Here is a 144,179-nt window from a genome sequence, read left to right as displayed (position 1 = left end):
TTTAATCCTGTTGTGGAGATAGAATTAAGTATATAAAAAATATTCTGCTAAGGATTGATGGTTTTGTTTCTGTTTTGTGACAGGCACATTTTGCTGTCATTTCCGCAGGTTTGAGTATGGTTAAGTTGATTTTTATAGGGATGCACTGGCCTTGTTCCCAAGGTAAGTTTGATTCAGTGGTACTGACTTCTGAGTAAAAACGTCCCATAACTCTATTGAGCAAAGATTGGTCTTCTCTTGTGACCACATGCCAATTATCAAAGAAAGAAATAAACACCATAAACCTCAAACAGAAATCCTCATTTACAAATTATGCACACATTCACGGTATATCATTTCCCAGAATGCTTTTAGAACCTTACAGGTCCACCACATATGATAGAAGGTGCCTTCCTTTTGCTTAGATTTCCAGTAGATATTTGCACTTGTCCTATACATTTTTGCAAGCTTACTAGGAGTCAAATAACACCAGTACATCTTTTTCATATAATTTTCTTTCAGCGTACAGCAAGATTCTGCTGCCAAAAGAGCTCCTCTGTCATGGCCTGGACAGGCCGGGTCTTCCTGTTATATACCTGCTGGGATTGGCAAGGCATATGACCCCCACCTGAATCTCATTTAACTCTTTGGGGGGGGGGAATTAGCATCAGACGTCATGTGCTAAATCAATAAACCAACTAGGGGTACTGTGAATAGCACCACCTTTCTGATAAATTGATATTGCTGGATAGTTCTGATGAACTGCAAAAGCATTTTTAGTTTGCTTTCTGTTGCCTCCCTGGAACTTTTCTTTATTAGTGCCACTTTGTTTTGTACAATTCCTTGCAAATGAAGGAAAACAACTTTTCTGCTTGTATATGCTGATAATATAATTTTGGTTACTGAGAACAAACAAGAGTGTACAGAAACAAGTTGGGGTGCAGGCCTAGTCAGGAAATAGGCGTGACATACCTGTGACAAAGGTGACCTGTGTGCTTGCTTGTTTGCTTGCTTGATTAACAGCTGTTGGGAACTTCAAGGTCCCTGTGCTCCCTTCTTATGGTCTTTATATTGGACCTGGAGACTCCAACAGAGAGCATTCCATGTCAAGAAGGAGGGCAAGTGCGCAAATGACAAGGCAGGAGCTACACGGAGCAGGGCCTTTTCACCGGTGGTGCCCATTATAAGGCTCGCTCTTTCCAGACGTGCTCTCTTTTGGCCTGTATTTTGGAGCTTTATAATCTAGGAAGACTTTGGAATAACAGGTTGACAAATCTTATCAGTTGCTGATGTATGAGCGGATTTTATTTGCTGTTATTCTGGGTTCCTGGTGCACCAGGGTTTACACCAGCGTAATAGAGTTGGCCAGGATGAAAGAAGGGATACAATTTATGAGCTTTCTCCATTATCTGCACAGCAGGGGGTGTTCAGTCAACAGTGCAAAGGCTCAGCTGAAGTGTTTCCTGCTGGTTACCTGCTTTCAGCAATAGAGGTCGCTTTTTGGTAGTACCCAATTGGTTAGCTGTCAGATTCTAGAGCTCCCTATTGGTGGCTCTTAGATAATTCCAAAAACACAGAGTCCATTAATAAAACAGTGTTCATTCATAAAGCAGTAACATAAATCTCCATTGCTATATATTGAGTATATATTCCAGTGGTTGAACGTACAGCTTTATGGCCATGCTATAGTGTAGTGCTTATGCGACTGTGAATAAAAGGTGGCTGGGCTCATCGTCCTGGGGTTTCGGGGTGTGTGTGTGACAAAACTGATTTCCAATAAGTGCGCCCCCTTTATTTCCATTACAAGTCCTTGAGTCTGTACTCTGAATAGTGACACCAGGGACCTAGAAGGTGCAGGGCTTGTCAGTCCAACCCCTGCACAGACTCATCAGGGCTGACCTTAAAGCAATTGGAACAATTGGGCCAAATTGGGCCCTCTGGGCTGCTCCTAAGGCCCCCCCCCATTATACCGGTAGATACCGCTGTGGCGGGAAGGTAAACTTCATTTCTGTGTGCTCTGGTTTTTGTCACGGTGTTCCATTGCACCAGAAGTGGTTTAGTCATGCTGGCCACATAACTTGGAATGCTGTTTGTGGACAAACGCCGGCTCCCTTGGCCTGAAAGTGAGATGAGTGCCACAATCCCATAGTCACCTTTGACTGGACTTAACTGTCCAGGGCTCCTTTACCTTTTTTTTTTTTTACCTTATCCCATGTTATGTACTAAGCTTGGATCCTAGAACAATAGGCAAGTAGGATCCTGATTGGCTAGCAGCAGCCCAATCAGACCCCAGGAGGAAGCTAATTAGCCTATTAGGCTAGTAGGACTGTAGAATGCAACAACTGATTGGCCTGCAATAGCAGCCCAATCAGGCTCCAGGAGGGAAGCAGAATCAGCCAATCAGACGGGACTCAGTGTGTAAAGAATGTATATAAAAGCCTGAGGTTTTGGGGGGGAAATCATCACTATTTTACCAGCTGCAATAAAGAGCATGAAATCATTTCAGGACTCCCAAGTATATTTCACCTTTTCAGTGGCAGCACCCTCACCCAGAAGAGAAGTTTGCAAAGCTTTGGAGGTTCTCAGGTGGCATTTTGTGAGTCAAAGGGGTCTATTTAGGAGGGGGGGCTGACAGCTACCTGTGCACCCTCAGAAATGTTTGGTGCAGGATCTTGGGCCTCCCTGGCTCAGAGCTGGAGTGCCAAGGCCTGGAACATATTCAATCCATCATTTGACTGCTGTGATTGGAGTCACCAAGGTTTATAATCTTGATAATTAGACTCGCTCAGACATTTGTGATATAAAATAAGTGGGTATAAGTCTGCTATTTTAGGACGTGATATTGAGAAGTCGCCTAAAGCTAAAGATGACTGAAGATTAAGACCTTTGAATTTAGTAGGGAACCAATTAAATATTTGGGAGTATTCATTGCAGAAGATAATGGATAACTTTCATATGGAATAATTTCTTGCAGCCAGGTGTAGAAATCTTAAGTAGATGTAAATGGAATGGATGAATTTAGGCTGTGTTGGATAGTATATTGGAGAATATTAACTCTAAAATGAATATCCTGCCAACTTTTCTCTTTGTTTCTTTTCACAATGTAGGGAAGATACTGGTTAAGAAGGAAGGAAAAATTATAAGTAGCAATTGTAAGTAGGCTTTGGGAAGCTGGTTTCATTGGGGGAAAAGATTCTTCTCCCCTTCCTATAAGGTTTGTGGATATGGAAAAACAAAAGGATGAAGATATGAATATTTCTAAACTGAAAAAAATTAATACTAGCAGCATATAATAAAATCATCAACACATAATAAAATGCAATTTCCTATCTCAAAGATGATGCCATACATTTTCCCTCCTCTCATTGGTTCTTCATAAGCCACTACATTTTTTTTCTTGTACTGTAGGGATTTGTTTATGCCCTAGAGGGGCTAGGGATCCTTTTGCCAGAGTTTCCTTGGCCTCCACACCAGAGGGAAATATTCCAGGATGCAGGAAATTAGAGTCAGATGCGTTTGGAGCTTCTTCTTGGAAAATGTGGCTAGAGGCTGATACCCGGTTTCTCAAATGTCTTGGTACTCAAACGCCTTGGTTCCCAAATGCTGAAAACCCAGAAGTGAGTGTTCCGGTTTTTGAACAGCAGCTGTCGGCTTTTTTTTCTGGGACACCTGCACCAATCAGAAGCTGCACCTAATAATAATAATAATAATAATAATAATAATAATAATAATAATAATAATAAATAATTTATTATTTATACCCCACCCATCTGGCTGGGCTTCTCCAGCCACTCTGGGCGGCTTTCAAAAGAATATTAAAATACTGAATACATCAGACATTAAAAGCTTCCCTAAACAGGGCTGCCTTCAGATGTCTTCTAAAAGCCTGGTAGTTGTTGTTCTCTTTGACATCTGGTGGGAGGGTATTTCACAGGGCGGGTGCCACTACCAAGAAGGCCCTCTGCCTGGTTCCCTGTAACTTGGTTTCTCGCAGTGAGGGAACCGCCAGAAGGCCCTCGGTGCTGGACCTCAGTGTCCAGGTAGAACGATGGGGGTGGAGACGCTCCTTGGCTTTCGAACCTTTCAGAAGTCAAACAGACTTCTGGAACAGGTTAAGTTTGGTGCTTTTGTTTTTGCTATTTTGCGTTTTTGTTTTTGAGGCTTTTTGGGTTAATTTGCTTTTGTGACTGTGTGGAACCAAGTCCAGCTACTGCCTGATTGATTGTGTGACTGCAGAAATGGATAAAAGCCCCCCATTCAAACAATGACTATCATCTGTGGAGGTAAGGGGGAAAAAAGAATTTTTTATTTTTATCATCTACAATACTGTCTTATTTATTTTATAGTACAGTACATTGATTATTGCTTTCATTTTATGGATCAATGGTCTCATTAGATAGTAAAATTCATGTTAAATTGCTATTTTGGGGGTTGTTTTTAAAAGTTTGGAATGGATTAATCCATTTTGCATTACTTTCTATGGGAAAGCGTGCCTTGGTTTTGGAACAGACATCCGGAATGGATTAAGTTTGAGAACCAAGGTACCACTCTATTGGTTCATCTACCTCAGACTCGTAGAGATTCTCCAAGGTTTCAGGCAGGAACCTTTCTCTTTCCCTAGAGATGTCAGAGATTGAACCTGCGACCTTAACTATGTGCTTACCAGTGAACTTTGTAGCATAATGGAGGCCGGTGGCTGGATTTCTGAGCTCTGTATATGATTTTAGGAAATGGACTTGGAAACCCATATCAACACTAATATGCATTGTGCTTTTTCACCTCGGAACAAAGACACTTTACTTTCTTCCACTCACTTTTAGAAATACACATTTATTTATTTTTTTGCTTTGATGCTTGACTGCCCAGTGATTCTTGTTTACTAATTAATATGTCCACTTTTACATATTGCAGAGTATGTACAGATTTAATTTCTTTATGCCTGTTCAAGCTGAAATGCATTTTCATGCACTGTTATTGATAGCAGATGGTTGTGATTTCTATGACAAATTAATGCCTAGAGGCTAAAGAAAAACAGGCGCTGTGGTTTTAATTTTTTTTTTTGTATTGATGTTGACTGAAGTTGTGCCGTAAGAAGTTGGAAAAGCACTTGCTTGACCCTGGTTCCCACCCAAAATGCTTTTCACCAGTTCACCTGTGATCGATGTCAGGCTAATACCTCTGTAATTTCTTGGACTTCTTCTTTCCCCTTTTAATATCATATTGGCAGGACTGGACCAATGCATTTTGGCACTTGAGGCAGACCCTCCAATGGTGCCTCCCCTCCCTGCCAGGGAAGGAGGAGTGAGGGAAGATCTACATCAGCAACAAGGGAGAGAATTAAGATCAACATCAGAATTTGCCGCCCTGGTGGATTCTGCCACCTGAGGCAGGCACCTAACTTTGCCTCATATGTGGGCCGGCCCTGCATGTCAGTTCCTTTCCAATCTTTTAGTGCATATTGATTTTAGAGCCTTATCTTATGAGATGCATGAAAGGAATGCATGAGTCAAAAATAGCAGTTAAAGTGAAAGAAATATTCAAAGTACAAAAATCAATCCAAATGATTCCATAAACTGCAGCATAACAGGCTATATTTTCTGTTAAGGAAAAAAAAATCACTACCATGAATAAGATGTTTTATTTTTTATGGACTTATGTGTAGAGCTCTGAGATCAACGGGAAAGATTTTCAGTGCAACTCAGAATATTATTGCTTGTATTATATATTTGAAGAGTTCCACTGAGAGAGGTGAGGATTGTTTGTGATTCCCCACTTTTAAGAACATAGCTGAAGTTTTATGGCAAGGCTTCCAGTGAAAAGAACACACATTTTGTATCTTCAATCTAAATTAAACAAACACAAACTGAGAAAGTTGTTTATTTGCTACTCTCAGCACATGTTTTAGAGCAAAGGATCACACTGAATCCAAATAGAATTGTTGCAATATCTCCTGCCCATTTCTCACTTCCCATATTATACCTAAAATTGGTCTCATTGCATAAGATTCTTTTACTTAGACCTTAAGTGCAGGGGAATACTTGCTATTTTCAGATCTATTATCTATTATTTATTCTTATAATTTATTTCAGACACTTTTAGTCTATTCTGCATTAAATTCCGTCCCAGAGGGGACTACAGAAGAATAAACATAATGCATAAAATATTATAAAAGCACATTTATATACAGATAATATAACCTTAAAAGAGCAGCAAGAAATTAGCAAGTCTAGCAAAGAGCAGGACCCATCTATGACGACAACAATTTAGCCGAAGGCCTGGGACAAATGAATGTGTTTTAAATTGGCACCAAGAACTGATGCAGTTTAGTGTCAGTTGAACGCCAGAGAGTAGGGCTCAGCAAATGTGGCCCGTTTAAGAGTTGCTCATCTCCATACAACTGTAATATCCAGTCAATTTTGTAACCGGAGCAGGCAATTCATTGGGTAGGTTCTCCTCTGTACAGTTGTACCTTGGAAGTCGAATGGAATCTGTTTCAGAAGTCCGTTTGACTTCCAAAACGCATGAAAACCAAAGCGCGGCTTCTGATTGGCTGCAGGAAGATCCTGCAGCCAATCGGAAGCTGCGGAAGCCCCATCGGATGTCCGGCTACCAAAAATAGGTTGCAGAACGGAACAGTCACTTCCGGGTTTGCGGCATTCGGGAGCCAAAACATTTGAGAACTAAACTGTTTGAAAAGCAAGGTTCAGGTTACGAACTTAATTCGTTCCAGAGGTCCGTTCTTAACCCGAAACTGTTCTTAACCTGAGGCACGCTTTTGCTAATGAGGCCTCCCGCTGCCACCGTGCCACCGGCGTGCAATTTCTGTTCTCATCCTGGGGCAAAGTTCTCAACCCGAGGTACTACTTCTGGGTTAAAGGACCCCTGACCATTAGGTCCAGTCGTGGCCGACTCTGGGGTTGCGGCGCTCATCCTCGCTTTATTGGCCGAGGGAGCCGGCGTACAGCTTCCGGGTCATGTGGCCAGCATGACTAAGCCGCTTCTGGCGAACCAGAGCAGCAAACGGAAACGCCGTTTACCTTCCTGCCAGAGTGGTACCTATTTATCTACTTGCACTTTGATGTGCTTTCGAACTGCTAGGTTGGCAGGAGCAGGGACCGAGCAACGGGAGCTCACCCTGTTGCAGGGATTCGAACCGCCGACCTTCTGATTGGCAAGCCCTAGGCTCTGTGGTTTAGCAGAGTTTATAACCTGAAGTGTTTGTAACCCGGAGGGTTTGTAGCCCGAGGTACCACTGTATTGTGCTTTAAGGTCTGTATTCAGTGCTGAAGCTCCACTAACACAAAAGACGGACATGCATGCAATGGCATTCCTTTTCTTCTTCTGTCTCCCCCAGCAGCCTGCTCTGTACCCTTGAGATCAGCTTGAGAGCTGGGAGAAAACACTCTGGAGCTGATTTTGGAGGTCCGTAGGGGGAGGCCTGAATTTGATGTGGTTTGAATTCTGAGCAGTTCAACAGAAGATTTCTTTTTAATTTTAATTTTCTCAAACTCTGTATTTTTGACATTAAAAATGTCGTGTTCAAGCCAGATAATCAGCTCATGTTTTAGACAGGGTAACAGATTAGTCTGAGAAAAGTGAGAGCTGGACCATAAAGAAGGCTGATCGCCGAAGAATTGATGCTTTTGAATTATGGTGCTGGAGGAGACTCTTGAGAGTCCCATGGACTGCAAGAAGATCAAACCTATCCATTCTTAAGGAAATCAGCCCTGAGCGCTCACTGGAAGGACAGATCATGAAGCTGAGGCTCCAATACTTTGGCCACCTCACGAGAAGAGAAGACTCCCTGGAAAAGACCCTGATATTGGGAAAGGTTGAGGGCACAAGGATAAGGGAACGACAGAGGACGAGATGGCTGGACAGTGTTCTCAAAGCTACCAGCATGAGTCTGACCAAACTGCGGGAGGCAGTGGAAGACAGGAGTGCCTGGCGTGCTCTAGTCCATGGGGTCACGAAGAGTCGGACACAACTAAACAACAACAAACAGATTAGCACCTGCCATTTTAATAAATTACAGATTTTATGAAGAGAGAAAGAATCACCGGTAGCCTCTATATTTTTTTAGAGAAGCTTCTTGCTGCCTACCAAGGTACAGGAGAGATTTCCTCTGTAATAAATAACAGATTGTTTTATAAACTGAATCCAGTCTTCGCTGGTGCACACAGTACAGATTTACAGTGAGGATAACAAGAGGAGATGTATCAAAAGGTAACCTGAGACTCAAAGTCTGTTTGCCTTGTATTACAAAACCTCAAATGCAATTTTGCATCTCTCTATTTTTGTTGCTGTTGTGAAAGCGCTTATGACTTATGACGTGGTGAAAAGGAGCAAACAGAGGAATAAGGTCAATCAAATACCAAACATTCTTGGTAGGAAAGATGTAAATCTGTGTCATGAGTGCATTGTAAATTAAAAGGAGTTGGGGATCAACAAAATGGACAGAAAAGGGAAAAGGGAAGGGGGAGATTAAAAGCAGATCAGGATTGAGACTCAACAAATGGGCATTGCTGCTGTTAAAACAAAACTTTCCTAATTGTTTCTTAAAGTTATGCATATTTCAGAATATTACAAGCTGGAAATAGCAAATAAAAAATGACAATAATATAACAGTATAAACAATTTCATAATATCATAGTTTGTTACTGCTACTAGTAAATTCTTACATTTTGCAGTATTATGTATTTGAGGGTTGTGTTATTTTACAGATATTGTGCTTTTTTAAATCTAATTTGTTTTTTATCTCATTTTGTTTTTTATGCCCTGTGGCATGTTTCAATCTGTCTTAATGGGTTTTTTAATATTTAGAAAAAGACGTACAAGAAAATTAATATTCTAAACTAAATTATTGTGATGAATTTATCTTGTTGCTCTGCTCAGACAGCGAATTGGTTTGCAAAGAACAAGAACGAAAAGAAAAAATTCAATAAAACATTGGGAGATGGGACTGGTACACCTTCTTTAATTATTCAAATTTAACTTAGCCCTTTAAGTGTTTGGTCTAAGAGTCTGAATGATCATAGATCAATCTATTTTCTAATTTAATTTCTCTATTGAAACATTTTCAGTTATAAAGCAGTAAAACGATACAAAAATTCATTAGTGACCAAACCATACAAAAGGAGATTTTTTCCCCCAATTCTGCTGATCTCAAAATTAAGCTTTTTAGAGATCTGAGCATTGATCATCCATTGTGATTCACTGGCAGAATTTGACACAGCATATATAACTGAACAGTTTCTAGGTGTAAGTGATAATTAAAGGCATAGATACCCACTACAGTTAATGACACATTACTGGCTCTGGGTGAATAATTTGCTTCCACAGATAATTGACTCTCTTCTTTCTTAATTTCATTAATTTTAAATGTAGACTTTTAAACTTCCCTTATATCTCTAATAGATTTTAAAACCTTCACTGCAAAACCAGGTCTTAACTGTTTACAATTCAAAGCTGTAACACTGTACAAGCCCTTCGGTAATTTAAAGTCAATGTCATTATGTAAAATCTTGTAAAAATCTAAGAAACCTAAGAAACAGTTCAGTTCGCCATGAGCTCTTTCTCTCTCTTGCCTTGAGTAAATGGTTTTAATATGCAGCGTTCATTTTTCAGCTTAATATCCACTATTAATTCTGGAAGTACCATAAATGATATGTACATCTATTACATATAATTATGAATTAATCTAAAGGATAACTATATGTTTCATCAGAAATTAATGGCAGAAGCTTAAAGATCAGTACAAAGGCATAAATTAAAAAAGCAGAACACCATCATTTGCCTTGTTATGTCATTTGCTGAAGCAATATGCATGTAGTGAAAAATGCTTGCCTTCCCTCAATCTCCAGTGATTTACAGGTGCTTTCCACACATAGGAATGATGAGGCTGGTTGCATAATCACCTCTCAAATTCATCCCTCTAAAATGAAGGTCGGCAAAGATTTGCAGCCAGAAGATCAGAATGCCTAGATAGAAAGCTCTGTGGCCTGAGTTCCAGAGTGGGCAGGCCCAGACCCAAATGTAGGGACACACACACAAGGTAAAAGTAAAGGTAAAGGACTCATGGACAGTTAAGTCCAGTCAAAGGCGACTATGAGGTGTGGCGCTCATCTCGCTTTCAGGCTGAGGGAGCCGGCGTTTGTCCACAGACAACTTTCCAGGTCATGTGGCTAACATGACCAAATCGCTTCTGGTGCTACGAGACACTGTGACGGAAGCCAGAGCGCATGGAAATGTTGTTTACCTTCTGCTGCAGTGGTACCTATTTATCTACTTGCGCTGGTGTGCTTTTGAACTGCTAAGATGTCAGAAGCTGTGTCAGGTTGCTGTCAGCGGCTCCCAGCTGGTTGCCCAGGAAAGTATAAAGATGAGAAAAAGTTTCTTACAGTCCTTTTTTACTTCAAACTTTACAGAGAGAGGCTATAGAATCCAGCTGCTTGGATAATGGTATTGTCCCGAGTGAATTTCCACCCCCCCCTTCTCTCCCATTTCCTCATTTGACATCCTCATCACTTCCTCTATGGGTGCGGCTAAGTGCCCTCTGCCTTCAAGCTCTTTGCTCTCCTACTTTTTTTTTAAAAAAAATAATTTTTATTGCTTTTCTTTTCTCATAACAAATATCCAATATCATTACTAAACATTCATTTTTCCATTTCCCCCCTCCCTGTTGATTTCCCTCAGCTTCCATTTCTGGTTTATTACATCAAATGATGCATTCTGCTGTTTGTATATAATACTATGTTATCACACTGTTATACTTCTTGTTCTCTGTAAATAAAATTGTAAATGTTTATTTAAATCCTGCCAGCGAGTCCATATTTTTGTTTTTTCTGCAGATATATTGTAAAAGGTTCCCATTCTTTTTCAAAATCACTATTGTCCATTTCACACAGTTTGTCCGTTAACTTTGCTAACTCTGCATAATTCATCAGTTTTTCTTGCCATTGTTCTTTTAATGGTACTTCTCCGGTCTTCCAATTCTGTGCTATTAAAATTTTTGCTGCTGTTGTAGCATACATAAATAATGTCTGTTTTTCTTTCGACAAATCTTGTCCTAAAATACCTAACAAAAAAAGCTTCTGGTTTTTTGACAAATGTTATTTTAAACATTTTTTTTCAGTTCATTGTATATCATTTCCCATTTTTAAAAAAATAATCTTGCAGTCCCACCACATGTGGTAAAATGTACCTTCCCCTCCTTTACACTTCCAACAGTTTTTTTGTTCTGTATGTACCGGTGGTATATCACACCAGTAAAACTAGCAAAAATGTTTGCTCTCCTACTTTTAAGGCTCACCGGGTTTCTGTTTTCTGAATTCTATTTTTAAAGACAATGTTTAGATAAGATTTGTGATATATTGCAGTGCAAAATTAACAAATCAAGTAAGGGTTAAGGGAAACTGCCACATTTCTCCCATATTTTTACTTTATTAAAAAAAAAAATCCTTTGCTCTCTTGACACGGGTTGTGGCCAAAAAAAAAAAAAAGTTCAAAGGTGTAACAGTTATGGGGCCCAATCCTGGGGAGTTTCAGAGGAAATAAGGGCCTTTAGATCCGAGAGATCCAAAGTTGATGCTGCTCCATACCTGGAATTCCAGTTTGGAGTCTACTACCAGCAGAAACACCACTGGAGGTAGATCTACACCCATGGACATCCTGCTACCAGCTTTTGGAGCTCCTTCGTAAATCTACAATATCATATTCAATGTAGCATTAAGGTGAAGGTTCTGTCGGTGCAAGGATATCTTCTGGTACAGTGGAGCCATCTAGCCTTCTCCTCCCTTGGTACACACGCTAAATGTCAGGGACATGGCTAAATCGAATGCCTAGGAAGAGTCAGGCCCTGGAGATGAAGGACTGCCAGTACAAAGAGAGCCAGAGTCTGACTCTGGAAGCAAGAGATCGCAGCCACAGACAGAGCAGGAGTGGGGTAGTTTGGCCCCCCTTTATTAAGAGTTCCCAGACTCAGAGAGCTCACAGGCAGAGGGAGGGGAGGAGATAGAAGACATTGAGGGGGTTGCTATGCAACCAGGAGGGAGACAGCGTTCAGAGGAATTGTCCTTTGATTGCGGGGAGAGCTGAAAGGGTTAAGATGCAACGGAAGTACATAAGAGGAAGGACTGGACTTTGGCGCCCTACGTACTGCGAAAGGGGAGGAGACTCAGAGTGACCAACTCGTAGCAAAGAGTGGCAGGCTCGGAGCCATGCTCTGGATGTAATTTGTAAATAAACAAGCGTACAATAAAACTGCCAGAGAGTCATTAATTCTTCTTGGGGCTTGCTTGCCCACCTGAGATCATTACACTAAATCTGTTTCTGGGTTTCCATCCAACCTTCCAAAGCAGATTTGGGGATAGCACAGAGAACACACAGGGGCTGGAGAAGGAAATTCCATTGCACTTGAACTAATCCTTCAGCAAGGATTTTGTTGAATATTGTCCTTAATGCTTAACACAAAACATTTCGAAAACACTGTGCACCGGGGCATTAGAAATAACATCCAATTTGCAGTTGATTTGCAATTAAATTGTGCCAGTTTCCCTTTCTTTTCCCTTATTTAATTTGTAGACTGAGACGTCACAGATAAGACTCCAAGGCACATTCAGCCCTGCCAGGGAGATCAGGAAGAATAGTCAAGAAGAGGTTGCCACCATTACTTCCATGCTTCCCCTGTATCTGCTGCCAGAGTTGGCTGCCTCTCTAAAGTTCATAGTAGGATCAGTACTGATTTAATTCCTGTTCTGCAGTGGAAATTTCTGTCTTGATCAAATGCTTTCTTCCGATCGAACCAATAAATATATTTCTTTTATTTAATTTTGAGCTTTGTGAGTAAAGTCTCAATGGCGAGTTGTAAACTGGTTATCCTACAAAGAAAAGTTAATCTGCTATGGAAGGCAGAAAACAGTAGATTTGTGCCTGGGGCAAACACACATTCATGTCCTCAAATGGAAATTTTCAAATACGTCAAACATCCAGACACATGGAGAACAATGGCAACAGCCATAGTTAATCTTTGTCAGAAATCCAAAGGGGACATGGCTTTATATTGAACAAGAAATGTAAGCTCTGTATAACAGAAAGAAATCATTTAAATAATAACAGTAAAACAAAACAAAAAAACCCCCTCTGTAAATATGTTCTTAAAAAACAAAGAACCCGTCTGTTTCTTTGGAAAGCTTTGCTGTATTACGAATTACTCAGTCTTATACTGTGACATTTCTTTTAAGGCTGCATATATAGTTTAAAAATATGTTGAGGGGGGGATTCTTGTCTCATGTTTATGGTCAGAGATAGAAGTCGTGTGGTTGTACTTTATGTGGGGCCTAGGAAGCCCTTCATTTTCAGGATAAAAGTGATTGCGCCCCAGCTCTAGCTAAGTGCCTTATCTAAGGGAGATTATTCACAGGGAATATCCAGCAGGAAAAAGCAAAATGGGGAAGCAATGGGGTTGCTGGGACCCAGAGAGAATGCTCTGAGACACTCTCAGCGCTTCTGTCTCCCACTCCTCAAATGTGCATTGACTCAGCTGCCAAGTGAAGTGCAGACTGTAACATCTGCCAGAATCCCTTGAGGGCACCTCAGAAACTCAGGTGGTCTCTTGTTCCCAAAGTACCCCCTAATGGGGAATGTACTCCAAATAGTTCCATTGTCTCCTTTGAGCACAGGACTCCATTCCAACCACTTGTTTTGTTTCAAATACATTCTTTTCTCTCCTCTCTTCCATTACAGAGTTCTTCTCCGGACTCCCCTTGTACAGTGTCTGCCCTGGCCCTCCCTAACCAAGAAAGGCACACTTCTGATAGTTAATTGATGAGAAAAGCACTTACAGCAGCTTTCATGGTGCTTCAGACACACACACACACACACACACACACACACACACAGAGAGAGAGAGAGAGAGAGAGAGAGAGAGAGAGAGAGAGAGAGAAACACACTTTTAGCCTCTAGGTCCTGCGGAGCAGTTGTGGCAACAAGGAGACCTTGCCCCTCTACCGGCTTATATACCCTCCCCAGATGTACTGTGTGCCCATTATCTGAGATTTCTCCTGCCCAGAGGTTGTCGCTGCTCTTCCTGCTTCAAGCCCCTCCTGGATCTTGGAGACAGAGGGGCAGAAGAAGGTGGGGAGTATACTGAGCCGTCCATCAGCCGAACAGCCTGTTCTCCACCACATTCTCTGCACCTTCCTCTGTTTCACACTGCCCTGACTCTCCCCCTCCCCTCTGGCTTCAAACCCCATAAATCACTGGTGCCCTCTCCTGGGTCACTTTCCTTGTCCCCTGCCTCCACCTCACACTCTTACGAGTCCTGTCAGGTCTGACAGTGTCATCTCCTGCCTGCTTTTTCTTCCTTCTCCCCTCCTTGGTTCTCCACTAAGGATGACAACCCTAGACCTTTCAATCCTCCTGCTACTTTTCCTTCCCTCAATTGTCAAGTATGGGAGTTCCCCTGTCCCTTCTGGCAGCTCAACGATAAGAAATAATGAACATTTGGTAGATTTCTAGTCCTTTCATTCCATTCCATTATGTTGTAAGCAACCCTCTGCAACGATATCAGTTGCCTACTCTGACTCCTTCCCACTTCCACAGCAAGAAGTATGCCAGTGGGAAGTCCCCCGCCCCCACCTCCTTTGCTGTCTGACACACTCGGACCTCCGAGTTTGGGGGGAGGGAGGAGGTTCTCCCCCACTCTCTATTGATGTATCACCCAGCTGCTCCCTCCCTTCTGGTTGCTTAGCTACTATCTCATAGCTGGGCAGCTCCACTCTCAACTGAGCAGCTTCTGTGTCTGCCTGTCTCTCTGCTTCTGGAAACACTGGAAGCGATGTGTGTGTGTGTGTGTGTGTGTGTGTGTGTGTGAATATTCCCCCTCCTCTTCTGTTAGGAGCTGATCTCCCTGTGATTGCATTCCCCAATCTTCCGATCCAGACCAGCCCCTGACATCAATTGTCCTCACTGAGCCCACCCAAATTCCTCCTGCAGGCCACCTTTTCCCTTCCCCTTTCCTCATCAACCTCTCTCTCCTTGGTGTCCATCCTGCTTTGCCTGTATTTCCCCCCTGTTGCTTCAGTCCCCCTCCTCTGCCTCCTCCCTGCCAGGACCCAGAGAGAATGCGCTCAGACATTCCCTGCCCTACCACAGCCTCATTCAGGTAAGTAACAGGTGTCAGTAGGGCAATTCTGCAGCTCTGCCCCATCTCATGGGCCATGACAGGTGCTTTCTGAAAGCCCCATTACATCCTCAGCTGGGCTGCCCTCTAAGTACAGGGAAACTGCAGAACCGTTCTTTTCTTTTTATATGAAATATTTCCACTTTCGGTGAAATCTGTGCAGAAAGTTTTTAAGGACTTCTCTTAAAAAAAACAGAAGTCGAGGAACCACAGCAGTCTCGGGAGCTTGGCTGCCAATATGCTTGGCTTCCTTGACTTCACTTAAAACTCATGGGAATATATAATGAGGTATCTTCTCCCATGGGCTTTTCCAAATCAGAAAGCGCAGGCATCTGGGGAGGCCGGAGAAACATTTAATAGAAAGAAAACCATACTTAACCACCCACACAGCCGCTTCACGGCGATAAGGTCAGCTCAGAGCTGCACCCGCAAAATGATATAACTCCCAGAGAAGGAGACAGAAAAATGGAAGCCTCTATGGCAGAGAAATAAAAATGTCAAGAAACTGAAGGACAGGTTTTGGCCTTTTTCTTCACCCTAATTAGAGGATCACTGTTGTGAAGATTCAAGAAGCAGCAGGGCTTCATCCTAAGGTCATTAGTGGATTCTATTGTCCTATGTTCAGGTTCTTTCAAGCATCCATAATCTAACGATTCAGAATGTGGTCAAGAGCTATGAGTTCTCAGATTTCATCTCCATTCTCATATTTGTGAACAATCTTCTGTTCCTTCCTAATTTTAGATATAACCAATGCCAGTCATCTCCAGACTGATGTCCACCAGACATTTTGGTCTAAAGCTTCTGCCAAATTGAGGAAGACTGGAATATACCTTCTGATTTTCAAATGCAGTCATAAACTCTGAGAATATGCTACAGAGAGTGATATTTATTTTATGTTAGGATGGTACAAGACTTTAAAAAAAAACTTCTTTAAATGCACACATCATACATAGAAACTGTCGCTCCCAGCTGGAAACTAGAAAACAAAAGTTACTTTAAAGCTGACTTAGCTACTCTGTGTTTGAGATCTTATCTTTTTAATTAAAAATAGGTGGCCATTCAATCACAGTCTCAGTCTTCTCTGTTGTTTCTATGAATCACACTATTTCACTCTGTTTCACTACAGACCAAAATAAATCTTGCAGCTCTTTGTTTCTTTTGGGACAAAGTCCTCCACTTTTATTTAAGTAACAATTCCCAAAAAAAGTTGAGATACAAAATATTTGCATAAGAATGACCACTACTTTCCCAGGTGGTTTGGTTATTAAAAAGAAGCACATACCAAATATCACCTCGGGGGTTACTTTTTACACTTTGGGTTGAATATGCGGTGGAGAAATTCATGCATCTTCCCTTAAGTGTGATGCACAATGTATGGTGCATGTGGAAGCGATGTGTTACACAACAGAATGGTGAAAAAAAGGAAATTCAAGTCTCTTAAGAATACCGGGTTATAGTCAATGTAGTGCTACCTTGCGCACATCAGCAGTTTTTTCCCAACTGGTGGTCTGCAGACCCCCTAACTCACCCAGGAGGTCTGTGGCACATATCCATCTACTGTCCAGGACATCTTGTTTTGGGGGACTATGCTCTCATGCAAGAGCATGGAATCCCAAAATGCATGAGATCGTGGCCAAATGCGCATCTTGCATGAGATTGAGGTGTCCCCAAACACAGTTTTGGGGGAGCCATGTTTTCGCACAGGTCATGTTACTCAGGTGGGAGCATGACCCAAAATATGTATGGCCTGTTTTTGCACCGGGACATGTTGGAGGGTCGGCGGTTCGAATCCCCGTGATGGGGTGAGCTCCTGTTGCTCGGTCCCTGCTCCTGCCAACCTAGCAGTTCTAAAGCACGTCAGTGTGCAAGTAGATAAATAGGTACCGCTCCAGCAGGAAGGTAAACGGCGTTTCCGTGCGCTGCTCTGGTTCGCCAGAAGCAGCTTAGTCATGCTGGCCACATGACCCGGAAGCTGTACGTCGGCTCCCTCGGCCAGTAAAGCAAGATGAGCGCCGCAACCCCAGAGTCGGTCACGACTGGACCTATTGGTCAGGGGTTCCTTTACCTTTACCTATGTTGGAGGGTATTGTGGCCCCATTCATGTAGCAAAAAACTGCCACAGAGAGAGTAACATTTTCATAAGTAGGGGTTCCATGGCTTGGTTTTTGAAAAACAGGGGGGTCTGCAGTACTTAGCTAATTGGGAACCAGTGTGCTACAGTGAGCACCCCCTAAATCTGTTCTGAGGTTTTCCCCAATTCTCCAGAGCAGATTTGGTGATGGTGTTGGGGGAGGAGAGGGAGTAAATCCCATTTCACTCCTGCAAGTATTTAGTTGAATACATTTGTTTACAGGTGACACAGTATTCAAGGAGCTATCTCAGAGAGATAATCCTCTATAAGTACAGCTGAATATGGACACATGGTCATTAATTTTCAGTAGATCATAGGCAGCCAATTCAGTGCCTTCAGGATTGGTGACACATGATTCCATCTCCCAACCCACTTTGCAACCTGGCTGTGCTGTTCTGCACGAGCTATAATTTCTGTACCATCTTCAAGCATTGCCTCCTGCGGAGTGCATCGCAAGACCAAGCTGTGAAGTTTTTAGGACATGTACTGCTGAAACAAGGCTATTCCAGTCCCAAACTATAATTTTTTAAAATCACTCGTTTCTATTAAAAATATTCAAAGTGGTTTACAGTTAGCAATTGTTTACGCTAGGCAGGCACTGCGATGACATTTTGTGCTATGTAATCTTTAAAATGAGAGGTAATGGGGCTCGAGTTTGTTTGGAAGACATTTGTTTAATAAATGAAATGAATGAATGGGTATGTTTCTGAGCACAATTCAAAGTGTTGGTGCTCATCTTTAAAGCCCTAAACAGCCTTGGCCCAGTATACCTGAAGGAGCATCTCCACCCGCATCGTTCAGCACTGAGGTCCAGCGCTGAGGGCCTTCTGGCGGTTCCCTCCCTGCGAGGAGTGAGGTTGCAGGGAACCAGGCAGAGGGCCTTCTCGGTAGTGGTGCCTGCCCTGTGGAATGCCCTCCCTTCAGATGTCAAGGAAATAAACAACTATCTGACTTTTAGAAGACATCTGAAGGCAGCCCTGTTTAGGGAAGTTTTTAATGGTTGATTTTTTTTTCTTTTCTTGATTTTGATAAGATTTTTTGTTGCAAAGTAAATACATCAATACCAAGCCATACATAAAGAATAATATAAAGAGAAAGAAAGAAAAATGAAGAAAAGGGGGGAAGCAAAGAAAAGTTTAAGAATTTTGTTGGGTGGTGCCCAGAGTGGCTGGGGCAAGACAGTCAGATGGCGGCAAATAAATAATAAAAGTATTATTATTATTTCCTCAGAAGAGTAAGGCAGTCTCTCCCTCACCAGGATAGTCTCCTTCGTTGCTCTTGCCAAAGATCTTTATTTATTGGTAGTGTGAATGTTAGAATGATGTTGGAATGAATTTATGTGATTTTAGCAGAAATGTTATAAAGATTTAGGAAAAATAGACTGTTAATTGATGAAAGGAGGGAAAGTAAAGTTATATTAATTTCAAGATAAATTTACAGGACAAAAATTTGAAAAGAGGGAAAGGATTTGCTGAAATGGATAATTGACTTAGAATACAAAAAGGGAGGTGTGAGGAGGTCAGGGAAATAAGTTAATGAAAGATCAGTAATGGGAAGATTGGCTGTTTTTTTCTTTTTGATTTTTCTCTTTTGTATCTTATCTTTTCTTATTTAAAATGAGGTTTTTTCCTGATTTTTTTGTTGCATTTTCAAAAACTTTAATAAATATCTTATATATAAAAAAAATTACCGGTAGTGGCTCCTTCCCTGTGGAATGCCCTCCCAAACTATCTGAGTTTTAGAAGACATCTGAAGGTAACCTTGAATTGGGATTTTTTTAATGTCTTTGTGTTTTACAATTTTTTGTGTGCTGTCAGCTGCCCAGAGTGACTAGGGAATCCCAATCAGATGAATGGGGTATGATAAAAAATAAAAATAAAAATAAAAATAAAAATAAAAACAACCAAACTTTGGTTAACTGCTGGCACTCATTATTCTATATTGGGGAGGGGAATCCGCTTGCACATGGAATGCTTCTCTCCAGAGAGCTTACAAATGGACTCAAACAATGCACATTATGAAACAACAGACTTTGATTTCAAAGGTCGAGGTTCCGTAATAGATTCTTCAATCTATAATCAAGTAATGTCCTGCTCACGCTGAGACTTGTTCCTCTTTTCTTTTCCTCCTCAATCTCTGTGGAGCTGCCCTTCTCCAACCCACTTCATCAATTGCTATCACTCTCGACCTGCCACTTCCTATCTCAGCTTCATTGTGTTCCTGCTTTCTCATACCCCAAATACCTGTCCTCGCACTAACAGGTCTCTTTCCACAGCCTTCTCTGGTCTGCCTGAGGGCGGTTTCATGCTACCATGCTAGCCAAGCTTCTCTCTTAACTTCAGATAGGCCAACTGCTTTAAAAAGTGCTTCTTTGAGGTGAAATTAGACAAATTCCTGGAGGAGAGGGCCTCTAGCAACAGGAGGGAGAGCACTCACAAGGACAGTGTGTGAATTACTCATGTATCTCTTGCTTTGTGTGGGCATACATGTGGCCTTCAGCTTCTCCCTCCTGCATCTTCTGTGGAAGAAGGAGCTGGAAGCCCAGCCATTTCCTCTCCTGAGCTACAAGGAAAGAAGAAGTGATGGTTAAGCAAGTGCTCCCCCCTCCCTCATTTCACCAATTTCTTTGAGAAAGAAAAGATGAAGGAGAAACCTATCCAGGAGGCAGAGGTTTCACGGAATTCAGCATAATCTGGCTGGCACTGTATCCTTCCCTGTGGCTGCATGAAATGCTCCCTTTTCCTGTTGGTCTCTGAAGCAAATGAGCGTGTTGGAAGAGGGGAGCATTATACATCATTATCACCGAATAGGTTTCTTACAAAGTGAGCAATTTTTATACCGCTTACGGGGGGGGGGGGAGGAAAACATGCACATACACCTCCATTTGTTTTCTGAGTCAGCATCATCACCATCCCTGATATATTTTAAGGCAGACCTTTGCCAACTTGGTGCTCTCCAGAGGTTTTGTTGGACTGCAACTTCCACCATCCCCAGATAGCATACGCTGGGGTTGATGGACCTTGCACGAAGCTATTTTAAGGCCCCACATTTAAATCAGGTATTTGGTTTTGGGAAATTGAGGCTGCTCCTTCTTTTTTCATTGTGTATTTGGCTGTTTTTAAATCTGAATGTTTGTTCTGCTGTGGTCAGGAATTGTCCCAAGAATTCCCTTTGATGTAGCAGTCTGCTACTCTCTAAAGTAAAATAGAAAAGCAAGTTAAATGCCTGCTGTTTCTATAAAACCATGTTATCTTCACATAACATCAGAAGCCAAGCAAAACACACTTGCAAGTAGCCCTTTGGTGTCTGATGATGATCTATTATGCAGAAAATCCTAGCATCTATAAACTTCCTTTGGGGCAGAAGGATTGTCTGCCATTGGGTAGCTGTTATAGCCATGGCTTTGGCATTTGCCCCAAAGGCCAGATTCATAAAAACATGAATATTTATTTAAAATTCCTATCATTAATTTATATCTGGTAGAAAAAAATCGAGTTTTTCCATGTCGAATAATATTTCCCCCTAATATTTCATTGCAGTCCAGAGCTGGCTATTCATTATTTTCACAGTGCAGATGCTTAGAGAAATCTTTAACTTGCCACACTTATACCATATTAATATTGGAAGGAGGAACTGAAACAATGCAAGTCAAAAGGCAGGGGAGGGGGAGATCCTATTGTGTTCCTTCTAAAAGTTCTTAATTTTCATTTTGTTTGTGTTTAAAAGAGCAGGATCATCAAATAATCTCATTTCATTCTTAACAATATTAAGTTTCAGAATTCTTTAAGACTTATTAATATGCATTGCTCAGGATGTCTGTAATTTCTGAAGAACACAAGATAGGTATGCTCACTGCACATCAGGCTTGGTATATCTCCAGTGGTACGATCTTTTAATAAATGTGTTCACTGATGAGGAAATTAGAACTTGTATGTATTAAAAGGGCTCACTTCTTATACAGCCAAGCGCTTTCATGAATAGTTATGTTTCTGTCAATACCAAAGCCCACTGGGAACAGGTTAAGTGCAACTGAAAAGTTTGAGAATCTCAGATGGGATCTACTTGTTCCTGTCCTAATTATTTTATTTTATTATTATTTATTTCAACTATTTGTATACTACGTCATCACAGTTATTTCTAAGCAGTGTACCGGAGACCCAATGCAGAAAGACTAGCAAAAGGTTAAACATAAAATCAGAGTTCACTTTAAAAGTCTGCTGGAATAATAATAAAAAAGTTCAGTAAATGCCAGAAGTTCAACATGGAGGAAGTGCCACAAAAGTGATGCCTTGATGCATAGTTCCTGTGGGATACAAGCCATTCGTCTGAGCCAGTGGCTCCCCTAAAGACCTCAGTAAGCATGCAGGGATCCTGGACCCAATTTGCTAGGGACCTCATACCTTGAATCTGGCTTGGTAGCACATAGGCTTTTGGTAGCATATAAGCCAGTGCAGCCTTTTGAGCAACAGAGTTATGTAATGGTGGCTGTCTCCATTAAGTTTAGCAGCTGAGTTTTGCACCAGCTGGAGTCTCCAGACCAGGCCCAAGGGTAGCCCCACATACAGCACATTGCAATAATCAAGACCTGAGTTTCCCAATGCATGAAGTTGGATCCTCCCTTACAGAGGGTCCATGTTGCGTACGGCCCCCGGGATGCCCCCCAACTAGCTAGTAGGCGGGGCTTTGCCCTGCACCCGCTGGTGGAGCCATGATCATGCCACTGGCTTTTAGCCAGTTGGCATCGTGGCGTGATCGGGGTTAAGATATTTAAGCTGCAGCACGACATGGGGACCTCCTCTTGCTTTGCGCTGCTGTACCCCCACCCACCCACCCGTTGTTAGGTCAGTGTCTGGCCTTGCTTTGGACTTTGTTTGGTCACCTGTTTTGGATCGGGGGCCAGGTAGGAATTTTTTCCAATGTGGCAAATTGGCAGTGGCCACTTGGTTTTTCCCTACCTCTTAGTAGCAATAGTCACAACTCTGTAAGGTTGGGCAGTTAGGCATTGGTTTAGGAGAGCGTGGGGAGGGGAGGTGCGGCCATCCCCTACCCCTCCATTTGATAGGGTATTCCGTTAAAGGAATCCAGGGGTCTGGATCTTGTCTGTTGCCTGGGGAGGGGCTAGGGCCATGCCAGGACCCCTGGGAACCCCAGGGGTGAAGACCAGCCAATAGCCATTGTTGTAGCTCCCTTTGCTGGTAGTTTACCCTTTCAGGCTCCCTGCAGGGTGGACAGGAGCCAGTTATAGTCATTGATACCAATGCCTAAGCCAATACCAGTCACACTTGTGTATGCATTCAAGTTGTGGCCTAAATTTTGCCCATTAACCTTTAAACTAAATTCTGTGTCCATCACGTCTTTATTTCCTAGGGAGCGGGTTTCGGGGGCTCAACGCACAATCACCACGGCCAGACTATCCCTGTCTGAGGATGGCCATAGCTGATATATCAGCCATAGCTGGTAACAGGCACTCATAGCCACTGAGACTACTTGCAGAGGTTGATTTAGGGGGACATTTCTGATTCTCCCACACTGGGCACTGAGCTGAAATGGTGCTGCAGAGGGTGCTACAACAATGGAAGTTGAGAGGCACCAAATTTGGGCATCAAACAGTGTTTTGCTTAAATTTGAAAGCCCAAAGTCCACCACTGCTACTTAAACCTCCAGTGGCAACGAGGGACCCAGAGTCACCCCCAAACTCTGAACCTGTTCTTTCAGAGGGAGTATGACTCCACCCAGAACAGAAACTGGCCAATCAACAGAACCACCAACCCTTATTGCTCTCTCTTGAGCTTTAGTGGGTGGGACCCTCCCAAATTTTGATGGGCATCACATTCTAAAACCTGGGCTTAAGTTTCCAGCTACCAGGAGAACACCCCCGATTGCCTCCCACCCCAGTCATTAAGTTCTGCTATATTGATTTAGTGGGAAAGAGCAGAACACAAAGAAAAAAGGAGGACGCTTATGCGCTGTGATCAAGCTTGTTCCTTGCACAATGCTGTGATATTGCCTGGGCTAATGGACTATGGAATAAAGTTCTCCTAATGGAACAATAGCTACAATCTGCACTCCCATCTCCGTTGCTGAGGTTACAAACATGAAAGGAGTCAGCACATGGATGCCCCTTCCACTCCATGTCTAGTCTGTCTGCTCTAATGCCTTTGGGTCACTCACAGACTGTTTGTAGTTGGCTCAGGGTATGACTCCAGTGGAAGAACAACAAGGAAAGGAGAGTTAAGAGGTAAATTACAGCCACTTTTGTACATACTCAGGAGCTGCGCTTTAGCCATCAGGCTCAGATAAATGCTTGCTTCCCTATCTGGAGAATTCAACAGCCATTAGGCAGCTCTTATCTGAGAGTCAAGAGATTTTTTTAGGAGGGTTTATTCGTCTTAAATAGCCTTACTGGGTCACAGTTTAAATCTAGCCACTTAAAAAAATTTTTTTTTCAAACCTTCAAGTGCTTATGCTGTGTTGTGAGTCAGAATGAGGAGTCTCTTGAAGCTGAAGTTAACTCTACGATGCAATGCCGGAACCGTGGAGAAGAATCAATTCAAAGAAATGTCTATGAAATCTGACATATAGACCACCCCCGCAAGTTATCCTTTTCTATTCCGATGGTGGAAATGTCTTTTCCGTTCTTTCATACACTTATTTCTCTTCTCAGCTGTAGCATTTCACTTTCCTAAAACTCTCGATGCATTTATTTATTTATATATACATATAAAAGTCTGCTTTTCACAGTCACTACAGAAGGTGTATATTAGGCCTGGAATCACATAAGAAAGCCTCTTTCCCCATTTAGCACTTGTGGAAACAGCTCTCAGAACTCAATAAACCCTAGCCTGGGCTTGTGTCTTGCTGAGAATACTGCAAGGCACCTGGATTCTCCTCCAAACAAAAATAATAATATTGATTTTGTGCTTTCTTTTTTAAAAAAAGAAAGCTTTAAACACAATTAAAAATGTTCATACAAGCATAATTTACTCAATTTTGGCTTTCATATTATTCCCACCTTAGTGACTCTACGCAGAAGGGCTTTCCCCCTCCCTGCACGTGTGTTTTTATTCCAGATTAGCATATTTTGAAGCGTTTATTCCAGATTAGTGTTCTTAAAGAGAAACAGCATGGCATATCAGCACCGGTATTTGAAACGCAGCAGAATATTCATTATTTATGAATATCATGCTGTGTTCAAAATGCAGGTTTTCATGGCGGCACGCTGTTTCTTTCTAAAGTAGAATTCCTTGATAAATGAACATTGTATTTTGATTTGTCCCATCAGATATAAACTGTCAGGAACTCAGTGGGGTCTCTTGCATTCTGACATATCACAGTTCAATAAGGGGGCGGGGAGCCTTCCCCCGACTGTAATAAAATTTGAAGTACCTGAACTTGATGACATGGGTGTTGACAAAAATACACACCGGCTCCATACTGATTTATGAATCCTCAAATTATCCATACCAGTGGCATCCTGTTAAAGCAAAATATTGTAGTTGAGACAGAAGTTCAACCTTGGCAATGGCTCTTTAAAGAAAAAAAATTGCACTGTTTATGTCAAAAATTCAAAATATAGGACAAAAGCTGCAAAACCCCTCATTAGGTATGTTTCAGGAAACAGTCCCCAAATTACTTGCCGTGCTCAGTTTTTTCAGTTTCACTACGACCATAAGTGAATACCTGAGGGTCCAATGCATTTTGTGAATACCATACTTTTCCGTGTATGAGACGTCCCCATGTATAAGACTCCCCCTATTTTGGGGGACTAAAGATAATGAGGGAAGATAGCCCAAAGTTGTTGAGCTTTTTAAAGGGGGAATTGCACGCGCGCCATCACCTCAGCAGGGCCATTGCTGGGGGTTGGCAAAGTGGGCAACTGCTCCCCCCACGCCACTGCGCTCCCTAGAGAGAGCGCCTCCCATGGCGGCATGGGGGGAGGAGTTGCGTGCCCGCCAACCAGCTGGCTAGCATTGCGGAGCTCCCCCCCCCCCCACCATCCGTGTATAGGACAACCCCAGTTTTTTGACATGATCTTTGAGTCAAAAAACCTTGTCTAATACACAGAAAAATACAGTGGTACCTCAGGTAACATATGCTTCAGGTTACATACACTTCAGGTTACAGACTCCGCTAACCCAGAAATAGTGCTTCAGGTTAAGAACTTTGCTTCAGGACAGTGGCGTAGCGTGGGTTGTCAGCACCCGGGGCAAGGCAAGTAATTTGCGCCCCCTAACCCGTGGATTTGCGCCCCCTAACCCGTGGATTTGCCCTAACCCCCAGATGTTGCGCCCGGTGCGGCCGGCACCCCCCACGCTACGCCACTGCTTCAGGATGAGAACAGAAATCGTGCTCTGGCGGCGCAGCAGCAGCAGGAGGCCCCATTAGCTAAAGTGGTGCTTCAGGTTAAGAACAGTTTCAGGTTAAGTACGGACCGCCGGAACAAATTAAGTACTTAACCTGAGGTACCACTGTACGGTAAATTTGACCAGGATGATGCCATAAGTTCAACAAATGCTAGTGTTGTACAGTAACTTTCAAAACAGGACTACTGCTCACCAATAGCAGCTCTGTTCACTCCCTGCTGATAGGTCTGGGTGTGTATTCTTGCCACCTTTGACTGGAGAACCATGCACCGTAGTGTGGCCGGTAAGCAGGGATGTAAGCAGATTTCATTTTCCTTTCTGCCCTGTATGCTTCAAATCCTTCCATTCTGCATCAGTTTGCCTTCTCCAAAGACTGCATTTGCCATCCGAATGTCCCCTGTGGTGAAATGATGTGACTTGCGTAATTCACATAAATACAGTGGTACAGTGGTTATGAATTTAATTCGTTCCAGAGGTCTGTTCTTAACCTGAAACCATTCTTAACCTGAGGTACCACTTTAGCTAATGGGGCCTCCCGCTGCTGCCACACTGCTGCCGCAGTTTCTGTTCTCATCCTGAGGTAAAGTTCTTAACCTGAGGTACTACTTCCCGGTTAGCGGAGTCTGTAACACGAGGTGTTTGTAACCCGAGGTACCACTGTAATTGCATAAATTACGTTGCCATTATGTTACAGTGGTACCTTGGGTTACAGATGCTTTGGGTTACAAACTCTGCTAACCAGGAAGTGGTTGCTCCAGGTTAAGAACTTTGCCCCAGGATAAGAACAGAAATCGCGGGCCAGCAGTGCAGTGGCAACAAGAGGCCCCATTAGTGAAAGCGCGACTCAGGTTAGGAACTGTTTCAGGTTAAGAACGGACCTCTGGAACGAATTAAGTTCTTAACCTGAGGTACCACTGTATTCTACCCCATTCCTTTCAGTGCAAATGAAACCAAATGTGCATCAGAGAGGGAGAACCCTACCCGCCAAGCATCCTGGGGAAAAAGGGACATCCCATGTTCTTGCGGGAGATCACAGTGGCCATTTTGGGTGCCACACTCTCATCCTGGGAAAAAAGTCGAGATCGCAGTGGAGGTCATGTGATTCACCTGGGAGTGCATCCCGGAAGACGTGAGCCCCAAATTTTGACCTGAAAAAGTTGGACAGTATGTGGGAAAACTCATAAAAAAAATACAGATTGTTTATGGACTGAAAGGAATAACAGCAGCAACTGCCGATTTTATTCACTGTACATAAGATGGATAAGCAAACGCTGGTGATTTCTGCTCCTTTTTGTCCAACATCTTGTTCAACATTCTTAGTAGTATGGTAAAGGTAAAGGTAAAGGGCCCCTGACAGTTAAGTCCAGTCACAAACAACTCTGGGATTGCAGCGCTCATCTTGCTTTACTGGCTGAGGGAGCCGACATTTGTCCACAGACAGCTTCCGGGTCATGTGGCCAGCATGATTAAACCGCTTCTGGCGAACCAGAGCAGCACACGGAAATGCCATTTACCTTCCCGCCAGAGTGGTACCTATTTATCTACTTGCACTTTGACGTGCTTTTGAACTGCTAGGTTGGCAGCAGCTGGGACCGAGCAACGGGAGCTCACCCTATCGCGGGGATTCGAACTGCCGACAGCAAGCCCTAGGCTCAGTGGTTTAACCCACAGCGCCACCCATGTCCCTAGTAGTGTCGTAGGAAAGGGTAACCTAGAACTCAGCTACACTAGTCAATTATATCATTATAACTGCATTTAAACATGCAACACCAGATGGCACTGTAGCGCTCTGATCCATCACCAATGGGATTTTCCATTATGAGCATTTATAACATGTTTTCCTGTAAATTTATTTAATTTTTTTAAAAAGTGTATAGATCCAGCCCTACTATACCTTTGTGCCCAGCTTTCCCACTTTACCTCATGGTTGGCCTGAATCATCAGGCCAGCACAAGTGTTCTCAGGCACCAGTCCAATGCTCTATGATGTGTAAATCCTATTGATTTCAATGGAAATTAATACTGAGTAATAAAGGTAAAAAAGGTAAGGACCACTTGATGTTTAAGTCCAGTCAAAGGAGACTATGGGGTTGCGGCACTCATCTTGCTTTCAGGCCAATGGAGCTGGTGTTTGTCCACAGACAGCTTTCCAGGTCATGTGGCCAGCATGACTAAACCGCTTCTGGCGCAATGGAACACCGTGAAGAAACCAGAGCACCAGCCACAGCGGTACCTATTTATCTACTTGTGCTGGTATGCTTTTGAACTGCTAAGTTGGCAAGAGCTGGGACAGAGCAACAGGAGCTCACCCTGTCACGGGGATTTGAACCGCTGACCTTCTGATGGTTTAGACCACAGCGCCACCTGCATCTCTAATCCTGAGTAATTCTGCAGCTTTTCATTGCTCACCTTTTGTCTCTCCTGCTCCACTGCACCTTGAACTCACTACAGCCACTGACAATGCTTCAGAGATGGTTCTCAGTAGATAGTGATGCACTGGATTCAAGTTAGTTGGAAGAAGTAGGTGAAGGTGCAGGACACAGTAGATACTATTTTTAGTAGTGCTATTTTTTCTAGAAAAAGAGGTGCCAGAACTCCCCATGAACACCTCCCTTGTCTGTTAGAATGGCAATGGCGCCCACCAGAGAGGTGCCGGAACTCAGTTCCTGAATGAAGCTCTGCATGCATGCCCTGTGGGGATGCACAATATCAGAGCACACACTCAACAAATAGTTTGTCTTGTCAACTTTAACAGTGGTAGTTGTCTGTGGAGATGAGTGTCATGACTTTAAGTCCACTCTCCCCACAACAAAAATTCAGGGAGGGGGTAGATTCAGCCTCCCCTGTTGTTGTTTAGTCATTTAGTCGTGTCCGACTCTTCGTGAGCCCATGGACCAGAGCACGCCAGGCACTCCTGTCTTCCACTGCCTCCTGTAGTTTGGTCAAACTCATGTTGGTAGCTTCGACAACATTGTCCAACCATCTCGTCCTCTGTCGTCCCCTTCTCCTTGTGCCCTCCATCTTTCCTCACATCAATGTCTTTTCCAGGGAGTCTTCTCATGAGGTGGCCAAAGTATTGGAGCCTCAGCTTCAGGATCTGTCCTTCCAGTGAGCACTCAGGGCTGATTTCCTTAAGAATGGATAGGTTTGATCTTCTTGCAGTCCATGGGACTCTCAAGAGTCTCCTCCAGCACCATAATTCAAAAGCATCCATTCTTCAGCGATCAGCCTTCTTTATGGTCCAGCTCTCACTTCCATACATCACTACCGGGAAAACCATAGCTTTAACTATACAGACCTTTGTTGGCAAGGTGATGTCTCTGCTTTTTAAGATGCTGTCTAGGTTTGTCATTTCTTTTCTCCCAAGAAGCAGGTGTCTTTTAATTTCATGACTGCTGTCACTATCGGTAGTGATTACGGAACCCAAGACAGTAAAATCTGTCACTGCCTCCATTTCCCCCCCTTACATTTGCCAGGAGATGATAGAACCAATGGCCGTGATCTTAGTTTTTTTGATGTTGAGCTTCAGACCATATTTTGCACTTTCCTCTTTCACCTTCATTAAAAGGTTCTTTAATTCCTCCTCACTTTCTGCCATCAAGGTTGCATATCTGAGGTTGTTGATATTTCTTCTGGCAATCTTAATTCCGGCTTGGGATTCATCCAGTCCAGCCTTTCGCACAATGAATTCTGCATATAAGTTAAATAATCAGGGAGACAATATACAGCCTTGTCGTACTCCTTTCCCAATATACAGTCTTGTCGTACTTTTTCAGCCTCCCCTACAATCAAACAAATAAAGCTAGTGGTTTTTCAGTGCTGCAAACATGCATCCGGTGCAGACTTAAGAGCTGTCTGAGTAGCCTGACGGCATCCAGAGATCCATCAATGAAAATGATGTGTGCCTTTGCGTGCATAGTCCTTGATTCAGCTGGAAGTGCACATGCAGTGCTCATTGGATCAGTCCCTAAAGGCTTTGTGTAGTGGAGCTGACTAACTAAGCTGATTGACCACAACTGCATGAGGTTTATATTACCGTTCCGCCAGGCCGTGGAAATGCCTTGAGTAGCTGAGAAACAAGACCCGAATCATGTAAAGCTGTCGATTCCAAGGTGTTTCATACAGATAAATGGGTTTTATGTATACATTATACCCCAATGAAATATGGGATCTCTGCAAAGTGTTTTATTTTCCTTATTTCATTTTATGATGATTTCATTTTGTGGGCGTTTGTGAGTATTTGAGGGCAGCGAGGTGTTTTATTGACTTCAGGGATTCTATTTCATTTTCAGGCACAAAGGGGGATTTTATTACACTAGATTTATTTCCCCAGCTTTGGCTATTTCCTACTGCATATTATCCAAGATGCTGGTAGGCTGGTTTGTAATTATGCTTCAAATTGTGGGTTCATTAAAAACCCACACAAAAAAACCCACAAACCACATGTGAGCTTTATTTAGTACAGTTTCAGGTCATTAGATTTGAAACATTTTATCAGTCTATATTACCCGATGCTTCCAGATGATTTAGAGGCACTCATCAGTTTACTTCGTTTAGTTTCCTTAACTGAAATGTTTTGTCTCATTTCATTTTATGTTGAATGGCTCTCTCTCTCCCCCCGCTCCCATTTTAGTCTGTATTTTAGGCTAACAAATATAACTCAAGGAAATCCTGTGACAGTGATTTTGAACTCTTGTTCAAAAATCATATTGACAGAAACTATTTTCACCGAAGAATAACTGTAACAGTCGACAGGATCCAGTCCTTCAGATATTCATTGGGTGGGCTTCAATCCTATATGCGAACTGAGGAGTAAGCCCCACTAAACTCTATGTGACTTACTTCTGAGTATGAATATGGATGGCAGCACTACTGAGTTCATTAGTCCTAGTGAAGGAAAAGGTCAGTGAATATTTGTGTGGGATCCTGACACAATGCTTCCCTTTTTCTGATGTCAGTCTCCTCTGGTGTTTCACTTGTGCTTGGTCCTGAAACTGAAGTGCAGAATGCAACAGCATGGTTGCCGGCAGGAATGAGACCTTGTTAGCATATAACTCAGAGATCTGTAGTGGGTGCTGGTTGTTGGTTGTTTTTTTTAACCAACTTGGGACCAGTCTACTTTGAAGGATTGCTTTCCCCTACATATGCTCACTTGACCACTTGGATCCACAGCACTGCCACTTTTGCAAGTGCAACATTACTGTAATTCCACACTTGAAAGAACTAATCTTTCAGTGTGCCAGTTCCCGCACCTTGGAACTCCCTTCCCATTGACATTAGGCAGGTGCCTCCTCTGTATTCTTCTTCTTCTTTTCTTTCTTTTTTTTGGCATGCTTTTCGGTTCAAGCAAGACTATCCATGCAAATTTGTGATATGTGACTGAATCCCACTCGAACAGTGGCATAGCGTGGGTTGCCAGCTCCCAGGGCCATGCAGAGTGGATTGTGGGAGGGAGGGAAACGGAGTACGCCTGCATATTCAACGGCCTAATGGCATCTGCATCACCCAAGAGATTGCAGCCACAGAGATAAAGAAAGACAGGTCATTTTGTTGTCTGGAGAGGTTGCTTCCTGGTTTGCATGGAGAAGCCGTTTTCCATGGAGTCAAGTGATGGAAGCACGCAGCTGTATGGAGGCAGCACCGGGTGTTGAAATTTTGCACCACTAACAATTTTGCGCCCAGGGCAACTGCCCCTGTGTCCCTCCTCAAGCTATGCCACTGCAGCTGAAAGTAGAAACAGTCTGGAGTGAACACAAAACCAGGCTGATATATCCCTGTGGTGGGCTCTGGCCTGACTAATGCTCACTTGTGGGCTTCCCACAGACATCTGGTTGCCCATTGTGAGAAAATGATGCTGAACTAGATGGGCCTGCGGCCTGACTGAGCAGTGCTTTTTCTCCTGTTCTTATGTTTAAAAGGAGCCTATGCAAGCCTATGCTATACAAGGGACGTGGGTGGCGCTATGGGTTAAACCACAGAGCCTAGGACTTGCCAATCAGAAGGTCAGTGGTTCGAATCCCCGCAACGGAGTAAGCTCCCGTTGCTCAGTCCCTATTCCTGCCAACCTAGCAGTTCGAAAGCATGCTAGTGGAAGTAAATAAAAAGGTACCACTCTGGCAGGAAGGTAAATGGTGTTTCTGTGCTCTGCTCTGGTTCGCCAGAAGTGGCTTAGTCATGCTGGCCACAAGACCCGGAAGCTGCATGCCGGCTCCCTTGACCAATAAAGCGAGATGAGCGCCGTAACCCCAGAGTCGGCCATGACTGGACCTAATGGTCAGGGGTCCCTTTACCTTTATGCTTGAACAAGCACATGTGCACGCACACCCACACATGAGTACTCTGCTTAAATGTCCTTGAAAGGGAGAAAAGACCTGCATTTAAAAAATAATAATCCTCAAACTGACTGTCCCCAGAATACATCTGTACGAGCACTACGGGGGCAGATGCAGTAAATGTCAAAGGACTTTACATACTGTCAAAGATGTTAAGCATCATCAAATCACCTTTTTCACACCATGCCAATTCAATGATGTTTTTTCTATAGTGTTTGGCACGCCAAGGAAAAAAGTGCTATGGGCTGCTATTATGTTGAATGATTCACGTTTGTTCACAACCACAGCATCTGTGAAACTGCTGAAATGCCTTTTCCCTCTTTTCCAGACTTTGATGAATCTTAAACTAAAGGTGAGCGTTATTATTTAGGGCAAATTCTCATTTCCTCCCCCTCCACCCCAGAAATGATCTATTGTACTGTACTCATTATTCTTTTATGGTGCGTAGCTTTTTATTATTATTTTAAAAAGCTTGTCCAAGTTAGTTTAGGGGAAATGTCCACGTTTCAGTGAAGCTTTTAAACTTATCTGATATAAATCAAGGAAAGGGGTTTTTTGCTTTTTGGTCTGTCGCTCTGAATAGTAAAAGAAGCCTGTCACCCTTTATCAGAGAAAGCACATGATGCGTGCATTCAACTTTTAGCCGAAAATGGGAGTTCAACTTGAAAAGAAACAAATACAATACGGAAAGGCTAGCAAAAGTTGGAATGGTTCTGGGAGGGGGGGAAAATGTTTGCAAGAAGATTGCAGTATACCCCCTTACATTTCTGACAGTAAGAGCTGCTCAACAGTGGAAAGGTCTCCCTTGGGAGGTTGTGGACTCTCCTTCCTCAGAGGTTTTTAAGCAGAGGTTGGATGGCCATTTGTCATGGATCTGAGATTCCTGCTTTGCAGGGTATTGGACTAGATGACCATTGAAGTCCCTTCCAACTCTACAATTCTATGATTCCATGTTTCTATTTCTACTCACAAGTTCCACTGAATTCAATGAGATTTACTGCCAGGTATGTGTGTTTATTGTTGCAGACAAAAAATTCATTCATATACATGATATTTGCAGATTAGCATTGAATGTGTACAGAGAAGAGTGATCAGTATGATAAAGGGTCTGGAAACCAAGCCTTATGAGGAACAGTTGAGGGAGTTGGGTATGTTTAGCTTGGAAAGAAGAGACTGAGAGGAGATATAATAACCATCAACCAATATTGAAAGGGCTGTCACATGGAAGATAGAGCAAACTTGTTTATTGCTTTTCAGAGGGTATGACCCAAACCAATGGATTCAAGTTACTAGAAAGGAGATTACGACTAAACATCAGGAAGAACTTTCTGACAGTAAGAGCTCTTTGATGGACTTCCTCAGAAGGTGGTGGAATCTCCTTCCTTGAAGGTTTTCAAGCAGAGGTTAGATGGCCATCTGTCATGAATGCTTTAGCTGAGATTCCTGCACGACAGGGGTTGGACTACATGACCCTTGAGATCCCTTCCAACTCTACTATTCTATAAAAAGGTTTTGTGAAGTTATCCCTCTCAAAATAAATCAATTAGCCCAAATTACCTTTCCATTGTTGTGGTGGTGGTTGTTGTTGAATGATCAGTAAAACAGCACCATTTTGCAAAAAGTTACCTTGCTTGTTGTTTCTTATTGCTAGGAATTGCTTAGTGAGTTTTTCCACTCAGGCCAACGACCATACTTGGTGGAGACATTCTGGGGAGAAAAGTCTAATTCTGTGCTCTTCCAGTTCTTGGCTACAATGAGTCTTGCTACAGTTAGAATAAATGTTAGTAGTTCCTTATGAATCATAGATTTCTATTTCCCCTCAAACAGAATAATAAAGTCACTGGAATTCTATTTCACCCTGTCACTACTTCAGGTTGTATACAGTGTCAAATTGCATACAACTGGTAATACCTTTGCTATTCGTGAATAATAAAATCTCATTTCTTTGAGGCATACTAAGTTTTTTTTAAAAAAAAGCGAACCAAAACTTCATTTTCATGCTTCTGAAGGCTCTGTCATTGCTTCTTTAGCTCTGGAAGACAGCAGGTGGGATCTATATGACCTTTTGGTCAGCTCTAGAGGTGTTCTGAGGGCATCTTCTTGAAACAATGAACTCTTCAGGACACTATCACTTAGCCAGGTGACATTGACTAAGACAGTTAAATTTAATATGTGAATGCAAGCTGTCAAGAGCAGAATAAGAAAAGGCCTACCAAATATTGTGCTGAACTCAATATTCCTGATCCTCTCCAAGAAAACATAAAAATGTAATGGCACTCATAATTGAGAATGGAAGGTTAAAATAGACTGTTAATATAAATATAACCTTTTTTGCAAGCAAAATTAAAGTGGGAGGATTTCCTTGAAAATTTTCTCCAAATATTTATTTCAATGCCAGAAAAGAGGGAACAGGGCCAGCCATGCTCTTCAGCAAAGTGAGGCAGTCTCGCATAACACATTTTGTAGGGTGTGTGTGTGTGTGAATGGCAGCAGTGATAAGCTTGAGGACATAGCTATGTATGCCATGTGACCTACCCTGCATTGTAAGCTTCTTCTCAGATGCAGAGAAGACACTGTCCCATCAACAGTGTCATAGGTTTTCACACTTCTCTTCATGGAATAGAAGATGGCTTCTGTCTCGAGGCACCAAAATATCTTGAGAGGAAACCAGATGAGGAAAGGCATACATTTGGGGATTGACCAATGTCTAGTTTTCCAAATAATTTAAATAGACAATTTCACCCTTCTCGGTGGGGAATGTATCCCCTGCTTCTGTCTATGCCCCCAATAATGTTTTTTTGCCATTGTTCTCTCAGTTCCTCAGTAGCATAATTGGTTTCAATCCCCTCCCTTCTTGTCTCGCTCCCTCCATATTTTCACAGAAGTAGCAAACATCTGTGGAAATCAATGACCAGATGATGAGTCTGAAGTCGAAACCTAATATCTTTTGGAAGCAGTTTGAGCTATGAAATGGCAGGGAAGAAAGACACCGTTCTCCACCTCCCTAGTCAATTCTACCATGGCTTTTCTTCAATCCATCCTGTATCTGAGCACTTCATTTGATTATCTTCTCTTACCAGCTTCCCATCTTTAACTGATATAAGTCATATCCTCATACAGAACCAGCTTTAATTCTCCCCCAAACCTCTTTAACTCATAATTAATTATTCTCTTGTTATGTGAGATCTTTGTGATCTCCTGAGAGGCGATAGCGATTATCTGTCTCATGAATCAGGACCCTGGAGAGCTCCCAATGGGCCATGCTGACTGTGTTTGCAAAATGCTGTCTCCACAAAGGTGAAGAGTCATCTGAAGACTTTGAAAAGCTAGTCTTCAGATGACCAATGGTATCAAATAGTATGGGAAACAGCCTTATTAGAGAAACTAACCAATAAAGTGAAGCTGATGTGGGGACAAATAGAAGAAGACGCCTTCACCCCGGTTTGGTTCCCCTTTATCACATACACAGTCCAACAAGAAGAATCTGCCGATAGCATATGAATCAATCTGGTTAACCTGATTCAAAAATACACACTCACATCCTTCTCTCACACAAAAACAATTCTCACTACAGCCAACCAAAGACAACCAACCGCACCCTAAGCCACCCACAACCTCTCTCACCACCAAGGAAATACAACAAGTGAATAGTAAGAGAACCCATACAAGTAACGCTGACACAACCCCTCACACACACTAAGTAAAATAAAAGAAGCATAACCACCCCACTCACCACTCCCTCTCTTCCCCCCTTTGTTCTTCTTCTTCTTCCTAATTGTTTAAACCAATTCATGAACCAAGAACTTATATATTGACCCCTAATAATGAAACATATGTTGTAGATATTTTTCCACATTTATTATGCTATTTTGTGATATACAAATGACATGAGAAAACTTGGTATACTTATTTCTATAACATTATTCTTGTTTATAAAACTCAATTTTTAAAAAAGCCTGTCGAGACCTTCCCTTTCAGTAGTGTTGGCCCTATGGGAGAGCTGTCTGCAATCAGTAGATTCTGCTACTGCTATTACTACTATAGCGCTAATATAAATACTTTGAACACTTACTGGAATAAGCAATGCAAGCTCTTAGCACATTCAGGAATCTTCACTGAAAGGTGAAGCAACAGCTGTCAGCTTAAGTCTATATTCATTTTTTTTAAAAAATCCTTCTGGTCAATAAGTCAGAAGGAATAAAAAACAACACTTGGAGTTCATGTCAGCAGGGAGAGCTTAAAGGAAAGCCTTTAGCTTTAGAGGTGGCTGCTGTTTTCCCTCCTCTACCCTAAAATCTTGATAAGTTTGTGAAAATGCAGGAAGAGGTGAGAAAGAGTGAAAGTGGCAGATGAGAGGGCTAGTACTAAGCTATTTTGAGCTAATGCCAAATTTGGGTGCCGATCACCCAAGTGGGGGAGTTAATTTCCAACCCCTTCCCCCACTTTTCATATTTTCTTTTCTAATTTCAGAAAGGTACAGGCAGATACATTGAAGTGAAATGGGCCCCCCCATCCCTCCTTGCTTTTAAAATGTCAACAATGGTAACTATAAAGACTGCATAGGTTGGTGATACACAGCACACACAGATTCCTGCATATTGGTAAAACAACGAACCAGTTATGAGTCAATGCAAAATTGCAAGGCGGGTTGGACTCAGGTCAGAATGACTTGGAGATTACTAAAGTGGGGAAGCTTATTTATTTCTATCTCCTCCCCATTTTTCATGCCTCACCTCAGTTTATTCCCATTACTTCTGAAATGCCAACACACACACTTCTGTCCATTGGTAAAACACACAAGAATCTTGATCCAGCTGTAATTATGATCACATCAGTTTTTGAAGTGCTTTATCAATGTACACATTCATATCAGTGATGGAGAGTTTGGGGAAGGGAAGACAATAACAAACAAAGAGAACTGAAATCTGTAGCAAACTGCATGTGTATCAGGAATGCAGAGGAATGGGAAGACTATGATAGACTGAGGGCTGAGAGCAGGGGCAAGCCATATGCGCACAGCACTCTGAACAGGATTCTGAAATCAATAAAAACAAAACAATAGAAATGGTGGTTGCAGACCTTGTTAACTCACAACGCTCGCCTTGCTTCCATATTGGAAACAAGGCCAGGTAATTTGGATGCCCCTGTGGCGTTTGCCCTCCTAGGTGGGTCATAAGGAAGGGTTAAATGAGTGTGAAGTGATTAGCCAGTGGGAACCCAAGGGGAGGAGTTGGAGTTAGAGTTGGAGTTGTTGGAAAGTCAGGTGGGAGTTGGAGAAGGAAGAGGGCGGATAAGACTGTGGGTTGGTTGAGTTTTGATATGAGAGTGTGAGAGAAACTGATAGGAGGAGTCAGATAGACAGTTGGGATAATCAGTTAGCAGTTATTAGGAAGGTACAGGCCGGTATAGAAACTAAGGATAAGAAACAGACAAGAAAAATTAACTGAAACCATAAACTTGTTCATGTTTATAAAATAAACTTGATTATTTGTTGTAATGTTAACAACTGTCTGGACTCAGTGTGTACCCGAGAGAAATGGGTTGGTGGCAGCGGGAAAGTGATCATAGTGGTGGCACAGGGATCAATAGACCGTCAAACGTCCGGGGACCCTGTGTGATCGCCACAGCCCCAAATCAGGGGAGAAACAGAGATGAGAGGGATTTGGGAACCATCCTTGGTAAGAGTTCAAGCAGAGCCTTCTTCAGCAGATGAAGTGATCTTGTGAGGGGGCAGTAGGGACAAGCAGAGTGCTGGGACAGGCTTCCCACAGGCATCTGGTTGACCTCTGTGAGAATAGGATGCTGCACTTAGATGGGTCATTGGCCGGCTCCAGCAAGCTCCTCTTGTATTCTTATGGATGGTGACTGTCAGAATTGGGGAACTTTCAGAACCAATGGAGCAATCCATGTGTTTTAGAGCCTTGAGCCAGTGTGGTATAGTGGTTAAGAGCAATAGACTCGTAATCTGGTGAACCGGGTTCGCGTCTCCGCTCCTCCACATGCAGCTGCTGGGTGACCTTGGGCCAGTCACACTTCTCTGAAGTCTCTCAGCCTCACTCACCTCACAGAGTGTTTGTTGTGGGGGAGGAAGGGAAAGGAGAATGTTAGCCGCTTTGAGACTCCTTCGGGTAGTGATAAAGCAGGATATCAAATCCAAACTCTTCTTCTTCCTCTTCTTGAGTGTTTGAGAACCCTGATTTTCTAACCTCTGTGGGTCCAAGAGGCTCCCAGCTTCACAAATTCACCTTTCCTGAGTTGTGAGGAGATGAGAGCAGTGTTGAGGAAATGGAGCTGGCATGCTCATCCTCTCTGCTCTGATATGGGTGATGTTGAATCATATCGCCAGAAGCAGGCTTATATTTCATTTTTTGCCTTTTCCGAAATTACGTACAATGTGTTTTCCTTAAATCCATGTTGGAAGCACAGGCTGAAAAGTTTTGTACTACCATGTTACCAAGCAGCATCGCCGCAAGTTAAGTGGTCAAGTTAGACAGCGGTATTTTTTAACATGCAATTAGAAAGTTGTCGGGATGTGGACTGATAATCAACATTGACTGAAGAAGTTAAGTGAGGACAGAAATAGGTACTTGAAACTAATCAGTGTTCCACAGATAACTTCCCCAGTCAAAGATACTGTGCAGAACTTGATTTGACTGTCCTCTTAAACTGAAATCCCATTGCAAACAAAGGAAATGTTCTGTCCTATTGATTTTTTAAAGCTACTAAATTCTCCCAGGGTGTTATCAGTATGTCCTCCTCTTCTATTTTAAATATATTTTAATTTCCTAATACAAGCTAATCAGCAGGCTCAACATTAATCTTGCTAGGGAGGAAGTTTTTTGTTAATGCAATAATTGTAGCCCATCAGTTGACTCGGGTTATAAACAACTACCTTTCATTCTAATGCCCAAATGGGTTAACAAGCAGAAAAGTGAATTGTATTTCATGTTGACATTTTGCTGTTTAAAGCTTGCCGGCCGCAGAGAATCAGCTACTGTGTGGACCTGGAGCACAGCTCACTGGACTGAAGTTATTAACACAGCAACCCTGTACTATGATTAAAGGTAAAGGTGTCAGCATCGCCCTTGAGCCAGTGCCACTAACTGGACTCATCCACTTCAACCCCGACTGTAGAATATCTTCTTTATTCTATCTACAACTATAATACACAACTATATACAGAGCTAAATGAGGTCTAAACAAAAATGCTGAACTGCACTGAGTGTCTGCAGTTGCTCTTAGCAGCAACCTTATCTATACACATGATCTCTCTCTAACACTCAGTCTCTCTCTCTCCGACACACTGACTGACTGACTGATGTAGTGCTGGAGCGGAATAAGTAGAGAGCAGAACACCGCCCCTCCTCTCTGGAGAATCAGCAGACTCATCAGCAGATTCTTGGATATGGGAGGGGTGAAATCTCCTCAAAAGGTACCCCTGACCATTAGGTCCAGTCGTGGCCGACTCTGGGGTTGCGGCGCTCATCTCGCTTTATTGGCCGAGGGAGCTGGTGTACAGCCTCCGGGTCATGTGGCCAGCATGACTAAGCCGCTTCTGGCAAACCAGAGCAGCGCACGGAAACACCGTTTACCTTCCCGCCAGAACATACCTATTTATCTACTTGCACTTTGATGTGCTTTCGAATTGCTAGGTTGGCAGGAGCAGGAACCGAGCAACGGGAGCTCACCCTGTCGCGGGGATTCGAACCGCCGACCTTCTGATTGGCAAGTCCTAGGCTCTGTGGTTTAACCCACAGCACCACCCGTGTCCCTTATGATTACTATGATTACTCAGAAGTAATTCCTGTTGAATTCAATGGGGCTTACTCTCATGCGGGGTTGGGTTAGATAGCAGCCTGACTTATCACAACACACTCTCACATCATATTCTGTACTTATGTAAAGGTGCTGAGCATAATCAGATAGTTGATTTCATGTGGGCCAATATTGTCTGCTCTGACTGGCATACACTCTCCAAGGCCTGAGGAAGGGTTTTCCCCACCCTTGCTACGAGGGGTCCTTTAACTGGAAACTGAACCTGGGATCTTAGCACCCATAGTGATGACGTATAATGGGAGAGAAGGAGGGGTGGAGACTCACTCTGAGCAACACCATTATTCCGAGAGGCCACATTCCCAAGTCTTTCCCTGTGAATATTAAATAAAAATGAATGGTAAGACTTTTCTCTTGTCTTGTCCAGTCCGGGCAACCTGCCATGTGGGTTGGTTTCTCTGCTGCCTGACACTGTGGCCCTTTGGGTGTTGCTGAATTTCAGCCCCAGACAGCATGGTCAATGTTCAGGGATGATGGGAGTTGGAGTTCAACAGCATCCGGAAGTCCATTGGTTCTCCATCTCTCTTGTACGACATCGTTTGTGCACATCAGAGATTCTTCAAATGTCATAGTACACTTCAGACATAGGTTTGGAAGGCATCGTGTATCTCAAAGGATTCATTGTCCCATGGCTCATAAAAGTACAGTGGTACCTCGGGTTACATACACTTCAGGTTACAGGCTCCGCTAACCCAGAAATTGTGCTTCAGTTTAAGAACTTTGCTTCAGGATGAGAACAGAAATCATGCTCCGGCGGCATGGCAGCAGCAGGAGGCCCCATTAGCTAAAGTGGTGCTTCAGGTTAAGAACAGTTTCAGGTTAAGTACGGACCTCCGGAACGAATTAAGTACTTAACCCGAGGTACCACTGTATCAGCAATTCCTGTTAAATATGTATGTGCAAGTGTTAAGATTCTGTGTCTTAAGCAATGCACAGTATTTTGAGCAGAATTTGAGACAGGGTATAGGGAGAAAGTACTCACATAGTAGGACTCTAGACTGAACTGAGTTGAGAGGATGGTTAATCACTATGCAACACTAAGCACCATGCTAAGACCCTTATGCCAGCTTCTGTAGATCATTGCTTCAAGTCCATTGTTCATAGCATTGGGCCATCAAGCATATTCTAAGAATAAGGCACAGTGCCAAACATTTTGAATCAAAACAAGCAGATATTTTCACTGTGAAGTGTAATCAAACATATATTACAAGCATCTTCTGCCGATGTGCCAAGGACCACAAATGACGCTCCTTTAATTCCGCTTTGAGATGTCCTATTTATTCTAATGCCGTGCAAGAATTCTTACCAAGTAACAAAAGATGCTTTGCATTTTGAGACTCAAATGTCATCTAGAAGAACAGCAGTTTAAATATGGATGCCTTTAACAGCAAATGACAATGGTGTACATTAGGATTATCTTGAAGGAAAATAACAGATTTTTTTTTTAGAATAGCAAGCCACAACAAGTCCAGTTACTGCTGCCTGGGGCCAATGCATATTATTAAATGGTAAGAAATGTAAATCCTTTTGCCATTTATAAAAGGCAAACCTGGAAAGCAACCCAGAGTCTTCATGTGTTGTAAAGAGAATACACACTACAGCCAACGTTTACATAACTGCACAATTGGGAAGCAGATGCTGTAGGAAGTGCAATGAGATAATTCATGTTTTATTGAGGTTATGGGACAGCAAGGCAAAGGAAGCTCATATCACTTAAAACTATGCTAAATAAGGGGCTGTGGAAAGAGTTTGAGTTAGAAGGAGCAGTTTATAATGCAGCATGCTTTGGTAGCTACTGTGGTTAAGCCTTGTGGGAGCTGCTAGTTATGGAAAATTTTCTCTTCTGGCTTCCTGCCCTGAACTCTTTTAATTTTCCCTGCATCTCATCCCATACTGGCTGTTCCAAGTGTCCCTGCTAGAGAAGGCTTGTGGCCATGCTGAAATGACTAATTTATTTTCCCCAAAGAAAGAACATAACATTCACAATGTCTACAGCCTCACATTCCTGGCATTGGGCAATTGGGACAGATTAGGGATTCTGCTGGTTTGCTGTCCGCCTCGCTGCCTAGTATTCTTCCTGCTTGAGCTGACAGAGCTGGTCTCAAAGGCAGTGTTGAGGCCTCCCAGACTGCTGGTTTGGGGGCACTTCAATATTCATGCTGATGCAACTGGCTCTGGGGTAGAAGAAGAAGAAGAAGAGTTTGGATTTGATATCCCGCTTTATCACTACCCGAAGGAGTCTGAAAGCGTCTAACATTCTCCTTTCCCTTCCTCCCCAACAACAAACACTCTGTGAGGTGAGTGGGGCTGAGAGACTTCAAAGAAGTGTGACTAGCCCAAGGTCACCCAGCAGCTGCATGTGGAGGAGCGAGGAAGCAAACCTGGTTCACCAGATTACGAGTCTACCGCTCCTAACCACTACACCACACTGGCTCAGGACTTCATGGCTGCCATGACAACCACGGGGCTGTCCCAATTTGTCACTGGCCCGGTGCATGAGGCAGGCCACACTCTGGACTTTGCTTTATCAACTAGGCAGGAAGAGGTGGTTCTGAAAATGGGGGGTATTGACATCAGTCCCTTGTCATGGTCAGATCACTTCCTGCTGAGATTGAGGCTTTCAGAGCTTAATTAACAATGAATCACAAAATCTGGGATCCCCACGAAATGGGTGTCAAAGTTTTGCAATCGTTTTGCAGCAAAACCCCCATGTTTTGCAGCAACCCACAAACAGAGTAATTGATACATCAAAATGTAGCTAATGCCTCCAAACCCAACGTTGTCCAATTTACTCCATACTGGCGCCAAAGTTTTGCAAAAGTTTTGCAGTGTTTTGCAGAAAAAAACCGTATTTTGCAGTGCCCCACAAATGGAGCAATTGTTGGAAAACAAGCCTCTTCGGGAGAGACTGGCATCTCTCCCAGGCTCCCGGCTTGTTTACCGGTGACCTCCCTGGCTGCAATCCCCGCAAGTCCAGGATAGGTCTCAATAGGCGACATCTCCCAGTGTGGGAAAATGCACACCCCCTCCCTCCTTGCTTCCCTAGCAGGGAAAGGAGATAGCCAGAAATCTATTTACATCCTTTTATTTCTGACTTTGCAGCACTACATAAAACATGTCCGATCAGTTCAGACTTCAGCAAGCAAGTGACAAAGACTTCCTTTACAAACGCAACAGGAAGGTCTCAAATTACACACTGGACACAGACTCCCAAAGCCTGTGAACTTCCGGGAATTTACTTTCCCACAGCTAGCCATATCACATGATGTCAACAAGCTGGCTGTCTGCAGCTGCGATGTTCTCATATTGTAACAGCAATACCCACTCAAACCCAGGTGTGAATAAACTTTGGCACCATTTTCGAGAGGATCCCAGATTCTGGGGTTCGTAGCTAATGAAGCCAGCTTTTAGCACCTTTCCCCCTCTATAGAGGTGGGGGACTTCTGAGGATGGTCTGCCCTCGGAGGCTGATGGATCCAATGGGTTTCAAATGGCTCTGGGGATTTTCTGGCTGATAGACTGGCCTGTTGAAGCCCTGATCAACTTCTGGGAATTCTGAATAACTTGGGTTACTGACATGATTGCCCCTGAGCACCCTTTCCCACTTTGTGGTGCCTGTTTGGCTCCCTGGTGTACTCCAAAGCTTAGAGCAAGGAAACAAACAGCTTGAATGTGAGTAGATGAAAACTCCAGTCAAATGCAACTGAACAGTCATTATTGAACCTACCTAGTGGCAGTGAAGGCAGCAAAGAAGGCATACTTTGTGGCCTCTATTGCATTCTCATTGCACCATCCCACAGAGCTTTCCAGGTGGGGCCTTTTACAGTCTGGCCTGAAGGAGGTTGACAGAACTGATAGCTGGCTGTGACTTGTTTGCAAAGCATTTTGTGGATAATATCACCCGCATCTGCTGGGACCTTGACTCCACTGTTACAGCAGATGGATCTCAGGAGGGGTCCAGAGCAGTCATGTTGTGTTGAATGAGTTTCAATTGATAAGACTCAAGGATGTATAAAAATGTGGACATTTGGAATTTGGTTATGTCACTCCATAGAACAGGATACTTCTTCATTCTTCTTTCTTACATCCAGTATCTTGCAGTAGCAGCTGACAGGGAGATGGTGGGACTCACCTAATGTCACTGGTGCCCACCAGGTTGGGGAGGGTGAGGGGCAAGGCAATGGGGAGGTCAACACGGTGCAAATGCACCAGCTAAGCCAGATCAATGCTGCTGGTGGTGTGTTTGCAACTGACCTTCCTATTGCCTTGCTGCAGTAAGCAGCAGTGACAGCTGTTGAGAGTTGAGGTGAGTGCTGCTATCCCATTGCACCATTCACTACTGATTGTTAATGTGCCCTGATAGCACTGTGGTCATAGTAATAATGGCATGACCTCACAAACATACATCTAACTCAGTATTGTCTATTCTGACCAGCATTAACTTTCCAAGGTCTGCTATCATCCAGGCCTGCTATTTTGTTACAAGTGTATACCTGGACTGTACAATCTGTACAATCTGACATCCTTTTGACTGGACACACACTAGGAACCGGTCCTGATAATTTCTGCCTGAAAAGAACATGCTTCACAAACATAGAAAGCTGCCTTATGCTGAGTGAGACCTTTGGTTCATCTTGCTCAGTACTGAGACCTTTGGTTCATCTTGCTCAGTACTGAGACCTTTGGTCCATCTTGCTCAGTACTGTCTACACTGACCAGAAGCAGCTCTCCAAGTTTTCAGATGGAGAGCCTCTCCCAGTCCTACTTTGAGATGCCAGGAATTGAACATGAAACCTTCTTCATGCAAAGCAGATGTTCTACCACTGAGCTATGGTCCTGTCCCTAAGAAACATAATCCTAGGACCCCCAGGTGATGGTACTTCCCTTTGTTGGTGGTCTTACCTCTGAGCTGTAGCTCTTCCCAGATACTGGCTCATAAATTAGATCTGCCTGTTCCTGCCTATTGAGAACTAATGAGTTTACCAAAGGGTTTCTTAATTAAATCACTCTTTTTGGTTTTGATTTTTTCCTGTTCCAAGTAGCTACTGCACCTGAGAAGCTTTATTTTGGGCTGATTCAGTTCCAGGTCCCTTGTCGGTGTCTGAGGAAAGATGAAACCCAGCTAAATAAATTATTTAAATGACGTTAAGGAGCAATAAATCTGATTGCTCTTGGCAGAAGTATGATACAACGATGGCATTTAGATGAGCTCTGGGAGGGGGGGAAATGTGTATACGAAGATGAAAAGATGCTAAGCACCGTGCCCTGTGGGAATCTTCACAGAGCTATTCACAACGCGAAAGTCCAATCTGATTAGAACTTCGAAGCGCGATTGGCAATCAGGGACTGTGTCTTTGGCAAACCAGCTCTTCTGGGCTCCTTTGGAAAAATTGTGTTATGTGCTCGCCTTTTACCCTTTAAGCTCTTGAAGGAAAGCCAGCTGGAAGCCTCTTTAAAATACAGAAACAAGGCAGATAGAGGCTTAGCGGTTGTGTTTGCAGCCCACATTCACGGCTGGTGCATGATTAAGTATCAACAAGCTTCAGCGTTAGGATCTGATGTTAGATAAGCACTCCAGAAATTAGTCATTTCCCACCCTGAACTCGGAACTTCTACAGTGATGGATCATAATCACAAAGAGCTTGACATTCTAGCATGATTTACCATCTCCTATCTCAGAAGGTTTCACCTCTTAAAGAAAGGTCAAAGTAGAAGAAATGTCATTGTGCAATTAGCAGAAGTGTGAAAGATGTTTAAATAGTCAATATAGGTGTTGGCGAGGAAGTGGGGCTCATCATAATTGGGACCCCAGAATGGGGAGGGAGGGGCTTTTATCCTTTCTTCTGCACTTGCTTTTTGCATTAGAAATAAAGTTTCACTTGCACCGCTGAAAGTAAGTGTGGGGATCCCTATGTCAGGGAGCCAACAGGGAGAGCAGGTTGTTCACAGGTCAGAGAGACAGAGAGAGAGAGAGAGAGAGAGAAACAAACACTTGGCTGATGTACTGTTAGTTTCTTTTACAGATAGGTAGCCGTGTTGGTCTGCCATAGTCAAAACAAAAAAAAAATTTTTTCCCCCTTCCAGTAGCACCTTAAAGACCAACTAAGTTAGTTCTTGGTATGAGCTTTCGTGTGTATCTGAAGAAGTGTGCATGCACACGAAAGCTCATACCAAGAACTAACTTAGTTGGTCTTTAAGGTGCTACTGGAAGGAAAAAAAATTTTTTTTTTGTTAGTTTCTTTATTAAGGAAACAGGACATATAACACACAGAGACTTCTAATGGTTGCTCCTGTCTTAATGAAGCAGTTGTCTGGACTGGTTTGTAGCTCCCCCTTCGCTCCCTAGCCCTGGGTGTCAGGACCCTTCCTCTGTGTATTTCTGCTGTGGTGTACTCTGAAGGACCCTCTCTGTGCTGCCTGGCTCTTGGCTCAGTAACACGCAAAAAAATGCCTCATTCTGGGAGTGCAGGGGGCTGCAAGCTGTCAGCAGAGAAGCTGTCAGAGTGGCTCTGTGGGAGAAGTCTTGATTCCTGTTTCTGCCTCTTTGCTGTCCCTCAAGCTCCCAGCCTCCACTACTTTCCAGCTCGTTCCCTCATCTGGGGTGTGGCCAGTTTCCCACCAACAGGAGCCAGGATCCAAATCCTCTCCCTCCATGCTTTCCGGGGGGGGGGGGGGGGCTTGGTCACGGGACTCCTCCTCATCCAGCCAGTCCTTGACACTCGATCAGCATCAGGACTCCAGCAGGAGCAAGCGGTCAAGCCCAGTTTTCTCTGCTAGAGTTCCAGTCTGGATTGGAAACCCCAGATCTAAAATGATGATGATGACGATGACGATGACGACGACGACGACGACGACGACGACGACGACAACAACAACAACAACAACAACAACAACAACAACAATGTATTTATTTATTTATACCCCATCCATTTGGCCAGGGCCCCTCAGCCACTCTGGGCAGCTCCCAACAGAATATTAAAAACACGATAAAACATCAGACATTAAAAACTTCCCTAAACAGGGTTGACTTCAGATGTCTTCTAAAAGTCAGATAGTTGTTTATTTCCTTGACATCTGATGGGAGGGCGTTTCACAGGGCAGGTGCCACTACCAAGAAGGCCCTCTGCCTGATTGCCTGTAACCTCATTTCTCAAAGGAACCGCTAGAAGGCCCTCGGAGCTGGACCTCAGTGTCCGGGCTGAACGATGGAGGTGGAGACGCTCCTTCAGTTATAGTGGGCTGAGGCCGTTTAGGGCTCTAAAGATGTGTCTCATCAAAGGTGACTCTAAGAAAGTATGTCATGACAACTAGCACATCGCTTCACATCCATTGTTCAAGAGTCCCTTTATAATTCCTTACGCTAATAATATGAGCACATGCTGCACAGAGCTTTCTAGACGTTTCATGTTGTTAACACACTTTTTAGACATGCATCATTTCATGAAACATTAATTCAGTTTTAATAGCAAACCGGAGGTTAAACTAACCCCTTTCCAACCCCGCGAGAAGCACGGTAAGTGTTCGTGTGACAAACCTACACACTGCGGCCAACATACTAAAGTGTCACAACACACAGTTTGGAAAGCTCTGCTGTAGAGCGTAGTCATACCAAATGCTTCACATCAGAGTGGTCCAATGCGTGGCCCTCAAGGCCTTTTTGGTGGCCCTTGGCTACATCTGACATCCACCCATCCCTCATGCTGCTTTCCCAGAGCTGGGTAAGTGGAGTGTAGGGCTTTGGGGAGGAGGTGTGAAGGCTCTGACAAGGTCCTAGAGTCCTCCTGCTTCCTCCCAAAGCCTAGCTAGTGCTTTTCCAACTTTGGGAAGAAGCTGGGAGGGCTCTAGGACCCTGCCAGAGCCTCACACCTTCTTCCCAAAGCTTGGTGCCTTGCTTGGGAAGGTAGCTTGAGGGCTGGGTGTGTGTGTGTGTGGAGTCCAATTTTGGCCTTGCTCACCGCCCTCCCCCTGCTGCATGACAAGACAGTGTGTGGTCCATGGGTTGTACACTTGGTATGATAACCAGGGGAGCTCTGCCTCACACTTTCCTTCTCTCTCCCAATCAATTTTCCTTTTGTGTCATGTCTCTTTGAATTGTAAGCCTAAAGGCAGGGGCTGTCATTTTGAGTGAGCTGTAAGCCACCCTGGATGGTCCCTTCTGAGGGATGAGTCAGATTTTTTAAAGGTAATTAAATAAACCTTTTTAGCATCTATGATACAGACATCTAACAGGATTTATTTGTATTAGTTATAGGCTTCTCTATAGCAAGAAGTGCTCTGGGTGTCTCACAGTATAAAAATCTAACAAACAAAACAAGGCAATAAAATAAAATGCAACATTAAAAACACTGTACAAAATAATAAAAAAAAACCAGGTCAAACAAATTGGAGATGAACAAATAAAGATCAGTAGAGCTGAAACAGTGCTAAAAGCTACAACATGATTCGAAAGGTTTAGGAAATTGAGAAGATCTTTTCCAGGCACAAAAAAGACATATAAAAGTAGTTGCACTGAAGGAATGGCCTCAGATGCAGATCTCAGGGTCTGGTTAGGTACATGTGGGAAGATGTGATCCTTCAAGGATTGAGAATAACCTTAAATGTCAAAACAAACACTTTTAATCAGGCTCAGAAACATGCTGGGATCCCTTAAACCACTACGTGAGCAGATCAAAACACTATATCACTTAACACCTGGGATTGGCTCACTCCAGTAACATGGTCAGTGTCCAGGACTAGACAAATAGATACAGTCGTACCTTGGATCCTGAATGCCTTGCGAGTCAAACATATTGACTCCTGAATGCCGCAAACCCGGAAGTGAGTTGAAATATACTCGGAGTCCAGCAGTGATTTCATGCTCTTTATTGCAGCTTGTTAAAACAGTGATTGAATTGCCCCCCCCCCCAAACCTCTGGCTTTTATATACATTATTTACACAATGAGTCCCATCTGACTGGCTGATTCTGCTTCCCTCCTGGAGCCTGATTGGTCTTCTCCTGCAAGCCAATCAGTTGTTGCGTTCTAGGATCCTATCTGCCTATTGTTCTAGGATCCAAGCTTAGTACATAACAGAGTGTTCTGGTTTGCGAACGTTCTTTGGAACCCGAACATCTGACACGACTTCTGGTTGGCTGCAGGAGCTTTCTGCAGCCAATCAGAAGCTGCGCCTTGGTTTCTGAATGTTTTGGAAGTCAAACAGACTTCTGGAACGGATTTTGTTTGACTTCCGAGGTACCACTGTATAATGCTTCCATAAAAACCAAGTATGATTACTCTAGAGGAGCTCTCAGCTGTACATTTGCCCCTTCCTTCCCCAACCATGAATTTCTTTCGAAGCAATATTCTTTGTGCTCTTTCCCAGACTCTCTCATTCCTGAGGAGAGATACCCGCTAACAAATAGTTCCTGTATAAACGCTGGCAGCCGGAGTTGCTGATTTTACTGAAAACTGTGTGGACAAATGTTCAAAGAAAATGTGTGCAGATGGGAAAGGGAAGTGATTTCTAATTCTGCAAATGTTTATTGACTAATTTCCCTGCTGTTTGTCGCAGCCAAGTCTCAAGCTGTTGACAAGCGCCGTGACAATTCTGACTTTTATCGTTCCCTTTGGTTTTCTTTTATTTAAAATAGGGTTTCTATTAGGTTAAACTTTTGAAGGGTCCCCTGACAAGAGAAACTTGATACATGGTTTCATCTAATGATTATGTAATTCACAAGACCGTTTGTTATTTGCAACAGAAGAGAAAGTGCAAGTGTGTGTGTGTTGTTTGTGCACAATGTTCATGGCAACATGAGCACAACCCCCTCTCTTCATCACTGCCAGCTTCTCTGCAGAATGGCTTTTAATTAGAATTCATTTACTAAGTGGTGGCCCATAAAGGGTTTGTTTCTAAACCTAAGAAACAATTAAACCAGACCTTTACCTCTCCGAAATATGTTACTCATTTCCCCCCTGTCAAGATACTTAAGCCAGATGGTCCGCATTTATTTCACCGGCTTCACCTTTTCCCTGCACAGATGTCCTACTTGTGCAAGTAAGTTGTCACTTTGGAGTTTGCTTTTTTTTTTTTGTTTCAGCTGCACTTTCTGCAGAATTTATATAAAGCCAAGTTATTTCATAATAAAGGGCTAGCCTTTGTCTTCCTGCAGCAGGCTAACATGACTACTCATCTGGAATTTGTATAGCATTGTGAATTATAGTAATAATACTAGTAGTATTTTTTACACCATTTCTATACCACTTGTGCTCTCTCTTTCTCTCTCTCCATCTCTCTCTCACACCTCTCTCTCTCTCTCTCTCTCTCTCTCTGTGTGTGTGTGTGTGTGTGTCTATCTATCTATCCATCCTCTATTATCTATCTATATCTATCTATCTATCTATCTATCTATCTATCTATCTATCTATCTATCATCTATCATCTATCTATCATCTATCTATCATCTATCTATCTATCATCTATCTTTCTATCTATCTATATCTATATCTATCTATCTATCATCTATCTATCATCTATCTATCTATCTATCATCTATCTATCTATCTATCTATCGATCTATCATCTATCATGTCTATCTATCATCTCTCTATCATCTATCACCTCTCTACCTCTAAGTACTGTACAGTAAACTAAAGAAACAACAACCTACAGAACAACCAGTACTACAGAAATACAGTTAACATAATACAAAGTTACATTAATACGCTCACAGTTCTTTCTTCAGCTTCTGCCCCCTTCTCCTCCAGTCGCTTTCCACTTATAGTTTCGATCTTCACGGTCTGGTGAAGAAGGAATAATAGAATCATAAAATTGTAGAGTTGGAAGGGACCCCAATGGCCATTTAGGCCCCCCGCCTGCGATGCGGGAATCTCCGCTAAAGCATCCATGACAGGTGGCCATCCAAGCTCTGCTTAAAAACCTCCAAGGAAGGAGAGTCCACCACCTCCTGAGGGAGTCCCTTCTACTGTCGAACATCTCTTACTGTCAGAAAGTTTTTCCTGATGTTTAGCTGCAATCTCCTTTTTTGTAACTTGAAGCTTGGAACTTGGAGATTGCAAGGTCTCCATCTAATGGCAGCCTGCAGCTTGTGGAGGGCAAACTACCACCAACACATAACACCTTCCTTGGGGATTTGCAATGGCTGCCCATCTACTAGCAGGCCAAGATTAAGGTGTTGGTAACGTGTAAGGTCCTATATGGCTTGGACCAGGGTCCTTGAAGGACCTTCTTGTTCCATGGTAGATCACTGCGGTCTTTTGCAGAGCTACTTCTTTAAGTTCCAAAGATATCACAACTCTGCTTCACAAGCCCTGATGCAGGCAGAGGCAGATTTAGGGAAGCGTGACCAGTTGCACTGGGTACAGAGCCTTGGGGCAACATGGGGGGCTCTGTAACTATTATGTTGAATGGAAAGTGAGAGGCTGGGGGTGGGCAAATTTTGGAGTTGCACAGGGAGCCAATAAAATTTGAGACCCTGAGATCCGCCACTGGCGTAGGGATTTCGGCGGGGCTGTTTTGTGGAATAGCATTCCTGTTATTACTAGAAAATTATATATAATGAATGAAAAAGGATGTTCATAATAACTTTTGTAAAAAACCCAGAAGCTTTCTTTTGGGGAATTATAGGGACCTAAACTGTATAGAAATTCTGCTGCAAGTGTAGATCCACTTGAAGATGACAGAACAATGGCTCTTGTTTATGTATCATTCTCCACTTTGTTTATTATTTTTGCAATTCAGAAAATGGTATATGGTATGATTGGTGGAGTTGTTGTTTTCTAAATGTTTCTTGATGTCGCATATCAAACACATTACGCTTTATTAATGTTAAAGCAAGAAGCCTTTTCTCCATGACTATGAAGTGCATATCGATCCGTCAACAAAATAAAGTTTTAGTTCAATTTGTCAACGTTCCTAGCAGATTTAAAATGAAATCACAGTATCAGCCATATAGCTTGATTTGCTGCATTGCAGAAGCCTTAAAAAAAATACCTATAAAGCTAAAGAGCTTGTATATCTTTAGGATTTCTAAGGACAGCTACAGCGTTTGACAGACAGCTATCCTCCCACACTATCTAGACGTAGTTGGAAATGAAGGATTGGCCCTCTTTCTGCAGCTGAGCGCAGTGCTGAATATACATTTGGTTTTGGGAAGGGAAGGGAAAATAAAATGCGGAGGGGGGTTATTCTACTGCTATCGTGCTCAGAAGGTCTGCTCATACATAAATATGCCATTATGAGATGCATAATTTATGTTTATTTTTTATTATTTAGATGTGTCTTCTGACCTTCAATTATATTATCAGAACGGACAAAAATAATTTGTTGCAAATGCCACAAAATAATACAGTCGTACCTTGGTTGATGAACGCCTTGTGAATCGAACGTTTTGGCTCCTGAACACCGCAAACCCAGAAGTGAGTCTTCCGGTTTGCGAACGTTCTTTGGAACCCGGACATCCAACACGGCTTCTGCACTTCCAATTGAGTGCAGGAAGCTCCTGCAGCCAATCGGAAGCCACGCCTTGGTTTCTGAACATTTTGGAAGTCGAACGGACTTCTGGACAGATTCCATTCGACTTCTGAGGTACCACTGTACAGTCCTAAAGTTAGGGTGTGGGAGAACTGAAGGGGTAGATGTGTCTCATCCAACGACTGCCCAGGGCAGAAGTCAGGCCATTGCAGTATTCTTACACTTCTCCATCCTATTCAGTGCTCTTTGCTTTACTAATTTCTTACCCATGGATGGTTGGTGAGATTCAGCCTGCAGTGATTTTCACAGTAGCGCAGAGGGAATCTGTGAGATTATGTAGAGAAGGAGATTTATTCCTATCCTATGTCTTTCTAGTATCAGGCAGAGTGGGAGCCAGGACTGGCCATAATGCTCATTTGTATGATATTTTGTCAAATAATGGGACAAGCGGGTGGCGCTGTAGGTAAAACCTCAGTGCGTAGGACTTGCCGATCGTATGGTTGGCGGTTCGAATCCCCGGGGCGGGGTGAGCTCCTGTCGTTTGGTCCCAGCTCCTGCCCACCTAGCAGTTCGAAAGCACCCCTAAGTGCAAGTAGATAAATAGGTACCGCTTTATAGCGGGAAGGTAACGGCGTTTCCGTGCGCTCTGCTGGTGCTGGCTCGCCAGAGCAGCTTCGTCACACTGGCCACGTGACCCGGAAGTGTCTTCGGACAGCGCTGGCCCCCGGCCTCTTAAGCGAGATGAGCACGCAACCCCAGAGTCGGTCATGACTGGCCCGCATGGGCAGGGGTACCTTTACCTTTACCTTTGTCAAATAATTAAGAAATCCATGTGTTGATGTGTTTAATCTTTTTACTGGTAACTGTTTCTAACTGTTTTTAATGATTCTGTTAATATTTATTGTAACATCTTTGAGGTTTTATCACAATCAAATGGTATCTTGGTTCTCAAATACCTTGGTTCCCAAACAGCGAAAGCCCAAAAGTAAGTTTAATGTTTTTTGAATGTTTTTCGGAAGCTGGATGTCAGATGCGGCTGTCAGCTATTGTTTCCAGGGCACCTGCACAAATCAGAAGCCATGGTTTTCGAACATTTCGGAAGTCAAATGGACTTCTGGAACAGATTAAGTTTGGCGCTTTGGTTTTTGCTATTTATTTTGCGTTTTTGTTTTTGAGGCTTTTGGGGTTAAATTGCTTTTGTGATTGCGTGGAACCGAGTCCAGCTACTGACTGATAGATTGTGTGACTACAGAAATGGATAAAAGCCCCCCATCCAAACAATGACTATCATCAGTGCAGGTAAGAAAAAAAAGTAATTTTGATTTTTATTATCTACAATACTGTCTTATTTATTTTATAGTACAGTACATTGATTATTGCTTTCATTTTATGGATCAGTGGTCTCATTAGATAGTAAAAATCATGTTAAATTGCTATTTTAAGGGTTGTTTTTAACCCATTTTGCATTACTTTCTATAGGAAAGCGCACCTTGGTTTTGGAACACTGTGGTTTTGGAATGGACTTCCGGAAAGGATTAAGTCTGAGAACCAAGATACCACTGTATATGCTTTTGGTTAAATTAATTAATTGAATCAAAATGTTCCTCTTCTGTTTGCTTCCCCTCCTCGCCCCCAACAACAACTACGAAATGGATATTAATTAAGGATTTGTTAATTGCATTTGAGGTTGCAATGGATATCCTCTCTGGTGCCCTTGCAGCTTTGTAGTTTGACAGCTGTATAGCCGTCTGCCCAAACAGGGACGGCTAAAATGGCCAAGAGCACTTTCTTTTTTTATGTAAATAGCCTGTCAAGGTCCATTAAGTGTCTGCTTTGTAATGTAAGCTAGGGTCATGAGTTGCTACTGAATCTTACTAGTTGGAGATCCTTCTGGGAGGTGAGCGGGAAAAGGCATGCCACCAAGGTCTGAATGTGTCAAAGACAGCAAAATAGACTGGCAGTCTTGAGATTAGAGATGGAAAGAGACAAAGGCCTGACTTTCTCTCTGTTGAGCATCAAAAGCTATGGCTTCAATGGTCTCTCTAATGGAGCTGCAGGATCTGTTTTGATGTATTAATGCTGTGAGCATTCCTTTTTATGCTTAGTCTATATATATTGTTGTGAATTGTGGATGCTAGGCACCCTTAAAGTCCTGGATCCAATGGCTGCTAGAATTTAATTAAGACATAGTGAGACCCTGTGTATTATTATTATTATTATTATTATTATTATTATTATTATTATTATTTTGTACCCCACCTGTTTGACTGAGATGCCCCAGCCACTCTCGGCGGCTTCCAACAAAATATAAAAAACACAGCAAAACATCTAACAACAAAACCTTCCTAAAACAGGGCTGTCTTCTTATTTTTTAAAAAAATGTATATATATATTTATTAAGTTTTACATAACAAATTTAAATTCAAACACATCATTCACCTCCTCATTTAGGATTCTCTGAATCCCTTGACTTCCCTCTGCCCTTCATTATCAGTCTTTTTTTTAAATCTGCTTACCTTATTTTCTCTAATTTGTTAAAAGAATAGTAACCCATTTTCCATAGTTTTTTGTACATTACTAGCATTACTCAAATCCTGCAGATGTTTTTAGTTGTATACAGTGTATAATAATAATAATAATAATAATAATAATAATAATAATAATAATGTATTATTTATACCCCGCCCATCTGGCTGGGCTTCCCCAGCCACTCTGGGCGGCTTCCAACAAAATATTAAAATACAGTAATGCATCACACATTAAAAACTTCCCTAAACAGGGCTGCCTTCAGATGACTTCTAAAAGTCTGGTAGTTACTGCTCTCTTTGACATCTGGTGGGAGGGCGTTCCATAGGGCGGGCGCCACTACTGAGAAGGCCCTCTGCCTGGTTCCCTGTAGCCTCATTTCTCACAGTGAGGGAACCATCAGAAGGCACTTGGAACTGGATCTCAGTGTCTGGGGTGAACACTGCTCCTTCAGTTATACAGAGCCAAAGCCATGTAGGGCTTTAAATGTCAACACCAACACTTTGAATTGTGCTCGGAAACATACTGGGAGACGTTGATGTTTTAGGACCAGTGTTACGTGGTCCCAGCAGCTTCTCCCAATCACCAGTCTGACAGCTGGATGAATTGCAGTTTCTGAGTCACCTTCAAAGGTAGCTCTACATAGAATGTGTTGCAAGCGGGAGTTAACTAGAGCATGTACCACTTTGGTGAGTAATTGCACGGGAAAGTAGGGTCTCAGCTGGTGTACCAGATGAAGATGATAGACAGCTGCCTTGGACACAGAAGTGACCTGCACCGCCATGGACAGCTGAGAGTCCAGAATGACTCCATGGCTGCACACCTGGTCCTTTAAGGGCATAGTAACCCCATTCATCTGAAGGCAGCTCTGTGTAGGGAAGTTTTTAATGTTTGATGTTTCATCATATTTTTAATATTTTGTTGGAAGCTGCCCAGAGGGAAACCCAGCCAGATGGGCAGGGTATAAATTATTATTATTATTATTATTATTATTATTATTATTATTGACCAGGGAGTCTTTTCACCTTCCTGCCCCCTGTCCCTCAGAAACAGTACTTCTGTCTTGTCTGCTGGATTCCACCACAATTTGTGTGTGTGTGTGTGTGTGTGTGTGTGTGTGTGTATATATATATATATATATATATATATATATATATATATATATATTATATATATATATCTTATTAAATTTTCTGTTTTACAATTTAGAATATTCATTTATACAGGTACAACCTTAAAATATCAATGACTTCCCTTCTTCTCTTTCCATGGTTCATTTTACATAGCATAAATCCCTGCATATTTTATATAAACTAAACAATTCAGTATTCCATTATTACTTCCACCAAAACTTATTTACACTGTTGAATTTATCTTAATGCTGCCAAAGTTTTCAAGTGTATACTATTCTCCCCCCCATATACTCAGTAAACATTTTCCAATCTTCTTTAAACAAATGTTCTTCTTTTACTCTTATTCTATACGTTAGATCCGCAAGCTACGCATATTCCATCAGTTTAAGTTGCCATTCTTCTTTGATTGGGACCTTGCTCGTTTTCTATTTTGGGGCTAATCAATCTGTTAACCAACCTCCAATCTCCAGCCACCTCCAGACACTCACACGGATCATTCAGAGATGGAAGATTTTACATAAGTGAACCTTACATTGCAGAAGCGCGTTAAGTCTCCAGCCTTCTGACAACAGACAGTGCCTAAGAATCTAAATGAAGCCTGCTGGCCCATGGTTCATATAGTCCAGCATACTTTCCCCCAGTAGACAACCAGTTGCCTATGAGAAGCTTGCCAGAGGTTTCTCCCCTCCTGCAGTTTTCCAGCAACTGGTCTTCAGAAAAGTGCTGCCTTCCACTGTAGAGGTAGAACAAAGCCTTATCCTCCATCAATGTGTCTAATCCTCTTTCAAAGCCATCCAGTGTGTTAGCATGAGAGAGGTGCAAAGGCTACGTTATCTTCACATATGAAAATGCCCAAAGTGACATGTGGGTGTCACTTAACACTTCATTTATTGTTGTTTAGTCATTTAGTCGTGTCTGACTCTTCGGGACCCCATGGACCAGAGCACACCAGGCACTTCTGTCTTCCACTGCCTCCCGCAGTTTGGTCAAACTCATGCTGGTAGCTTCGAGAACACTATCCAACCATCTCGTCCTCTGTCATCCCCTTCTCCTTGTGCCCTCCATCTTTCCCAACATCAGGGTCTTTTCCAGGGAGTCTTCTCTTCTCATGAGGTGGCCAAAGTATTGGAGTCTCAGCTTCAGGATCTGTCCTTCCAGTGAGCACTCAGGGCTGATTTCCTTAAGAATGGATAGGTTTGATCTTCTTGCAGTCCATGGGACTCTCAAGAGTCTCCTCCAGCACCATAATTCAAAAGCATCAATTCTTCGGCGATCAGCCTTCTTTATGGTCCAGCTCTCACTTCCATACATCACTACTGGGAAAACCAGAGCTTTAACTATACGGACCTTTGTTGGCAAGGTGATGTCTCTGCTTTTTAAGATGCTGTCTAGGTTTGTCGTTGCTTTTCTCCCAAGAAGCAGGCGTCTTTTAATTTTGTGACTGCTGTCACTATCTGCAGTGATCATGGAACCCAAGTCAGTAAAATCTCTCACTGCCTCCATTTCTTCCTCTTCTATTTGCCAGGAGGTGATGGGACAGTTCATAGAGGCACCCAGTTCTTCTTAAGGTACACAGTCCAGACTGAGGCAGCTTCTGTGGTTTCCTATTGCTTTCGCTCCCTCTCTTCTTTCAAAGACTGCTTGCAAAGATACAGCTGCCAAGATTTTCACACTCACCCCCCTTTTTCCTTTTGGTATAATGTATTCCGTTACTCCCTGTGCCAGCTGAACGCTCAGCAAATGGATTCATGGCTAGTAGAATTCGGATAGCTCTCCACTTTATTGCTTTGCCACTTTTCTATTGAAGAAATGTTTCCTTACATATTATCACATTTTATCTCTCTCTCTCTCTCTCTCTCTCTCTCTCTCTCTCTCTCTAAAACATGGCAATTACCTGCTGCATTCAGGCTTCACTGCAGGAAACGTTTCGTGCCGTGTGTGCCCTATCTGGAGCCATTCATTCCATGTCATAAGCAATGGGGAGAGTTTAAGTTAAACTGCCCGCTTTACTGGCGAACAGCTCAAATCAAAGATGCACTGTTATTTACTCGCTCCTGCAGAGTCCTGTTTAGTTTCCATTCCAGACACTCCGAGTATAATGTTTCTTTCCCATTTCTCGGGTAGCATTCAATGCAGGATGGAGGTGCGGGGCAGTGGGAAGAAAGAAGGCTGTGTTGTTTATTTTGTTGCAGCACGTTTTCAGCAAGCTATCCTGTAGCGCAGGGGTCAGCAAACTTTTTCAGCAGGGGGCCGGCCCACTGTCCCTCAGACCTTGTGGGGGGCTGGACTATATTGGGGGGGGGGAATGAACGAATTCCTATGCCCCACAAATAACCCAGAGATGCATTTTAAATAAAAGCACACATTCTACTCATGTAAAAACACCAGACAGGCCCCACAAATAACTCAGAGATGCATTTTAAATAAAAGGACACATTCTACTCATGTAAAAAACAAGCTGATTCCCGGACCATCCATAGGCTGGATTTAGAAGGCGATTGGGCTGGATCTGGCCCCCGGGCCTTAGTTTGCCTACCCATGCTGTAGTGTAAGGAACAATTTAATTCCACTCACTGAAAGACAGTCGGGGTGGGGGGGTGTAATGCATAACGGATATCTTTTCTTCATAAACTTTAAAACTATGAGCAATTTGGCAGGTTTCCTGAAATACTAGAAAGAGTTGAAAAGTGGGGAAGATGGATTACTGTAGCTGCTGGGGTATCTTGTCTTGTCAGCTCACATTTTTGGCCCCTCAAATGTCTCTGCACATTACAGAAAAGATGTTGTATGTCCAGAGAAGAGCTTTGTGCAAACAGTCCCTAGAAATTATACATGCAATTTGTGTGCAGGGAAACTAAAGTGACCATTTCATGAAATTTCTCTATGGAGTGGAGAAATCCTCCTTGGTTTCTTGGGGACAAGTTTTGCTTAGCAGAAACTCTGCCTGTGCCACATTTTCCCTAATACTTATTTGGTAAGGGCAATTCTGTTGGCCACCTGGCCGCCATCTTGCATCCTCCACAATGTTCCAGACCTAGTACTATTCTGGGGCATTCTGTGTGTGCATGTGTGGGATAATGGTGGAGAATGCTTGAAGAAATGTTTTCTTGGTGACTTGGTGTGTGAGAGATGGGGGGAAGAGGGAGAGAGAGAATGAACAAAAATCTTAGATCCCCACCCCCCGAAAAAATGTATTTGAGACTGTATGGCTGAGCTCTTGTGTAAGTTGAGTGACAGCAGCTTTCTGAGATTTCAGTCTTTCCCATTGTAATGATCTCAGGCAGACAAGCAAGCTCTGATAAGAATTAAGGAGTCTCTGGCAGTTTTATGGTACATTTATTTACAATTAACACCCAGAGAGCGGCTCTGAGCCCGCTGCTCTTAGCGATGAGTTGGTCACTCTGAGTCTCTGCCCCTTTCGCAGCATGAAAGGCGCCAAAGTCCAGTTCTTCCTCTCTTGTACTTCTGTTGCATTTTAACCCTTTCAGCTCTTCTGGTTCAGGAAGAAGATGGGTGGACGAAGAGCCCTCTAAACGCTGCCTCCCTCCTGGTTGCATAGCAACCCCCTCAGTGCTGTCTATTTCCCTCCCTCTGCCTGCAAGCTTTAGAATTCTGCTGTTCTATTTGAGTCTGGGAACTCTTAATGAAGGGGGGCCAAACTAACCCACTTTCACTCTGTCTGTGACTGCATTCCCTCATCTCCAGAGTCAGACTCTTCCCAGGTGTTCGATTCAGTCATGATTCAGCCAGAAACTACACACTTCAGTTCAGTGTCGGAACAACTTTGTATGGACAGAGAACACCCTCAAAGGAAGAATGGTTGATGAAAATCTTGGAATATACAGAGATGGCAAAACTGACAGCACTGGAACCATTTAAGGAAGACTGGAAACCCTTTCTAGTCTATTAAAAAAGTTATTTCCCATATATGAAGACCACAGCAGCATTTGAAGTGTAAGAAAAAAGCAGAATATATAAAGAAACATGTTAAAGAGGACGAAATTAGATAAGATGGAATCTTAAAACACAACTGTACATAATGCGGGTTCTAAACATCGATGTTGGGTGAGCAAGAAGTCACTGGTTTTGTTGAATTGGAAGAAACCTGTCCCCCCCCTCCCCATTTTTCCAGGCCTTCCCATCTCTACTGCTGAGTAACAAAATTTAACTTTCAATCTGGGAAAATAATAAAATATTATTATACAAGAAAGGAAAAGAAACAACTTTACATGTACAAATGTATATGCATGGGTTCATTTCTGATGCTGAAATGTGGACATCACAAGGAGCAACTGCTTACTGATCAGAATGCAGGGGACAACCTTCAGCCACAATGCTCCTCCTGATTTCCATGCGCCATTTGTAGGTGGAATGATGTCTGTAAAGGTCATGGAAGCCATATCTGAGCATGAGTCATGCACCTTGTCTCTAAAGTATAGGGTACTAAATGGATGGCACCGATAAAAAGATTGCAGTGGCTTCCTTTTAGTCCGTCCCAGGGGCAGGGCCAGCTGCCCGTGGGGGCGGGGCGAGCCAGGGCAGGATGCTCTGTGGGGCCTCTGAGGAGTTTGCCTGCCTCTTCCCACTCAGCCGCCCTACAGCTGAGGAGGAGGCGGCGGGGGGACCGTTTGGGAGACGCGTAGCCCGGGTGCGCTGCAGGCCCCGCAGTCAGTTCCTCCTGGCTTTTTGTCACACACCCTCAAGTGGTGACTGTGGAGTTTTGCCCAGCGTGTAGGTCTGGCAGGCTTCCGTTGTGCAGCTGCTCCCTCGGAGCATAGCTGAGCATAGCAGAGTAAAACACAGCGTGTGTCCTTCTGTGTGTGCAAAGTGTGCAAGCTTGCAGAAAAGCAGAGTCTGTACTAGGCTTCTTACTAATCTAGAAGCTTTATTATGTACAGCAGCAGAGAAAACAAATCAGCCATTGTCAGGAGCAAAAAACATAATGGCTCCCTCAAAAGTCAGACAGAACAAAGAAACAGCTTCTCCGGAAATGGGGAAAGCTCCTCCCCAGATGCAGGACACACTGAGCTATTAACCCTGTAAGCTCTGATCCTCACAGTGACACCTGGGGTGGCCTGCCCATAGCTGTCAACCGTCCCTTATTTGGCGGAAAAGTCCCTTATCCCAGCGCTGTGTCCCACAGATGTCCCTTATTGTCCCTTAAATTTCCCGGGTTTCAAAGGAAGCAGCTCCTCTCCCTCCCTCCCTGCTGGCCAGGGAGGAGGAAGGCTCCAACTGTGTTGCTTGGCTGTATTGCTCAGCCAATAAGGAGTCTAAGAACGACTGGGGGGTGGAGCTTGCATGCCTTGTGCCAATCAAATTGGCCGCGTTGCCTGGGGACTCACCTTTGCTCAGCGCTTCCCAGCAGAGAGGTGACGGTGGTTTTCCTTGCTGCATACCCTTTGCCGGGTTGCTGCGCTGTGGGAACCACTGCTTGAGGCTTTGTTTGGCTGCTGGCTGGGCTTTCTGCCTTTGGCTCGGAGGGGCTCAGAAGTTGAACATACCTGTGCTCTGAAAATCCCTTATTTTGGCTGCTGATCCCTTATTTTTGAGGCTGCTGGTCCCTTATTTTCAAATCTGTAAGTTGACAGCTATGGGCCTGCCCCCACCGCACCCCCCTTCCTCCACCCCTGATCTCAACCATATGGGACAGCTGTACCTTCCTGCATTACGGGGGGTTGGACCAGATGATCCTCAGAGTCCCTTCCAATTCTATAATTATATGAGTCTATAGGAGCAAATGCATGCAGACCAGCTTTTGAACAGGGTCCCTATGTCTGCTATGTTCCTCCCTTTCCAGTATCAAACTGAGAAATTCTGCAACGTAGGGCAAAACCCTGCGCAATACTATTCTATGAGATCAAATTTTCATTTTTTTAAAAAAATATTTAATTATCCCAGACACCACCACCTAAAAAAAGCTCTATCTAACTCAAAAGCAGACATTCTGAACTTTAAATGTCATCTGGGCCAAGCAAAGGTGTTTTGCACTGAAACATTGTTTGCTACAGAGCCTGCAAAGAAACAAAGAGGAACTTTCAAATGGCAATAGCAATAATCTCTCCTAGTAAATGGAAAACAGTGTGTAATGAAAAGAATGATAGCATATTGATACCATGGCATCATGAAAAAAGGCAGATGATTTCCTAGCAGTGTAATATACAAAAATAGTCCAATATATGAAATATACTTATGGGGAAATTGGCTCATGTGATAGTAGGCGCAATCTCAGCAGGATAAATCATATTTTATACAAGGAACTGAATATACAGAACACTGCTGGGTGATTTATAAGTTCTAGCACTCTGACAGTTTGCTGGTCTATTACCTGTTTGGCAATGCCATATTCATAAATCAGCATCCGTAAGGTTTCGATGGGATAGCATTCACTCAAGGACTTAAGCAAAGCAAGGTTGGAATCACAAATTCTGTGGTCTCCAAATATGTGTCAGAATAATTCCCCAGTTTTATTGGAAGCCGATAAAAGAAAGAGCATATATACTCACAAAGCCACCCAGAAGCAGTTTCAAGTTCTTTTCTCCTCTGACAAAATATCTATGGACCTGCAGCCTTTAAGTTTCCTTTATGCTCAATTCCTAAGTAGATATGTTGCTGAGACACTTATTCCCAGGCTTGGAAATAGGGGTGCTAGGTTATTGCAGTGCTCAGCTCAAATGCACTGTGGGCATTATGGCATCTAGTTTCTCTTCAGCTCAGATTTGAATCTTGGAAAACCCCACAGCTTTCTTTTGACATCCCATACAGCCTCCAATTATGAACTATGGTGCTGGAGGAGACTCTTGAGAGTCCCATGGACTGCAAGAAGATCAAACCTATTCATTCTTAAGGAAATCAGCCCTGAGTGCTCACTGGAAGGACAGATCCTGAAGCTGAGGCTCCAATACTTTGGCCACCTCATGAGAAGAGAAGACTCCCTGGAAAAGACCCTGATGTTGGGAAAGATGGAGGGCACAAGGAGAAGGGGACAACAGAGGACAAGATGGATGGACAGTGTTCTCGAAGCAACCAGCATGAGTTTGACCAAACTGCGGGAGGTAGTGGAAGACAGGAGTGCCTGGCGTGCCCTGGTCCATGGGGTCACAAAGAGTCGGACACGACTAAATGACTAAACAACAACACAGCCTCCAATCTCACCCTCTCTCTTGGTGCTGCTGCATGTCAGGTATGAGAGGAGTGAAGAGAAGGCACCAAGCTCCCACTGCTTGCTTCTTCTTTGAGAGGAGCAGCAGAAAACAGTTAAGTGCAGGCACAGGCAAACTCTGCCCTCCAGATGTTTCGGGACTAAAACTCCCATCATCCCTAGCTAACAGGACCAGTGGTCAGGGATGATAGGAACTATAGTCTCAAAACATCTGGAGGACTGAGTTTGCCTATGCCTGGGTAAGTGGGAAGGACTAGGGAAAAGAGATTTAGGAAATCATTGTTGGATACCTGCCATTTTGGAGGCTGGCAGAACTGGGGGTTGGACTGCTTGGGAATTCAATTGAATTACAGTGGTACCTTGGTTCTCAAATGCCTTGGTACTCAAACAACTTGGAACTCAAACACTGCAAACCCAGAAGTAAGTGTTCCAGTTTGTGAACTTTTTTTGGAAGCCGAAAGTGCTCCTTTTTTGAGTGTTATGCTTCCATTTTGAGTGTATGCTGAGGTCTGTCTGTTTTTGCTACTTATTTTGCAAATAAGTTTTGTTTTTGTGGCTCTTTTTGTTTTGTTTTTGTGACTGTGTAGAACCCAGTCCAGCTACTGATGGATTGATTGTATGACTGCAGTACAGTGGTACCTCTGGTTAAGTACGTAATTCGTTCCGGAGGTCCGTTCTTAACCTGAAACTGTTCTTAACCTGAAGCACCACTTTAGCCGATGGGACCTCCTGTTGCTGCCACGCCGCTGGAGCACGATTTCTGTTCTCATCCTGAAGCAAAGTTCTTAACCTGAAGCACTATTTCTGGGTTAGCGGAGTCTGTAACCTGAAGCGTATGTAACCCGAGGTACCACTGTACATTGTTTATTGCTTTCATTTTATGGATCAATGGTCTCGTTATATTGTAAAATTCATGTTAAATTTCTGTTTTAGAGATTGTTTTTAAAAGTCTGGAATTGATTAATCCATTTTGCATTACTTTCCATGGGAAAGCGCACCTTGGTTTTGGAACGCTTTGGTTTTGGAACAGACTTCCGGAACGGATTAAGTTTGAGAACCAAGGCACCACTGTATCTGAGAAATAAGCCATTTTCCCATTTCTTATTTCAGATGAGAAATAGTTCAGATCATCGTGAGCTAATCTAATTCAAGCCTGCATAGAGCTCATCTCTCACCAGGGGAGCTGACTTGGACCCCGGGCTATGAGTGCCTAGTGTGCGTGACATAATGATGTCATGTCGCAACGTGACGTTATGACATCACGCTCGTCCCCCCATCCTCAGAACCTGAAGTTGCATCGGGGGCCCTGTGGTGCAGGTGCTGAGCACCCACAACAATTTTTTGTGGGTGCTTGGGCACCCAGAGCCCCCTATAGTTGGCGCCCCTGTCTGTCGCTGATTCTACATAGAAATGAATGAAAATGTTTTAATATCATTAACACATTTCTAAACAAACTATTTCTGATTGCACAGTATAATCAATAGATAGCTTTATTTGGCTAATGGAAATTCACTGGGTAGCCCTGAGCCAGTTACCATCTCTTCGCCTGACCTACCATAGAGTGGTGTTAGCAGGATAAGACTGGAATAATCCCCATGACTTCTGTCTGAAGTTCCATAGTGGATGGATGAAATTTAAGGAAACCAGGACACAATCCTAGACACTCTTACCTGGGAGTTAAATTCCATGGAACTCAAAAGAACTTGCTTCTGAGTAGACCGAGCTAGGCTTGCACTGTTCATAAGCAAATCCTGTCCATCAATATTTTCATTTACAAGGATGTCTTGACAGAAACAGAAATAAAACCAGCCCCAAATATAATTATTTTTCTGTCAGTATTAGCCAGGTAGATACTTATTCATCAGAGCATTAAAATATATGCAGACTCTGTATAACCACAGATAAGAAAGGGATTAGTCAAATCCTCTATAAGCCAGATACCATTGACTCATCTCACTGCATCCTCACTGGAGAACATCTCCTTTCATCTGTTATAAAATGGTGTTCAATCAATTAGAAAAAGTTAAAATTGGAATACCGTGGCTTAACATGGTTGGCAGTGCCATAAGGAAATCCATGTATAAGAATGAAGCATAATGACATTCTCTAGTGGCTTCGAGTCAGTTAAAAACAATGTTATCTTCATAAATTGGAAAAAATGTAGCTAGGATTTCCAAGGCCCAGCTGTTTTGTGCCTCATCTAAATATCCATGCTAGTGGATTTGTTTTGCGTTTATTTTAAATGTCCGAATTAGAATATGAAATCAAACCAGAAATATTCATATCCCAACTGTGTATTCATACCCCAGCTGTGTTTTTTATGGTGGGCATGAGGAATCTGTGGCCCTCCAGATGTTGTTGGATGTTAATTCTGTCATTCCTGACCACTGTCCATCCTGGCTGGAGATGATGGGACTTGCTATCCCAAGTTGCCCATTCTTGGTTTATAGCAGGAGTGAGGAACCTCTGACTCATGAAAAAAATATTGGCCTATCAGGAGGTCCAACTTGACCTGCAAAGGCACTGCCCACCTGTCAATCTGCTGGCAGGTGGTTGCAGAAGACAGGCTTCCTTCTCCCTTCAGCTGATGGGCAGGGGAGCAAGTAGGTCTTTACCAGCTCTATTGCGATGGCCTGGGATTTGAACTCGGAGGCTGAACCTGAGGGATCCCAGCCTGCACAGGATTCCCTGCCTCCAGAACCAGCTGAGCCGAGGCTGGGGCATAAGCCCGAAGGGTCCTCACCTGTGCTGGATCCTCAGGGGCAGGCACCAGCTGAGTCTGCTCTGGCTCCTGAGGTGATGGAGGACCCATTGCCTGCAGGTGCTCTACTCTCAGTCCCGTCAGAGGAAGCTGAGGTTACCTCTGGGTCCAGTAACCCTCCAGCCTCTCCTGAGCTGCAGAGGCTCAGGGCAGAAAGGCGGAGGGAACTAAGTTCCCACAGGAGGAGTGCTCGCCTCCAGGCCAGGAGAGGCGAGTCACCTGTGGACCGGGGCTGCCCTATGCCTCGGGACAGATAAAAGCCGGCCAGCCCCAGTCCCAAGTTGCAGGAGCAACATTGTTGGTAGCCATTTCCTGCCTGCACCCTGTCCTGCCGGAGCTCCTGACCTCACCCGACTCCCTGCCTTGGACACAGCTTCAGCTTTGATGGACTACCTCCATACTGCACCCTCGACCTCGAACTGGACTCGGACCTCGCCTCACAGTTGACCCACGGGACCAGCACATCTATGCTCAGAGCTTCTCAGAGCACCAACCATAGGGCTGCCAATGCCCATTATAGCAAGGTGTTTGGGATTTTGACAGGTGCCTGGGACAGTTCACCTGTCAATCATGTGGCAGCATAATTTGCCATATGTTTGACAGATGAGTTGTCTTCCCAGCTCTCCAAGTCTTTACATGAGTAGAATGTGTCCTTTATTTAAAATGCATCTCTGGGTTATTTGTGGGGCCTGCCTGGTGTTTTTACATGAGTAGAATAGGAATTCGTTCATTTTTTTCCTTCAAAATATAGTCTGGCCCCCCACAGGGTCTGAGGGACAGTGGACCGGCCCACGGCTGAAAAAGGTTGCTGACCCCTGGACTCTAGAGGATCAACATCAGGAAAAGCTAAAGGTTGCTCCAGTGAATCGGCAAGCAAGGAGCTGGAGTACAGGCAGAATTGAAAAGTCCTGTCATTCCTTCAACTCTTAGTACATAAGGGGGTGCAGGATAATTCACAAGGCATCACTGCCAAGCACATACAGATTTCTCATAAAAGCTGGGACTACTGCCAACAATGTATCGCCATCTGTTGTTCTGTAGGGGTGAGAGGAGAGGGCACAGAAACTATACTGTTTGGGTTTGCCGTTTTCTAGACTGGCAGTAGATGCCAAGTGAAATCCAGATCCTAACCCTCGGGAGACTGGAGCTAATACTTTAGTTCACACTCATTTATAAGGCAGAATGTTCACCGCTTGTTATCAGTGGAATGGAAAGAAAAATGGCCCGATATTAATAAATATAAGCAATCTTTCTTCTGGATGAAAGCCCCTGCAGCTTCTGCAAAGTAATGGAGATGATCATTGCCCGTATTTAATGGGGAGAATCTCAAAACTGTATAGAAGATCTCAGAAAGACAATTACTTTCAGGAGGAATTTCTTGTTTAATTGAATTTAGCTACTTTTGAAATGTATAATGTAAAAGCCACTGTTATTTCTGCATGGAGCTGAATTACTAATGCAAGACATTTTGTTAATGGGCGACAGTGAATTAGATTCCTTCCCAGTGAAACTGTTTGATGCTCATTGCACCGGACACAGAAATGGAGGTTAAAGACTATTAAAGCCCTATCGGCTTTATTTCTAGTTTCAGTTATCACGTAAGTGAAATAACAATAGTAATAATAGCTATTATGGCAGTTAAAATATCAAAAGCAATAAAAATGTAAATAAAGCTTTAGATGCAAGCAGAAAAATGTACAAGAAGACATAACTATATATTTCATTGCTATGTAACAATTCCAGATGCCTGCGGACAAGCAATTGGCCAGTTGTTTCAAACAAATATAACACCAGTCCTAAAGGATCCACACTGGCTCCTATTACATTTCTGAGCACAATTCAAGGTGTTGGCATTGACCTTTAAAGCCCTACACAGCTTCGGCACTGTATACCTGAAGGAGCCTCTACACCCCCATTGTTCAGCCCGGACACTGAGGTCCAACTCCGAGGGCCTTTTGGTGGTTCCCTCACTGTGAGAAGTGAAGTGACAGGGAACCAGGCAGAGGGCCTTCTCGGTAGTGGCGCCTGCCCTGTGGAACACCCTCCCATCAGATGTCAATGAAATAAGCAACTATCTGACTTTTAGAAGGCATCTGAAAGCAGTCATGTACAGTGGTACCTCGGGTTACAGACGTTTCAGGTTACAGACACTTCAGGTTACAGAGTCCACTAACCCAGAAATAGTACCTCAGGTTAAGAACTTTGCTTCAGGATGAGAACAGAAATTGTGTGGTGATGGCGCAGCAGCAGCGGGAGGCCCCATTAGCTAAAGTGGTACCTCAGGTTAAGAACGGACCTCCAGAACAAATTAAGTTCTTAACCTGAGGTACCACTGTATAGGGAAGTTTTTAATGTCTGATGTTTTATTATGCTGTTATATTTGTCAGAAGACATCCAGAGTAATGGGCGGTGTACTGCTACTACTAATTCACCTCTTTGCACTGCTTTGCCAGGTTATAATGCTGTTGAGCAGGGATAAGAAAGCAGTAGCTCATCAGCCCCAGCAAGCATAGCCAATGCTCAGGGATGAAAGGACTTATATTCAAGTGGTTAAGAGCGGTAGTCTTGTAATCTGGGGAACCGGGTTTGCGTCTCTGCTCCTCCACATGCAGCTGCTGGGTGACCTTGGGCCAGTCACACTTCTCTGAAGTCTCTCAGCCTCACTCACCTCACAGAGTGTTTGTTGTGGGGGAGGAAGGGAAAGGAGAATGTTAGCCGCTTTGAGACTCCTTTGGGTAGTGATAAAGCGGGATATCAAATCCAAATTCTTCTTCTATTCAAGCAACAAGGAAGGATGGGGGGCAATGCTGCAGAGATAGCAGAAGCCACAATGGACATAATTTCCTTTTAGGATTTGCTACATCAAGAGTATAGAGCCTAAGTTAGGAGCAGAAAAGACTCTTCATGTATGGAACAACAGCCGCCTGGTTCTTATTAGCCCAGACTTGGAAAGAAGAGAAGAATGGCAAACCAAGCTGATGGACTATGCCGAGATGGCAAAGCTGACTGGAAAACTCAGAAATCAAGAGGATGAAAACTTTATAAAAGAATGGGGGGAAATTATAAGTTATTTAGGAGACCACTGTAAGCAGATGGAAATGAGCAGGATTTTGAATCACTTGTAGTGTAAAAATTACTATGGACAATATGGTTTGATATTAAAATTGGAGTACCGATGAATATGCAGTTGTAGATGTTTAAAAGGAGACCTCATGGAGGGAATAGGGGGAAGTCTTGAGATTCGGAGAATCTCTTTATACAGATATGTTGTTACTAGTTTGTGTTTATTTGTACTTTGTAAAACCAATAGAAATGATTTCATAAAAAAAGAGTATAGAGCCTAAGTCTATCCCATACTGGAGGCTCCATGAAGCTGAACAATATTCCCCAGGCACCACATGAATTCTGATTGAAATGAGAATATATATGTATAGTCACCCAAGAATGCCTGGAATTGATTGGCAACCACCTGCTCAAGAATTGGGAAGACTGCACCAGACTTCACCAAGTAAGCAGCCACCACAGCAATATGGCTGCCATCACAAACAGCGCCTGCGTGTTCGGGATTCCATGCAATGGAATGCGCTTCTTGTGTGGTCAATACCCACAACCTGCTCTTTTAGATGTCAGGGAGATATGGTCTTGATCAGGAAATCTCGAAATTCCATCTGGAAGCTGAGTCCAAATGTCTCTCCAATAAGCTTCTGCTGACAGCCATGTCAAATTGGGGCTATCCAAGAAGTCGACATGCCGCACGAGGTCAGGAAAGCTAAGGGAGGAGGCAGGTCACGTATTGGTCCTGTAAGCATTTTCTGCGGTGGGTCCACTGAATTTGTGTCATTATTACAAGGTCTTGGCTGACATTTGAGGGCACTGTTAATGGAAAGAGGACAGTAAGGAACACTAAAGATTTGGGGGGGGGGGATTGTGAGCGTTCGAAGTTCACATTTTCCTTTCATGAGCACAAAAGCCTATAAAATGGCCTTTTCTGACCCTAAACACAAAAAGCCTAGAATAGAACCTGAAAGGTTTCACATGCTAATCCAGGGCTGTTGGTTATTCATGTCTGTGTTTGAAACCACAGGTGACTTCAAGTTGTACTTTTGAATGCTCATCGGCTCTGCTCCTCAGCTTGAATTATCTTGTGTGAAACACAGCAGCCTGGCACAGCCACATTTAAATGACTGAACCGTTCCATATCTAATGTGGGAGCAGGAATAAAGAGCCAGACTTAATGGGTTAAACATAAAAGAATGGGGAACCTGTGGCCACCCCCCAGATGCTGTTTGACTCAAACTCCTATCAGGCCCGGCCAACATGTCTGAAAACAACTGCAGGGGCTCTCCCTGGGGTAAAGTCTATATGAATTGTCCAGAAATCATGGGCAATTTTATAACCTGTTGCTGACTATAAATCAGTGTAAAAATGGAGGTAGCGTTTTAGAAAAATAGAACTGTATGAAAAAGAAATACTTTTAAATACCACATGTAGATTTAAAATAAGAACATGTTTAAAAAATGCCACATCGTCCTACAGCATTGGAATTGTGAACATTTCTGTTTCATGATTTTTAATGCTGTAAAACTTTAAGGCCCATATATTTTAATACACAGTTTAACCACAGGTTACTATAAAGTGATATTATAAGCCTAGAGATGCTGACTCAGTAGAAAGGCTCTGCAATACCTATTAATTGATCCGCAAATTCCAGAAATGCATTAATCCCTGGTTTATTCTGCCTGCACACAAGGCCCTGGGGGCTTATTGTTTTTCAAGCCGTATGAGTTTGGCACTAACCAAATGCTTGAGTTGTGAATTCTGATATCTACATTCAAGGCTACCTGCTTTAACTAGCCCTTTGAGAATGGGAACTGGAAAAAGCAGATACTGCTCATATGCCTGAAGTCCACTGAGGGATGGAAATCATTTGCACAGACATGATTGACAGTAAAGAAATGATGATAATAAGAATAACGGAGGCAGCTATTAGAATTCTGGTGACCAGCACCCCTGTGGTATACTTATCACATCTAATCCAAGATACCACCTTCTCCCCGAAGCTATATTTCTGTAATGAATGGGAGCATTTTTGAAACTGAGAAGATTGAAAAATACACATTCGCCGAAGACATCACAGTTTTTATTACTGCTACTAAATTGCGCATCTGAAGAACACATCCTGGGTTTATTTAGTAGCACTAATAAAATGGAAGTGTATATCATTCTGTAACTCATACCTTGTTTTTCTTTCTTTTCAGGATTATGGGAAGAATGAAAATAGAATCTATTCGTATCTGAACTACAGCCTTTTGGCCAGACACCAGGGTGTGTGGTCACTGTGCTGGCCACCAAATGTGTGGTTTGTAGGCTTTGTGCCTAGACTGCAGCTTAGGGACTGAACACAGGCTTCCTTAAAGCTTATGGAAATAGCATTGGGCGCACCAAATGGATTGCAGATGTCAGAATATTTGGCTACTGTTTTGTGAAATGGGATGAAACGGAATAAAACAAAAAAATAAAAATAGGAGAGCCAAATGATGAATCACAGAAGACAGTTCATAAGTTCCAATCAATGAATGTTTGATTTTCAGATAATGTGAATAAGAATAGAACAGAATGCACACACACAAACTCCTTTTCTTCATGTGTGGGCATTGGCGGCTGAAAACTAGAAAGGAACAATGGGCAATTGCAGAGATCCGGACTCTACTCAAACTGGATTCACCTTTGGGGGGGAGGGGGGAGTTTTCCTACACACACACACACTTCAAATTTATCAGCTTCACTAAGGTAAACCAAGCCTTCACAGGAGCTTAAACATCCTTAGAAAGGGTCCATTTTGACCTGTTTCCACAGTTTTGGAAAACCTGCAGGTTTCACATGCTATGGCAGCACTCTTGTGAATGTAACAACAAAGCCTCCAGCAACATTTCTTTTTTGTAAGATACTTCTTTATTCATTTTATGTACAATCTTTACAACAGAAGACTTCACCATCCAAGACAAAACAGTATATAACAAAACCTCGAGTCTCATATTTTCGTTTGTACTGGTTCTTCTCAGATTCCCTTATTTTACTATTCCTTAATATTTGTCTCCTTCTTTTGGTTCCTTATCCTTAATCTCTTAGGTCCCATATATATCTTTAACATTTTTTCAGTGAATTTCCTCACCTCCCTCCCCCTAAACCCGTTGCTTCCCTTCACCCATGTGGGATCTTCCTTACATACAATTGGGGTTTTTTTGTTGCATTAACAGCTGTTTGTAATTGTTGTTCCATATCTGTTTTAATATCATCCTATAACCTTGCACCCTTGAAACCATTGCATATTAATTTTAGGCTCCGAAGCCAACTCTTTTCATGTAATCCTTTAGAACAGCCTCTAACTGATGCTGTTAACTTTGCCATCTCCGCAAATTCACAAATTTTAGCTTGCCATTCTAATAATTTTGGAATTTTGTCTGTTTTCTGTTTTTTTTGCCACTAATATTCTGGTCGCTGCTGTTGCATAAAGGAATACATTCCTTTTATCCTTGGGAATGTCACTAGATATTTAACCTCCAGGAACATTTCTAGGTTACAGAATTACAACAATGCAAATTTCAACATTTTCTGTGACGTGCAGTAGTCCTGAGCATGTGGATGCATAAGAATATTAACTATGAATCAGATTCATTGACTCATGCATTGGAATGCATATCTGATCATAGTAGCACTAGTCTTGCTAACACATATGTTGCAGCCTGGCATTATCCCCTCATTCAATTTCAGTTGCATGAAGAGGAGAGTTGGGTCCCGCTACACCACTGTAAACCAACCCAACTGTCCATGCTTTTCTATTAGGAATTTTAGGTGCTGACATTCCAAAGGAACAGAAAAGGCTTTTTATGTATGCGACGACAGCCGCACAGATGTTACTAGCCCAGAAATGGAAAGAAGACAAAAGTCCCTACCAGAGAAGAATGGCAAATTAAACTGTTGGATTATGCCAAAATGGCAAAACTGACCGGAAAGCTCAGGAACCAAGAAGGCCAAAATCTTAACAAAGAGTGGGGGGAAATTATAATTTATCTTGGAGACCACTGTAAGCAGATGAAAACATTAGTAGGATTGCAGCAGCACTTGTAATGTAGCAAATACTATGGAGTGACTTAAAATATGGACTAATAATATGCAGTTGAAGAGGCTGACAATAGGACCCATGGAGGGGAAGGTGGGAAGTCCAGAGATTCAAAGGAATCTTTAAATATGGATGTATATGGTTGTATTGTTATAATTCTATACTTGTAAAATCAAATAAAAATTATTATTATTATTTTTTTAAAGTCAACCAACCCAACTGCCCATGCTGTGATGGGAAGGGAACATGAAGGGGACAACCTTTTCTATTCACATGCATACATTCAGAGCAAGATGCAGAATCCTGATCATGTAGGGTTCAATGTCACTGGGCAGAGGTGTGTGGGTAGGCATCTAAATGTCATTCTCTAAAGAATGCCCCAGGAGGTAGGATCTCAGCCCAAGGTGGGTAAAGCTTTTCCCCAAAGCACTTGTCCAAGAGAACAGCATTCAAGGTGCAGCACAGTCTCAAGAAGTCAAGGTCAAGCACAGAAAGCAAATCTACTGTAGGTCCAAAACATTATCCAGAAACAATGACAGCAAACAGTCCATCTTAGATGGCTCTAGGGGGTCTTCATTAGGTATCAACCCAGAGGGCTCTCAGCATTGGATTCAGGGTACCCAACATCTTCAAAGTCCTTGATTTGTGGGATGTCTCATTCATCCTACAAGGACTCAGTATCTGGCACTAGGTAAGGGCTAGGCATGAGAGTGGAACACATTTCCATATTCACACAATGCATGGGTGTTGCTGGGGTGGGAAATGGATGAGATGTAATTGTGGGTTCAGGGCAGGGGAGTCAACTTGAATAAAATATTGGGGGGCAGGTAAACCACACCCTCCAAAATTGATCACATAATGCGGCACATACACACACACACACACACACACACACACACTTTGAATGGCAATACCCATCAGCTTTGGAGAGGTGGGCAAAGGGACCTCAGCCGCTAGGGGTTGGCTCCTATGGGTCAGGAAGCTCTCCTCTGCCACTTGTACAATGTTAATAATTGTGAAAGAGGATAATGCCCTCACAGGACTATATTTTCTTTGGCTCCATTTAGACCGTATTCAATTCGGTTGCCTGGATTCCAGAGCAAGGTTACCTAACTTGAATCTATACATATACAGAAGATTATAATTGCCATCCCAAAAAGAAGCCGTGTGGATTAATGTCTGTTTTATAATACTTAGAAGGGTTTAGAAGGGATCAATGCATAGGCTTCCCCTGGGAACTATTTGACTTTGTCAGCTACCCAGACAGGTCTGAGTTTTGCTTGAAGAAGTCTTCTGTGCGTGCATCAGTGGAAGCGATGGTATGTCCTTTTGGGGACTGGGATGTTTATGAACAATGTATTGATTGGCCTTGGAGGAGCTGTAAGAGATGAGTAATTTTTAAGGCATTTGTTGAATAAAACAGAAGCATTTGCTACCAGCTGTTTGAAATTAGGTATAATGTGAGTCACGAAAAAGTCAGCTTCATTCTCCTCTAGCAACGGTATATGCATAAAAATGACTTCAACAGAGTCTCCATAGTCAACAAGTGTTTCTGAAACTAGACTGAACAACAACAAAATCAGGTTAAATTCTAAGAATCATTAGGCATTATCAGTAGTATGATATTCTCTGTGGGTTTCCTTCATATATATATTTTCCTGGCTCTCTTAGGCATGCCTGGCAACATTATGGAGTATTACTAGATAAACCCCATGAGATCTGATATTTATCTACATAAATGTATGTTATTGTTTCATGTGTAATTCACTTTGAAAACTGCAAACTGAATAATGTCAATATGTTTTGGTAGCATCTTACTGCTTTAGGGAGTATAGATATATATCATGCTAGGGTGTTTGTAGGTTCCTTAAAATATCGAAATGATTTTTCTTGTGTTTAATGTTATTTAGAGCCTGATGCTAGCTATGTTCAGCTATTAAGACACCTAGGTTTCCCTAGGCGTGAGCAAAAGAAGAGTTTAGAAGATTTCCCTTAGCCTTGCTGTTGCCTGAAAATATCCTCACTTTCATTTTCTTAATTTCTGACTCAGAAAGTAAGAGTAGAGGGTTCGTAGCACTGCTATTTTTCTAGAAAAAGAGGTGCAGGAACTCACCATGAATGCCTCCCTTGTTCTCTTAGAATGGCAATGGCGCCCACCTGAGAGGTGTCGGAACTGAGTTCTGGCTGAAAAAAAGCCCTGGTTCATATCATCAGGATACCTCATCAGGATGAGCCAGTGTGGTGTAGTGGTTAAGAGCAGTGGACTCGTAATCTGGTGAACCGGGTTCACGTCTCCGCTCCTCCACATGCAGCTGCTGGGTGACCTTGGGCTAGTCACACTTCTCTGAAATCTCTCAGCCCCACTCACTTCACAGAGTGTTTGTTGTGGGGGAGGAAGGGAAAGGAGATGGTTAGCTGCTTTGAGACTCCTTAGGGTGGTGATAAAGCGGGATATCAAATCCAAACTCCAAACTCCTCCTCAATCCACAATACAAAACAAACCTGCTCAGGCCATTTCAAATGGCAAGTAATATCCCACCCCCTGTTTGAGAGAAACAGGAGGCCATTTCTGGAGAAGATAATCAGAAAAGGACATAAATAGAGCATAGGGAAAGCTGAAGGAAGTCTAGGAGTTAAGCAGAGAGAAAATACACAGCTCCAAAGGCACACACAATAGCTTCCAGTATCCCCAGTTCCTAGCCTTGAGCTCGATTTGCATGGTCAAACTCATGCTGGTAGCTTCAAGAACACTGTCCAACCAACTTTGTAACCAGAGGTTCAACTGAATAGAATCTGAATCACATGAACCACAAGGCCTATGCAGCCTCAACTTAAGATGGCTCCCCGGCCTGGCTTTGCAGCAGCACGTGCAACAAAATGGCATCCAGCATTCAAAAACCCCCTCAGCTTGCATTAACTAGCCACACACACACAGCCTCCCCCCTCGCCACGAGATCGCCAGTCACCCACCATTTTAGTCAACCAGCTCCTTTCTTTTCCCCCATAAGTCAATTGAAGGAGCCTCGAAAACAAATTCAAAAGCCCCCCCCTCCCACGAGATCTCCTTTCCTTTTCCCCTACCATGTGCCCTCGCTCCAGACAGACCTTTTCGCCGGCAAGGGTGAGTGGGCAGTCGATGACGTATCCATCCGATTCCGATCCGAGCACTCAACACAGGTATGTTCAACTTCTGAGCCCCTCTGAGCCAAAGGCAGAAAGCCCAGCCAGCAGCCAAACGAAGCCTCAATGAAAACCACCGTCACCTCTCCACTGGGAAGCGCGGAGCAAAGGCGAGTCCCCAGGCAACGCAACTGATTTGATCAGCACAAGGCATGCAAGCTCCACCCCCCAGTCGTTCTTAGACTTCTTATTGGGTGAGCAACACAGCCAAGCAACACAGTTGGAGCCTCCCTCCTCCCTGGCCGGCAGGGAGGGAGGGAGAGGAGCTGCTTCCTTTGAAATTTAAGGGACATCATTTAAGAGACATTTAAGGGACATCATCAATAAGGGACAGCAGCGGGACATGGTGCTGGAATAAGGGACTGTCCCTCCAAATAAGGGACGCTTGACAGCTATGATCTCTCCAGATGGGCATTTAGGAATGATATACAGGTATACTAACAACAGCAATAGATATATACTACAGATATACTAACAACAGCAATAGAAAATATTCGTATAGCACTTCCTGGTGTTGAAATATAATTTGCTGCCTTTCCTCTCAAGGCGAGTAGTGAAAATAAGACGATTGCTTGCATTTGTTTGTTTGTTTATAAAAATGATTTCTATGTGTACTCATCTAACCTTTGCCTGACACGCAGCTGCTCTTTTATGGTGTTTGTTGAAATTTCAATGGCCCTGGCAGCTTATCAATAAAAATCATCCATTCATTTATACCTCTTTGCATCCTGAATGCAAATATCTAACAAAGAGCATATGTGTGCTATTTACTCTTTTCTTTTCTTTTTTGGATACTTTCGCTTTTATGTATATATTTGTTGTTGTTTTTCCTCCCTCTCACTTTTCCTTCTCCCCCCACCCCGTATCGCTTTATTTCTTTTAACTGAAATCACCTTAATAAAATAAAAATATGAAAATGTGTGCTGCTTACATGGTTTTCTATATCAGCATATACCAGACATCAGGAAAAAGATTCTAATCACAGCACATTCCATTATAGATCATTATTCCTAAATGCTTGCAGAAAGTGATGAAATGAGAATTTCATTCAGAATAATCCATTGCCCTCTGTCATTAACCCTATTTAGTCATTTCCCCCCTTGTGTGATAAAGGTGGAAGGAAATGGACTTGCAACGTAGCAGCTGCCTGCCCGTCACATCCCTGCCACCAGCCCTGCCAGCCTCCCCAGTTTGAAAGACAAACTGTCACACTGGGCAATACTGCTCACAACTGATAGAATGGATCAGGACTTCCAGTTGCACAAGCCCCAAAATCTTGAGCAGGTTTTTTAAAAAATTGGAATTAATCACTGAATGGACGATTTATTTATTTTTAAAGGTAGCCAAGGGTCTGTCAAAATGGTCATTTCTATGAAAGATAATTGGTGATACAGGAACAGGAGAAATCATGGGGTGTGGGGGAACTTAAGCAGTAACAGGCTACCTCAAGCCCAGGGGCTGAATCTGATCTTCTAGACTCATACCCTCCAACATTTCTTTGATAACAACAGGGATGCCCTATATACTACTATTAAGAATACTAACAACAGCGATAATAATTTTATTTAATTTATTTAATTTACTGCAGTTGTACCTTGGTTCTCAAAGATAATTCATTCCAGAAGTCCGTTCAACTTCCGAAAACATTCGAAAACACAGCTTCCGATTGGCTGCAGGAGCTTTCTGCACTCAATCGGAAGCCAAAACATATGAGTACCAAGGCGTTTGAGAACCAAGGTACAACTTTTTTTAAAAAAAATTTTATACCCCACCCATCTGACTGGGTTGCCCCAGCCACTCTGAGCAGTTCCCAACAGAATATTAAAAACATGATAAAGCATCAAACATTAAAAACTTCGCTGTACAAGGCTGCCTTCAGATGTCTTCTAAAGGTTGTATAGTTAGTTATTTCCTTGGCTTGGAGGTCGCATAACCCCATAGCCTCCAACATTTCTCCAATCAAAATAGGGACGTCCTAAGGAAAAGTGGGACATTCTGGGATCAAATCAGAAACAGGGACGGCTTCTATAAATCCGGGTTGTCCCTGGAAAATAGGGGCACTTGGAAGATCTGCTATTTGACTTGCAGGACTCTCCTGAGAATATGCATCCTTCGCAGTTCACATCCATCCCTGGCCTTTTCCATGTCCTCATCAAACATTTTTGCAATGTGTCCTTGAACTGTGACAATGGATTTCCCACTTCTGATTTAAATGGAAGCATCGAACATTATCACAATCTCACTCTGTACTTGGATTGGCCTTGCAGAAATCATATCTCTTTCACACTGGACAGCACTAAAACAGGGGGGAAGAAAATTCTCAGATGAGATCCAGTGGTTTAAATGAACACTAACAAATAAGCAACCTTAGAACTGTAAGCATCATGTAATGCTCTGACAAGAAGAAGCCACTTAAATTTATCTCAAAATCCTTGCCTTGCCTGAGGACCTCCATTTTGCTGTTGAAGAGCTTGTTAACATGCTTGCTCATAAGCCAGCCCCCGGAGGTTAAACACAAGAAGCTTTCATAGTTTGCTTTCTGTGAAATGAGTCAAGATCTAATTTATGGGGTAGAATTTATGTGGAAACAAAGGAGAAGACAAATTAGATCGAGAATCCACCCTGGTGGAAATTTATGAGGTTCACAATTCACCCTGGAGGTGGTGGAATGTGAAGTCACGTGAGCCAGAGCCAGAGTAATGGCAGAAGACAAGGGATTCAGATACAGTGGTACCTTGGTTCTCAAACTTAATCTGTTCCGGAAGTCCATTCCAAAAGCAAAGCGTTCCAAAACAAGGTGCGCTTTCCCATAGAAAGTGATGCAAAACAGATTAATCTGTTCCAGACTTTTAAAACAACCCCTAAAGCAGTAATTTAACACGAATTTTCCTATCTAATGAGACCATTGATCCACAAAATGAAAGCAATAATCAATGTAATGTACTATAAAATATTTAAGACAGTATTGTAGGAGATAAGGAATACGGGTAGCACTGTGGTCTAAACCATTGAGCCTCTTGGGCTTGCCAATTGGAAGGTTGGAGGTTTGAATCCCAGCGATGGGGTGAGAGCCCCTTGCTCTGTCCCAGCTTCTGCCCACCTAGCAGTTCAAAAACATGTCAAGTGCAAGTAGAAAAATAGGTACTGCTCCGGCAGGAAGGTAAACGGTTCTGGTTCACCAGAAGCGGCTTACTCATGCTGGCCACATGACCCGGAAACTGTCTGTGGACAAACGCCGGCTCCCTCAGCCTATAGAGCTAGATGAGCATACAACCCCAGAGTCGTCTGCGACTGGACGTAACGGTCAGGGGTCCCTTTACCTTTACTCAAGTCTGCCGGAAACTAACCTATTCTAAATACTTGTATACATCTCAAGCCCCTTTTACCAAAGATGAGATAAGCTTGCCCTCTCCTTTTCTTCAGCCTGCTGGTATCCATTGCTCTTTGAATTATATGTAGTGTCAGGATGTTTAAAGCTGAACACAAGGTAATTGTTTATGCTCTACTTCTTTTTCTCTCTGAGGTAACTATATCAGACTTATTGCGCTCAATCCATTACACCACCTTTCAAGGTATATAAATCTGAAAACTTGGCTGCAACTTGTGCAGCTCGTTACAATATTTTACGCTGAATGGGATCAAATTAATTTGTGGTGGCAACTCAAAGCAATTATTTTTTCCAGAATATATTGTTCCCTAAGGATTTAGAGTCCACAGAGAAAATCAGTATGCAAGCTAATATTCCCAATTATTAGTAAATTGATATTCTTAACTTTTTACCCTTGCAGAAATATAATGGAAATGAACATTTTCCCATGGTGCATTTATAAAGGGTCTTGGGGGGATTAACATGCTGCGGTTTAATTTCTTTAAAAACAGTAAAATATTCCAGTAGTAAGAAAGACTGGGCTACAAACCAATTTACAGATGTCTATGGGGCAATTGAGAGTTTCCAGTTCAAATAATCATATATCTGTGTAGGCTGTGCTTCTTTCTGGATTGAAAACAAATGCATTCAGATCAGCAGCCTTGACACATTCATCCAGGCAACAATCCCACGCGCGCACCCCAGTGAGTAAGTCCCAAGGAATGCAAGTAAAAGTGCTTAGGACTGTGATATTGATCTCATATTTGTCTCCCACTATCCCTGTACTAATTACAGTGTCTTTCATATATTGTCAGGGACTGTGCTAAGGAGGGCTGCACTGAAGAAGAAGGGTTGGAGCCCCCCCTCCCCCCCCGATCCTGGATCTTCCCAGGAGGAGCAGGAGGATAGTGTAGATTTGGAACAGTGGTTTGCAGAGGGGCATACTTCAGAAGGCAGAAGCTGGGAAATACTGGATGGGGAACAGCTAGAAGAAGAAGAAACACTGGGAGAGGGAGGGTTAACAGATTCACAGTCGTTGGACAGCATTCCTCCACCGCCCTCTCCAAGGTTGAGAAGAGCTCAGAAAGTCTCAGGGGAAAAAGCGCAGAGGGTATAAGCTCAGTTTACAAGACGTAGGAGTGACATAGATTAATAGGGATGGAGGGGGGGAGTAAGCCTTAATTGGGAGCACCGCCATTTCTAGGGAGACATGGTCTTTTGTCTCTCACTGTGATTATTAAAGACTCTAACTGGTAAGACTTCCTTTCGTTTGATCTTATTTACAGCCACAGGGAAGGAAGCTGATCCCCCAAAGCCTGACATATAAATAAGCTTCTTCATGCCACTTTTCCCAGCTTGGTTTAACATTTTTTCCTAAACTTTGGGTGATATCCAATGCCACACAGACAAACTTCTCCACAGGCAATGGGACTTTGCTTCTTCTCCTCTGCCCTGAAGATCCCCACCTCCACCCACAAAAATTCTCCCCCAGAAGGTCTCCCAACCTTCTGACAAATGGACACCATTAAACGGACTTATCTGTCAGTTTTGGTTCTCTCAGTGTCTTAATTTTCCCAATCTTAAATTCTCCCTACTTCCACAGAAATTTCTTTATGAAAATTCATCAGTTTTGTAGGGCAAATATATGGAGTTTCTCACTTTATATGCAGTTGTGACTAATCTAATGTTCATATTTTCACAAGCAATTTTCTCTAACAGAATGAATATGTCTATGTTGTTTTATTTAATGAATATTCATGACTTTGTATGCAATTTTCTCTAATGGATGCATTTTTGCAAAACATTTTATTCTAATACATATCATTGTATATTATTTCATCCCTATATGCATTTCTACACATGCTCTATTATATGCACTCTGGAACACATTACTTGAATGGAAATCATCATTGCAAAATTCAGAGAAGTGCAAATTTTGAGGGTTATCTGTGTTTTAGTTGACATATTGTTTTGGAAAGTGTGAATTACTGTATTTTTTGCTCTATAACTCACTTTTTCCCTCCTGAAAAGTGAGGGGGAATGTGTGTGTGTGTGTTATGGAGCGAATGCAGGCTGCACAGCTATCCCAGAAGACAGAACAGCAAGAGGGATTGTTGCTTTCTCTGCACAATGATCCCTCTTGCTGTTCTGGCTTCTGGGATTCAGAATATTTTTTTTCTTGTTTTCCTCCTCCAAAAACTAGGTGCGTCTTGTGGTCTGGTGCGTCTTATAGAGTGAAAAATATGGGTAGGTAGATATGCCTTTAAATGTGGACTGAATTGAATTTCTCCCAAGCATTTCATCATTGGCATTTTAGACTGTGGTGTCTCTCAATCCTACTCTCCTACAGTCCTACAGCTGAAGCAGGCATCTTCTTCATGCAAAGCAGACGCTCTGAGCCACAGTCATTCCCCTGATATACAATTAAAGTACAACTTTTTTCAAAAATGCATTCTTCAGATTGCAAATTGCAAGGCATAACTGAAGCTGGCGATTCAACCATGCCCCTTCTTTTCGCAAGTAAATGCTCTGGTGAGCTCCGATTGTTCAAACTGCCCATTTTGTTTCTACCTGCATGCAATTATTAGAGTTTTCTTGGTTTCTGCACTGCATTGAGTTGTTCAATAGTGGTATACATTTTGTGTGACAGAATGTCGTTTCAAGGAGGGCAGTCAGCTTAATTCCATTATTTGCATTCTATTTGCCTTTTTGCATCTGATTAGACTAGAAGGAAAAGAGGAAGAATAATGATCTTATCAGGTGTATGTGTCTGTAAATGTGTACATGCAGGTGAATATATTACAGGAAGGAAGAGAAGGAGAAAAAGAGGAATGGTGAGGATTAAGAGTTACTCTTTCAACTACTGTGAGTTTCTGATTTCTTAATAATAAGGAGAAACAGGTAGGGCCTACAACAAAGTGTTGCATTGTGAAAAGCTCCCTTTAAGGGTTCCAGCCACATTCTTTGATAATAATTTTTATTAGTTTTCAATTACAACAATCCAATCCAATAACAGTCTCATTATAACAATGCCAAATTATCATACAATTAATAATACCGATCACTGAAATGTCAAATTATACAATTTAGGTGTCCCCCATGTGCTAGAATGAAAGGTTTGATGCTTTCCTTTGTTCCGGCATTCCAAAGTCTTATAAATTCCAATAATGCTCCAGTCTAGGTAAAGGTAAAGGGACCCCTGACCATTAGGTCCAGTTGCAGTGCTCATCTCGCTTTATTGGCCAAGGGAGCCGGCGTACAGCTTCTGGGTCATGTGGCCAGCATGACTAAGCTGCTTCTGGTGAACCAGAGCAGCACATGGAAACGCCGTTTACCTTCCCGCCAAAGCGGTACCTATTTATCAACTTGCACTTTGACGTGCTTTTGAACTGCTAGGTTGGCAGGAGCGGGGACCGAGCAATGGGAGCTCACCCGTCATGGGGATTCGAACCGCCGACCTTCTGATTGGCAAGTCCTAGGCTCTGTGGTTTAACCCACAGTCCCTTATATCGCAGCTGCAATTTTAACAACTTTCATTCATATTGACACATTGAATAGGGTTCCAGCCACTTTCATTCCATTCCCTGTCTCTCCAGGTTTTTGATATCTCCTCACATCCATAAAACAACAATTATGAAATACATGGGTTTTTTCCCCTGCCTTAGGCCATTTATTTTGTGGCAGGGCCTTGCTCCTTTCAAATTGGTAGTACAGCTACAATGCAATGCTATCAAGGACAAGGGTTCCTTTGTATGCAGAATTTACTGAGTGCATTAGTCTCCCAAGATTTGCTGCACCAGCAAATATGTGCTTAGAATGGAGCAGTTCAACGGCAGCACAACATCTCTGAACAGGACATTTCATTAGTATTGCACTGTGTCTGACAGCATTGCAGGCTGATCTTCAGGCACAACTGTTTCAAGAACATGGTGTAAAGGACTTGTTTACCATGATAGCACTGAAGTACTGAGAATTCTTCATTACAATGTGCTGGCTTTTTGTATGTGACAAAGACTGTTAATTTAAATTTTAAAAGAATCACAGGAACGGTAGTTTGTTAAGGGGTACTATGTGATGGTGAACTACTATGTGATGAGTGTGCTTTTAATGTGCTTTAAATGGTGTGTGCATAGCCCAAGTGTTTTCAGAAAATTAAAATAGAATAACATACTTTTAAAGAAACAACCCACCTGCTACAAATCAGACCACAATAGTATAAAATGTCAGTATAAATGGGCTTTAAAATACTCCAAAGCATGGGCAAATTAAGAAAACAGGGATGGCAACTTCCTTGAGGAACAAATTCCAGAACTTTCCAAAACTAAAATGGTCTGTCTTCAGTCACAACCCACCTTACCTCAGAAGGTGGTGGGACTCAGAATACTCTTCCCGATACTATTAAAATAGCAATGATAAATCCTATTATATGTCTTGCATATTCCATGAACAGAATTCTTACAATGAGCTGCTCCCCCCCCCCACTGCACACTAGGAGTAATATATGATTTGTTTTCCTAGACATGACTGGCACTAACACACAGCAAACTGGGAAACCAGCATCAAGCAGCCATCACAGGCCACACAACTGCCCACCACTCGCACGAACTCCAGCCATTATATAGTGGCAGCCAGTGCTATTTTTCTAGAAAAAGTTATGGAGCTTACACTTTCTCTCTTAGAATGACAGTGGCACTGAGAGGTGCCAGAACTGAGCTCCAGTGAGCTCTGGCTGAAAAAAACTCTGGTGGCAACTGATGGGAGTATGAAAGAACAACCCAGGAGAGACTGGACAACTCTGGGCTGGACAACCAAACTCAATACAGATATATTTTAATTATGCCTCAGGGTGAACCCAGTCCTGATATGTACATGCCAGAGATAAGTCCAGCATAATCATCAATGGGATGGAATAAGATCATTTTTAACAAAATGAGAGGGTATATGCAAAAGGATTTGTCCAAGAGGTAGCCAGGGTGGTCTCCCTCTTATATACCTGCTGGGATTGACAAGGCATCTGTCCCTCACCTGAATCTCATAACTCTCCTGACAGGTGATTTGGTCTGCAGCCACAGTGCGGAAATAAAGGCTGAGATTGCTCACCAGATACCAGGCACTCTACTATTCAAATTAGGCCCCAGTGTTTTTCTTACAATCCTCTTCTCAATTAAGTAACCAATTTTAATCTAGAATTTAAATTCTCAAAACTTTCTTATTTATTGATTCGAGCAAGTAAACCACTGCTCTCACTTCATTACAAACAGTATTTCTACCTGCAACACACTTGAGCAAACCTGCTCCTCTTCCTTTCACAGATATTTTGTTGCCATTTGCAACTGTACCTGCCTCTGATTAGTTCTCCCTTCTTATGGTCTTTGTACTGAACCTGGAGACTCCAATATAGAGCATTCGATGTCAAGAAGAAGGGCAAGTGGGCAGCCTATCAAATGACAAGGCAGGAGCTACATGGAGCAGGGCATTTTCACTGGTGGTGCCCATTGTATGCCTCACTCTTTCCAAACGTGCTCTCTTTTGGCCTGTATTTTGGAGCTTTATAATTTAGGGAGACTTTGGAAGAGCTGGTTGACAAGTCTTATCAGTCTCTGATGTATGAGCAGATTTTATTTGCTGCTGTTCTGGGCTTCTGGTGCACCAGGGTTTACACCCGTGTAATAGAGTTGGCCAGGATGCCAGAAGGGATACAATTTATGAGTTTTCTCCATTATCTGCACAGCAGGGGGTGTTCAGTCAACAGTGCAAAGGCTGAGCTGAAGCATTTCCTGCTGGTTACCTGCTTTCAGCTTTAGGGGTCGCTGTTTGGTAGTACCCAATTGGTTAGCTGTCAGATTCTAGAGCTCCCTATTGGTGGCTCTTAGGTAATTCACAAAATACAGAGTCTAGTCATAAAACACAACGTTCATTCATAAAGCAGTAACATAAATCTCCATTGCTACATGTTGGGTATATATTTCAGTGGTTGAACGTATAGGTTTATGGCCATGCTGTAGTGTAGTGCTTATGTGACTGTGAATAAAAGGTGGCTGGGTTCATCGTCTCAGGCCGTTTGCGGGGGGGTGGTGGTGACAAAAATGATTTCCAATAAGTGCCCCCCTCTTTATTTCCATTACAAGTCCTTGAGTCTGTACTCTGAATAGTGAAACCATAGAAGGTGCAGGGTTTGTCAGTCCAACCCCTGCACAGTCTCATCAAGGCTGACCTTAAGGCAATTGGAGCAATTTGGCCAAATTAGGCCCCGTGTGCTGTTCCTAAGGGGCCCCCCCGCACCAGGGCAATCTAGATGCATTTTATTTATAAGGTTTTGCAGACTTTGGCTGTGAACTGGGGCGTTGCAAAAAAAAAAAAAAATCAAGTTGTGCCCCACTGCTTCATATTGGGCCCCACTGGCTAGCCCTGAGTCTCATGAAGTCTTGGGTTTGCAATTTTGGGAGAGGGGAGGTTGCCTGCTGGGGAGGGGGCAGGCTGGTGAGGCCCCCTAGATTTAGAGACATTAGCTTCAGCCTACATAAATCCAGCACTGCCAAGAGGTGAAACAGGAAGGTGTTGCTGCCTCCCTCCCACCCCACCCCCACTGAAGCCTCACTCACTAGGGTCATGAGGCTGTAGTGGCTTTCAATGAGATCTTGCAAGATTTTGCTGAAAGCCGCTGCCATGGTGCAACCCCAGTGGCAGGGATGGGGCAAATGTGGCGGTGCTGCCCCATGGAATTCTGCTGCCTGATGTGGCTGCTTCAGTCCGCCTCGTGAGTGGGTCAGTCCTGTGAAGAGGATTGGGCAAATTCATGGAGAATAAGATTATCAATGACTACGAGTCACTTTAAAACAAACAAGACATGTAATCATACCTTGATATCTCATATTACTTAAATGTTAAAGTAACCCAGAGCTACTAGATTATCATTGTTTTTATTAAGATCAATTACATAGGTGTTTTCCCCCTCCCTTTGTGTAGAGAAGGAAACTGAATACCATCTTCCCCCTCTCTATGTTGCAGCCAATTGCATTTTTCTCCATACTTAAGTGAGAAAATTAAAAACTCATGAAGGGAATGTTAAAATACTCCAGGAAATGAGTTAATTTGTCTGGAGCATATATGCAGTCCTGAGGATGAACAATTCGGGGCTTTTTATACCCCCTAAAGAATCAACAGTTTATATGTAACTGTAATTCTTCAGTGGAAGATATTAAAACCTGCATCACACACAGGAAATATGAAGTGGTAAAACCTTTATTGATGCTCCCACAAAACAAGTATGCAACCAAAGAAGTCTCACCAGAACTATACGGTAATTTGAATTCTGGGAATCTAGCAGAAAACCCTAGTAATGTGTTCAGTATTGTTCATAGGTTTCCATTTTTATAAAAGGATTGTCTTTAATTCACCCAGCGTTGGTAGAGTTTGGGCTTATGGATGGCATGTGGGGCTCAGTTTTTGGATTACTAATGGGGGGGGCGAGAATTGTCAGTAGATGTAAAATAATTGCTCCTCACCACCGACCTTCTGATCGGCAAGCCCTAGGCTCTGTGGTTTAACCCACAGCACCACCCGCGTCCCATTTAAATTACAGATAGGGAGTGCTATAAACATTCATGTGTATACCTCAGTGCAAATGGGAATGTGAATGCGTATGGGTCAAGAACTCAGATCCGTGGCTGAGATCACCATCCCTCTCCATTCATTTGTATCCTCAGTAATCACAAACACAGAGCTGTAAAGTCTTTGAATTTATACTAGCAGTTGCAGAAAAAAAGCTAGTTCTGTGTAATGCAGCAGCAAAGATGATTTACTGGAACACTGTGACACACAGTCAAAACTGGAGAAAAATGCATATAACTTTCTCTTCCCTAACCTTGAAAACACACTTCTTGCGGGTTTCCACACGTCTGGTTTCAAAATGGGATCCTGTAATGTTACCATTCACCTCAGTGAGTCGATGGGGCAAAGCTGAGAAGTTGCAGCCATTCTAATGAATTGAAGTGTGCAATCATTCCAATGTTTCTGTAGCCTGTGCATATTTTATAACCAAATGTAGTTGCTCTGCCATTTTCAGAAATGTATTTCTTTGAACACTGGGTTCAGTTCATTGAACAGGAGCTAATCAAATAAGTAACAGATTTTCACTTCATAGAGATTAGAAGAAAATGGAAGCTCCCCACCTCCTTTCTTCTCTCCAAAGCAGTTTTCGCCTTCCAAAAGTGAGGGCTGTGTCTCCCCAAAATGGGTAGACTTTTAGAAGAACATACTTGAATGCATTTTTCCCACGGAGAGAGGAGAGGGGAATCTGTAATACATTTCATTTCAGTCATAAACAGGCCTTCAGGATTAGGTAGAATGCTTCTGAGTTTTATCAACCTCATTTCGATGTTTCAGTTCTTACTTTATAAAAGAGCATGCTGTTTTAATGACATTTTGCTAAAGTTTCAGAAACTGATGACTGACACCACTTTCTGAGGTTTGTGTCCCTTCCTACGGCCAGTACAGTTGCTACAGGTATGTGCAAAACAGTTCTGATAGAAGAGCCAGGGGCACTCAGAATTCTTTTTTTTTTTAATTTTAATTTTTTTAATTTTTTTATTGATATAGCAAGAAAAAAGAAAAAAACACAAATACCAAATTACACACAGGAATAACCATAGACACATAATTTTCTTAACAAACAATAAAACATATATTGGTCTTAACACTAAAGACCCAACCTCCTGTCTATTCCATATTTCGATTTCATATTACTTATCAGGGGCACTCAGAATTCAATTGGCACCAAATGCTGGCTTTGAGTAGGATTGGGAACATCAAGGTTGGACACAGGGTTGGAAGGAGATGCCCCTTTCCAGGTGAGAACAGTAGCAGTGTGATAAGCCACAGCAACTTCAACTGATGGTCAATTAGAGTTATGGATTATACCTTCCCAGGGAAGACCTGAATTGATGTAAGTGTACAAGGGGGGAGGTCAGTGTGGCGTTTGCCCATTCTTTTTAAAATGTCTGTACAGGGAGAGAGAAAGAGTTAATAGGTAGACCAATAGAAATGCCAGAGGCGGAGCCTACCTGTTTATAAAAGGGCTTAGCCCAAGGTTTGGGTTGGTAGTTGGTTGGTTGGTTGGGAAAAGGCAGTTGGGAAAGCAGTTGGCAGACAGTTGGAATTAGAGAGACAGTTAGTGCAGTTGGTTCTTATATGAGGGGAGGTAGAAGAGTTAGGGACAGAATAAAATAAGACTAAGAAGGGAAACAATAATGTTTTGAATGCAGTTCAAGTTTATTTGTGTTTGCAATAAACTACACTCTTCTTTGTTAACTGAAGAACCTGACTGAGACTAAGTGATTTACCGGGGAGGACCTGGTTGGTGGCAGCAGATTAGTGGTGTACGGGTCAATAGTCCGTGAGATGACCGGGGGCTCCGTACGAACGCCACAGTCAGGAACATTGAAAATGGAAACTAAGGGCTTGGGTGGTTGTATTGTCATGGGACAATAGAAAGTTGGCTTTTACCAGGTCACACTATTTGTTCATCTGGCCTAGAATCATCTGCACTGATAGGTTGCAGCTCTCCAGGATCATTGGCAAAGGTCTTTCCCATCATAGAACTGTAGAATTGTAGAGTTGGAAGGGACCCCATGGGTTCTCTAGTCCAGCCTCCTGCAGTGCAGGAATCTCAGCTAAAGCATCCATGAGAGATGGCCATCCAACATCTTCTTAAAAACCTCCAAGGAAGGAGGGACCACAACCTCCTGAGGGAGACTGTTCCACTGTCAAACAGTTTTTATTGTCAGAATGTTTTCTCATACATTTAGTTGGAATTGGTTTGAGTCCTACCCTCCAGAGCAGGAGAAAACAAGCTTGCTCCATCTTCCATGTGATAGCTTTTGAGATATTTGAACATGGCTATCATATCTCCCCTCAGTCTCCTCTTATCCAGGCTAAAAATACCCAGCTCATTCAACTGTTCCTCATAAAGCTTGGCTTCTAGAGCCTTGATCATTTTTGTTGCCCTCCTTCCTAAATTCTGGTGGCCAGAATTAGACATTGTGTTCCAGGTGTGGTCAGAACAAGGCAGAATAAAATGGTACTGTTACTTCCCTTGATCTGGAAACTCTACTTCTGTTGATCCCCTGATACAACCCCTAATCATTTTAACTGGAGATGGCACAGAAAAAAAACCTGGGCCTTACTGCATACAAAATGCCTGTTCTGCCACTGAGCTGTGATCCCTCCCCTTTGACTGATCTGGAATAAATAGGACCCAGCTGGATGACAGAGTTCAAATGGGGACCAGCGCTCTAAGTTTACCCTAAGCCAATGCTTGGAATGAACTAATTTAGCTAAATGAACTTCACTGAACTAGTTCGCTAGTAGGTGTGGAAGTAGTTCCAGTAATCATTGGGTGAACTAAAGGTGAATTAAGTTCAAATGTAAGTCAATCAGGCATCTATAAAGTTTGAAAACGAAACACAGAAACAACAATCTATGGCTCATTGTTCAGCTGCAGAGGTGCTGCTTTTACTAAGGATGTTTAGCCACTTAATCACTGCTGCTAAGCTATCAGAGGGTTAGAATGAGACATTCCCTGCATCTTCCCTGTTGAAGAGATTTGCTTTCTTCCATCGGAACAGTTTTCAGAGAGAACCAGAGGGACAGGACTAAAGTCAATGACACCTTGTGCCTTTAAGAGCTATGTGGCAGGCAGAAAATAAACAGGGCAAGCCATTTCTAGTAAAAATGCAATTATGGGGAACGCTTCACTTGATGACATCCTGTCTTTTAGACATCTTATTACTTGTGTGTGAGCCCGCTGATTTACTTCAGCACAGCAGTTTGTAACATGATGAACTTTTTATGAATGAAAAAAGTTCCTTTGGATGAACTTGGGCTGAACTAGTTCATTTAGCAAAAGTACAAAATTTAATTGGAACTAGTTCCTTTTGGTATGAGATGAACCTGAATAAGTTCTGTTTTAAAAATAAACCTTCCAAGCACTGCCCCAAGTCACCAAGGCATTTATAGAAAGTGGAAAATAATGTAAAAATTAACATTTAAATGGAAATTCCTTAATATCGCTCTAAATAGAAATATAGCCAGAATTGCATTTGAACACTGTAAAAGTAATGTATTGTTCAGCATTCAGGACTGGGGAGTTGGGTAGAAATTTCAGTAAGACACACACACTCAAAAGACGACAAGACATTTCATGACACTGTTTCTCTGTGGCTCGCCAGCTTATTCTTTGTGTACCCTGCTGGATGGAGAGGAGTTCATAAAACAAACACAAGACACATATCCAGCAGATAATGAGCTAAAGTAGAAGTTGTTTGATGATGTGCAACTCAATCTGCCATGAGCATCTCCTGTGCAAGCTCAGAGATACCTTTCCATTGATATTTAGATTAATGGGGCTTGTGCGGGAATTGTTTTGGGTACATTCTATGCATATAGCACCATCATGTTGAACCAAATAACCTGGAAGAAAATGTCTTCTCCTTTATTATTATTTTTATCGCTACTCTGTAAATGTTGATTCTACAGGGCAGTTTTAATAATCATCTGCTCTCATCATCTCTGATCCTTTCTTTGCCCATTCAATCTTACAGTTAAGGAATATTGCATAGAAAACCAAATGGCAATTCTTTTTGTAACCAAAATATAGCATGTTTCCTTTATGTGATCTTAGCTTTGGTGTTTACTAGCTGCCCAGAGTAGGGATGCGGGTGGCGCTGTGGATCAAAACACTGTGCTGCTTGGGTTTGCCGATTGAAAGGTTGGCGGTTCGAATCTCCACAACGGTGTGAGCTCCCGTTGTTTGGTCCCAGCTCCTGCCAACCTAGCAGTTAGAAAGCACACAGTACAAGTAGATGAATAGGTATCACTCCGGTGGGAAGGAAAACGGTGTTTCCATGCACTGCTCTGGTTTTGCCAGAAGTGGCTCAGTCATGCTGGCCACATGACCTGGAAGCTGTCTGCGAACAAACGCTGGCTCCCTTGGCCTGTAAAGTGAGATGAGCACCGCAACCCCAGAGTTGTTCGTGGCTGGACTTAATTGTCAGGGGTCCCTTTACCTTTCCCTTTCCCTTTCCCTAGCTGCCCAGGGTAGCATAAGCAAAGGAAAAGGGGTGGGGGTGGGTAATCTAACTCAATGCAGTAGAAATCCTTTCAGAAACCTGCACTTCAGACAGGGTGAATTACAGAGCTAATATTAATATGGTTTTCCTCATTACAGTCACGAGGATGTGAGATTATAGAGTGCACCTACTGTAAGTAGCAATCGGGGGCGAGCAGTGAGGTGGTCAGGTTTGCTGATGACAGCCAAATATTCAGGGTGATAAAAATGAAAAAGTTAATCTGAGAAGCTCCAAAAGAATCTCTCCAAATGGTGTGACGATGCTTTAAAACAGCAACTACAGTTCAGTGTAAGTAAATGCAAAATAGTACACATGGAGAATTTTAACATGACATCTGCACTGATGGGGCTGGAACTGGGCAGGAAAGAGACCTTGGGATAGTGACAGATTCCTCAAAGAAAACATTGAACCAATGTTACGAAAAGGGCAAATTTTGTACTAGGGATAATTAGGAAGGGGACTGAAAATAAATCTGGGATTTGCTACTGTATCTCCGCTTTGACTCAGTGAACCCCCTCACATTGGTATTCTATAGTTCTATGATTATTCACTTATGAGTTAGAACAATTTACAATGGAATAAAGGTAAAAGGTAAATAATAGGAGCAGTTGGTGCTGTTGTCTAAACCACTGAGCCTCTTGGGCTTGCCGATCGGAAGGTCGGCAGTTTGAATCCCAGTGATGGGGTGAGCGCCCGTTGCTCTGTCCCAGCTCCTGCCAACCTAGCCGTTCGAAAGTATGCCAGTGCAAGTAAATGGATACCTCTGCAGCGGAAAGGGAAATGGTGTTTCCATGTGCTCTGTTTTCCGTCATGGTGTCCCATTGTGCCAGAAGTTACTGTTAGGTCCATCATGAGACATCCGCCAGCTTCCAACCATGGATATCAGCAGCCTTCAAGCAAGCAAACTTACCTTATTATCGCTCCCAAAGATCCCACTGCCTGAGGATTGCCTCCTTCCATTTGGCACTTTGCCTCCTCCAAGTGGAAGAAACCTGGGCAGTGCTGAATGTCACATCCATTGCCAAGTGTGTCCTCTTGGAAATAGAAACGGGTTTTTCCCTTGGCCTGCCTTTATATCCACTCAGTTGCCAAGTGCTTGTGTGACATCACAAGAAACCCACAGCCAATGGCAACAGCTGGGGAGGCATCATCTTCATTGCTTTGAGTCTCACATTGGTGGGTGGACCTATCAGTGACTGTGTGCTTGTTTACTGGGGACACGGGTGGAGCTGTAGTTTAAACCACTGAGCCTCTTGGACTTCCCGATCAGAAGGTTGGCGGTTTGTATCCCCATGGCAGGGTGAGCTCCCATTGCTTTGTCCCTGCTGAGCTAGCAGCTCGAAAGCACACCAGTGCGAGTAGATAAATAGGTACCACTGCGGCAGGAAGGTAAATAGCATTTCTGTGTGCTCTGGCTTATGCCATGGTCCTCCATGCACCAGTAGCGGTTTAATCATGCTGGCCACATGATCTGGAAAGCTGTCTGTGGACAAACACCAGCTCTGTTGGCCTGAAGCGAGATGAGCATGGCACCCCATAGTTGCCTTTGAGTCTCTTAGCTGTTCAGAGGTCCTTTACCTTTATTTTTTACAATAGAATACTAAATAGTAATATTAGCTAAAATGATCTACAATCAGAAGAATAGGGTGCATCCTGAAAACCACAACATAACTAAGCTGTCAAGGTAAAGGTAAAAGTAAAGGGATCCCTGACCATTAGGTCCAGTTGTGACCGACTCTGGGGTTGCGGTGCTCATCTCGCTTTATTGGCCAAGGGAGCCAGCGTATAACTTCTAGGTCATGTGGCCAGCATGACTAAGCCGCTTCTGGCGAACCAGAGCAGCACACGGAAACACCATTTACCTTTCCACCGGAGTGGTACCTATTTATCTACTTGCACTTTGACATGCTTTTGAACTGCTAGGTTGGCAGGAGCAAGCAACAGGAGCTCACCCCGTCACAGGGATTCAAGCTGCAGACCTTCTGATCGGCAAGTTCTAGGCTCTGTGGTTTAACACACAACGCCACCTGTGTCCTTAAGCTGTCAAAGAGGTTATCAAAAGCTATAGAAGAAAGGAGCGAGACACACCCCTCTGCAAGGAGGGGATTCCACAGTTTAGGAGCTGCCAAGGAGAATTTCCTCTCCCCAACTGCCACCCTGCTGAACTGCCACCCCTGTTATCTTAACACACAAGAGGATCTGTGGGTAAGAAATCGTCTTTCAAATATTTCAGAGCATGGTGCTGGAAAAACCATGTCATGTACAGCCAAGCATCTTTTACATTTACTGAACTGGCTTTGGCAATTAGTCTTTCTCTTCTCCTTCCGTTTTTTTTAATTCTCAGGGCAGCTTCCATGGAGCAGAGAGTCATATTCAAATTGTCTGCTGAAGGGTTACCAACAGATGGAAAATAGCGGCTTTCCTGAAATCAGTGCTGAAAAGTCCTGTGCTTGTACTGGGCACCGGATGCGTTTCTTGAATGCATGGATAATATTTGACTGAGAGGCAAGATTTGTAAAGCAAAAATAGGATTTTCACACTATAAGCTGCACCACAGGGATTTCAACTTTAATCTTCAATTCTGATAAGCTACTTCTGGCAAACATGTAGCTGTATTTTTCCCTGTGACTCCTAATTCCTTTGTATTAACAGATTACATACCATTTTATCATGGCTCCTATTATCTAGGCATTTCATTTACCATTAAAGTTTATGTAGTAATATACGGGGGGATTTCAGAACCTTACAAATCACTTACATGGTCCAGCTACAATTTTCACAGGAAGCTTTAGCAGACTGAGCTGTAATAATATGTATCGGTCAGGATAGCACAGCATCCAGCACTGCTGTTCCTTGAACTCTTGGATACTTGGAAAGGTTAGCAAAAATATCACTGTGGCTAAGTTATAATAAATTACAGCATTTAAGGTTGCTGTTCCAGAGGAAAGCAATGTGTTACCAAATGCTCAAATGTGGCTATTAAAGAACTATTACGGCAATTCAATTTTTGCCGGTGTTGATCTTTCAAACAGGCTATTCTATTTGTAACAAATCCAGAAAGTCGGTAGTTTTTAATTCTTTTACAGGGGGGAAAAACCCCATCCATCTACTTTCTAATGCTTTGATATTGCCAACAATACAATTTTCAGTACTGAGAATAATTTGCCATTTTGTCATTTCTTCCCAACTAGGTTAATGGGCAGTAGAAAGGTGGTTAAGGTTAAATATAAGTGATTGTAAATTACTTGAAAGAGAGAGAGAAACTAGGGCTGTGTCTTATATTTCTGTGACCCCCAAATTTTTGTGTAACAATAGGCCAGAAGAAATATTTGAGGTCAGCTGTGGAGACCTCAGGCCTTGAGATAGGTAGAACTGAGGCTGTTTTCTTGGCTGAAAGCAAGAAATTTATAATTTGCCAGAGGGCCTTGTCAGCAATAGCATCCCAGTTGTGGAACATACTCTCTGATCAGCTTTGATGGGCACCTTCATTGTCCATCAATCAGCACCAACTAAATAGCATTCTCTTCTACTAGGCCTCATGAATTGATGGTGTATGGGCATGCTGGACACTGGGCAACATGACCATGCTGTTTGTATTGTATTTAATGTATGTATTAGTGACTAATATTTTTACATTGTACTTTTGTATTTTGACTTTATTGGCTATTATATTTTTTAAAAATACACTTTGTGACCCACTCTGAGATTACTTGTGATGAAATGTAGGATATACGTTTTATAAGTAAACAAATACATACATAAAAATAAAATAAAATAAAAAATCATATGCATGCCTACCTGGGAGAAAGTCCCATCAAACCCTGTAAGAATGAGTTATGGGTAACAGTGCAGAGTTGTACGGTTAGTATCTAGTTTTTCACATTGCTTATTCCAAGGAATGAGAGGAAAACTAGCAAAGGAGTGTGTCATGGTTTCTGGGGTTTTTTCACCCTTACATCTTTCCAAAAGATGTACAGATTAAATACATCATCATACTTTCCATTTCAGACAAAAGACATTTTCTTTAAATTGGAAATGTCAAACGCAGCCAGAGGATGGATTTCTAACTTCCTATGCCATTTTCCTTTTTTTTGTAATTTCCGACATAATAATGGTGAATGGCTTGTAGCAAGGTTTTATCACTGTGTTTTCACAGTTGATAGAAGGTTGGTCCTTATCAAGGCCCGATAACAGATCATCCTAATAATGCACCCACCTTTTTTTTTTGACAACATGTGAGATGAAAAGGATTATCCAGTGTGCCTATGTTGGTATCATCACTGTCGCAGTAGCTGATTCTTAAAGTTTATCTGTCTTTGTCTATTAAATGCAGTGGGACTAACAGTGTGGAGTGTAGATATCAATATTTACAGGCGAGAGGGAAAATGTGGGGCTTTGAAAATAAACCCAAACTCTACATCGGATGTCATGGGCTTTAGTCAATGAAATCTTGTGTCATAATAAATCTGTTAGAGTTATAATGTGTGTGTTTGGAATTAGTCAACTTGATACCCAGCTGTATGAAAGGGATCAGGAAGTCAGGGAAACTGATGTGAATCAGAAAAAGAAAGTCAGAAAATAACTGCTTTCAATATTCCAGAATCTTTGAAGACACTTAAAAAAGCTTTGTTTCACTTTATGCTGTATGCCCTGGGCTGAGCTTATGTTTATTTTTAACCTCAGTGTTTTGCACATAGATTTGAAGTCACCATAAAGACCACCACCACCACCATCACTCAAAGCTAATAGATTACCATTTTCATTATGTTAGTGGATGATTAAATAACATGTTTACATCTCTTGCATTATTTTACAAGGCCCTTAACATCTTGGATCCAGGATATCTCAAGGACCACCTGATTCATTATATACCTGCCTGATTCCTGAGGCCTCTCAGGAAGTCACCGTTAGCACACCCTCCAAGAGTCCCTATTTTCCAGGGACATCCCTGATTTAGAGAAGCCGTCCCGGTTTCTGATTTGATCCCGGAATGTCCCACTTTTCCTTAGGACGTCCCAATTTTTATTGGAGAAATGTTGGAAGGTATGGAGTTATCCAACCCCTAAGCCATCTGAAGGCAATTCTGTATAGGGAAGTTTTTTTAAAAAAATGTTTAATGTTTTATTCTTTTTTATATGTGTTGGAAGCTGCCCTGGGTGGCTGGGGCAACCCAGTAAGATGTGTGGGGTATAAATAGTAAAATTATCATTATGGAATGGGCTGTCCCTATTTTCATCAGATAAATGTTGGAGGGTATGAGTTAGTGGTCTCCTATGGCTAAGAATAAGAATAAGAATTTATACTCCGCTCATCTGGCTGGGTTTCCCCAGCCACTCTGGGCAGTTCACAACAGAATTGAAAGCACAATAAAACATCATATCCACAATGAATTGTTTGTTCAGCATTGTTAGCCCAATTGTCCAGAACTGTCTTTCCAGTGAGGTCAAACAGGCCCTCTCCCATGCCTTGAGGTTTTTTTTTTTAAAAAATAAAAAATTCTGGCAAACATCTTACTTGAATTCTGATTTTATAGTTCTGATTTTTATATTTTGTACTGAGTTATTTGCACACTGTTTAGAGGCAATTCTAATTAGGTGGTATATAAATAAAATAATAAATAATAAACCTCTCCCGTTGAAAGTATAGGATTCAAAGCATGATTCTACCCCTGAAATGTTGGCTGGAGGCCATCAGATCCAAAAGATCAGCAGGCATTACAGATCTATGCATAAAAACCATCTTCTTTCTACCATGCTTCAGGTTCCATCCAGAAAAGGTAAGATGCACATAAGTCCTGCTGAAATAAAGAGGTTAATATCTGATCATTTAATGAAGACCCATGACTTCAATGAGATTTAAATATTAATTATCTTTTTTTCAGTAGTAGTAGTAGTCCTAAGGGACTGTTACCTTGCTTCCTGGCCGCAGCTCCCTATCCTCCTTGGCTTATGCAAATAACTAATAAGATCAAACAAATTGGCCTAAACCCTGAAAATCTTTTTATTGAAACTCCGAACAAGGCAAAAGCAATTATCACTCAGAGACTTTACGATGCCGAATAACAACAAGAAGTCGCCCTACTCCTGGAGACGTATAGATGCTTAAAAGCTTGGCCTAATTTTGCAGCTGCCCCTTACTTAACTAACATCACTAATGAAGCTTATAGATGGGCTTTCTCTAGAGCCCGCTTTGAGACAATGCCCTCAGCAGTGCTGTACGGCAAATTCACGCGGGTACCAATGCATGCGCGTCTCTGCCCCTGTATGTCTAATAAGGTAGAATCTGTCACACACATCCTTCTATTTTGTGAATTTTATAGTGAAGAACAAGTTCAACTTATTTTGCCGCTTTTATCAAAATTTATACCCCTACAACATTATTTGGAATCCTCCCCCGAAATTCTACGAAAATACCTTCTGGAAGATTCCTCAAGCTCAATATCATATGAGGTGGCCAAATTTTGCACTTTAGTAATCAGGAAGCGTAAATCTCTTCTGTTGAATGGCACACTGCGAAGTTCCCTTGTGTAATCTTTTTTTTTCCTGATGTTGTTGTTGATTTCTTTTTGTTTGATCTTGTGGTGTTTAGTGTCACTGGCTTTTGCCGCAATAAAACTTGAACTGGATTATCTTTTTTTATAAAAAGGTAAAGGTAAAGGACCCCTGACAGTTAAGTCCAGTCGTGAACGACTCTGGGGTTGTGGCGCTCATCTCAGTTGGCCAAGGGAGCTGACATTTGTCCGCAGACAGTTTTTCCAGGTCATATGGCCAGTATGACTCAGCCGCTTCTGGTGAAACCAGAGCAGCGCATGGAAACGCCATTTACCTTCCTGCTGGAGCGGTACATATTTATCTACTCGCACTTTGACGTGCTTTTTGAATATTTTTTAAAGATGAGGTTAAAAGATAGCTGAAAGAAGCCCAGTTCAGAGCGATGAGCTTAGTGTGGAAAAAGTAAGTAAATCCCATTAAAATCACTACATTGTGGATTAAAGCCAAAATATAGCTGGGTGGGGAGGAAGGATAAAGGTAAAGGTAAAGTCCAGTCACAGACAACTCTGGGGTTGAGGTGTTCATCTCACTTTACAGGCCGATGGAGCCGGCATTTGTCCGCAGACAGTTTTTGCGGGTCATGTGGCCAGCATAACTAAGCTGCTTCTGGCGAAACCAGAGCAGCGCACAGAAACACCATTTACCTTTCCGCCACAGTGGAACCTATTTATCTACTTGCACTTTGACGTGCTTTTGAACTGCAAGGTCAGCAGGAGCTGGGACAGAGCAATGGGAGCTCACACCATCGCTGGGATTCAAATCGCCTACCTTCTGATCGGCAAGCCCAAGATGTTCAGTGGTTTAGACCACAGCTCCACCCGTGTCCCAAATAAACAAGCACACAATCACTGATAGGTCCACCTGCCATTGTGAAGCTCAAAGCAATGCAGATATTGCCTCCCCAGCTGTTGCCATTGGCTGTGGGTTTCTTGTGATGTCACAAAAGCACTTGGCTTAGAAGCTGGTGGACGTCTCATGATGGACCTAACAGTAGCTTCTGGCACAATGGGACACAGTGATGGAAACCAGAGCACACCCTTCCTGCTGCAGAGGTATCTATTTAACTGCACCGGCATGCTTTCGAACTGCTAGGTTGGCAGGAGCTGGAACAGAGCAACGGGCGCTCACTCCATCGCTGGGATTCAAACCGCCAACATTCCGATCGGCAAACCCAAGAGGCTCAGTGGTTTAGACCACAGCACCAGCTGCTCCCATTATTTACCTTTTATCTTTATTCTATTGTAAATTGTTCTAACTCATAAGTGGATAATCATAGAACTATAGAATCGTAGAATTGTAGAGTTGGAAGGGGCCATGAGAATCATCTAGTTCAACTCCCCACCTAACATGGGCCTCAGACCCATGACTCCGAGATTATAAGTCTTCATGCTCTACCAGCTGAGCCATCCCATGCTCTGCAGTCATCACAGGCAGCAAGAGACAGGAAAGAACTGCCACCAGGGCAGAGCATTGTGGTAGACATAGCAGAGTGTGATTCTGGTGAAAATCTGCCACATCTGCCTGATGGGAATACCAGCGTGAGGGGGTTCACTGAGTCAAAGTGGAGATACAGTAGCAAATCCCAGATTTATTTTCAGTCCCTTTCCCAATTATCCCTAGCACCAAATTTGCCATTTTCATAGCTGCTGCACATTGGTTCAATGTTTTCTCTGAGCAATCTGTCACTATCCCAAGGTCTCTTTCCTGCCCAGTTCCAGACCCATCAGTGCAGATGTAATGTTAAGATGCTCCATGTGTACTATTTTGCATTTAGTTACATTGAACTGTAGTTGCTGTTTTAAAGCATCATCACACCATTTGGAGAGATTCTTTTGGAGCTTCTTAGAATAGCTTTTTCAATTTTATCACCCTGAATATTTGGCTGTCATCAGCAAACCTGACCACCTCACTGCTCGCCCCCAATTGCTACTTACAGTAGGTGCACTCTATAATCTCACATCCTCGTGACTGTAATGAGGAAAGCCATATTAATATTAGCTCTGTAATTCACCCTGTCTGAAGTGCAGGTTTCTGAAAGGATTTCTACTGCCGTGAGTTAGATTACCCACCCCCACCCCTTTTCCTTTGCTTATGCTACCCTGGGCAGCTAGGGAAAGGTAAAGGTAAAGGGACCCCTGACAATTAAGTCCAGTCGCAAATGACTCTGGGGTTGTGGAGCTCATCTAGCTTTACTGGCCGAGGGAGCCAGTGTTTGTCCATAGACAGCTTCCAGGTCATGTGGACAGCATGACTGAGCCGCTTCTGGCAAAACCAGAGCAGTGCACAGAAGCATGTTTACCTTCCCACCAGAGCGGTACCTATTTATCTTCTTGCATTTTTGGTGTGCTTTCAAACTGCTAGGTTAGCAGGAAGCATACAATAAACTTAACCTACAGACCAGTCCAAAATACTTGATGAACCCAATCCAAAGAAAGTCAGTTTTCAGGTAGGCAACAGCATTTGAAATTCTCTAACTAATCTTAAAGCATTCTTTCCCCTCAGCTCATTTGGTTCAAATCTAGATGAAGCACATATTAAGTAATAGTATTGATTTATTTTTACTTCTTTTTTTACAGTTTATTAGCCACCACTGTTAAGCGGTTGTCCTGCAATTGGTACTATAGTTTTCATTACTTTTATTCCCAGAAATAAAACGAAACATGGATTTGTTGTGCAAGTGTGCTGCAGTGCCATTGCTATTTACTGCAATGTGCCCACTTAATTTATAAGGTATTATGAAGGTGCACTCTTACTGCATGAAGGACATCTACCTAGCTCTTTCTAAATGGGTGACGGATCTACACAGAAGTGTGGTAGCATAGAAGTAACCTTGAAAACAGGACAATGAAAAGTAAAAGTTTATATATAATAATTATTATTTTATTATTTTATAAATCTGTATACCACCCTATCTATACCTGCAGGTCTCAGGTCGGTTACAACATAAAGACATAAAATACATAACAAAAACATAAAATACAAAACCAGGAACAACCATTCAATAACCACCACTACCCGCAACACATTTTAAAAGCGCATTGGATGTCGAATCAGCCAAAAGTCTGGTTAAAGAGGAAAGTTTTTGCCTGGCACCTAAAAGTGTAAAATGAAGGCATCAACTGAACCTCCCTGGAGAGAACATTCCACAAATGAGGAGCCACTGCAAAAAGAAGGCCTGTTCTCATGTTATCACCCTCTGGACCTCGTGGAGAAGGTACATGAAGAAGGGCCTCAGATAATGATCTCAAAGTCTGGGTAGGTTCATATGCAAAGAGGCAGTCCTTGAGGTATTGCAGTCCTAAGCCATTTAAGGCTTTATAGATCAAAACCAGCACTTTGAATGGGGCCCAGAAACTAATTGGTAGCCAATGCAGTCGGACTAGGAATGCCGTAATATGCTCAAACCATTTTGCCCCAATGAACAACTTGGCCACCAAATTCTGCACTAGCTGAAATTTCCAAGCAAGCATAAATACTGATTATTTTTATATAGCGTAATCTACTGTAAACACTTTTAGCCCACTAGCTTGGAAGCAAGCCCCATCAGAGGTAGATTTAGGTGAGTGCTACATGTTTCGTCGCACTGGGTGCAAAATTCTGGGGTGCCACTAGGGACACTGCAACTATGATTTAGAATGAAGAGAGAGGGGTGTGTGTGTGCTGAATTTTGGCATCGCGCAGGGCACCACTGAAATTTGAGACCCCAAAGTCTGCCACTAGCACCATTGAATTCAATAGGACTTCTGAGTAGACCTGGTTCACATTGTGCTGTTCAAAACTTTCAATTTTGAACACAAGAAGTCTGCTACTGTGTCCTCATTGTACCAATGGAATTAAAAACACACACCACCTTAAAGGATAAAGGTTTGCTATTAGGCAGCAGCTAACCATGCTTTTAATTTGACAGTGCACAGTGTTCAGGCTTCCTTTCTTATTATTTAGATGTTTTTCTCTTGTCATTAGAAGCCAGCAGTGGACATGAATGCTTTGTATATAATTATATAGCACTTAGAGGCACCAGGAAATAAAACTCTTAGATCCTGCCAAGCCGTTAAAATGAGACTTGCAACTTGATCAGAATATGTATAAGAGTTAAAACCATGATTAACTTTTATTAACAAAGTATTCAACAATATGAAATGGGACGAGATTGTCCTGGTGATATGCTCGTGTATTTTCTTTTCTGAATCATTTATCCCCTTCTCTAAAAGTAAGATGTTTGCTATCAACTCAGTAAAACACCATATTTTTCAGGGTGATTACTTTTGAATAATGACTGGGAACATGATTCTGGATTTATCAGTCAGGTTTATAGAGAAAAGAAGTGGGTAATCACTGGGCCTGATGCTGGCATCAGAAATGAGTGAGGATTAATCTCATAGCCTATGTCATCCATTGTTTTTTGATTACGTCTACTGGAGTAAGGTTACTAGATTTTTTTCAATGAATCCAGGGACACTTTTCAACTTCCTACTAAATAGATGGATTTTGTCAGGGGACTGATTTGTAAATCCGGGGACTGTCCCCGGGAAATGGGGATGTCTGGTAACCTTATACTGGAGGGGCCTGTCAGGAGTAAGCATAGACCAATGGTATCAAATACAGTGGCACCTTGGGTTAAGAACTTAATTCATTCTGGAGGTCCGTTCTTAACCTGAAACTGTTCTTAACCTGAGGTACCACTTTAGCTAGTGGGACCCCCTGCTGCCGCCATGCTGCCGCTGCACAATTTCTGTTCTCATCCTGAAGCAAAGTTCTTAACCAGAGGTACTATTTCTGGGTTAGTGGAGTCTGTAACCTGAAGCATCTGTAACCTGAGGTACCACTGTATTATGGGAAACAGCCTTATTAGAAAAACTAACCAACAAACTGAAACTGACATGGGGACAAACAGAAGAAGAAACCTTCACCTCAATATGGTTACCCTTTATCACATACACAGCCCAGCAAGACAACAAGAACCCACCAACAGCATTCGAATCAATCTGGCTAACCTGATCCAATAACACACACACATACCCCCCCACCCGAAAACAAAGCTCACCACAGCCAATCAAAGACAACCAACCACACCCTAGACCAACCCCAACCTCTCTCACCACCAAAGAAATACAACAAGTGAATAGTAAAGAGAACCCACACAAGTGACACTGACACATACACTAAGTAGAATACAAGTATTGCCTTCACTAGCCACTCGCCACTCACCTCTTTCTCTGTTTCCCCCTTTTCTTCCTAACGTAACACTAATGTCTTGACAAATGAAACTGATCTGTAGAAAATGTAACTTGAAAAAAGAGACATTGCACATACTTTTGTAAACCAAGAAATCTTTAATAAAAATATATTTAAAAATAAGAAAAAAGAAATGAGTGAGGAGAACAGAAACAAATGATTATAGTACACTGGAAGGTCCTTGCCAGTCAACAAAGGAGATATTCAGTTTGGAGAGCATTAATGTAGGATCTGTTTTAGGAGCAAATGGGAAGGTGTGGATGCAAATAGAGGTACAGTTAAGGTTTATATGATCTGAAGAGAAACCAGAGTAAGGATGAATAGTTAAGTAGTAGTGAGAACCAGAATGAGATTTAAGACATACCTGACTGTTTATGTCTGCTACAACAGCTGCAAGGATGCTGCTTGCCCAGAGTTGGAAAGACAACAAGGTCCCTACCAGAGTGGACTGGCAGACTAAACTAATGGACTGTGCAGAGATGGAAAGAATGACTGGGAAGATCAGAAACCAGGAGGATCAAAACTTCAAGAAAGAATGGGAGAAATTTATTTTATATTTGACAGACCACTGTAAACATTTGAACTCTTTGGCAGGTCTTAAATAACTCTTGTAATGTTACACAGACTTTGGATACAATGGAGGACTGAAAAACGAGGAGGACTTGCAGTTGAAAAGTTTAACTAAAGAACCCAAGGAGGGGATTCGGAAGAATCTTGAGAATCTAGAGATTCGGAAGAATCTTGTGTAATGTTTATTATTTGTGATTTTGAGTGTGAATGAATTTGTAAAACCAAATAAAAATCATTTTTGAGATTTAAGACATACCTTATTGTCAGTTTCAGATTTAAATGGGTCATTGTTTTTGTAGAAGGTCCTCCACACAATGCAATTCCTAGAGGAATGCCCATCTTTCTCAGTGTACATTATTATTCACCATGTGGTATTGCATTTTACTCTTACTTAGATATTTGAAACTTATGGTTTCAGCTTCCCCCCCTGTGCTCCACAAAATAGCTGACACAATCAGATAACTGGAACTTCTAGTATATTTCTGTATGGATGCATCTTCTTATAAAAGTAGATTTAAGCAAGGCAAGAAAATATTTACAATGTAACAATCCCTGCTTTTGTTAGCTGCATGTCTGGATTTACCTTTACAAAGCTCCATAGTTCAGATACTACTAACAGCACAAGGCTGTGCAAGTCTACTCAGAAGTAAGCCGCATGAGGTTCAATGGAGCTTACTCCCAGGTACGTATGTATAGGATTGTCACTTAAAATGAACTCTTGCAATTACAAAAATAATAAAAAAATGTATACCATTTCATTAGGTCATGTATGATCTGCTTCCTAGAATCTCCAGAGAGGTGGCCTTGTTCAGTCTATATCAGCAAAAAAACCCCAACCCAAACCAAATCAAAATAAACAGAGAGCCTTGCAGCTCCTTGAAAGATGAAGATTTTTAAATAAAAATTATGGTATGCATTTTTGTTCACTGTTTTTCACTACGTTCTAGAAACTCTGTTATGTTTAAGACAGAAGCAAAAATGTGGTTTTTTACATGCCTATAAGCTTTTCTTTGCTATGAAGCAATGATTATAGCACATTATTATTGCATTACATTACATCCCCAGGTGTCTCCAAAAGCCCTTACTTATTTATAAGGTTTTCAAGAGCGGTTTGGTCATCACATACCTCCAACTCAGGCAGCATTTTCAAACAGGACTAATCACAAGGTGAAATACAGGTGCACAGCAAAATCACTCAAATCCTGTTGATACCTAATCCATGGATTTTATATTTTCAATAAGCAGTGCCATTAAGCAGAGAACAAATTAGGCATCTCATTTTGCTAAAATTTGCTTTTTAGCACATATGCCATCTGCTCATCTTACTCCAAGAACAACAGACTGTAATTCAGCTCTTTAATTACAGCACTAATTATTCCAGTTAGTTCGTAGGTCCGTGTTTGTTTTTTTTAATGTAAAGCTTTTCAGATAGGGAGCTACACTCAAGGTTGTGGAAAGGCAGGAAAGCGAGGGAAGAATTGTAATTGCAACCAGGCATCAAAAATAGATCTGTGCTGATTTTAGCAAAGTAGTACCAGCAACTCTCAACATGGTAGCATTCAGACAAGCTGGGTAAAACCACAATTGCCCTGGGTGGAATGAGGTATGTGAATATCTAACACTTCAGTATAACCTAGGCTTTTTAAAAGCCAGAACTCACTGGAACTCAGTTCTGGCCCCTCTCAGGTGGGCACCATTGCCATTATAAGAGAAGAAGGGAGGTTCTGGAACCTCTTTCTAGAAAAATGGCACTGAGTCTTCACTGCTGTTGCAGACTCTGCTGAATATGGTGTCTTCAACAACAGGCTCATCTGTTTGTAAAGCAAACATATGAATGGGCAGCTTTCAAGTCCTAACCCTGATGCCATACCCTCCAACATTTCTCCAATGAAAATAGGTACATCCCATTCCATAATGAAAATGTTACTATTTATACCCCACACATCTGACTGTATTGCCTCAGCCACTCTGGGCGGCTTCCAACATATATAAAAAACATAATAAAGCATTAAACATTGAAAAATACTTCCCTATACAGTGGTACCTCTGGTTAAGAACTTAATTCATTCCGGAGGTCCGCTCTTAACCTGAGGTACCACTTTAGCTAATAGAGCCTCCTGCTGCCGCCACACGATTTCTGTTCTCATCCTGAAGTAAAGTTCTTAACCTGAGGTACTATTTCTGGGTTAGCGGAGTCTGTAACCTGAAGAGTCTGTAACCTGAAACGTCTGTAACCCGAGGTACCACTGTACAGGGCTGCCTTTGGATGTCTTCTGAAGGTTGTATAATTATTTATCTCCTTGACTCAGGGGTTGGATAACTCCATACCCTTCAACATATCTCCAATGAAAATAAGAACATCCTACCATACCCTCCAACATTTCTCCAATGAAAATAGGGACGTCCTAATTTGCCAGAAGTGGCATAGTCATGCTGGCTACATGACCCGGAAGCTGTACGCCGGCTCCCTTGGCCAATAAAACAAGATGAGCGTCACAACCCCAGAGTCGGCCACAACTGGACCTAATGGTCAGGGGGTCCCTTTACCTTTACCTTTTAAAGGAAAAGCAGGACATTCCGGGATCAAATCTGAAATCAGGACGGCTTCTCTAAATCAGGGATGTCCCTGTAAAACAGGGACATTTGGAGGGTCTGTGATAGAAGTGCATCGAACAGAACACTGGCAAGGTGGTTGGTGCTCATACAGTTGTATGCATGGAGGTTCTCCATGCCAGCAGCTATCCTGATGGCACAGGGCTCCCCTTGGAGTGCAGATCTTATCTGTGTGCAGCTGCATGTACATAACACACACACACTGTCCAATGTTGTGTTTGGCGCATGACAGATGTGCCGACATCAGGGCTAGTAGGTGTGGTCTCACTGCCCTCTCCTTCCATTGGTTACACACATGGAGAAGACTCCTGAGATGAGCCCTGTACTTACAATGAAATTATACATCTCACGGTAGAGTGCTCTGTGAAGCATTTCAAATATGCTTCTACAACTTCAGGCTACCCATGATTCTAGCATTTGGGGAATAGAGCAATGAGATGCATAGCAATGTCATGCATTCCATCCTATGCAGGCTGCACCTGACTTGCAACCTAAGGACACCCTGAGTGCCTTTTCCCCAATAGGCAGGAAGAAGACTCTCATAGGGAATGGGTGTCACGGTTCAGGTTATGGGCAGTCAGAGTCCTGGCTTGGTACGTTGGGACTGGGTTAGAGGTCGGGAAGCAGGAATCAGCAATCCAAGGGCCAGGAAGTCAAGAGTCTATGAGTCAGGAAGCCAAGGGTCCAAGAGTCAGGAAACCAGGAGTCAGGAAGCCAAAGGTCCAAGAGTCAGGAAACCAGGAGTCAGGAAGCCAAGGGTCCAGGAGTCAGAATACCAGTAGTCAGGAAGCCAAGGGTCCAGGAGTCAAGATACCAGGAGTCAGGAAGCCGAAGCACAGCTAGGTGGGTAGCATGTTGCTGTGGCAAAGAGCAAGAGGGAAATGCTGGTCTTATATACCCCTCCTGGCCCTTGCCACCAGGTGCTCCGAGTCTTCTGTCAAGCCTCACCTGTGTGGCCGCGCCTTGCCCTTCCAGGCCAAACTCAGGAAGGCCCCAGTCCTGTGAGGCCCTACCAGTCACAGGGTCTGGCTCCTGCATGCACTCCTGACAATGGGTCAGTGGGGACGAAACAAACCCTTCAGCCTCCCTCTCACACAGCAGTAATTTGTCCTCACTAATACCAAAGCAAAGCACTTTTCTGCAGTATTAGTGTGGGAGTAAACTACTGCTGAACCTTAAAGATAATTGGAAATGCAGCCTATATTAAAGGTCCTTCAAGGACTCATACTTTTCTTATTGATTTTAGGTTGCTTAGTTTTTTACAACTGGGTCCAATGAGAACAGAAGCACATTTTTTATGTCAGTTATTACCTTTTTCCTCCGTTCTTTTTTGTCCAGTCCTTTCTCATTTATTTCGCTTTTCAGGTTTTGCTTTGTTTTTCCTGGAAAAGTCCTGCTTTGTCATCAATCATGCTACTTTTTTTTTGGCTCAACATGAAATAAAAGCCATAACGAGAACTGTAAGCAACAGTTATAATTAGGGCTCAGCCAAATATTCTACTGTTCAGATTTTGAGCACAGAAAAAGTGCTTTCTGGAAGGGCAAAATGTTGCCTCCAACAAATCTGGCTTCCCAGAATGGTTGTTCTTCTTTGGCCTGTTTGCAGGTTCCATCATCAGCTGCTGCTGGTCCTCCCCAGAATTTTTCCTTCACTGCATGTTCCCAGTCAATCAGAGAGCATGTAGTGATGTCACAATGCTACATAGTCACTAAGATATAGCCATGTGCTGACTTCACTAAGAACTAACCCAACCGATTTAGAGTGAAAGCAAAACTTCCTGGACTGGTTGAATCTGTGATCTTAGCCCATCCAGAAGGCAGTGACAAATGAAGTCTCTGCAGGACAATATTTCTTGAATAAGCAAATATTCTCATTCCTTTCACAGCAATGTATGAAAGATTGCTGCAAGAAGGCACCTCTCTGTACTGATGAACTTGTTATCAAAAATCACTCATCCTTGCAAGTGAGCCCCAGTTATGATTGATTATGCAATAACAGCAATCCATAACAATGATAAAAAAATAGAGTGTGCTTGAAAAGAATAAACACTAGTCATGGTGCTACCAAGCCTGCAAACAGAGCAATGAGATAATGAGTCATTCAACATGATTTCTTAGGGTTTGCTTGTTTTTTAAAAGAACTTTCAGCCTTATATAGTTCTGGGGCCGCTGGACTCTTCTCTGCCTGCTGTTGCTATCTTTTGCTGAAATCCCCGCTAGCCTCAGATCTCTTATGCTTCAGAAACAAGTAGTGCTTTCTTACAGAGCTACATACTGATGCTCAATGGTGATGGTATCACAGCCACTAAGAGATGCTTGATCAGAGTCCTATGCAAATCATACTATTATTTTATTCTCCTGTGTGCTGTCTCCATTCATACACTATGAGCACAGCCTAGATAATAATCTGTGATCAATAATTTATGTAACAGGGTGAGTCTTTCTTTCACACCAACATCCTCACATCCATGAATTATTCACATTTATTTTATAATAGCTTTTCATTTGTCTAACCCCATGGCATTAAAATACATACATGGTGAGCAAAATTTCACAGTCTGTCTTAAAGTCATGGAACCTAGAAGTTAATCCGCTGTTGACAAGTCTGGGTCCATCTTAAACTCAGGGTTAAGTGCAGTGCACTGTGATCCAAAACATTTTACTTAAAAGTAAGTTCTGTTGTGTTCAGCTTCAATCTAGATTCTGCCTTGAGTGCATACACTCCAATAAGATCACAACTCATTACCAGCATGGTCATAGGATTACAGTCTGAAGAAATACTTATGGAACATGGAAACAAAGGATCTACTTAAATACTGAAATTGGATCACACAGGGATCAGGCAAAGCAAAATTCATTTTATCCAGTCCCCTGCCTCAAAGCAAAAATCCCAGACATATGACCTTCTCAATCAATGATTGTCTAACTGATCCTTTGTTGGTGCCCTCCAGCTGTTGTGGACTACAACTCCCACCAGCCTCTGCCACATGCTGCCTTGGGCTTATGGGAACTGTGGTCCAAAACAGCTGGAGGGCATCAGGTTGGGGAAGTCTGGTCTAAACTTTTCTTCAGAACCTCCCAAAAAAGAGATCTCACAACTCTTGTAAAAGCTATAACATCTGTCCCAGAGATGAACTACTCAGCAATTCTTCTTACTGTTTAGCCTAATTCTAGGTCTCCTTTCCTTTAAACCAATTTATTCTCATCTTGTCTTCAGTGAATAGGGTAAACTTTTCCTCCCTGTAAATATTTGATTATTCTGGATCCTCTTATCATCTTGGAAGCTCTCCTATGAATAGTTTCCAGTTCATAAGCACATCGTGCCTAGAATGGAATTGAACTAACTACAACAGAATGGAATAGCTCTTGCTTGCCCCCTTCAACGGGTGCTTCAGTCTTGCAGGGCAAGCAGACAGCATATGGCCCAAGTGAGGACTGAGAAGAGAGTGGGCAGAAACAGGACCATGGACAGCTCCAAGATGCCCAGTTGACTGCAGCATTCTCCTCCTGAGGCATCTACAGGTGTTTTTGCAGAGAGCTAGAACCAACTGAAAGCCTTGTGTCGACTAGGAAGACCTGAAGTGTGGTAGACTCCATCTCACTGGTGGAGCTGGCTAGCTGGCTGAATAAAGGACCACAACCTTATTCTGTTGTCTTGGACTTCTGTTAGGCTGCAAAGACCAAGGTATTCCAAGGGACGCATCTCCTGAGTCAGAAGATGGTACTGAGGCTTTGTTTTGTGGTCCCTCACCCAGGAAGTAGCTTGATCACTATCCACATCAGAGTCCTCCATTGTACAGTGTACCTGAAGTTGCTTTGGGGTTTTGGCACACATGACATAATTGACTGATGAAAGGTAACATTCTTGGCAGTATCTGCGATCAGTTAGGCTTTAGGTATACGGGTATGGATAATACCATACTCTGGATCCTTCAAATGCTACTGTATGTGAACAACGCCCCCCCCCCCATGGGACACAAAGAGTTCTAACACTTTAGAGACCAACTAAGTTTGTTATTGGTATGAGCTTTCGTGTGCATGCACACTTCTTCAGATATCTGAAGAAGTGTGCATGCAAACGAAAGCTCATACCAGTAACAAACTTAGTCGGTCTCCAAGGTGCTACTGGAAGGAATTTTTTTATTTTGTTTTGACTACGGTAGACCAACATGGCTACCTACCTGTAACTAGTTCTAACACTGTAACTTGTGATGTCCAATGAAGCTGAATGTTAGAAGATTTAGGATAAATAAAAGAAAGTACTTCATCATGTAGCGCATAGTCAAACAATGGAACTTGCTCCCGCGGGAGGCAGTGATGGCCACCAACTTGGATGGCGTTACAAACAAACATACGTACATAATTTTATTTGTATGCCACCTTTCCATAGTTCAAACCATGCTCAAGGCACCTTATTTCCAAATATTTTTTCACTCTCATAATATGCCTTTGTTTTCAAAACTGGAAGCTTTACTAGAACATTTGGGAAGGGGGTGGCTGCCTCACAATACACACATTAGTCCAGGAGGTGTGGATCAGACCAGTTTCTATTGGAATTTATAAAGTTCAAATTCCTCAAGCACCCTTAGAATGTGATAGTTCCTATTGGATCATCTGTGAAGATGTCTTTGAAAAATGAAGTCCTACTTCTGGTCTATATGTTCCCAATAGGTTTGAAGCTAACACGCCTTCCAATTCCTGTCCGCCATAATTTAATTTCCTTCATTCATTGAATTGCTCCTGTTGTACTATTATATCAGTGAGATAAGAAGCAGGCCAATAATTCCTTTCTTCCTCCCTTCAATTGCATATTAACTCTTCATTAAAATGCACCCTCTTGATAAAAGTACATTTTCCTGAGGCTGGGATGTCATCAGCATTTACATATATATGGTTCTCTCTACTTCAGTTCCTTTCTAACAGGCACTTTCAGCACTGTAAGTCAACCTACAATTTCTCTTTACGCAACAGCAAAAGAATATTTTCCCCTGCATATTTTTCAATTATTATTTTCCTCCATTACCAGAAGAGGCCAAGTTGCTTCTCCCTAAAGAGCTCTATTAAAATGCTAATAACAGTCCACACTAGAAGTCCATTTGTTAAGTGATGGGCAGAGATTCTTAGTTCAGGGTTTAGTGAGGAATGCAAAATTGAAAATCGTAAGTGCCCCAAACATCCAATTGTTAAATGCTCCAAAGAAAGAGGAGGATGAAACACGGAGGGTGTGCATTTTGCGCAGTATGGAAATTACTGCTCTAATTACTACTGGGCTGTCAAAAAATCTGATAGGTAAAATAATGAGGAAGTATCCTCCCGGTCTTGATCAAAATTTATTGTTTTGGCAGAGGCCAGGGTTTGGAAACCTGAGATTGGGGAGTCAAATGAAGCTATACAGGTCTCCCTATCTGGACTTTGAACTTTGGCCCTGTTCTTCAGAGTGCTTGAGCATTTTTGCATGGCTGCAATGTGTCCTTGAACTTTGATCATGCATCCTGCCTGCCTTGGTCAAGGGTGTGTGTGTGTGTGTGTTGCACAGTAGAAATTAGCCAACTGTAAAAAGATAAAAATCTCATTTCTTGCTTTGCTCACTTTTGCTTCTGGCGCCACCCCATACCCTCCAACATCACTCTGATAAAAATGGGGATGTGCATATCTTGGTGCCGTGCTCTCGCAGGAGCCAGCTGACTCTCGTAAGAGCGCTGCAACACCGCAAGTGTCAGCGTTGGCTGCAAGCACCAGCCCAAGCTCAGTGGCGGCAGCACTGGAGGGGGAAAACAGGGTATTTTGGGATTAAATCAGAAGCTGGGGTGGCTTCTGTAATTTCAGGATTTCCCAGGAAAATCGGGACACTTGAAGGGTAAGCATCCACCACAGGCATGTGGCCTCTGGAAGGTTGCCTCAAAGGGAACATGGCCTTCAGGATGAAAAACATACGCCACCCTGGTACCGGGATTACCTGAATGAGACATATCACTGCATGCATGCAGCGTTTTTCCCTAGGAGTCCCCAAGGATACACAGCACGGGCACCGTTTCTTCTAGAAGAAAAGCATTGGCTGCATGTAAATTTATTTAATGATTTTTTAAAATTAAAAAACCACTTTATTTATTACTGTATTTAATATCCTGCTTTTTAAAAATCAAATGTAAAAAATACATCAATAAAATCACACTGAAATATTACCAAAACATAAGAAGTCATTGGAATGAAACATTGCATTCAATGGCTATCTGGAAAAGAACCATCTTACAGTCTATTCTAGTATCAGTTATTTCCTGGTAGTCATTGAAAGTCCTCATTCCTTGGTAATCCACTATTATCAGCTTCCAGGCCATCTTTCAGTTGTCTTTTGGGTGTTTTGGAGTTGTAAAGGAAGCTCTTCAGGTTTCACTAGTTGCAGGCATTCCAGGAAGGAGGTAGAGACTTCATGACAGATCTGCTCATACCCAAGAACAAAGTAAGCAACATGAAAGTTCCTGCAGTGAATAAGTAGCAAGAAGCCTGATATGGTCATAGGCAACTTCTTCACAGTATGAATATGGTGGTGAACTCCATGTTTCGAACTATGTAGTCGAAGCATCTACATAAATCAGTTGAATTACTGCCAAATATAATGCTCTATTTTCAGGCGTCCTGTTGGTGTAACCGTCCAGTAATTTGGCATTTCTTCCTTTGGCAATTTGATGTGTGCTATGGTAGACGGAGACCCACTCCAGGCTAAGCACCCCTCACTGGCTCCCGCACCACAGAGAACAATGGAAGAGATCTGAAAAATAAATCAGGATTCATAGAGAAGAGATATATTTTGAGTTTTAACTGAGTTTACCCAAAAGGTATTCTACCATTCTTTTTCAAGAAGAGGGGAAAAAGCTACTTTAGGATGATATGTATGAAATGCCATGGGGGAAAATGTGCTTGTTTTCCTGAAATTCTCTTAACTTCTCTGGTAATCAGGGACCTAAAAAATTGCGTCAAACTTCACTTGAAGCAAGTCAGGGACCCACATATTCCTCTGCGGAATTGCAGCATTCTTCCTAGAATTTTTTGCTTGTTGGCAATTCTAACTCAAATGGCTTCGGAAGCTTCCAACATTGGTTGGGAGAAATGCTCACCCTTATCTCTGTAATCAACTGCCATATACAGTGGTACCTCGGGTTAAGTACTTAATTCGTTCCAGAGCTCCATTCTTAACCTGAAACTGTTCTTAACCTGAAGCACCACTTTAGCTAATGGGGCCTCCTGCTGCTGCCGTGCCACCAGAGCCCGATTTCTGTTCTTAACCTGAAGCACTATTTCTGGGTTAGCGGAGTGTGTAACCTGAAGCGTATGTAACCTGAAGCGTATGTAACCCGAGGTACCACTGTACTTGAAGCCATTGCAGCCATGCACTGTACTTGAAAATATATTTGAGCTCCACTGTTCTAGTCTCTGGTCACATAACTCAAACTTCCTTTTGCTAGAGATGCTCTGGGACTTAGGGGGCAATCCAAATGGACAGGTGGGACTTTACAGAGTGGCAACATCACTACCATAAACACAGCCTAGCTGTGCACAGTAACCCAGAGGGAACATGGGGGCAGGACAATTGCTATGCCAGCCTGCTGCTAGACCAACCATCAAGCCTAAATTAGGCCTGCTGCCATCATGCTATCTCAGTGCAAATGCTTAAGGCTCAGCCCCTCCAGAATTTCCTGTTTCTGGGTCTTCTGCTAGAAGGCCTTCTACCTACCCACATGGTGATATTACCTTGTGTCAATTGCAGTAGTCATTGTATCACAACCTTGCTAATTGTTCTATTGTTTCACTCTATCAGCGGCAGACAGGCACACAGGCTGGGGGTGAGGGAAGCACAGGTATTTAATCTGGCTAGAAGGAACCCAATCTTCTTTTTTTTTAAAAAAAATTATTTATACTTTTCAGGTTTATACATTTCACTGATTTTACCATCATGACAGTCAAAGCTTGACTTCCTTCCCCCTCTTTCTGTGGTTCTTTAAATTTATTTTTAGTATCTTCTGCATCTCCAAATGAACTTATTTGCTCATTTATTCATCTTCTTTAAATATATACTCTTATGAAACTGCAGGTTATTACAATAATCCTGCCAATGTTCTTATCTGTTTACAATTTATCTGTAAATATTCAATAAACCATTTCCATTCTTTTATATAAAAAAAGCTTGTTACCTTGATTTCTTATTCTTCCGGCAAGTTTCGTCATTTCTGCATGTTCCGTAAGTTCTTGTATCCATTCTTCCTTTGCTGGGACTTCTGCTTCTTTCCAGAGGGGGAACCCAGTCTTTCCCTTCTTCCCACCTGCAGCACGGCATGTGGAACGTTGAAGTGCTCCACCAATCCAAAAGCAACAGTAACATATGGTGGGGGACGCGGGTGGCGCTGTGGGTTAAACCGCAAAGCCTAGGACTTGCTGATTAGAAGGTCTGCGGTTTGAACCCCCGTGACGGGGTGAGCTCCCGTTGCTCAGTCCCTGCTCCTGCCAACCTAGCAGTTCAAAAGCACACCAGTGCAAGTAGATAAACAGCTACCACTGTGGCGGGAAGGTAAACGGTGTTTCCGTGCGCTGCTCTGGTTTGCCAGAAGCGGCTTAGTCATGCTGGCCACATGACCCGGAAGCTGTACGCCGGCTCCCTCGGCCAATAAAACGAGATGAGTGCCGCAACCCCAGAGTTGTCCACGACTGGACCTAATGGTCAGGGGTCCCTTTACCCTTTAACATATAGTGGCATGATGTCTCCAAGACTCTGAGGAAAAAATAGTGGTGTTATCTAACATGTCACACACATACATCTGTGCAGCTGGCTGCCCCAAATTTCAGTGGCTCTGCTCTGACTGCAGCCAATCTAATTTGCTCAAGTTCCCTCAGTTGCACTAGTAGATACTCACCCAAGCTTTAACTGTAGTGGAATTCTGAATTGCTCATCCAGCATTACTCCTGCTATTCTATCAGTTCCCTAAGGTCAAAGGACGAGCTTCAGAACAGGATTTCTTGGCAACTTTGGAAACCTGGCAGTCTTGGCAGCTTGCATTCTCTGTTGAGGCTGCAAGCGCCTTAAATTTCTATAGAATTTGTAATGATCCTGTTTAACACTATCTGACATTAGATAGGAAGGAGGCACACATGACCTTGATTAGACTGGAAGTTTTACATAACAAGAACTGTTAATGAATATTCCATGTCCCCATGTATATTTCATCTATGTGCTCCATTTAATTAGTGGTATAAGCTTATCCATTGTCTATATTAGACCACTAAATAATGCATTTCTATTCAGTAACTTCCTGATTCAATGATGTTTTAACCAGAAGTTATCAATGATACATTTCTCTCCCCCCCCTAATTTATTGGGGGGTTTTTTTATATAAACAAAATTGTGAATATAGTTCTCATAACACCTAAAATGAAAGCAGCTGTGAACTTTATGAATCTGGTGGTTTATTAAGTGTGATTTAACAAATGCAAATTTCTTTGTTTTTGCAAATTTGTCCAGTCTTTTGTGGTATATTAGAGACATTATGAAAACATCTTCTAGAAGACCCTGCAGCACACTTGCCACCCTGTGGCATGTTTGGGCCTTCAGTCTCAAAGCCCCATTAGGAATCCCCCCATGGAAAATGCCCAGCATGACCTCTGTCTATGGCATGGGCCTACAGGTTCAACCCCCCAACGTAATTTGGGATAGAAAGCAGGAATCAACAGGCCTTCTGTCCAGTCAGGATGCGGGTGGCGCTGTGGTCTAAATCACCGAACCTCTTGGGCTTGCAGATCAGAAGGTCGGCAGTTTGAATCCGTGCGACAGCATGACCTTCCGTTGCTCTGTCCCAGCTCCTGCCAACCTAGCAGTTCGAAGCACGCCAGTGCAAGTAGATAAACAGCTACCACTGTGGCGGGAAGGTAAATGGCATTTCCATGCGCTCTGGCTTCTGTCATGGTGTTCTGTTGCTCCAGAAGCAGTTTAGTCATGCTGGCCAAATGACCCGGAAAGCTGTCTGTGGACAAACGCCAGCTCCCTTGGCCTGAAAGCAAGATGAGCACCACACCCCATAGTCTCTTTTGACTGGACTTATCCATCTAGGAGTCCTTTACTTTATCTATGGGATAGACCATTCTCTCTTAGTCTCATGTGTACAGTGGAAATGTTAATGACCTATCTCCCCCGTTTGTTGTGAAGGCGGGAAATGTAAGCACTGTCCAGGACATCTTCAAGTATACAAATGTATGTGTAATGAGGGAGGCTAGGGTGAGAGCTTGTACCTAGCCCTGGAAATTGAAACATCCAGGGTTTTCTGAGGGGTCATTTTTAGAAGAGATAAATTATGGGTAGGGAGCTTGATAAACATTCATGTGTTGTGATGGGATGGTGAGCTGCTTGTGCGTAAAATCCTGATCCCTCAGAGTTTGGCTAAGTCCCCAAACCTCTGTCTGTGATGGAGCTCCTTAAGCATGGCTCCATCAATCGCTCGTTGAATCGGACAGTGGGCGTTTACGGAACTTCTTCCAGCATAAAAGCTCCTTAACGGAAACGCGTCTTCTGGACTCTCGGCGTGACAGTTTCCGCCGAGGAGTGGGTGTCCCTACGGGAGGTCCTGAAACCTCCCCACTGTTCTCGCTTGAAGTGTCTCTGAGCCCTCCCTCCGACTCACTTTCCCTTGGAACTCCACTTCTCCCCCTGCTGGTCCCCTCCTCCGCTGAGTGGTCTCTCTCACCCTCCATGAGCCCTTTCACCTCCTTCGTCTCAGATGACAGTTCCCTGACATCCACCTCCCCTCCAGGGCCCCCTTCACCCCCTTCCCTCCCCTCCTCTGCGGGAGGCGAGGGAGCAAAACCCCTGAAGGAACCTCCCTCATCTTCCGAAGTTTCGAACACTTCCCTCCACCTTTTGCTGTTTCCGGTTTCCAAGTACTCCTCCTCCTCGGAGCCTGTACCTCCTTCCAACTCCGATTCCCTGAATCCCTCCAGTTCCTCCTCATCGTCGGTGGTGCCAAAGTACTCCCTCCGGAACCTCGCTACTGGCTGAGGTTTCCTGGGGAACCTTTGGTGGAACGTTTCGATCAAGACCTCGTCATGGACCTCCTCTGCCTTCACCCAGGTGTTTTCCGACTCCGGTTCCCCTTCCCACTCGACCAAATACTCCACCTGATTACCCTTCCACCTGGAGTCGATGATTTCCGCCACATAGTTGCGGCTTTCCCTTTCTTCTATGGCTGGCCCCCGTGTGGATACCCCTTCACCTTCCCCCCTGTATGGTGACAGTAATGACCTGTGGAATACTGGGTGCAGTTTCATGTGGTTCGGTAACCGGAGTCTGAAAGCCACTGGGTTGACCTGTTGGATGACCTCAAATGGTCCCAATCTTTTGGGTCTCAATTTCTTGCAACCCCCCTTGAACGGCAATCCTTGGGTAGATAGCCAGACCCGACTCCCCACCCTAATTGTTTCACCTTCCCTTCTGCTCTTGTCTGCCTGCCTCTTATATTCTTCTTTGGCCCTTTCTAAGTTGTGTTGGAGTTGACGATGGATCGCTTCCATTTCCTCTACAAAAAGTTCAGCGGCCGGAACACTCCATCTCTCTCCTCCTTCCCCTGGAAACGCCCTGGGGTGGCACCCATAATTAGCCAAAAAGGGGCTCATCCCGGTGGACACATTCTCTGCATTATTGTAAGCAAATTCCGCTAGTGCCAACTTTTCGACCCAATCGTTTTCTCTGTCATTGACATAACACCTCAGGTATTGTTGAAGGATACCGTTTGCCCTCTCCGCCTGCCCATTGGTCTCAGGGTGCCTGGCAGTCGAAAAGTTGACCTCTACGTGCAACAAGCTCATAAGCTTCCTCCAGAATCTGGACGTGAACTGTTTCCCTCTGTCGGAAACTAGCCTCAAGGGGGTGCCATGCAGCCTAAAAATATGTTCTACAAACAATTTCGCTGTCTCTTCCGCCGTGACTGCATGTGAGCAAGCTACAAAGTGACCCATCTTAGTTAACTGGTCTACTACGACTAGTATGGCGGTTTTCCCCTGGGATTTGGGCAGATCAGTCATAAAATCTATCGACACCGCCTCCCACGGTCGTTCTGGTGTGGGTAACGGTTCTAATAACCCCGCTGGTGCCCGCCTTTCTCCTTTGGCTCTCTGGCATTGGTCACACCTTCTCACATACTCCCGTACATCCTCCCTCACCTTGGGCCACCAAAACTCCCTGGTCACCAACCACATGGTCTTGTGTTGCCCAAAATGCCCCGCTGTGGGATTGTCGTGCAGCTGTTTGAGTACTCTCCCCCTCAATTCCCCTTCGGGTATATATAGCGCCCCTTTGTAATACAATGCCCCGTTTCTTTCTTCAAAACCTCCGGGGTCTTCTCCCTCTCTCCTTAAACCTCTGAGCTTATCCTGGGCGTACTCATCATTTACCGTTCCCTCTACCAGTTCTCTTTGCCCCACCCAGGCCGCACCACACACCCAGTGGTCCTCTGGGATAATATGTCTCTCTTCTGGCGCTCCCTCCCCCTCCAAATATTCAGGTTTGCGAGAGAGAGCGTCCGCTCTGATGTTTTCTGGACCTGGCACATAGCAGATTTCAAAATGGAATTTGGAGAACTCCTGGGCCCATCTCACTTGTCGTTGGTTGAGCACTCGTGCCGTTCTCCAATACTCCAAATTCTTGTGGTCCGTACACACTTGCACCTTATGCTGTGCGCCAATTAGTAAGTGTCTCCATCTCCGGAACGCTTCGTGAATGGCGAGTAGTTCTCGGTCATATACCGTGTAGTTCCTCTCGGATTTGTTCAGCTTACGCGAAAAGAAGGCACACGGTCTCCATTCCGACTCATTGCTCCCTGGCTGAAGCAGCACCGCCCCCACCGCCCGGTCTGAGGCATCAGTTTCCACTCTCATGGGTTTTTGTAAATCCACATGCAGGAGCTGTTCTTCCGAAGCGAATGCCTTTTTCAATTCCTCAAAAGCGTGCTCCGCCTCCGCCGTCCAAACGAATTTCTTCTTGCTGCTTAGACAGTCCGTGATGGGAGCCGTTAAGTGGGCAAAGTTCTTGATGAATTTACGGTAAAAGTTCCCAAACCCTAAGAACCTTTGCACATCTTTTTTCGTTTTCGGTGTCTTCCATTCCAGCACCGCCTGGACCTTGCCTGGATCCATGGCTAATCCCTTGTCTGATAGGCGGTACCCCAGGAATTCCACCTCCTTGGTGTGGAACTGACACTTCTCCAATTTCACCCACAACTGGTTTGCTTGCAGCTGGCTCAGCACTTCCCTGACATCCTTTACATGCTGCTCCTCATTCTCTGAATATATCAGCACGTCATCGAGGAATGCCACGCAATTCTTGTAGAGCAAAGGTCCCAGTACATGGTTCATGAGCGATTGAAAACAGGCGGAGCCTGCTTGTAATCCAAAGGGCATAACAAGATATTCGAAAGCCCCTAGGGGGGTGAACATCGTTGTCTTCCATTCATCCCCCTTCTTTATTCGTATCAGGTTGTACGCTCCTCTCAGGTCCAGTTTCGTGAATATCTTTCCCTTCCTCACCCTGGTCAAAATGTCATCAATCCTGGGCATGGGGAAAGTCACTGGTTCTGACACGGCATTCAGCCGCCGGTAGTCCACGACCAATCTCGGTTTATCCGTGTTTTTTTTGTCCACAAAAAACACTGGGCTGCCCCCCACCGCTCTGGACTCTCTGATGAAACCTCTCTTCAGGTTTTTGTCAATAAACTCCCTCAACTCCTGCATTTCCCTGTCTGACATGGCGTACAGCTTGCCCACGGGGAGCTGGGCCCCAGGGACCAAGTTAATTTGGCAGTCAAAGTCTCTATGCGGTGGTAGTTTATCTGCTTCCCTTTCGCTGAAGACCTTGCTCAGGTCAGCGTATTGTTTGGGCACCTTCCCTTTGTCCGCCACTTCCGTCCCTGCTAGGGAGGCTTTTGCCCCTTCTGGCACCTTTCCCTCTTTGCAGTGTTCCAGGCAATGTGCTGACCCAAAGGAGACCACTCTCTGATGCCAGCCCACTAGCGGGTCATGCAACGCTAGCCAGCTCATTCCCAAAATGACTGGCGCCCCTCCCAGGGTGGCTACATTGAACGCTATCCTTTCGGTGTGCCTTGCCACCCTCATAACCATTGGGACGGTCTGTAGGCTAACTTCTCCCCCCAACAGCTCCCTCCCATCTATCGTGGTGACCTGCAGGGGGTTGCTAAAAGGGAGTGTCTGTATCTGGTGTTCAGCTGCAAACTCCTTGCTCATAAAATTACAGGAGCTGCCTGAGTCCAACAGCGCTTTGGTCTTTAGTGGGTATCCGTTTGCCAGCTCTAGCAACACCTCTATTACTAGGGCTGGTCTTGGAGGTTCCGGAGTGGGCACTTTTACTGCTCCTTGGCCTGTCTGCAGTGCCCTGACAGTGGCAGACAGGCGTTGGCTTTTACTGGCTCCTGGACTTCCTCCTCCTTCCCCCCAACAGCTCCCGCCATCCCTTGCCATTCCTTTCTTTGCGGGCAGACTCTGGCAAAGTGACCTGGCTGCTGGCAGAGATAACATTTCTTGGCGCTCTTTCCCTCCTTCTTCCTCCCTTCACTGGGATTTGAAACTGCGCGCGCGCGCGCTGTTCCAACTTCCATCGGCTCTCCGGGCGGGAAACTTGGTTCTGGAATCTCTGGAATGCGGAAATCCCTCCAACGCTCTCCTTGCCCCTCCCGCTTCTCCAAGGCTCTTGCCTCCTGGCGCGCTCCAATGGTCAGCGCTGATTTGGTCAGCTGGTCCATAGACTCCGCCCTGGGCGCCCGGGAAAGTTCGTCTTTCACCGCCGAAGAAAGCCCCTCTTCAAAGAGCATTTGAATGGGTTCCGCCGATAAGTCCCACCCCAATTTATGTATCAACATTGTAAACTCAGTCCAGTACTCACGAACCGGTCGGCTCCCCTGTTTGCAAGCCATCAATTGCCTGCGCACCAGTCCCTGTTCAATCTCGCTGGAAAACATCAAATCCATGGCGCGAAAAACTTCCTCGCGTCCTTCAGCATGTCACTATTCCCTGCCATCAGGGGCCTCACCCAGTCTCTCGCCCCCCCTTCGAGATGGCCAATCACAAACGCCACTCGCGATGCCTCATCGGGAAAGTCGTTAAACTGCAGTTCGAGAGCATACTGCATCTCTGTCCTAAAGGCTTGGTAGTTCCTGGGGTCCCCCCCAAACTTCTGCACCATTCCTGGCATCTTTCTTGCTAGTGTAGCGCCTTTTGCCTTTTCTGCATCCTGCGCCCTCCTTTCTTCTAGCCTCGCCGTTTGCATTGCTAGCTGGAGTTCCAACACTCTGTACCTTTCTTCCAGACTTGGACTTTCTCCAGCTCCTGCTGCTCCTCCGGCTCCGGCTGGGTTGCTCATGATGCCTCTCTGCACAAGCTGCTTTCAGGGACTGTCCGATTGCTGTGATGGGATGGTGAGCTGCTTGTGCGTAAAATCCTGATCCCTCAGAGTTTGGCTAAGTCCCCAAACCTCTGTCTGTGATGGAGCTCCTTAAGCATGGCTCCATCAATCGCTCGTTGAATCGGACAGTGGGCGTTTACGGAACTTCTTCCAGCATAAAAGCTCCTTAACGGAAACGCGTCTTCTGGACTCTCGGCGTGACAGTTTCCGCCGAGGAGTGGGTGTCCCTACGGGAGGTCCTGAAACCTCCCCACTGTTCTCGCTTGAAGTGTCTCTGAGCCCTCCCTCCGACTCACTTTCCCTTGGAACTCCACTTCTCCCCCTGCTGGTCCCCTCCTCCGCTGAGTGGTCTCTCTCACCCTCCATGAGCCCTTTCACCTCCTTCGTCTCAGATGACAGTTCCCTGACATGTGTATACATCAGTGCAAATGGGAATGGGAATGCATACGGGTCAAGAAGTCGGATCCGTGGCTGAGATCACCATCCCTCTCCATGCATTCATTTGTACCCTCAGTAATCACAAACACAGAGCTGTAAAGTCTTTGAATTTATACTAGCAGTTGCAGAAAAAAACCTAGTTCTGTGTAATTCAGCAGCAAAGATGATTTACTGGAACACTGTGACACACAGTCAAAACTGGAGAAAAATGCATATAACTTTCACTTCCCTAACCTTGAAAAAAACCCACACTTCTTCTGGGTTTCTACATGTTTAGTTTCAAAATGAGATCCTATAATGTTGCCGTTCACCAGGGGTCCTTTACCTTTTTTATTTTACTTACCGTATTTTTGCACCAAACCATAAGACGCACCCAGCTTTTGGAGGAGGAAAACAAGAAAAAAATATTCTGAATCCCAGAAGCCAGAACAGCAAGAGGGATCACTGCGCAGTGAAAGCAGCAATCCCTCTTGCTGTTCAGGCTTCTGGGATAGCTGCGCAACCTGCATTCGCTCCATAAGACGCACACACACTTCCCCTTACTTTTTAGGAGGGAAAAAGTGAGTCTTATAGAGCAAAAAATACGGTACTTTACTCATATAAATCCCAAGCATTATAAGAATAGTTATCAGTCTCACATTCACACACAAACACACACACACAGCTGCTTCTCCCCTCCCACGTCATTTCAATTTCCTGTAGTTGCGTGGATGCCTTGCTAAAGCGTTTTTCAGGAATGGTACATTAATATGAATGCAGTGGCAGGGGAAATAGTGGCAAATAGGAAGCTGCCTTATACAGAGTCAGACACCATTGTCCAGTTCAGTAGTGTTTACACCGAATGGAAGCACCTCTCTAGAATTTTAAGCAGGGGATATTTCCAGCCCTATTAGGAGTTGCCAGGGATTGAACCTGTGGAAGGGATGTAGTTCAGTGCTAGAGCAGGCAGAAGGTCCCGTGTTCAATTACTGGCATCTCAGGCATGGAGAGACTAGCATATGAAAGCTTGGGGAGCCACGGCCTGTCAGTGCATAGCTGTCAAGCGTCCCTTATTTGGCGGGACAGTCCCTTATCCCAGCGCCGTGTCCCGCTGCTGTCCCTTATTGATGATGTCCCTTAAATTTCCCGGGTTTCAAAGGAAGCAGCTCCTCTCCCTCCCTCCCTGCTGGCCAGGGAGGAGGGAGGTTCCAACTGTGTTGCTTGGCTGCGTTGCTCACCCAATAAGAAGTCTAAGAATGACTGGGGGATGGAGCTTGCATGCCTTGTGCTGATCAAATCAGCTGCGTTGCCTGGGGACTCGCCTTTGCTCAGCACTTCCCAGTGGAGAGGTGACGGTGGTTTCCCTTGATGCATCCCCTTTCTCGGGTTGCTGCGCTGTGGGAACCACCGCTTGAGGCTTCGTTTGGCTGCTGGCTGGGCTTTCTGCCTTTGGCTCGGAGGGGCTCAGAAGTTGAACATACCTGTGCCCAGAAAATCCCTTATTTTGGCTGATGATCCCTTATTTTTGATGCTGCTGGTCCCTTATTTTCAAATCTGTAAGTTGACAGCTATGTGTCAGTGTAGACAATATTGAGCTAGAAGGAGCAATGGTCTGGCTCCCCATGGTCTATCAACATGAGCTGCATTCAGGCGGCCTCTGCCCTCCATTGCAGTGCAACCAAAGTCAGGCTGGAAAAGAAAAAGAATGCGAGAAAACAAGGACTGCCTGTCTAAAAGAAGAAAAGGGGAAAACTTGGACATTTTGCAATTTTGTTTCTGAAGTAACAAAGGAGAAAAGACTTGAGTGAAATGAAATGGAAGTGTTCTGCCTGTTCCTTAGAGTTGTTTGTTTAATGCCTCTGTGGGCTCGACCTTTCTCAACCCCTATTAAAACAAAAGAAAATTTCCAATTGCTTTGTAGCGAAACTGCAACAAGCTGCAAGGGCATATTGTACTGTATAGCTGGGATAAAATTAATGCCTCACAGTTAGCTGGGTAAACAACTGAGAGACCATGCTGTGCAGAGCTGTTATCTTTCAACGGTGTAGAAATCTAATTGATTTTCCTTTACATTCTTTGCATTGGCTAGATCTTGATGCCTTTGAGGGTCTTCCAACTTATTTATTTGCCTTACACAATAGGGTCACAGGAGACTTTAGAGCGATTTTAACTCCTTCTTACCCAATGAAGTTGGTAAGATCACAAGCGCAGCTAACCTGTTGGGGGCCAATAGCTGTACTCAGCAATTCTCCCTGCGTTCCTCCTCACCAGCCAGCCTTCAAAATTCGGTGTTAACTGCAACATTGTGCCATGTTAATTGATCCTGGGTGGTCAAGGTGATCTGTAATTCATCTTCATCTGGGTAGCTCCTGCTCATTTGTTCTGAAGGCTATACAGTGGTACCTCAGGTTAAGAACTGAATTCGTTCTGGAGGTCCATTCTTAACCTGAAACAGTTCTTAACTTGAGGTACCACTTTAGCTAATGGGGCCTCCTGCCGCCGCCACCGTGCGATTTCTGTTTTCATCCTGAAGCAAAGTTCTTAACCCGATGTACTATTCCTGGGTTAGCAGAGTCTGTAACCTGAAGCATCTGTAACCTGAAGCATCTGTAAGCCAAGGTACCGCTGTATTCAAGGAATCAGGGATGGATATTTCCCCCCCCCCCTTCTCCCACTGGCTTTTGTGTTGGGAAGTCGAACCTGGCAAATAATGGTCCTACTGGGCATAGGAATGAATATGGATTCAGGCAGAAGGACATGTGAATCATGGGCGGAACTTGTGGTGGGTGGAGAAAGAAGTGGTGAAAATACCAGAATGGTTTAGGGATGGAGGGAAGAGGACTCAGGTCAAAAAGCCCAACGATTATGCCTTCCTGTGTTATGCAATTGTTTCTCTTCTCTTTCACACACACTGCAGTCTGCCTCTGTTGCAAACAGAGAAGCATAGGAGCCAATGCCAAGGGGCTGAGTTCACTTTGGCCCCTCCTAATGAAATATTTGAGGGGACAAGTGGAAGGGAACAGCAACACCCACAAAAGAAGAATGGATTAACAAACCAATGGACTATGCTGAAATGGCAAAACTAACTGCTAAATGACGAGTCTCTACTAATGAGATGTCAGTGGAAGAATGGAAGCCCTTTTCAGATTATTTAAGTAAATACTTTAATTCATTTTCAATATGAGATGGATTTCTATCTTCAGCAACAGAAGAACAAGAATATGTTATTTTCGGGTTTATAGTTTATGCTTTGTGTAATGTTAGAAACAAATGGGCAGTTCAGAGAGTGGAGATATAATGTCTTATTGAGTGATATGGGAAGTCACAGAGAAATAAGAATGGCAGCATATGGTTTTTTAAAAGATGCTTTAGGTGAAAACCATATATATATATATATATATATATATATATATATATATATATATATGGAGCTAGGCCCCACCATTACCATTCACATAGATCTGTGTGCCACATTTTGTGATTGACTGCAGAGAAGGCAGTCATCTCTTTAATAAAGACACAAGTCACACAAGTAGCTTTGCTGGAAAGGAACGCCATTAATTTTGTGGCTGATGTTTAGAGTGGCAGGCTATGCAGCTTTCTTCGCTGCTTCCCATGATAAAATGCAAGCTTGGAAGTATCCTGATAGAAAGCCTTCATTCCCCTACATGCTGCTCTCTGTTTGCACATTCAGCATTAGCCACGCTCTCCTCCCAACCAGCCCCTCAACCTTGAATGTGACTAAGTTTAGAGAGCGGTTTAAAGATGCTTTCAAGGCAAATCTTTTAAAAATGTAGTATAAGCAGTGGTAACTGAGAAGCAGGGGCATGTGAGCTCTCCAGTTGGGGAACAGCCTTTTTCAAAGGTGTCATGGACTTTGAAGAAGCATGAACTAAGGGCGAAAAAGAGAAATGAGCTAAGAGGAAGGCACGTTTGGCAAACCCTCACCATGATCACCTATGTCCCTGCTGTGGAAGGACATGTGGATCCAGAATTGGCCTCCACAGTCACTTATGGACTCACTGTTAAGACGGTTTTCATGGAAGGCAATCTTACTCGGCTACGAGGGATCGCCAAAGAAGAAGAAGACTGAAGTTGAGCACACTCAGTTTGTTTCAGAAGCCAAGCCTGATGTCAGATTGCTCCCAAATCACACACTGGCTTAGAAGAAGTTTTGTTTTCTTCTTGACTTGTTATTCTGCAAACATCCATGCTGAACGTCATGTATGACCTACCTTGAACCTTGAGAATTACTTCATGGCCTGCAAATAATATATTGCGTTTTACAGTGTTAATAGATTAATCAAACCAATTAATAGATTAACATTTGGTGGCTTCATTAAACTGTATATAACTTAATAGTATAGAAATTTAGTCTAGTCTAAGCTCTGCATAGGGCCAGCCATAACATTTTTATTATGTATTTTAAAGTTAATAGTTGCCCCTGTGATTTAGTCTCCTCTCTTACTCCCCGCTAATGTAATATCCTTCTCAGTAATGAAAGGGAGTAGGAGAAATTCTGAGCAGTAGGCAGATTGATTGGATAACATCAGTAATGGCTGTTAAAACTAGAATGGGGCAGAAAGATAAAAAGGAATAAATTATGGGATTATACTCATTATGTGATTTCAGTTGATCCTACTTCTCCATAAGTGTGTTTATGAAAACAATCTCAGATTCATAATTGAGTCAAGGCACTACATCTGTTTAGCTCATCACTGATTGAAATTTGAAGCATGAGTATTCACAGAGAAGTAAAATGGCATTTAAAAATTAAAAAGCATGCCCAGTATTAACATGTTGCAGATTGCATATTTATAGCCTCTAGCACTTGCCTTGCTAACCTTATGTGTTGGGCACGACCCCTTTTATGCTTTTCTGACTTATTTATCTGCAGAAATTAAGACTAAAGCAAAAGGTCCTAGTAGAAATGAACATAAATTATATGAATTACATATCTTTTATTGCTAATATGTAAATCTGCAGTGATTCTAATTTGTGACAAGGCTAATGAATATGAGGTTATGACCCTTTGCTGTCAGGAAATGCTTGAAGTGCTAATAGCAGACTCTTAATCATCTCCATAGCAAGAGAGGGAAGGAGCTCATCCATTAGCACCAGAGTCGAACTCTTTTTGGACTTTTTCTTTTCTGTCTGCAAAGGGATCTTTCTACCATTGGTGGGATTCAAATATACCAACAGCTCACCTACAGACTAAAGCACAACAGCCTCCAAAATGCTACACCACAAGATTTGTCTGGATGTGTAGATTGGCTCTCCCTCTTACACAGTGTAGGTACACTTGGAATACTGTTTACAGTTCTGGTCATATCACCCCCAAAACGATATCATAAAGTTGGAAAAATTTGGAAAAGTGCAACCAAAATGATCAAGTGGGTAGAGCTGTTGTTGTTTAGTCGTGTCCGACTCTTCGTGACCCCATGGACCAGAGCACGCCACTCTTCCACTGCCTCCTGCAGTTTGGTCAGACTGATGTTTGTAGCTTCGAGAACACTGTCCAACCATCTCGTCCTCCGTCGTCCCCTTCTCCTTGTGCCCTCCATCTTTCCCAACATCAGGGTCTTTTCCAGGGAGTCTTCTCTTCTCATGAGGTGGCCAAAGTATTGGAGCCTCAGCTTCAGGATCTGCCCTTCCAGTGAGCACTCAGGGCTGATTTCCTTAAGAATGGATAGGTTTGATCTTCTTGCAGTCCATGGGACTCTCAAGAGTCTCCTCCAGCACCATAATTCAAAAGCATCCATTCTTCGGCGATCAGCCTTCTTTATGGTCCACCTCTCACTTCCATACATCACTACTAGGAAAACCATGGCTCTACCATGGGTAGAGCAGCTCCCTTATAAAGAATGGTAACATTTGAGGCATTTCCATTTAGAAAATAAGTGTCATCTACAACCCAATGAACAGTTATTATCGAGAAAAATGAATGTGGTGGGATAATGGTTGCATGTTATTTTGGCACATGTCCTGGACTGTGTACTGTAAGGAGATAGTTTCAGATGTCCTATTGGGACTTGCTTAATTGTTTAACAAAGAATCAATGACAGTAGAGAAGCCTGAAAGATTTCCCCGGTGACATGTAATTTAAAAGAAGAGTAAATTGTGTGTGTGTGTGTGTGTGTGTGTGTGTGTGTGTGTATGTGTGTAGGATAGCAGAGCTTGTGGTATATAAAAGGAGACAATTTTTAAAAGGGGATGTGGGAGGCTGAATAAAGGGGAGAAGGGAGTGATTTGTGCTGGAAGAAAAGTCTTGTAGGGGGAGGAAAAAATATATATTGTGGCTGATATAGTTTTGCTCAGCCAAGGACAATGCACCAGTTTATTTCTCACTGCTCTTCCACCCCCTAAACTTGAGGCCTTTGAGATATGGAATGCAATAGAGGCTATAAACCAAATGTACCAAAAAAAGGGAAACATTTACAATCTACTACAGAACTATGGCTTATGGTTTTTCTGAGGAAGACAGATCCATTTGTGCCAGGCTTGAGAAAAGGTCTTGCTTCAAATTATCAAACAATAATTTCATGATATGGTGCCAGACTGTAGAACATCGATCAAAACACAAGAGTGGCAATTGTAATAAGCAAAAATCCATTTCAAAGGCTTGCTAAGGATTTTTAAGGAGATTACCTTCCTTTAAGCAGGCTTCTCCCAAATGATCTTTCTGAGCTGTCCCAAAGCGAAAGAGAAGAAACCTGGATTTAGGGAGAAGGAGCATTCCTGATCTAGTGAGCCCTTTCTGCTCTTAGGATTACTCTGACCTGCAGGCTCTTTGCACAGCAAGAGTCTTACAAGGTTCAAGAATTGAAGAATGAAGAATGCTTAATTCTGCTTAAGAATGAACTGAAGAATGCTTAATTCACACTGCAGTGGAGCATGCCTGTATGTATTGCTGAAAGGGTTTAACTGGAAGATTCCATGGAAGCTAAAGAAGAGCAAGGATATCTCTCTAAGCACCTAGATAGGTTGATAATGAACTGTTGTTATATTCTGCTATCTAACACATGAGTGTTTAACCTTAGATCAGGTGATTAAGGTATTGAATTTCAAATCACCATTTTGAAGGGAGTTGGTCTTTGGTCTTTCCTTCCCAGACAGAATGGGAGTAAGAGGTAATAATGAAGCTCTCCAGGAACTCCATAGTCTTCGGCAGGGTGTAGGCTAATACAAGCTGTAATGGGGGAAAGACACACACAATTTCTGAGCCCATATGTGTCTAAATAGTTGCAGCTGGGATATTCCTGATTGCACATTTTAGGTCTGTGGCCCTCATTGTTGGTAATATGGGTATTAATAATCAACAGAGTCTGTGACTGGATATAGCAGCCTTTCTCAACCTGTGGGTCCCCAGATGTTGTTGAACTACAACTCCCATCACCCCTAGCTAGCAAGGCCAGAGCTTAGGGATGATGGGAGTTGTAGTCCATCAACATCTGGGGACCCACAGGTTGAGAACTGCTGGGATATAGGTTCTAAACTGATCTTCTGACATTACTTTCATAACACAGGAGTCATAACAGCATGATGTCAATCACCATTCCTGTGGCTTACTGGGAAAGAGAGGGACAAGGCAACAGGGAGGTTGGCTCAGTGCAGGTGCACTAGCAGGAGTGTTGAATTCCCCTCACCAGTGCATTTGCATTGAGCCAACCTCTCCACTGCCTTCCTCTTACTCATTTCCATCTTCATAAGCAATATTGACCACACCTCAGAAGCTAGTAGAGTAGCTTCACCCCACCTGGCAAATCTCTTCTGATACATCGCACTGACTTCTATTCCACAAGAGACCATGAGAAGGGCTCTCCCATTTCTTGAGCATCTATCTCAGAGCATATATTCTCCTATCAAAGTTTTATACAGAGTAGTCAATTTTTCAGAAATGTACTAGACTGTGCAAGGTTGCATTTTGGCAGGCAGAACTGAGTGATTGCCTTTGCACACAATTTATTAACCCAGATGTAAACAAAGTGCAATTACACAAATGCAGTTTTGAAAGTCCCACTTTGTTAAAGGAATCTGCGTACCAGAACATGTGCTGATGTCAGAAGCAACACTTCTATATTATGCTCGTGACATTCCTTAATTTATCAAAAAGTCATGTCAATGTAATTTATCTCACAGAGTTTTGACAAGTACCTTGATAAATCTCCAGTCTCCAGTAGTTAGGCAAAAGTGCACAAGGGAAATTAACACTTCCATTGTGATTCTTCTCTGGTTCATTAACAAGCTACATATAAAGAAAAATATCCATCAAATATCATTAAGCAAAAACATTATGCAAATTAAAAATTCTAATAAATCATTCTACAATATTTAATCATTCTCCACTCATGTAATCTTCCCTGTATAAATAAGCCATCTGATTAAATGCAGCTTAAAACTGCATTTGAATTCTTCCAAACACATTAATGCTAACTTACAGCGTGACATTGAGAATGTTAAAATCAAGTTTGGAAGAATGTGTGACATTCCTTAAACCAGAAAATCAAGCAGTTGGCCCACAGTGTCTCTTTTAATGGTCAGAGAAGTTACTTGAGGAATCAGTGTCCATTGCTTGAGTCTATATAACTGTTGCTTCAGGCTTGGCCCCTCAGTTTGTGCAAATTGTCACTATTCACTGATCCAGAACCTAGTTCAGTTCCACGTGACGGAGTTAGCTCCCATTGTGCTGTCTCAGCAGTATGACTAGTATTGTATTAATATTAGACATCCCTTCTAATCCACAACAATCTAGTGGATGTACTATGCAATGTGCTGACCTTTAAAGCCCGGAACGGCCTTGGCCTAGTATACCTGAAAGAGCGTCTCCACCCCCATTGTTCAGCCCGGACACTGAAGTCCAGCTCCAAGGGCCTTCTGGCGGTTCCCTCACTGCGAGAACAAAGGTTACAGGGAACCAGGAAGAGGGCCTTCTCAGTAGTGGCACCTGCCCTGTGGAACGCCCTCCCATCAGATGTCAAGGAAATAAACAACTGATTTTTAGAAGACATCTGACGGCAGCCCTGTTTAGGGACGTTTTTAATGTTGATATTTTATCATGTTTTTAATATTCTGTTGGGAGCCACCCAGAGTGGCTGGGGAAACCCAGCCGGATGGGCTGGGTATAAGTAATAGTATTGTTGTTGTTGTTGTTAAATCCACAAAGCTCCATACATTTAGGGACTGCTTTCCAACAAATATGGACAAGCTAATATCACTGAGTAATCCAACATTCTTTAACTACCATGCTTTCAATTTATATTCATCTTCCTTATGCCATACATTTATCTTGCGTTCCACAAAGTGTAATGTCAGCAGGCCTCAATTGAAACTGCAATGTGCTAAATCACTTCATTTTAACAGGTCTCCTAGAAAGGTTTTCAGTGGGGCTGGCCAATGAAATGTCATGTCTTGGTTGTTAGTACTCCTCAGAAGTATGTGAGCATCCATAAAATGTGAAGATAGTTATTATTGTCCATGCCTGTGTCTCATAATGGCATGCTAAAATCCTATAGATAAGAACACTGAACATTCTGAGTGTTTCACCAAGAGCTCGACATATATTCACAGCAGTAGCACACTCAAAAGACGGAAAAATGTAATTGATATTTTTGACAGTTGCAACTGCAATTGCATCATTCTTGTTTTATTTTCATCTAGCGGCTGTATGCTAGCTGCCAGACAGGGACAGCATCTTTGATTGGCCAAGGATTTATGGGCTTGAAGACTTACAAGCAAAGGAGAACAATTTGCCTATGCGACATCATTATATGCTTTCTAGGCTGCTGACATGCCAGCCTGAACCCATCTTCATTTTGACAAAGTTGTTTTGTTTAATGCAACTGTCACAACAAGCTAATTGCTAAATTTGTACAGGCCATGGATGTCTCTTCCTGGAAACTCTTGTTTCTCATAAGCGGACACATTTTTCACTGTTGCAACTGGTGCTACAACTGGAGGGACTGAACTAGCCTTCTGGACTGAATGGCTCAACTGAGATCTGGGACTCAGCTACATTAGTCAAAAAAGAGTTTTGACTGCATTATAAACATGCAACACCAGATGGCGCTGGAGAGGAAAAGAAATTTATTTGTAATTTTCCATAGCGTTTTTTTCTTGTGTTATAACAATTTAATTTATGATTTATTTATGGTGTTGTTTTCCCCCCTGTGTGTAGATCCACCCTGATTTTGTGGTTGAATCAGCCAACCCTCCTCCATCTCCTTTGTTAGAATCTAGGCTGTTACTATGGCATTGGAATAGGAACTGCTATGAAATGTTGCACTGTGAAGTGTTCCTCTTCATCGTTCTTGCCAACATGCCATCCTCCTGCCATGATATTCCATTTCATTCCCCTCCAGCTCAGTTTTCCATTAAGGGGAAGGGATGTAACTCACATGTATGTATGTATGTATGTATGTATGTATGTATGTATGTGTGTATGTATTTTCTATGCCATCTTTCTGTCATACGTGTGGAAGAAAAGCTTAAACATGTTGCAGAGTTCAGCAGAGTTCGCAAACATAGACCAGAGGCAATATTTCATCCAGCAGAGCTTTTACTTGTGCTGAAGCAAATTAGCGTAATAGTCACAAATCCATCACAATCAGAATTGGCACAGTCCATAAGAAATCCAGTTGCAGCACTTACAAAACTTATACACTTATACACAGGATTAACCTGCACAAAAATGCTGAAGGATTTTAAAAGAAGTTTTTTTTAAAAAAACCAAAATCAAAATCAAATTGTTGCAGAAATGTGGAAAGCTGAATTAAAGGTGGAAAACTGAGAAACCAAAATCAACAGATCCTTCCACCTATAATTTTGGAATTAATATTGCAAAAGAAGTGGAATCAGGAAAGCAAATGGATGCCTCTTTTAGTTGAATGTGGTAACATACAAAAGGGCTCTTAATAAAGGTTGTGCATTTTCAATGGGAAGTCTAAAACATGGGAAGTGGTATCCACATGATATTAGCCACAATTCATTTTTTTATAAATTGCATTTCCAATTTTATAAATTGCATTTTCTATTTTACATAAACAAACAAATTAAAAACATAGAAATATAATTCCCTTTGACTTCCATCCTCCCCATTGTGGATCTTTATATAATGATTTTCAGCTCTGCATCTCTTCTAGTCTATTCTTATAAATCCTTTGTTCAAATTTTTACTACAAGTTTTCTGTCAATCCTACCAATGTATGTAATTGTTTACAATAGTTTTTTCAAATAAATTATAAACTTCCCCCATTCTTTATTAAAGACCTTCTCTTCCTGGTTTCTGATTCTTCCTGTAAGTTTTGCTATCTTGGCATAGTTCATCAATTTTATCTGCTACTCTTCTTTGGTTGGAGTTCTTTCCATTTCTGGGCTAACAGAACAGCCATGGTCATGTACATACTGTAAATAGTTTTGTCTCGTCTTTCGGGATCTCTGATCCTATAATACCTAAGAGAAAAGTTTCTGGTTTCTTAGGAAAAGTTATTTTCAGCATTCCCCCCCCCCTTATTTATTATATATCATTTCCCAGAAGTCTTTTATCATCTTACATAACCACCACATGTGATAAAAAGTACCCTCTTTTTCTTTACACTTCCAGCATGTTTTAGACTTTGATTTATACATCTTAGCTAATTTTCTAGGAGTTAAATACCAACAATACATCATTTTCATATAATTCTCCTTCAAAGTGTAAAGGTAAAGGTAAAGGTACCTGTAATGGTTCTAGGGGTTGCTCGTGCGTAAGTTGCCGCCACTCCTGGCTAGGTTACCTGGTTGAACCCTTTCTGTCTGGACAGCCCTTCACTTCGTGACTGTCTCAGTCGCTGGCAGAATCCGTCAGTGGGCGTTTCTTGAACTTCTTCCAGCAAAGAAGTTCTTTGATGCCAAGTCTCCTCCTACTCTCCCTGCACGGAAGTCTTCTGCGCAGGGAGGGCGTGGGCAGCGGCGTACCCGTGCTCTCCCCGCTGGTCTCCGGTGAAGAGTCCTGGAGCCTCCTCTCCGATTCCCCCATCTGCCCCCCTTCTCCACTGGTGTTACGCTGATTTCCTTCCCCAGCAGATGGGCTGCCTCTCTCCCTACTGGGGCCCTCTCTGGCATCCCTCTGGAGCCTTCCCTCCGCCTGTAGCTCCGATGGCAGTTCCCCTCCCCGTACGGGCCAGTCGTGTCCGACTCTAGGGTTGTGCGCCCATCTCACTTAAGAGGCCGGGGGCCAGCGTTTACCTTCCCGCTAGAAAGCGGTACCTATTTATCTACTTGCACTTAGGGGTGCTTTCGAACTGCTAGGTGGGCAGGAGCTGGGACCGAAGATGGGAGCTCACCCCGCCGCGGGGATTCGAACAGCCGACCATGCGATCGGCAAGCCCTAGGCGCTGAGGTTTTACCCACAGCGCCACCCGCGTCCCTCAAAGTGTAACATGCTGTAAATTTTAATCCTGTTGTCCATAGCCACAATTCCTATCTATCCTGTCATATATTGTGTAATACGGCATTATGATGAAGCTATAGTCTGATACATTGCTTTGAGCTGTTCCCCTTCTGTTGTGTTACACACGGCTATAGCCTCACATAGCTATATCCTGCTGTCGCCTGCATGGTGACTGCAACCTGTCATTCTAGTAAGTAACTAAGCAATTTGAGAATCTTCAAGTTTCCAGATTATTTAAATGTACGCAAATTATCCGAAAGGTTCCTTGGAAGCATATTTATAGTCACCAGCACAGCTTCTTGTCCATTATTAGACCATTAACCACAGCCTCTCCCGGCTTGATATCTACAATATAGGTTCTCCTCAGGTGAATTTTAATGAGGATTCATACTGTGACATTCACAATCAGTCTCACAGTGACAGGCATCAGTGACCATTATTTTTCAATTAAGCAAATATAGTTTCTTGTGACAAATTCAATTAATGCTAATTATTCTCTTGCATTAGATCTCGCCTTCGTTTATATAGTCCCTTTCTTTTTTATTTATATGTTGTCAAACTCTGGAAAAATGCATATTTGTACACTCCAAACACCCTGTGAGTGAAAGAGAGAGGGGGAAGGGGGGGGTCAGGGAGCCCATGGTCCTCCAGATGTTGCTGAACTGGAATCCAGGGTCCAAAAACATCTGGAGAATCACCCTTTCTCCAGCCCTGGAGTAAAACATAATCAGTAATGGAATACCACAAATTTAAGACTGATACCACAATTAGTGGTAATAGAATAACACAAATTTCAACTGATACCAATTTATCAGTTTATTGTTGCACAATGCTGCTTTTAAGGCACAGCTGGGGAACTCATGGCTATCCAGAAATTGTTGGACTTCAACAACGATCAGTCCCAGCCTGTAAGGCCAATGATCGGGGTGATTGGAGTTGTAGTTCCACAACATCTAGAGAGCCACAGTCTCCCAACCTGTGGTGTAAATACTGCAAAACTGAACAATGAAAGATTACCTTACATCATAGAGCAATGTAATGGTACTGGCCCAAATCTGTGAACATTACATTTTTGTTCCTTTGAGCCCCTATTTAAAATGAACATTGTCTTAGATGACTTAGACTGCAGTCCTACAGCCTGTGAGCCAGCCAACTTCCAATGAACTGTAGAGTTTGGCAGAAGGAGGTCTACTACTCTCCTGGTATGCCCCGCAGAGGACCTTAAGGTCCATAAATAGCAACACCTTAGAGATCCCGGGCCCTAAGGAAGTCAGATTAGCCTCAACCAGAGCCAGGGCCTTTTCAACACTAGCTCTGGCCTGGTGGAACACTCTGCCTCATGAGACCAGGGCCTTGCAGGATCTGATTTCTTTCCGCAGGGCCTGTAAGACAGAGTTGTTCTGCCTGGCCTTCAGCTTGGAATCAACTTGATCCCCTCCCCCTCCCCCTCTTTCCTTTTTCCTTTCTCCTTCTGTGATGGAACTCTAATTTGGGACTTCCCTGGCTTTTTTCTGTCCCATGTAGGACCAGTCTGGATAGTTGGCCTTGGTGAAGATTTGACATTTTCATCCCCAAAAAGTTTTTGATTTGAGTTTCTACTGAAATGAGGCTGCACTTTAATGTTGTATTTTAATCTTGTTTTTAAGTTGTATTTCAATCAATTGTTTTTATACCTGGTGTTAGCCGCCTTGAGCCCAGTCTTGACTGGGGAGGGCGGGGTATAAATAAAATTTATTATTATTAGTAGTAGTAGTAGTCATTCAGCATTTATGCATTTATGCATCAGGAGCCCCTCTTATGCTAGTAGAAAGCTCTGCCGGCATAGATGCACCGTCAGTGGCGTATCTCCAATAATAGAAAGCAAAATGGCTGGACTGGGGAAGTCACTGGAGATGTCAGATCCAAAGTCCCCTTGTTCTCCCAATATGCTCCCAGAGAACCCCGCAGCCAGTCTGGGAGGTGACATAGCTTCCCCATTCTCCCATTATGTCAGGGTGCTGTCAGTGGCTCCCAGCCGGTTGCCCAGGAAAGTATAAAAACAAGGAAAAGTTACTTACAGTCCTTTTTTATTTCAAACTTTACAGAGAGAAGCTGTAGAACCCAGCCTCTTAGATAATGGCGTTGTCCCAAGTGAATCTCCACACACACCTTTCTCTCCCACTTCCTCATTTGTCATCATCATCACCTCCTCTACAGGTGCCGCTACATGCCCTCTGTCTTTAAGCTCTTTGCTCTCCTACTTTTAAGTCTCACCAGGTTTTGGGAGATGGCGGGTCTGGAATGCTCTCTATTGACATGTCAGCCAGTTGCTGCTCCAGCTCTGCCTGTTCCTCCTCTCCCATTACTCCCAAACTTTTCCCCTCATCTGCCTCTGAGCTGTGACCTCCCTCAAACCCCTGTTGTAAATCTACACTGTCTTCCTCTTCCTCCTCCCTGGAAGGGTCAGAATGGGGAGGCAGTCTCCATACTCCGCTCAGTCCCAGACACATCAGCATCAATGGAAGTGAAGAAGGGAAACGGACTCCCCTCATGCGCAGTCTCTCAATGCCTCTCAAATCTGCTTCAGAAGATGGGGAAATCCTTTGGAATAATGTGTGTGTGTCGGGGGGGGGATTGGTGTATCTCCCATTCCATTGGACCAAATAGCCTTCTCTTTATGTGAGTGATATCACTGTATACAATGCACATGCTATAAAAAGTTTCATAAAAAAGCAAGATATCTGAAGGTGCCTGTTAAACATTAAGGGGTTGATGCTCATGATCCAATGATGTCAGGCTTCGGGGAATCGACTTCCTCCCCCTGTGGCAGTAGATAAGAAGATCAAAGAAATGAACATCTTACCAGTTAGAAACTTTAATAATCAGAGCGAGAGAACAAAGAACCCATCTCCTAGAAATGGTGGTGCTCCCAATTAAGGATCACACCCACTTCCGTCCCTATTAATCTACGTCACTCTTATGTTTTGTAATCTGAGTTGTACCCTCGGCGCTTTCTGTTCTGACACTTTCTGAGCTCTTCTTGACCTTGGGCTGAGTGAAGGAATGCTGTCCAGAGACTGTGAATCTGTTAACCCTTTCTCTTCCAGTGTTTCTTCTCCTAGCTGTTCCCCATCCAGTATTTTCCAGCTTCTGCCTTCTGAACTATGCCCCCTTGCAAACCACTGTTCCCAGTCTATACTGTCCATCTGCTCCTGGGAAGATGCAGGAGCAGGGGATGGGGGGTGGCTCCCACCATTCATCCTCAGTGCAGTCCTCCTTAGCACTGTCCCTGACAAATGAAAAGTGAAGCATATCTTAGCCCATGGGATAGTTGAGTTTAAATGTGTTGTATTATGGCCATTGTCTTCTGTAACACTTCTCAAATGCTTAAACTATACACTCTTACTTGGAGCAGAATCTTTCCACATAATATAGTGATATCACCGGTGCCATGAAGGGATTGGAGAACACATCACTCATGAAGCTAGATAATAACTTTGTCATCTCTTTCCAACAAAAACATCCCAGCAACTGGAAGCTCCTGTCCCCAACTAGATACAATTAAGTCCAGTGCTATCCAGTGAGTAAATTATATAATGATGCTATCTACCGTATTTTTCGCCCTATAGGACGCACCGTCCCATAAGGCGCACCTAGTTTTTTGGGGGGGAAATAAAGGGGAAAAAATTATTTCCCCCCCAGGCGCAGGCCTGGGGCGGGGGAGGCCCGAGCTTCCCCCGACCCCAGCCCCCAAACAGGCAGCTCTCTGCAAGCCGTGGGAGCCCAGCGCTGGCTCCCGCTGCTTGCGGAGAGGTCTGCGAAGCCTGGACGCGCTGATCTCAGCGTGCACAGGCTTCAGCATGCAGGCAACTCTCCGCAAGCAGCGGGAGCACTCCCGCTGCTTGCGGAGAGGTCCGCGAAGCTTGGAGAGCGAGAGGGGTCGGTGCGCACCGACCCCTCTCGCTCTCCAGGCTTCAGCGAAAGCCTGCATTCGCCCCATAGGACGCACACATATTTCCTCTTCATTTTTGGAGGGGAAAAAGTGTGTCCTATAGGGCGAAAAATACGGTACATAACTGGATCACTGTATAAACTTCTTACTGGATTTTTCTAGACGTTTTCCTTTTCAGAAAATACTTGAACACTGATTGGTGGCTGAGCAAACCAATTCCACCTCCCAACTATCCTTAACACTAGTTTTCTGGCAGTTCAGGTAATGACTTTGTAGATGTATTTGTCTGTCTGTTCCACAAAGATTTATGTGGACTGTTCTGCACCATGTAGGTGAAAGAAAACAAAAAACAAAATAAAGGAACAAGTGAGGGCAAGATACAGTAAACATTTTTTTTTCTAAGCCCTGACAGTAATGTTCCTACTTTGTTACCCAGATGAATGTATCTGGATAGCTCATTAGAGAGATAATTTCTTTGTGAATGATAGTTGTGTGATCTCCATGCACTGGCTTTCTGTGGAAGGTTGAATCAATTCTAGAAACATCAGCCATATTGATGAGTAAATGAAAAACCACTTTATTGCACTACAATAAATAGAGGTGGATGCTGCAACAATGCTTATTGAGAATGTTAGGCATGAAATGAACTTTTCAACGCACTGCATAATACAAGACAACCTTCTGCAATTTGTAAACAAGGGGGAATGGCACCGCTGACAAACAGAGATCATCTTATCATAGAACTATCCGATAAGTAAATGTTCAAAAGATAAATATTAGAAACATAACATCTTGTCTTGGAAAACAACACGTACAAGGCCAATGCTGGAAACAAGAGAATAATGGGCATTGTCAGGGATAAGAATATAATTCACAGAAGAAATGCCTATGTTTGTATGTGTGGGAGAAAAGATGTTGGACATTTTATATATGCCAATGTGTTCATTTCTTTTGGCTTTAATATGAGACTAAAGGCCAAGTGGTACAGAGATGTGGTAGCTAAATGAAGGTCCAAAGGTTATGGAATTGTGTTTTCCATACTATCTCTGTGTTCACACCCACCCACCCCATGCTGCTGCCGACTGAATTTGGGCTGTCAAGAAAAATAAGGGAATTGTGCTGGCTCTGTTATGTATGCCCAAGGCTGTGTGGTTTGTAGTAGACATTAGGTCACATTGCAAAAGATAAAATAAAATGTGGATGGTCTAGTGCAGCCATAAATAATGGGATGCATTTGGACACTGTCGTCTGACGGGGACGTCACTACACTCCCGGTCCTGAAAGATATTCATGCTTGCTAACAACTGTGATGTTTGAAGGATAGATCTTACTCTTTTACAGAGCTATTAAAAAAAAATATCTGTAAAGCTATATAAGTGTTACGGGAATGAAAAGCCTATTGGGAGCCATGTCACATTAACAACAGAAAGATTTGTACCTGATGGATGGATTCTCAAAATATGAATGTCTCTTCTGACACATAAAGATATTTTAGTGCAGATGAAGGCATCACAAAGCCCCAGGAAACGCTCTCCTGCTATAAGTGATAACCATTCTGATAAGCTATGCATTGATCAATGCCATTCACGGATGGCGTAGAATGAGACATTAGGACAAACAGTGTCAACAAGTTCTGATGGATTAAGTCTGGGAGAAAAGGTTGATCCATTAATTGAATATACCTCTAGTCATCAGGAGCAGGCAATAAATTGGGGTACCAACTACATCTATTTCTGGTTAGAGGATTGGAGCTGCAATCCTATGCACACTTATGTAGAAATAAGCCCCAGTGAGCCCTGTGGGACCGACTCCTGAGTAAACACATATAGGGACTGAACTGTAAACTAGTTAGAATCATCTGCACTGGAGCCGTGACATTTTAAAAAAGCAACTTATTTGAATTTCTGTTTCAAGCAGCACTCCTAACCGTATTCCAATACTTTTGAAATGTATAAAATGTCATGCTAAAGTTTATCTGTACAAACCGAGAGCAACTTGAAGCCCATAGTTTTTGTCTGGGAAGTTGGCTAATAAATTCTTGAATTTGCAATCCCAACTATATAAATAAAACATGTTATTCTGTCAAAATTGCAACAGTGAAGACAGGTCTGCCCAAAATACGTATTGTTTATGTATTTTTAAAATATAGATATATTTCATATTACCAGCTTAAAAGAGAGTGTACGGCATAAAACACATTCAAAAACCATAAAATGATGAGAAGTGCAGATAAAGATTTCAAACAATGCTTGCTCAGTATGACCAATAAAATACATAAAAATTCCAGGGGAAATAAAAATAGTTCTGTTTGGTACCAGGCAAACCTCTTTGGGTATGGCAATCCACGACCAGAAAGGAACCTTCCTGTAGATTTTATTTGCATGTGAGATGGATTTGGGAGAATTGTCCTGCTGATAGAGTCCTCATTAGTAGGAGAGGGGGAATCTCTTGAGTCTGCTTCTCATTTTCCAAACTTCAGTTCAGATGTTCACATTTCCAGATCAGTTTGCAGCAGCAGCAGCAGTTGTTGTTGTTGTTGAAATCCTCAATTTATTAGAATCAGCATGACTTCACAGCTATGCATCGTTCCTTAAGAGCAAGTTCCTTTGAAATTAGTGGTGCTTTAATGACCGCTCCCCGCTTAAAACGGGGGGCGCTCTTTGCGTGGACGCGTGCAGCCCCTAGATCCATCAGCATAGGCTTGGCTTTGCCTTCCCTCAGGTGGGATACCTGGAGGTCTCCGCCTACCTCAGTCAGTTGTCCAATCCCACCTGGGGGAAGCGTTGCCAAGGAGACCAGGCCAGGTAGGGGAGGGATTACCGCCCACACAATAGAGGGAGGATCTTACCTGGGAATCCTCACTTGGCTAAGACCTTTAGATGGGTAAAACACAACGTTTAACTTTTTAATTAAAAATGAAATGGTAAGGATGGGGGAGAAATTAAATTCAGTTTTCATTTAAAGGTGAACCTCCCTAATTTGCACTTTCTAAGACAATGCGAGGGCCTTCTCAGCAGTGGAGCCTTCGCTATAGAACACCCTTCCTTCAGATGTCAAGGAAATAAGCAACTATCTGACTTTTAGAAGACATCTGAAGGCAGCCCTGCTTAGGGAAGTATTTAATGTTTGATGTTTTATTGTGTTTTTACTATTCTGCTGGGAGCCACCTATTATTATTATTGTTGTTGTTGTTATTGTTATTACCAAACCATCCTTTGAAGGTTGTGCTTCTCCAAATTTTCATTGCAGTTCTCCAACCACGTAATGTGCACAAAAATAAATTGGTTACCATGCTATTCACTGCTGCTTTTGGGTGTGTGCATCTACAGACCTTCCAAGTGTCCCTATATTCCAGGGAAAGCACCAGAGTTACAGAAGCCATCGCAGTTTCTGATTTGATCCCGGAATGTCCCGCTTTTCCTTAGGACATTTCTATTTCCATTGGAGAAATATTGGAGGGTGTGAAGTTATGTGATCCCTGAGCCAAGGAGATACAACCTTTAGAAGACATCTGAAGGCAGCCTTGTAGAGGGAAGTTTTTTAATGTTTAATATTTTATTATGTTTTTATATATGTTGGAAGATGCCCAGAGTGGCTGGGACAGCCCAGTCAGATGGGTGGGGTATTATTATTATTAAAGGTAAAGGGACCTCTAACCATTAGGTCCAATCGTGACCGACTCTGGGGTTGCGCCGCTCATCTCGCTTTATTGGCTGAGGGAGCCGGCGTACAGCTTTCGGGTCATGTGGCCAGCATGACTAAGCCGCTTCTGGCGAACCAGAGCAGCACACAGAAACGCTGTTTACCTTCCCGCTGGAGCGGTACCTATTTATCTACTTGCACTTTGATGTGCTTTTGAACTGCTAGGTGGGCAGGAGCTGGGACCGAGCAACGGGAGCTCACCCCGTCGTGGGGATTCGAACCGCGACCTTCTGATCGGCAAGTCCTAGGCTCTGTGGTTTAACCCACAGCACGACCCGCGTCCCATTATTATTATTATTATTATTATTATTATTATTATTATTATTAAATAGGACATCCCAATTTTCATCAGGAAATGTTGAAGGGCATGCATCTATTAGCGGGTAGAGTGGCAGAGGTGCTCTTCTGGTGGTGGTGGCACTGCTACTCCCAGGGATGAGTTTGGCAGCCTCAAAGGTGATGTTGCACTGTGAGTACAGGATTCTGGACCGTGGTGGACATTTGGCCTGAACCGGTAGGGCTCTTAAGTTCTATTTGCTATGAAGGAGTCTGAATTTGGAAAGGGTGAATGAAGGTTAATGGGGCCAGAAGCACTGTTTAACATTTTCCGATGGTCAGCAGTCAAGTATGCCAGCCGTATTCTGTGTCGAATAAATAGCTTGGCTCACGGCCCAGAATGGCAAGTGGATGTTTTTTCGCAATAGCCAAGAAATAGCTGAGAGCTACTTGAAGGTTTTCAGTGGGGTCAGTGTCATTCTTCCCAGCTAAGGATGATGTAATGGAGGTCCCTCTGTGAGGGAGAAACCATAGAAGCGGGTTTTGAGATAGTGAAGGGTAAGATGACAAATTGAGCAGCCAAATGAGAGAGCAGTGAAAGGCTAAAAGCATCTCTGTATGGGTGCCTCTCCCTGGAGATAGCGAGCAGGGTAGCTGTTCGGCTTGTAACAATGCTATGCTGCCCATCTCCCCCTATTCTCAATTTGTATACCTGAAAATAATCCCAAATATTATGAAAAGCACTATCAACCTCCTGGAATCTCTCCTACCCAATCAAGGCCGCTGGAATGTCTCATTGCTTAAGGAAGTGAGCATAACAGAGTATTATGTGAAGCTGGATTTGTACTTAAATTGGTGTAGATCACTATAATGGGTTGAACTTTCTTAGGTCCAGGTAATAGATCTCAACTGCAGTGTAGTAATAACTTGAAAGCATAGGCAGCCATCTGTCATGTGATCAGCTGCATGCATGATGTGGTTTTACTGCTAACTGTTGAGCCCGATTTCTAGGATCAGTCTGTTAGGAAAGCAAGAGAGCACAGCAGCCAAACTAAACTTAGTGTTATGTACTGAAGTTCTCACCCTGGGCCAGCAGGGGGATACTGTAGATAGTTTTCACTCAGATCCACATATGCAAATAAGGGATCGAAAGTGATGTTCAGTGATTGGATAGTTACAGAAAGTTGCTACTGTTGTGTTGTAGTGGAGCTCTATATAAGCAGGCTGGCTGAACCCTTCAGTTCAGTTCTGTTCTGGCCTGTGAATAAACAAGAGCTGTTTGAAGAATCGCTGTGTCGTCTGATATGTTCACCCACAACTTAACACTTAGTGTTTTCGTTCAGGTAAT

At 43.1% G+C, this 144,179-nt stretch overlaps 2 long non-coding RNA genes across 2 annotated transcripts; one reads left to right on the top strand and one right to left on the bottom strand.

Annotated features, from left to right (window-relative positions):
• Window positions 1-34,374: 34,374 nt before the first annotated feature.
• On the bottom strand, window positions 34,375-89,274 carry LOC310745097. Its single transcript, XR_014539931.1, has 3 exons — window positions 88,599-89,274; window positions 50,526-50,594; window positions 34,375-34,640 (listed from the first exon to the last, which is right to left on the bottom strand). It is a non-coding gene; the product is annotated as an uncharacterized lncRNA (long non-coding RNA).
• A 4,326-nt stretch (window positions 89,275-93,600) lies between these two features.
• Window positions 93,601-104,269, top strand: LOC310745125. Its single transcript, XR_014539962.1, has 3 exons — window positions 93,601-93,869; window positions 97,311-97,440; window positions 103,841-104,269. It is a non-coding gene; the product is annotated as an uncharacterized lncRNA (long non-coding RNA).
• The last annotated feature ends 39,910 nt before the right edge of the window (window positions 104,270-144,179 follow it).

Source organism: Podarcis filfolensis, assembly GCF_964270895.1.
Source record: "Podarcis filfolensis genome assembly, chromosome: 11".
NCBI classification, from domain to species: domain Eukaryota; kingdom Metazoa; phylum Chordata; class Lepidosauria; order Squamata; family Lacertidae; genus Podarcis; species Podarcis filfolensis.
The sequence above is the reverse complement of the archived record's forward strand: the minus strand, read 5'-3'. Positions and strand labels throughout refer to the sequence as shown.